At 40.3% G+C, this 144,179-nt stretch overlaps 1 protein-coding gene across 21 annotated transcripts; it reads left to right on the top strand.

Annotated features, from left to right (window-relative positions):
* The first annotated feature begins 31,474 nt into the window (after positions 1–31,474).
* On the top strand, positions 31,475–140,883 carry TRIM2 (tripartite motif containing 2). Of its 21 annotated transcripts, none has more exons than XM_088056431.1 (14): positions 70,538–70,660; positions 77,325–77,393; positions 78,655–78,808; positions 102,545–102,723; positions 104,868–105,105; positions 111,292–111,443; positions 112,104–112,284; positions 115,308–116,031; positions 122,722–122,825; positions 124,019–124,186; positions 130,848–131,028; positions 132,675–132,745; positions 135,322–135,462; positions 136,443–140,883. In XM_088056431.1, exons 4-14 carry the CDS (start codon positions 102,590–102,592, stop codon positions 136,593–136,595), a joined length of 2,247 nt encoding a protein of 748 aa, XP_087912557.1. In that variant the 5' UTR covers positions 70,538–70,660; positions 77,325–77,393; positions 78,655–78,808; positions 102,545–102,589; the 3' UTR covers positions 136,596–140,883. The 21 variants fall into 21 exon arrangements, with proteins under 21 accessions (XP_087912563.1, XP_087912566.1, XP_087912564.1 ...); XM_088056428.1 differs by having other exon boundaries at positions 102,542–102,723; XM_088056430.1 differs by lacking the exon at positions 77,325–77,393 and having other exon boundaries at positions 70,548–70,660; positions 102,542–102,723.
* The last annotated feature ends 3,296 nt before the right edge of the window (positions 140,884–144,179 follow it).

Here is a 144,179-nt window from a genome sequence, read left to right as displayed (position 1 = left end):
GTAGTTCCTACCCCTGCCTTCCAGCCTCCCCACAAAGGAGCACGTGGGTGAGCATGGTGGGGGCCTTGGGCCTCCAGGAAACTTATTCCCAGTGCCCCCAAATCAGTGCTCATGCTCAGCTCTGCAAGTTGGATGCAGGCACCTTGTTTTCACAGGTGAGAAAACTCGGTGTGCCTCAATATTTTTTTTTCTCCCCTGTCTTTTATCAGTTTATTTGTCATAATAGGATTATGTTTGTGTTCCTTTTGACCCAGTCCCAGAGGTGCCTTGTATCCACTAGGAATAGTCAACAGCCGCAGCCAAGATGTCTTGTTTCAGAATGGTCATCTGGGGCCGTGTGACTGGCACACCCTAAAGTTAACTGTGTGACTGCAGGACTCCTCACTGCTGGATGATGCAGCATAGCCCAGTGTGTGAACTGAGGGCTTCCTTTTGGGATGCGCCTGGGTCTAACTGGTCAAATGTGCCATGAGGCATCAAAATACGAGGCAGAGGTCTACACAAATTACTTTATCTAAAAGCACTTTGGATGAAGGAAATGTGTGTGGATATGGTATGTAATAGAAAATACACTCAAGACTTCCTCCTTTCTTCAAACTGTTTTACATCACAGACCTGTGCTGCTTTTCTGTCAGTTTTTGATATTCTGAGCTTTTGAGAAGTAGAATCCTGATGCTTCCTAGTGAAGAATCTGGCCCTGCTGTTGCATGTTGGAAACAAAACTTTGCTATTTAATTTTTTTTTAAGAGAGAAAGAAGGAGGAACATGGTGGGAAGAGCATGAGATGAGTGAGACAAGTGGAGCCAAAGGTATCAGCAGGTAGTGACCAAGAGGTACGAAATGTCAGCAGGTAGGAGCAGGTGCCCAGTGTGATTCCTTGAAGAAGAAGCTTCTTTGGGAGCAGTCGGGTTGAGGCATGCACCATGTAAGTAGTGAGTTGTTCATCATTACTCAGGGGAGCAAGACAAATGAGAAATCAATTGAACATCAAACCATTGTTTCTGATTGCCTATGTTGAAAATAAATGATTCATTGAATGCTTTAATTGATTCATATACGTGGCTAGGAGCTCCAGTCTTGATTTACAGATCTCTTCACCAGTCAGGCTGGAAAGTCTTGCTCCCACTCACTTTATTTGTGCAATAAACATCCTTTTCTCTTGACCAACCCACTTACAAACTTTTTTCACTCTCTGATTGTTTACTTTGCCTTTAAGAGACTGGTGATTCCTCTCACTTATATGGTGCTTTTAAATTCTTTTTATAATTAGCAGAGGAGCCTGGAAGGGATGGGGCAGCCTGTGCGTAAAGCACTGGGCTCAGTGCCCAGCAGGGCAAGCAGATGACCCCATCCTCAGAGAGCAGCAGTCTACAGTGTACCATGGATTTATAGTGTCCACTGCCAAATAAGTGGGAGAGAGAACATTTGGTAACTTAAAAGCCTTTTGTAACTCCTTGTGAGATATACTGTGGAGTACTTTGTGTCTGATAATCTGGATCCCCTCTGTAGATAGCAGCAGCTGCTCGCAGGGGCTGAGGAGGCTGTGCCTTATCCCTGCTGCTGTCTCTGTTATCCATATGCCTGAGGAGGAAGTGTTGCTGCCTCTGCTTTGCCACAGTAGTTCCATAAGTCGTCGAAACAGAAGGGAAACAAGGGGATGTATCCTGTAGGTGAGGGAAGGGTATCCAGCTTGTGGAACTGGTGGGTGGTACCACAGTGTCAGGACAGCTGCAAGGACAGGGAGGTCCCATCCAGCTGATTCAGGAGAGCAGGTCTTTAGCAGTCCTGACTGAAGGGAGCACCAGTGGAAAAAGGAGGGGAAACGAAATTTGACAGTTATCTCAGAGTTTATCGGGCAGCTACGGCAGAGGCAGCCTCTCAGTAGCTCTGTGTGCCCCCAGCCATGCAAAGGCAAATACCCTGCCTGCCCCTTCACCACCCCAGCCTTGTTGTGGCTAGATCCTATGGGTTGCATGGCTCTGTCTACATCTCTGTACACCTTGAGATCAGGTTGTGAGGAAGCAGAGTTTTCTGGGAAGAGCCTTCTCCAGCCAAAAATACCATAATGCCACCAAGCTCCTAGACTCATGCCAAGCACAACTGAGATGACGACCAATAAAGTGGGAAAGAGAAAACAAACAGCAGGAGAAAAAAAAACCCAAATAGTGGCAATTACTTGTAAGTAGGAGACCTAACTCAATTGCCCAGGGGCTGATTAAGAATGGAACCTGACAAGTCGCTTACAGGAGCTGTTATGGGACAAACTGGATTTATCTGTCTGAGAAATAATGCTTTACACCAGGTCATTTTTCAGTTGGTTAACACTTTTTAAAAACACTTTTATTTTTAACACTTATTTATTTTTAACACTTCTGAAAAAAAAAAAGTTAACACTTTTTTATCACTCAGCTCTTTGCATAGGTGTTGGGGCTGGTGGGGAGAGGGAGGCAGCACAGGAATTGGGAGCTGCTGGGTAGGCAGGAGCTGTTTTTTTTTTTGTTCCTGCACTCCACACCATGGCTATGGGGCTTTGGCTGGCAGACCTGCATCAGCATGGTAAAAAGGGTCTCCAGCTCTGGACCCACAGGTTTCCTCTCTGATTTGATCAAATGTCTTGGCTGGATCTATTTGGCAGTGGAACAGCTACAGTGCTGCTACATATGTTTTTAGGTTTCTGGGTGGTACATTTTTGCATCAAAATGGAAGGAGCTCATGTCCTGTGTCTGCTCGAGGGAGCCCATAGGAATGAGAATAAATCTAGAAACACCTCCTGGTCTGTGCCCGAGCTGTCTCTGGTGCTTGGAGGCCCAAGTCTCCCACTGCCTGACAGTGTAGTATGGGTAGGTTCTCTGCTTTTGTGTTCCAGCCAGGAAAACCTGGTTTCTGCAATATTTTGGAATTTTTATAGCCTGTAAGGGAAAGGTCTGAGTCCTTTGCCCTGTCCAAAGAAGATGTGCAGGCAGGCACTGGTGGGATGCCCCCTGTGTTGACTGTCGAGCTGCAGGAGCTGAGGTGAAAGCGAGCTCTGTTGAAGGTGGGTCTAGCTGTTCCAGTCTTTGATGTGTAACTTCCTACTTTCAGCAATGATTCAGTGAAGACAGCATGGGTTGGGTATGGTGAGGGAGGGCAGGATTAAAGAGTGGGAACTTTGGCTTCAAGATAGGGTGTTTTGGGGAGGTAGGTAGCTTGGAAGTTCAGAAAATGCAGTTTGTGGTGAAAAGAAAGGAAAAAAGAAAGCTATTGCTGGGCTAATAAACAACATGATCAGATAGCCACAGACAGGGACCAACACCTGGAAGGACGCTGGTGTGCTTTTGCTGCCTGTTCTTTTCTTGTTACTGGTTAAAAACAGCAATGTAAAATAAATCTGGGGAGGATTCAGTGTTCCCCTTCCAAAGGCCATACATTTGCAGGGAAGTGTCTCTGTGAGCCTTGCTTCAGTCCTGGTTCTGCAAAGATGTTGCAGGAACTAATTATTCATGATTTTATCTTGCTACCTGAAATACATAAATAGCCTAAAGGTTCCTCTGATGGACTTCTTCCAGCTCTTTGATGTGCCAAAGATAATTTCTGTACATACTCCCTCAACCTGTCCCCACTCCCTACCTAAAGTTTAATGTTTCTACTTGTTGTGTCTACCTGTCTGTACTAGACTGTAAGGTCTCCGAGGCAGGGACCTTACTGTCTTTCATGTTGAAGTACCTTGAAGGAGTTGCAACTTAACAGCTATAAAATGGGATATAAATTATTAAAGCATTGTCAACTAACAGAATTCTTTGGCCTTTTCTGCACTAGGCAAGTTTTCCACAGGGCTGCCAGCTGTTCCTGACAGTGGCTTGGCATGATCTGTGCCGGCAGCCCATCCCCAAGAGGCAGCCACCGTCATGAGAACACACAGTGCCCTGCAAGACAATCCTGTGTCTGTTACAACAAGTGGGCTGATGTAGCTTGTGCCCACTTGCAGTCAAGCTCCTCATGAGGTGTCAGCAGTGGCAACACTTTTTGGAAAGCCTCTGCCTGAGAGAAATCATCCTGCCAGCAGCAGGACCCCATGCCCCCATGGGTTTCAAAATTATCTCTGGGAACTTCTGAGAACTCGAGTCTCACAGTGCTCTGGATTTAAGTTCCCTTGTGTGAGAGTATACCAATGAAAGCAAAGAGATCCATGCCTGCCTACAGCAGTTAAGGCAAGAAATAGGCAGAACCCAGCAACATGCGCTGCCCTGCCCCAGCTCCCATGAGGCTCTGGTGCATCCCTGGGGCTGGAACCCCCACCTCACAGAGTTTCTGGGAGCCTGCCCCTGCACCCGAAGTCCACAGTGCACTTGCTCTCTCACCTTCCTCTCTTTGGAGCCGGTTTCTTTGAGCAGTCTGGGATGTGTCAGGGAGAGACCTTGTTTTTATAACCTCATGTTATGGCTGGAGGTGATGCCTCTGTGGTGACAGCTGGAGAGCAGGCTTTGATCTGGTGCATCAATGCCTCCTCTGGGAATTCAAGCCTCTGAGTCTTATTTGCCCTGGGCAATCACTAGGAGGATTTCCCCTAAATAAAGAGCCATCAAACCTTATCAGCTGTCTTGCCCTGCCTGTGTCACCACTCTTTGAAGACAGCATCTGCCACAGAGAGGTCAGCCAGAGCATTTTCTGGGTAAAAGTCTGGTGTGCACACCAAAGCAGTGCAAAACTGGAGGGACGTGTCCTGGCATTAGTTCAGCCCCATGGCATCCCAGCAGTTCACAGTCCAGCAGCCATTGGACCAAGAGCCCAAATCCCTATTAACTCCCTGCCAACTACATGGTCTCCCTTTAGTTTGCAGTAGGTGTGGGGCAGGGTGCCATTAGCAGGGTCTCACCAGCATCAGGTGCATCCCAGTCACCTAGGAAAAGACTGTGCAGGCCCTGCTGAGCTCTGGCAAGGGGGCTAGTTGGGCTGAGGCTGCTGGCAAGCAGGTGTCCAGTCCTACAAGGGGTCCCTGGCACCCACTGATACCAGCCTGAGGCTGGGCTGTCCTGCTGCAGTGATGGAGAAAAAGCAGGGCTTGCTTTTGGGTTTTGCAGCCCTCATCACTGCAGCATCCTAGAAATGAGCACGGGCTGGTGGAGCAACCCAGTCAGGATTAGGGATGGGAAACTGGGATATCCAAGTTCTGCTTCTGGATTTACTACATGTCCTTACTTTGCCTAACTGTAAAAATGCTGATAATGCTTTCATGTTTTTCATGCCAGTTTGGCTTCTGAATGATTGACCATGACATTTGGAGGTAAACTGCAGGGCTAAATTGCTGTTGCACATACAGGTTGTTTTTCTTCTTTAGAGAAGCTTATTTCCAAAGACAAGGGAGTGGTGATGTTAAAGGCCCTGTAAACTGGTTCACATGGGGAGCTGCAGACCCTACACCCAGCCCGACTGCCTGGCTCGGAGCTGGCTGCACACAAGACCTCAGACGTGCCTGTAGTTTTGGTTACTTCTTTCACATATCTGTTCCTGCAGACTGCTCAAAGCTCTTCCATATTTCTTTCAATCAGAGCTATTCTTTCACTGACCCAAGCCTGCTATTCACTGATGAATTGAGTGCTGTTCATTGCAGCTTGAAATACTATTTTGCTACTCTTAATGCTTCCTATTCATTTGCTGTGGTGATTGGATTCATAACAGCAGAGATGCAGCTTTCATTGATACTTGATGCAGCAGCAATACCCTTAGCAAAGGCTTTTTTGTACATAGGCTCCAAACCTTTCAACCACACTATCACAGAAAGCCATAATGTCCCTTTCTTGCAATGCCCCAAGCCACCTGCAGCCCCTGAAAGAGGACATTGTTTCCCCAACTAACTAAACAACATGGGCAGTGTCTGTGGTGGTTGCAAGGGAGGGGTCTGGGCAATCTCTTTTTGCCCTGCCCCAATCCTTCATCCTCCACATCCCCCTATCCTGCTTGAGGCTGAATTTCAGCCCCACTGCTGTTTAACACTAAATGGAAGAATGTTTGCAGGGTGGGTTACTTTAGCTGCTAAATGAGCCTCCTGATATTATGCTCGCAGGTGGGGCTGGCTTTCCTGGGGTGGCGATCCTGCTAGGAGGGATTCCTGGGTGCAGGGGCTTTACATGATCAGACAGAGTTTTTTTCTTGCCTCAAAGTGACCACTGGAGAAGTGGGGGTGTTCTTCTTTTTCCTTTTTTTTTTTTATTATTCTCCAAAAAAGCACTCGTGTGGGGAGAAGATGCTGCACTACCTTTTGCTCAGATAAAAGGAGTCTGACAGCTTAGTATTGTTCAGAGACAGGAAAATTACTTTGTCTAGTGAATATTCTAAAGAGATGAAGTAACAGGGAGCAATCAAAATTCCCTGTTTAAAAGTAGAGCTGTCTCACTCCTGCTAAGCCAACAATTTAATTGTTTCACTCATCTTTTGCAGAATAGCTTTAGAGAAGGAATGGTGGAAATGTCTGTGAATGCTTTTTGATAAAGAAAAGGAAGATTCAGACTGCAATCCATGCTGGCAACCGGAGGAAAAAAATCTCTGCCTCAACAGATAAGTGGTGGTTTGTTATGGGCATATCCTTGCCTGTTTCACTGAGTGGAAAAAGGAGTTGTCACCTGTACCTCAGTGCTGTCAAGCGCCACCCAGCAGCAACACGGTTGCCATTTGGCAGGGTGTGATACCTGCCCTTGCTTGTTTTGGATAAACAGAGTTATGTTTTGAAGGGAATAGCAACACTGTTTAAGGAAAACAGAGTACTTAAAAAAAATTGGATTGTACACTGAGCTAGTAAAATGCCAAGAGACGGCAAAGATGATCTCTGAGCTGGCCCGCTGCAGCCCCCTGGGAGTTGTAGTGCCTGCACAAGTGGTTGGTAGGTTGTTTCCCCAAGGCATGCAGAGAAGTGTGCATACTGCTTTGAATCGTAGCTTTTTCTCTGCTCCACATTGTCTTTCTCCCCTGTGGTTGTCTTGAAGGGGATGGAACACTAGAATCACCTCTGCATTTCAGGAGCAAGAGGAAGTCATCTCAAGTGACATTGTAAACATTCCCCTTCTCCTTTCAAAACCTGTGCCTATATTTGTGTCCTGTCCAGCTTCCAAAGAACTGCTGACACAAGGTAGGCACAAGCCTGCTCCGCCTGTGTTGTGCAGGGCTTGGGGTGAAGGGCTCTGGGGAAGTGGGGCTCCAGCAGCATTGTCCTCAGGCAGGGCTCCTGCAGGCAGGCAGGGGTGAGGCCATCCTGGGACTCCCAGACACAGTTCCTACTAAAACTCTGCAAAAAAATACCTGGCACAAGAATAGCATGCCGGGATTCCCCTTCCTGCTATCTGCCTCGAGGCCTTAGCCACTTGTTTATCTTGTGGGAGAAGTCCACAACTACAGTTAGCTTTGCATATTTGATCCTGTCTGAGGTAATTTCTTCATCCTATCTGCAATATTTCTATTGCAAGCACCTATAAATGTTTCATTGAGGTAATACAATTGCTCAATGAACATATTACCTCCATTGTCCCTGTGATCTCAAATACAAATGTTGTGGCAGTCACCTCCTGTTTGTGGGCTTAGTGACAGAGGCACCAAGAAGCAAATGACAGAGCTGGCCTGGCTGGCACTTTGGAGCTGATCTCTGCAGAAGCCCAGGGAGCCAGGCATGGTGCTACCACCCCTCTACAGAACACAGGGTTAGTGCTGAATGCCTCCAGGACATCTGCTGAGAGGGCTTCAGTCAGTTTTGGAGCACAACTCACACAGCAGCAAATAGGATTTTTTAAAGGATGCAGGGCACAATGCCTTCAGCTCCTACTGAGCAGCCTTGAGATTGTGGGTGTGTGGCAGTCTTGAAAATCAGGCTGTACTTGAATGGGAAAAGGCAGAGAGACGTATGACAGGAATGATCAGAGATGTACAATGCTATCTGTATGAAAATAGACCAAATCAGTCAGATTTAGCCTAAAAAAATGAGGACTCAGGGCTGCAACAGGTCTGCAACGTGACAAACAGCAGGAGGAATGGCTGGAGTTGCTTGTAAGGCAAGAGCCAAAGGATGTTAAATGAAATCATCAGGCAGATATTTTTTTAAGGCATAGAGAAGGAAGCCTTTTTTTCACCCAACCATAATTAATTGGTGGAACTCATTGCCATAGGATTCTTCAGGTGCTGAAACTATACATTGGTTCAAAAAGCAATTAGGCAAATTAATGGGAAAGCAGGCTATGGAGGCCTGTTAGAGCTGCTGCTGCAGATGCTGCCTGTGGCCTTGGAAGTCCCTGGACTGCCTAGTGCTGGGATTTGCAAGGTTGCGTCAGGCTCACTGCACTCTTCCCTGATAACCCTTATGGGCCAGAGCTGCAGAACAGCTCTAGTGTGTCTTCTTTTCCCAGGGCACACCACACCAGACTGGAAATACTCCCTCTGTAAGGATTTTTCTCAAATGTAAAAATCAAAGGACTTCTGAATATCACAATGAGGTACTGGGAGGAAGGGGGGGGAACTTGGCAGCTTTCACTTGTCTGAAGTGCATTACTGTGGGAGCTGTGTCTTTGCCTTTGTCCTCCTCCCTGACTTTCATGCTGGCAGCAGCGTTTCTTGACCGAGGACGAGCCAGCAGTGTGGGTACCGACACAGAAGATGCTGTGAGGGTAGCAGGTCACAGAGAGGAAACAGGGTCAATTTAGCTACTGTAGCTCCACGTTTAGCTTCGCTTCCATACACCTGGACACCTTGTCCTTCACTCCAGCACACTCTTGTTAATTGTGGCATGTGAGATGCTGCTAGATGCAGGTGTAACATCAAGAAATTGCAAGGAAACAACTCCAACATATATACAGACAGAGAGAGAGGAGTAGTCTGCAGACTGCGAAAGCTTAGTGCATTTACATTTTAAATGCTTCAGTACCCAGTCACTTTAGATAGCCTAACCTCTGAGAATTAGATGGCTTAATCAGACAGAAATAGAAGCTTCACAAAGAGAGCTCTATAAAACCTCAGGGCTCTGGGTACAGGAGCCCCAACCTTGACTTAATTTTTGTTTAATGCAGCAGTTTGCTAGGCACTTTTCAGACAAACATAAGAAGAATTGGAAGGAGATTTAATGTGCGAAGATATGTAAAACAAGACTTGTGATTTGTTTATTACATGAAAGAACACAGAGCTCAGGATAAAAGGGTATAAAATAAATGCCATGGGAACCCAAACAGCTGCACTTTTTTTTGGCATTGAGAGAGGTAAAATACAGATTGTGTCAGGTTGCCTCATCTGATCCTGCCTGCTTAGGTTAAGTGATGCTAACACTGGCCCTAGGTCTTCCCTAACGAAAGGTCTCTGCTGCTTTGTAAGGAGGCATAGTTTTGGGCTGGGCTCTTGTATGCAGCCATCCAGACCTTCTGTGCTGCATACAGGACATAGGAAGCCTTATGGGGTGTTTGCTGTAGTTGCAGGAGGGCTCCCTCAGGGGCTACAGGCTTGGGGTGAATAAGGACACCAACCACCCCAACAAGGGGTCAGTCAGTGGATGTGATCTACAGAGAATAAATCTGGAGTGACTCCAAAGCTGTTTATCACCAAAAATTACCTTTGGAAACTGGTCTTGAAAAACAACAGAGATGACAGCAGTACTTACCTGTGGCACAGCATTCCTGGCCTTCCATGGAAATTTGGGAGCTCTTACTCCTGGTTATCCTATCTTAATCACTTGGAAAAACTGTATTCACCCAGGAAAAATGTACTCGCCCCAAGGCGTGCGCGCGTGGGATTATTTACCTGCGCTCCGGAAGGGCAGAGCTGCTTGGCACAGGGATGGGCAGTGTGCCCTGCAGGGAAACCCTGCACAGGCTATGAGGAGCTGTGTTCAGCCTTTCCCCCACTGGACAGCAGGCACTTCTTTCACAGAACTGGGAGAAGCTGTTGCAAGGAAGGACCTGCAAGGTGCAGGGGCATCTTCTATGCCCTCCAGGCATCCTTTGGATGTTTTTTTTCTTTTTGGTTTAAACTCTCCATCCAGTTAACATCATACTTCTTCTTTCATTGTTTCTTTCCTTTGTTTATTCTCTTTTCTCTCACTTTCCTTTACTGATGCCTGAGAAACACCAGAGAAAAGTTAAATTTATACACTACTGCCCCTTTTTCTTGCTTGCCCACCCCAAGTGCATTCAGCTAGCCTCTCTCTCTCCTTTCACTTTGCCTGTTTCCTACTTTGAGACTGGCCCCACGGTTTCTCTACAAACAAGCCACACCCATCAGGGTGGTGGGAGCTCCTTGGGATGCAGCAAGACACCATTGCCCTCTGCCCTCTCCCCAAGGCTGAAGCTCTGCTTTAAGGCCTGAAGTAAATGTGAAAATCTCTGCAGTGTCAATCCTCAGCCAGATAGCACAAGGCAGTGGGGAGGGAGAGGCTGATCTATGCAGGTCATTAAGATGTGGGCAGAACTCAGTCTGTCCTAATGATCTCCTTTGAAATCCTATATGTATATAATTCATCTTGTGCTCCAGTGGATCCTGCTTGAAACTGGTATTGCAATTCTGTTTCTATGCATCTGCTTTTGTATTCAGTACTTTGAGGTAGTTTACATAAATGGGTGGCTTTAATTTGCATTCCCATTGTAACTGCCTTGCAGCTGTGTGGGGTTAGGCTCCCTCCACCCGATTTTTGGCAGGGTTAGAGTTACTGAAGGTGAAAGGAGCCCTCTGTGAGGTACCAGCAGGCATGTGCTCTGTGGCAGAGGATGGGGCAGCTCTGCAGTGTCACCTGCCCTGTTCTCACAGCCATCCTGGCTGCTCGGAGCAGTCTGTGCCACCCTGACCACACAGAATGGGGCTAATCTGTCACAAAGGCTGTGACAGTCTGTGTCAGCCCATGAGAGATGTCAAAAGCTGGCTGGGATAGCTTTAAAGCTAACTGGCTTTATTTGTACAAGCGTTTGTTTGGTTTCCTTTATGAGTGATTTTGAAGGATCAAATTGTTCCTAAAACATGCTTTCTGGGCTGATTGAGTTGCCATTAGCCATGATCATACCTGCAGACAGTTGTTGGTATCCCTGTCTTGTTCCACACCAGCATGGAAACTATGGCAGGCTGTGGGACTTCCTGCACCAGTGTTTCACTTTACAGCATCTACCACAGCCCCACTCCAATCTTGATTTGGGGTCTTTGGATGTGACCACAACAGATAACTTGTGACAGGCCAGGCAAGCCATTTGTAGGCATGAGTATTTCTGCTGTTGAGAGGCACCAGCTTTATTTTGGCAAAGCAAATAAGGCTTACATGTAAAGGCAGGGCAGCAAGAAGCCTCCTGACAGTTGTCCTTTCATTGTTACCCAGAAAAAGGGTCCTAGGAAAAAGATACCATCCTGCTACCTAATCCTGCTCTAATAGCTTTCATTTTAGCAGCTTGGCATAACTGGGTGTGCGTGTGTCTTTCATGTCTCCCTTTGCCGTCCGTCTCTGAAGGCTTCACTGGAGCTTGTGGCCTGCAGCCTGCATATAGAGCACATGAACATGAGGAAATGACAGAGAGATTGATGTTAATTCAACATCCTCCAACACTCAGAGACATTGCATTGGTCTCAGGTCAAAGCTTTCACTGTAAACAATAACTAACAGATGCTGTACTTAAAACCAATCTCTTGTCTGTCCTAGGAGGATGTGCAACTCCTTGGTAAGTGCAGGAATTGGTTGTGGGGATTATAAAGCAGAGTAGAAGAGGCAGGGAGGAAAAAACAACACCATGTTTAGTGCTAAACTGTGGTAAACAGTGTCAATGGTAATATACAGGCAGAGGAAAAGAAACCTCACCTCACATCTTTACCGGCTGGATGTTTCCTGGCTGAAGAATTGATTTTGGAGTTTGGCAGACAAAAAGAAAACCTGAGACAAAACCTGTCATTTCTGACAGACCTAATAAGTAATTCTGTCTCAGATTGTTCAACTCTCCTCTGTGTCACCTGTAAGCTCAGTAGCAGAGTCAAAGCAAAGCTTTGCCATTTAATCCTGGTGAATCTTCTCATATGCCAGCAGTTTTTATCCAAATTTTCCTGTCTCCCAGCCAGGAAGCAGTGCTTTTCCCAGCTGAACTCTGGTATCCAAGAGGACTGGCATGGCAGCAGTCTGGCACTGGCAGCAGAGCTACCCCTGTACCTGGCTGGGTTCACAGTTTTGGCCAGTGACTACCATGGGGCAGAGGCTGCTTTTACATCTCCCTGTCCCAGCTGCCTGTGTATAGGCAGTAGTTACAGGGTCACTGTGCCCTGGTTATCCCTATTAGTGGCTGTACTCAAGAGATGCTACCTGAGCCCAGGCGTCAGTTTGGACCAGTGCAAACCTGTCAGAGGACAACGGATTTATTAGGTGTTTTTCTCCTTATATCACCTAGTGGGCAAGTTCAGCCTGCTCATTAGCAAGGAAAACCCATTTGCCCAATTCTGTAACTAACTGGAAGCTGCTGTGAACTATGGCAATATGACAGGGATTTGGTGGTGTTAACAGTCTTCCCCCAGCTGAAAGAAGCCCTCTCTATTCTGCTCCCAGCACAAACCACTGCCTTTCAGAGAAAAAAGTACTTTCCATTCAGTTTACTCTATTAATAAGCCCTGTAAGCAGCTGTGCTGTGCTGTGAGGGGCTCTGGGTGGAAACAGAGGTACGAAGTTCCCTTGCAACTGTCCTCCCTGCATGCTGTGACTCACCAGCTCTCCTCTTTTATTTTCTATCAGGGATGCAAGATCCCTGAAAAGCAAGACTTAATTCATTATTTTTTGTTGTAGTGTCTCAGGGTAAGACACTGAAGGTCATAGACAGGATTGCCTTTGAAATGAAAGTTGATCTGAAATTTGCTGTCAGAAACCCTCCAACTGGTCTCTGCCACATCCCTAGCACAGGTGCCAATGCCCCCTGCTCCCTTTTTATTTCTCTCTCTCCCTTCTTCCATTTCTTGCATGGGCTCCTTGGCTGCACCACACTGTATGATCTTGTAGGATTAATGTGACTTGAAGCCTGAGGCTATATTCAGCTTGGATTTATGTCAGTAGGCACAGGGTCCATGGTACTGGAAAGCAAGCAGGCTGGCAGTGGCTGAAAGTGCTCGTTGTCACCTCTGCAGCCTGAATGTGCAGAAGAAAACATCAGGTTTGAGGGGCCGGGAGCTGGGGATCCTCTGACAGGTCACTCACATGACTCTGCCTCTGCCATGCTGCCACCATCCCCTTGTGCCTGTGAGGATGGAGGAGGATCTTCTCCATATGAACCCATAAGCCACGGTTGAACAGGGCTTTGGGCAGTGAGGTTCCATGCACTGGCTGCTCCAAGGCCCCATAAAACTGGGGAGTGCAGGAGCCAGAGAGGACCCCTAAAAGTGCAAGGTGACCGTGTATTTCTTACAGGGCAGAGACAAATCTTGCAAACCCTCTCAGGCCATGTCTGTGCTTGGGGCAGGTTTGGGCATGCTTAGCCCTGCGACCTGCCTGCTCTTGCAGAGTCACCAGGGCTGTCCAGCCAGGGTGCATGAGACTCAGGGCCATCTGTGTCCAGCTCCCCTAGCACCACAGGTGTGATGGGCTAGGCTTCCACAAAGGTACCTGAGTTTTCCCTCTCCAAAAGCTGCCACAGCAGAACTGGAAGTCCTGACCTGAGGCTGGTGTGTGAGCGTGTTGGGTGGCTGATGAGCCTTGGCAGGTCTGGAGGCAAGCCTCCTCGGTAGCACAAGGAATGGTGCAATGTGGGACCTGCGAAACGGAGCACCTCTGTACAGCCAAGGAGGCTTCAATGTGACAGTGACACACCACAGCTCCCATTTCCCTGTCAGGTAGCACAGCTGAAGTCAAAAGGATAAATTACCCCTGGCTGAGGATGCCATCTAAGTTTGCCTAAACCCCAAATTATTTTACAGCTTCCCAACATCAAATATCAACTACAGCAGATACTGATTTGCTTTCTGAAATTAAATATCAAATTAGCTTAGAAATTATTAAAAAGCTATTTCTGTTCATTACAGTGGGGTAATATATGGCTAGACTCTTCAAATTTATTGATCTCCTCACAGCTGCTCACCAGGCACAGAGGGCCCATTTTTTCTATCTATGAAAAAAAGCTATGATGCCAGAGCTTTAGTCCTGTGTCCTCTTTGAGGCTTTCTGTAAAGCATTGGGCAGTCACATCACACTTCAGTGCCTGCATGTAGCAAGGCTCACTCATACTCCTGTTTAGTAATAATGCAGCTACCAAATGTCACCTGTCACAGGCAACCAAGCAATGTGACATTGGTGACTCACCCCACGTTCCTCAGAACACCTTGGCCACCGACACACTTTTGTACCACACCCTTTCCTGCAGGCTTTAACACACCTTGACTGCAAAGCACCTTAGTATTGTTGGCTTGAAAAAAGTGGTCTTCCGATTGCTTAGCCGCTTGGCTACCATTAGAGAAACCTACTGCTGTACAACCTGATCTACATAATATATGGTTAAAACATCTCAGTGGTGTCTGCCTGCAGACATTTGCCACTTAAAGAGCTGGGATGCAGAAAGCATTCATTTTAGAGTAACCTTAAACTGAAGTTATCACAATGTGGCACACGTGGAATAATGAAAATAAGGGACTATGTATTCTATCTTGGCAGAGAGATGCACTTGATTAGGTAAATACAAAAATAGGCTTATTTTGGATAATACAGTTAGACTTGGACAGAAACACTATATTTGCAGATTCATCCCATGGTTTACTAATAATTTTTTTTCGCATATGACCTTGTAATTTGTATAAGTGCATTGCAAAGTTCTAAGATGTGTTTCTGTTTTCACATTGGTTTCTCTGGTTTATATTGGGCCCGCTGTAATGCCAATTTAGGTTATCCCTATTTCCATTTTAACACATAACCTAAATAATGTTTAATGTTACAAGCTGTGGTTGTGTTTGAATTCCGCTCCTAGCTCACTACAGTCCATTATATTTGTTAACAGAAAAAAGGAAAATTTAGCCTGGCAATCTGCATCCTAAATTTATTTTAGATGTTGCAATTACCTGATTTGCCAATATATTTATTTATTTATTTATTTATTTATTTATTTATTTATTTTTAACCTTTCCCTCCTTTTGTTTCCATATTCATTTATCTCCTCTGTTTATAACATCTTTTAAAAATTACAAAGCAGATTTCCCACCACCACACTTGTTTAGTTTTGGTAGTGTTTATAAGTAAAGTACTTTACAAAATAGACGGGATGGTTTTAACATCTTTACAGTGGGATAACCCTTCCACTGTAGAGAGCAGGGCAGACTTAAGCCTGCTTGCCTCCAAAGAGATGGAGACAGAGCACAGCCAATCCCCTGTGTAAACAAGACCTGGCAGTGTCACTTCTTTTAAGTGGGCTGTCCCAGGGCGGTGTGTTTCCACTGAGCCAGTTCTCAGCCTCTCAGCACCACTCCCCATGCAGGATGGGCGTGACAGGTGCTTTGCTACCTGGTGTGCCTGCATTTTGATTGTTCCCTGATTTTTTTGCTCCGTCCAGACCTTGAGGATAGGGTTTTATTTTACAATTGCTTTTCCTGCAGAATCCCTCCCCAAGGACGACAGGCAGTTTTGTGTCCCGTTTCCTGCCACTGAATCATCTGAAAGGCTGGAAAGGGAACCACAGGGAAAGCAGAGATGCTTTCCTGCAGTCTTCCAGGCTCTTGGGAGGCTGTTGATGAGCAGAAGGGTTTTCACTAAGCTGGCAGAGACTGCCAAACTCCTTGTTTCCTACTTAACCAAAATAAGCTATGACAGAGATGGCTTTTCCACCCCGTAAACTGTGGACCGTGCAGAAGCCCCTCCTTTCATTTCCCAAACTCATTTTTGGCTGCCAAATCTACCCAGACTGACATCATCCTCCACTAAGGGTGAATCAGCTTGGTTGGGGAATATGGTTTTGCAATCTCTTAATGACAATTCGCCACAGCTTGTCCCTGTATCAACTGTCCAGGGAAACAACATTAGTGCCCAGTAAGCAAGAAACAAGTTGCAACTTGCGATTTAGGCAATGCAGCTGCTGCTGCAGCCGTGCAACATGGCCTGGGAGGAATTTTGTTACTCAGCTCCATCTAGTGGCACCGGCTTCGGGAGGACGGCGGGGGCCCGTGGGGACGGTGAGTGTCCATCAGGTGTGTTTAATTACAGCTCTTCTCCCTTCGGGTAGATGCATGCATAAGCGTGAATATCACTGTGAATCTCTGTCGTAATACATACACAATAGGGGCAGAAGAGTTGAAATTATGTAGAACCACCAAAATTAGGCTGAAAGCTGCTCTGTGTAGTCCCTTGTTTTCCTATCACTCTTCTGCTTTCTTTAGGGGATGTTTTGCTCAGTTACTGCACCCTGACTCAGTCAGAAGATGAGCTCTGGGACCACCACTGGATGTGCTTGTGTGTCACTTTATGAGACAGGTCCTCAATCCTGAGCAAAACTGCTCCCTGAAATGTAGTATATAATATTCTAAAGGAGTGGTGAGGTATGACAGCAACTACAGCAAGCATGATCCAAAGTAGCAGTGTGGGTCTTGTATCTGTTGAGGAATGTTTGGGCTGGGTCTCAGTTTCAGCCCCAGAAAGAGCTTGGCCAAGCAAGCCTGGATGGAGTAATAAAATGCCATTTATTCCTGGCCAGCGATCAGCTCGGCTTCAGAGAACCTTGGAAAGTCAATTCAGCTTCAGGAGCCAGAATGAATAAGACTCATGTCAATCAGTTGGCAGGTTGTAACTCTTTTTCTTTTTGTATTTCCCATGGCAACTTAATGTAGGAGAACCAGAAAGTGAGAGTGACTCAAAGCAATGGAGAGGGGGTAATGCCAAAATCAGCAGGATTATGAAAAGCCTATTTGCATTTTTCCCCAGGGATGCTTGTTTTTAATATAGAGAGGTGTGAAAACTAAAGATATTTGCTTATAATGACATGGGTTTTCTTAATGACATCCTCAAATAGGAATTTCTTGCACATACTACTCCATTTGGAGATCAGAGTGAATAGCTGGGATTCACACTCTGCTGAGTAGAGGCACGTTTGGAGCGGCTTCCTGAATCCTCGAGATCAACAAATCCATATGAAAGCAATGCTCAGCTTTTTACACGCTGCAGAACCTTTCAACTTCAAAGTGCTTTGCACACATTAACTCATCTGAGATGCGTTCCGTCATGAAACTGTTATGCCTTTGTTTTTTGTACCATGCTATTATTATATATATTAACCTGGTGCCTAGAGGCCCAATTGAGCTCAGGGCTCTGTCGTTCGTAGATGGAATAAGAAAACAGCTTCTCTGTGTATGAGCTCAGGATCTAAAAGAGTAGCAATGGATGGGAAAGGAGAGAGAAGTACTGGGAAGTGAAGTATGCCTCATGTCGCTCAGGCAGCAGCTTGCAGGCCACAGGCTTTACGAGTTCGAGGCCAGCATGCAATCGGTTGGCTTCTGTGCTTCCTGTTAATGTCAAGGTTGGCAAGAAGGTCTGACAGCCTCTTTACCTCCAGATCTGAACAGGCTAATACAGTTAAAATTGTACGCAACGCCCTCTCAACTAGTCTTTTGCTTGGTCCTTTCCTTCTTGTCCCTTAAACCAAACCAAATATTATTCTTATTGAAATCACTCTTTATATACCATATATAACTGCCCCCCCACCCCAGTTATGGTGTCCACTGTTTGTGACCTCAGCTGGATAACTCACACATCTAACTTACAGGGTTGTGTATGCATACACATGTGCTGAACTGGAGACAATGTCAAGTCTGACATTTGTCAGCTACTGGTTACTGCTGTACTGCACTGCAGTGTCTTGACAGTTTGGCCACAGAACAAATGTATAGGCTTGTGAAATCTGAAATGGTGGTAGAAGAGCTTTTGTAGCAGCTCGGGTAGTTAATTTGTTCAATGCTTTGAAATTGTGAATGAACAGAATAATAGCAAATATTATTGCTCACAGTACTTCAGATAAAGAATTTGCCCACACCAGTGAGGAGCAGTCCCACAAATCCAAAGTAAATTCAGAAATGTGCATGTGAAGTGCTGGAAGTCTGTGCAACCTGTGGCATCTCTGGGGGGCAAGAAAAAAGAAATAAAACAAAAAAAAGAAACAAAAAAAGAAAAGAAAGTCCAAGGAAGCTGCAAATACAAATAAATTGGTTGGAAACCATATGTTGCAAATAATTCCTCAGGAGTCAATAGGTACAAGAGTGTATGTCCAGATGTCGAGTATTTAACTGCATATAGGTGTGGAGACTTGAAACACAGGGACCATTAGCTTCACAAGAATAATTCTGTGGGAAATCAGCCCTGAGGATCAGGTGGGTCCTAAGAATTTATTATGGACTCAAGACCTTCCTGTGGGATTTGACAGTGGCTACAAGCTCTATAGCAGATCTCTGGAGGATGGCTTTAGGACAGCATGGAAAGGCTGGCCTTTCAAACTACCTAGGTAGACACTGTCTTCCTAGAATAATTTTCAGTGTGCTTTTGAGTATTATCTTAACATCCCTTTGACAGCTATTTAATTCAGCTTATATTTCATCCTCCTCTCTCCTGCCTTGTACAAGGAGATATACTTGTATAAGTCTTTCTGGGGCAGAGGCTTGTTCTGCTTTTATGTGCCTGACATAATAAGGCCCCACCTTGAGGGGCCCTAGGCACTGTCCTAATAAATAAGCTGAATTAATTGCACGTTTGTCTCCTTTAACCATGTGGGAGGAATAATGCTAGTGGACCTTTATCTTCTGTTGTCAGTTTTCCAAAGTTTGCTTTGTATGTTCATGACAATTCAGGCATGTGCCACAGAACTTGCCCATGCAATCTATCTTGGTGAAGAGCTTCATTCCTGCGGCTTTTCTGGGACTTGACACCAATTTTTAAAGTTATCTTCCATTCTGGTAACTCAAGTTCTTGTGACAGCTCTCTGGCCCTCTGACCAATTTCATACTGGCTTGATAATGGCAGTCAGGAACAGACAAACAGCAGATATACAAATGACCTAAATTGTGGAGAAGCGAATAAATAAATACTTATAAAGATTTTGTTTCATCTTCACTTTGCCTTCATGTAATTTATCACCTTTCAACGTGTTGCCTGCACTTTTTAATTACTGCAACCCTTCCATCATTTTTGTAATTTAAAAAAGCCAATTATATGACAGTCTTGATTGACTAATAGTTGTAGTAAAATGTACACATGTGTAAGTAAGGATGATTGTTCTTTCTTGTTTTTGTACTATTCACCTTTCAGATATCTAGGTTATACAATTGTTCCCTTTGGCTTGAGATCAAGTTTTCAGATTAACGATGGCTCTGCTGTAGTGCACTGGGGAGTTGACATACGGCTAATCCAGCTGACAGGCTCTGGCTCCTCATTCCTTAAAAGCATGCAGATGGAGGATTTTGACGTTAGAATGGCACTGTCAATCATTTATCAAGTGTAATCAAGGTTCCAATCTCCATCTCTAAACCAGCACTAGGAATAACAACTTCAGTGCTGGAATGTAGTGCTGCTACTCTTGCACATGGGCTTGCAAGTATGTAGGAATCTCAGCTTCCTCTGCATGGTGGGGGTATTATTACACGCTTAGCAATTCTGAGAGTCAGACATGTATGAAACCCAAACCCATCTTTGTTTTCCCTAAAGTAATCATAATTAAAAAACTACTATTTGAGCCCTTCTCTTATGGATGTAGGACACATGATATTTTGTCCTACCTCCAGAGACATCCTACCAATAAGGCTTCCATGACTCAGTTTATGACTTGCTCTTGCCTAATGTGTATTGAGAGAGCATCCAGCAGATCTTTTATCAGTCTGTAACACTGAAGTGGCAATCGAATAAACAAGAGATGACAAGATGGGCAATACTTTTAAAGTATTTTTTGTAAAATGTGCTAAGTATTTTGTAAATACTCAGTAAAACTGAGACAAAAAATTAGCTGAAATGTACACTTTTCTTAAATGTGTCTTAATACACATTTAACTGTAAGGATGCGACTAAGCTGTGCCCTCAAGTATTTGCAGGAATGCAGGCTCAGGTCCACCCACACAGCCCACCAAGCAAGGTTTCATGTGGGTACAAGGTATGTGTGCCCATTAACAGCAATTTGCAAGGGAGAGACCTGATAAACAGCTCCTTTGCCAGTTGTTGTTGGGTCATTGACACCATAAGCCAATAGAAAAATAGCTTTTCAAAAAATGCTCCTTAGATACTACAGCAGGTGTTGTCCCATCACATGGATGAGCCCAGGCTGCTCTGGAGCATATGAGTGCATTTCCCTCTCCAGAGGGAAGATGCTTGTAGAGTGCAAAAGGCAGGTATTAAACAGAAATGCTAAGAAAAATGCTATTTTCAGGATTTATAAAGTATTCTAAAAAGCCAAAGGCTTTGCAAAGGCCTGAGGAAAATGATGCAATTAGATCATCAGATCACTTTACAAGTAACCAAAAAACCCCTGTAATAAAAATTACAGGATGTACAAGACAAAGTAACTGTGAAACACTGAGATGGTGTCTTCCCTGAGAAAAATGATTGGTTCATTGATATAAAAACAAGACATAAACAAATTTATGCCAAGGTGGTATTATACCATGAGATGATGTAAGTATATAGAAGTAGGGAGAGAGGAGGAAGGCAGGGTTTGGCTTGCTGGTGCTGCAGGTGAGGAAGCAGCACAGGGACTTAGGATACTCCAGGAAGAGACTGAGCAAGGGGTGTGGTTTTTGGGTGGAAAAGACAAAAATAGGAGCCAATTCAGATCAAGTCTGAAGTCTGCAGGTTAGTCATTATTAGAATTTATATCTTAGTTCTTTCAGATGTTGGGAGTCAAGAGGTTGACACATTACATTAAATACTGAGTTCACTTACTGTAAGCAGCAGCTCTGTAATACAAAAAAACCCACGCATGCTTTCATTTAACTCATTATATCACTTAAGTAGTTGAAAGAGGCAATGCATCCAAGGACATCTGAAGACATTACTGCATCTTTTTGTTGCGCTCACTTCAGTGTGGTCCTACCACTAAGCTTTGGCAGCAATTCTTAGAAAAATATTGCATTTTTAAAAGTTATATATCAAATTTGCAGGCCTAGCTCTCACAGCTGGGGGCAGAGGAGGGGCTGCCTTAGACTTTTTTATCAAAGTTGGGTTGAGTGCTAGAACTAAAAGGAAAACATTTCCCCCCCACGAATTTTTGCTCAGAATGAGCACATGAAATTTCCCCAAATAAATTTCTGACAGAAGGGAAAGCTGAGAAAGCTCGTTTTGGCTGCTTTATGTTTAGCAACATGTAAACTCCGCAGCTTGTGCCTCCACGGCTGCCCTGGCCAGCCCTGACGGGCGGCTGCAGCCTCGGCGTAGAGAAAGGCCACAAAAAGCCAGCAGAGGCGGCCATGGCTTCCTGCTAGCAGATGGTATTGGCGGAGCTCTTCAGAGAACATTCGGGAGTTGTTTTTTTCCTCCTGCTGGTTAAGGGGAGAGGAGTGCCTGGCTAAGGGTTAATTACCCAAGGGGGTGCGGCAGCGTGCTGCAGCCGAACTCCATTCCAGCTGGCCCCGGGCGGCTCTGGGGCTTTGCTCCTGGGGTATTAACGCCCCCAAACGGGATGTCGCCTCTCTTTGGGGAGATGCTACATAGAAAATGTTGTTTTATGAGGGCACCGGGCTGGCGGCCCGGAGCTCGCCCCTCACGGCCCGGCTGGCCCAGGCCGCCGCTGGGTGGCGCCAGAGGCTTCGCGGCAGGCGCGCGGCCGGGGCCCGTTCCCAGCCGGCCGGCGGCCGTGCCGTGTGAATTCCTGTAAATTCCCGGGTTTCACGTGAGGAAGAGAGCCCGAGGCACACGCAGGGCATGGCACAGGCAGTGTAGCAGAGGGAAATGAGGCTGGGGTTGAGAGGCGTTTAAAGTCTGTGTTACAGCTATTCATCGCGTGGACGATGTGCGTTTCCCTAGGGGTTTAGGTATCTGCTTGGAAACGAAACTTTGTCTTTCATTGTCTTCATGCGTTAAAAAATGGTCATGCCTGCTCACCAACCTGCTTAAAAGTACGTGGAGTAAAGGAAAGCAAAGAAACTTGAGACTTGCTGGTGGGAGAGGATGAATCTTAGCGGCCTCTTGGTGATACAAGACTTGGATCCCAGCACTGTGACCATGCAACTTCTGAAGTAAACTATATGTGAGCAGCAAAGGCTGAGAACTGGTGCTTTTGGCAGAATTTCAATTTATTTTTTTCCCCTTAGTCTGAAGAGTCAGACTAAAGCTTCTGTTCTCCATGAAGAGATCCAGTCTTGATTTGGAAACACCAAGCAAAGATGAAAAATCTTTCCCTGGTTGCCTTGCTTCTTTGGTTAATCACCTTGTAGATTACACCTTTGTCTGATTTCACAAATTAGTTTTCTTGGCTTGAACTACAGAGTTTTTCTGGTGTGTGCGTGTGTCTTTCTTTACTGCGTTAAAGATCTCTCTAATCTAATTTTCTCCTTTTGAAGGATTTATATACTGTAACTGATTCATCTCTTTAGTCTTCCTTTTGATGGCCCAAACAGCTGGAGCTCAACAGGCCTCTCTTACAAAGTATTTTCTTGGGCTCTCACCTTTTCTTTGTGGTGCTTTATACCTCCTCCCAAGTTCTTAATCAAAGATCTGAAAAACAAGCTCTTCTTCCACTGCTGCCTTCCCCTGCAGCACAGTGCAAAAACAGGGACTATGCTGCACACTCATTTTTCTTCTTCAGATGTGTCTGTAGCGTCTTAATCTTGTCTTAATTCTTTTCAAGTTCTTTGCTTTCCAGAATATGCTGTTGTCCTGCAAGCCTTGTGCTTGCTATTCTAACATTTATTGTATTGCGTGTGCTTGAGTGCTGTGTATTACTGAACTGAATTTACTTATTATCAAGTTATTTTACTCTTTGTCAGTCTCAGGATGTTAAACATACATGTATTTGCATCAAATGTACAAACATGAGTGCTAGGTATGGTTTTATTTCATAGAAGAAGGAGGAAAAATATTTTTTTATGGGCTGTGTACCCAGAATGAAATCCTGCAGAACCCCACTAGAAATTTGCTCAGCTGATAATGTTTCCTCGGTATCTTTGTGAGTTTGCCAAGTCAGCTATTTTTGAGTGCATGTTTTCTGCTTTCATTGTTGCAGGGTAAGAGCTACCTTTTAAAGTGCAGTACCCTGCAGCTCTATGTCAAGCGCTCTACGGAAGTTGTTGCACTTCCATGATAATGACTGGTAATCAATCCCACAGTCTCAGAGCATGCAATCAGGTTTGTGAGCCGGTGTCTATTTTCTGTATAATCGGACAAGCCAGCCCTACTTATGTTCTCATCCTTTCATTCTTTATTGATTGCATTGCATGGGTTTTGCTATTATCTTGCCATGCACTGAGGGTTATAATTACTGATGTCAACCCAATCTCCTCTAAAGTGAGTATCAGTACAATGCTTCAGTCTCCTGGCATATTCCCAGTTGTTTGAAGGGGAATCTCTTCTCGGGGTAATCAGAAGAGGTATGAAATTAGATACTGCTGCAGCCCCTAAGTCTCATGAGCAGCTTGATGCCAAAGGCCTGGATAAATGAAAAGTAATCATGACACTGATACTGTTCTGATTTGTTAATCCACAAGCACATCTTGTGTCTTTAAACCTCTATTTGACCTTCATGTTCCTGTAAATTTTATACTCTTTAAAACTGTAGTCTGGAAGGGTAAATACTGTACTCTTTCTATGGCAATGCGTCTTGCATAATCCCTAGCAGGTACTGAAATTCCATTTTCTTTCTTACTGGTGTATTTTATTTTCTTCATATGGACAGTGAAGAGTAACTGACGGACTGTCTGTATCATTTCACCAGACTCTAATCTTTAACTGGGTTGTAACCAATTAATCTGACTAGGAACAGACACAGTTATCAGAGCAAACAGCCATCTGTTCATATCCTCCCTTTTAGCCACTGCACAAAGTAGTACATGTAGGGCAGGAAAGAGAATGGGCAGATAAATTCATCTCCGGAATGATCCTACAAAGAATCTTATCTTTTTTTCCAGTAGAAAGGGATATGAATTGAATCCTCAAGTCGCATTTGTAAACGAGTTTCATAATTAATTTTGTTCTGCTTTGCCTGATTCTCTGCAATTGGAGCTGTACCTTTTGCTAACTGGGAAACTTCTGTTGCAGTGGTGAGCACAGTTTGCCATTACCAAACCCTACAGATAGGTGCAGGCAGCCATCTTAGATTTCACAGTATGGCTTAGCCCTATCCATTAATATCTATAAAAATAATTTGAGAGTTTTGGAAGATCAAAGACTCACACATGCAAAATAGAGAGTTAATTAGAGAGGGTCTTTTGGGGGGTGGTTTGTAGGGGTGACTGTACTTGTGGGTATACCTAGAAGTTTGGAACAGGACCCAAAATCTTACTGACTACGGACATCAGTTTCATTATTGATTGAAATGGAAGGTCACTTAGCCATTGGTCTTCATCATGTGGTTGTTGAACAAGAGGAAGGGGGTCTGATTTTATTCATATTGGTAATTTTTGGCTTTTTCATGTAATTCTGTGATACAATGTGTGACTTGTGCTCATCACCTGTATGACAGGTGCTTAGTGAACTTTAAAGAATAAGCTTGTTCCACATCCTCCCCTGATTTTCCTGTTATTCCAGTCCTAGCTTTAAGTCCTTCCCTGAAGCACAGACTCAGCAGCATGTTGGATGTGGTGATGTCAGTCAATTGTATATACGTCAGAGCTCTGAAATGCAATATGAGATATTAAGTGAAGTTCCTGGCTAAATTTGTAGCTGCTCCCGATCTGTAGAACTGCAGCTGTTTACTCTGGTGGTGATGTCCCTTTGGTCTTGCACCCATACCCCATGCCTGCCGCTTCATTGCCTATGCGCAATGAAGGGTTATTAGGCAACTTTGAAATGTTGCCACAAGGAACGTTCCATTATGACATGGAAAAAAAGTCATTCCTGTGGGGGTGGCAGAGCACTGGAAACAGAGCAAGAGATGTGATCAATCCACATTGAACCTCAAGTGGACAAGGCCCAGGATCTCTAAATCTACCACTTACCCCTGTGTGAAAAATGTTTTGACTAGGTGACCTCCACATATTATTTTCAGCCAAAATTTTATTTTTTTGGATGATTCTTCTGCAGTCATTAGTACCCGTTCCTAATACCAGAGTTCATTCTGGCTGTCTGGATGATAGAAGTCATGTTTTCACCACAAGATGATTAAGAAGTGTCTTCTTATGTTTCTCTCTGAAAATTACCCTTATTTTGAGCCTTCTTATCTTGGTGGCTACACCTGGGAAGTCACTCAGATTCCCAGTAGCTGCATTCTTGTCTACTTTCCCAAGTGTGGGTTAAAGCCTTAGGCTGGAATACAAACTCTAGAGCATAAGGAATTAACAATGGTCATTAAAAGAGGTGATTTTGAGCTAACGGGTGTGTTCTTAATTAATGTGAATCTCCCATTTACTTCAAATTACAGTAGTTAAGATCCAAACAGTAAATACTTCTTTAAGGTACTGAAGCAATAGCTGCATTTCTGGCTTCCTTGCTGGGAGTTAGTGGCTTAGGTAATTGGGTTCATTGCTATTTGGAGCATAATCAGCAAGCATTCATTCTCCATACACCCAGCATATAAAATTTGCAAGAGCTGCATACCGTGCGTGCTCAATCAGTGTAAATCATTTAGCAGCCCGCATAATGGATGTCTGGCTTTTGGACTAAAAAATCCTCTTGGTAATACAGACAAATGAGTCATGAACAAGTCTTCCAGTTATATATAAAATTATTATATCCACAAGAGACTCTGAAAGCTGAAGAGATTTTAGCTTTCCAGACAGCAAAGGGGAAGATGAAATGCTGTTACAGTATTTTCATTTATTCTGAGTACTTTTATTCAGTACCAAGATGGCATTTTGTTCATTTAGCAATTATTACTGACATAGCCCAGCTCTAATCTCTTGAGGGACTGGAGAATATTCTTCTGTTGAGTGAGGGTTCAAGGTAGTGATGAACAGATGTAAGCAGATAAGTCTTGAAAGTAAGTTTGCAGCAGAGTTTAATAGCTGCAGACTCTTCCCTGCCTGAATCGGAAGCTGGTGAATCTCCTCTGTGCTTGAGTGTGCACAGTGTGCAGTTGCTGTGGCAGTCAGAGCCTCACTAATAATTCAGCAGAGATTTCCTGAGATTAAGCTATCAGAGTATGGCCCTCATTTAGGCCACTGACATCAGAGCAGGAGTGTGTTGGCTGAGTATCAGCAGCTGCAAGGGAGGCAGATGATGAGATTCCTCCTTGCCAGTGGATGTCATATCCCTGAACCTTTTCACTCTGTATCTCTGCCAGTCAGCAAATGCTATGAACAGTGAAGCATAGATTTGAGCTCACTTTCTGTCCTTCCATGAATAGCTTCTATATAATAGGAGAGGAAACATTGCCTTCTTTCATTGTATACCCTTCGTCTTGCTTTCAAAGTCACAACAGTAAGGAATCAGCAGGCAAATCAAATATCTTACAACTTCTTATTTGAAATGAGACCTTGTTTAGCCCCTCTTCAGACAAAATCTCCCCTCACTATAAATTATTTTTCCTGAATTTTGTCTTGACTCTCAAAAAATTTTCTTCTCTTGACATTTTCCCATTCTCTCCCATGCTTGTTTGTGCACCCATATCACAGATGAAATAGGCACATCTTTGTAAGTGTGACCTTTAGCTGGTTTGTTGCAGAGAAAAAATGCCATGGGTCAAACTCACTGATTCTTAGGGCTTGCCTGGGTTGCCTCATTAAGCAGGATTTGCCACTCTAAGTCCTAAAGAAAAAGGGGTTAATTTTTGTACAACATTTCAGTTGCAGGTATGAGGTGGTTGTTTTTCCACTTGGTTGATTGGTTAAGGGGTTGTTTGTTTGTTTGTTTTGTTTTGTTTTGGGGACTTTAAAGCAAAAAGCACTGATTAGGGGTTTTGAGTTATCCTTGAAGAGCCTGGGAAACTATCAGTTACATTAAAATAGGAGAAGGGGGAAGAGGCTGTCTTAGGTTTTAAAATGTATGTACTGATACTCTGCAATTGTTTCCAGTCCAGAGTCTCCAAGTGCTCCATAATGATAGAGAGCTAGCACTACCTGATTGTCCTGGGGTGACATCAGGAAAGGAATCCTGCTCCCACAGAAAAATGCAGTTATGGAAATCTGTCTTTTTAATGCTGCTACAAAAGGATAAAGCACTTTGCAACAGTCTGGTCTCCCCAGACTCGCAGTTCTAGCTCCAAGTAAGATAAGGGATTACAATTGCTCATAGATGTAAAAAGAGGAGGAGGAATAAGAGAACATGGATTAGAGATCAAAGCTGTAACATTTTGTGAATGGTAATGTGAGAATATCCTCTGGGTCATGGACCTTTTCAGTTTGATTTGTCTTTGCTTCCTGACTAGCAGATAGGGTTCTCTGTGCATAATTCTGCTTCTCTCTTCTTCCTCCACCTCTTTTCTTATGCCTAGAAACCCCTGATGCAAGTCGGAGTGATGTGAGCTAGCTGCTTACCTGCTGTACAGAATCAGGATAAAAAGGGCCCTTCCTGAGAGGGTGATGAGTGATTTGTGCGAATCTCACTAAACCCAGCCTCCAATTCAGTTGTTCTTCAGTGCTGAAGGAATTAATTTCTCATTTACATGGACAGTCTTGAGGTGACAATCAGACTCAAAGCTACCCTTTGGAAAAAAAATAAGGTTTGTCCCTAGAACATGATGTATACACAGCTGCTTCAAAAAGGCATCCTTGGATGGCTGGTTGTGGAATCAGTTCATACTGAGGTGTCATCAGTACCTCTGCTCTGTCTTGCATTGTGCTGCAGCTTCAAAGCACGGAGCAAAAACAAATGTTAAAGACTTCAGGGAGCTAGTGAAATTCAGCAAAGTGCATTAGAAATGGAGGAAGAAAAGTCTCTGGTAAAGCAATTAATTAGATTAACATTTAGCCATGTTTCTTTCATTCTTTTTCTAGATGAGGAACAAAGAGATGACAGACTTTTATTCCAGAAAAAGTCACTCTCCAGTGAGAGAAACAAGGTCTTCCCAAACTTTGCTGGTGACAGAAGGCAAGGAAGGGTAATTGATGAACTGTAGTGCAGATGTTTACAGAGCTGTTAAGATTTATGTGTGAAGACTGTTCAACCCTGAAGATGCAGTGTTTTCTGTAAGGAAGAAACTGACAGGTCCATGAGAGACAACCTTTTCAATTTCTCTTCCTGTCAGTGTAATCCTTCATGAACTGCATATTACCCACCTGCAGTTCTTGGGTGGTACAGTACTCAGTGCAAAGGACTAGACTATTTTTTCCTATGTGAATTTTTTTTTTTTTTTTTTTTTAGAAATATCATGTCCAAGTCTATGACAAGATTGATATAGATAGATAAAGTCACCATGTACATGACATACCACATACATGTATAACAGTCCTGGAACAGAACATTTAAATATTTTGATGTTAAGATTTTACAGTGTTTATGTTGGTTAATTTAATGTTTTATGTCTATGTGTTTAAGATCGGTGGCACTGCCAGGGACTCTGGCACTGACCTAGAAGAATAGTCAGCATGAAATGTCAAACATCAGGCACTAGAGCTAAGGGATATTTATTATTTTTCTCCTCTGAAGGCATTAAAGACCTTGAAGGAACAATTTGTGTGGAGACTTCAAGTAAAAGGTAATACAATAAAGGGCTATTTTACTTTCTATAAGCATGGGGGAAAATAGGGAAGAAGACTGTAGTATTTTTAGGGTATTGGAGGGAGACACAGTTGATACAGGCTCAGTGTTTTAAATTAGTCTGGTGCTGAATACATGTACCAGCTAAGTAAGGAAAAAGATATTATCTGTACTGGAGAAGAAAAGTAAGCAAGTCTTTATTTAAAATTTAATCAAATTTAGACTTCAGTCAATTTCTACAAAGTAGTTGCATACCTACTAAATCACTTTAATTCCTGACAAATAATGTTGTACAAGAGAAAATATAGTGGGATTGTAATTGGGTTTGGGGGTAATATACTTTGTGGGAAACCAGATTATTCGGATAATTTTTCAACTTGACTTAACCTGTTACCCTGTGAGGTTCCTATCATTAGACTGTGACAGGCTGAACTGCTTCACTGACTTGAAATCTTTGTTCCACCTGAAATGTGCCCTGCTCTTGTACCTCCCTTGCTAGGATATTCTATGGCTATTTATTTGCAGTCCTTTCCTTTCCTTAGACAAAATCAGGCTTGTGAAGTGGAGGGAAAACTTCATGATGTTATGTTGTTATCCCAGTTTTTAATGACACGTGGCCATCTTGAGACAATTTTGTATTTCTACACTGCTTTTTAAGGTCACTACTTAACAAAGGTAAGAAAACACATGAATTGTGTAGATGTTCTGACACCCAGATCAGCTTTCAGGATTCATAAATTATCAGAGGACGGGTCCAAATCTGTCTGAAAAATCATTGAGATTAATTGTGAAGATGAAGTGCAATATGATATTACACAGTACAAGCCAAAGCAAGGAGAGGTGCAGAGTTAGCAGGACTCTTACATCAGCAGTGAAACTGCCTACAGCGCAAGCCAGAGCAATTGCTGAGAAAGCACCAGTATGCAAATATTTTTCTTCTTGCACACAGTTTGCAGCTTCATACTCAAGTCTTCCCTAGGACATTAATTTAAAAGAAAAAGTGTGACCTAGTTTTGGGGGGATCTTAATCTTTAGCTTTTTTAGATTGCTTGCAGGCAATGCTTCTGTTCAGATTTTGTATAATGTCTCACTGGCTGCATATCTTGTGCAGCTGATGGCCTGAGGTCAACTACTCTATCTACTCTATCTACTTTCAAGCCAACTTTGTTCACATTATCCAGGAAATGGACTACTGAATGGAGGGGGTTTGCTCTGTGAAGAGCAGTGGGCTGTATTTGGGTGTTAATAACATGTTCTATTAAATTTGAAGGGGAGAGTTGAAGAGTTAAACGTGTTAGAAGGCTCAGCAATGTTTTTTAGCTGCTGCAGAATTCATACAGGCAAAGACCTCTAGCTGTATGGATCTGGGTAAGGGCCTAGAGGAATTTTGGGTTTTCTTATAGGCTGTGTTCTACCCTTCACTCTTTCTTAATCTCTTATTTATTTTGTTTATTGACAGTTAACAAGTCTCACTTATTTTGTAATACTGAAGGCAGATGGTTTGAGCCAAGACCTGCATATTGACATATTGTTTTATGAGGTATCTGTTACATAAAGTAATTAATAATTAAACTGACAATTCAAATAGAGAAGTTCTCCTGGCATGAAGACATAATTTTATTTCAGAAGCACTGCTCCCTTAAAGTCATAACAGGGAATAATGTGAATTTAACTTAAAAGGCTCAGTGCTATTTGTGGTAAAGGATCTGGGTACATGACAGTTGAACATTGCACACCTGGCCCTTCAGGGTGAAAATTTCTGCTCTAATGCTTGTACTTGGGCTACTGTACAAATCAGCAAGTCTTCTCTCTGCATGTATCATTGCTACATGCAAATAGGTGCCTATAGGATGGGAGTTTACAGAATGCTGTGAATGAATGATTTTTGTCTGAGCTGCTAATGCAGCTCTTTCAGTGGGGGGACTGGAAGGATTGTAAGCTTTTTGAAACAAATGTTTTCTTGTGGAATAGACTCCAGTGTTCTCCAAGGCCCCATAGTCCTGTTGAAGAGTAACCTACAATGTGTAACCTGCAACATGCAGCTTGGCTGCTTTTGTGGCAATGTCACACATGGAGTTAGGATTTGGTGGTGGAGGGGAAGAAGTAGGGGAAACAGTAATGGCTAACTCTGTACATGTGACCTACTTTAGTTACTGATGATGTGGTTAACAAAAGAAAAAAAATGCATGAAAAAATATTTTTTCTCTTTGTCTATCAATGTATATAACACAATAGACATATTTCTGCATGATTTTAAAAAGTTCTCTGCAGCACTCTCTCCTCTGTGAGCATATAGGATTATGCATTAAGATGAAATTAATCCCTTATTTTGAAATACACAGGCTTAGCATTTGCCACAGCTTTGCTCTGAGAAAGGGATTCAGACGCTGTGGTCTCCACCAAAGAATGACAGATTGTTGGCAGAATCATTTTCATTTGTTTCTGCAAGTGAAGCAGTTAATAAATCAATCATGCATTATTACTGGATTAGCAATCACACTCCCAAATGCTTCTAGCTGTTCTCACTCTTTCTCCTGAAGATTACCTTTAAATCCTATCAAGGGACAAGATTCCTTTTGCCTTGCCTGGCATTAGCACCCTAGTGACCTACAGCCAAAGTCAATAGTCACTAAACTAGCTCTCTGTCATGGTGGAAGAACAGAGAGCCTTAACCAGATCCACTGTTTCTTAAGAATGTAGTTTCTCCTGTCAGTGCCTCCACTTTCTATTTTTTCCACCTCAGCCAGTCTGAACAGAAGGAAGTTTGCCACAATGAATCACTCAAGAGTCTGTTGTGGGGTCACACAGAATGGGAGAGTTGTGCAAGGCTGAAGACTGCAGAGGAGCTGGAACAAAGAAAATGAGGGCAAGGTAGGTACTTAAACTCTTTCCTTCTGGTTAATTAAGCTTATTTACCTCTTGTCTGCAGCTGAGTGTGGTCTCTAAACCTGCCTGTTCCTCTTGGTCTGAAAGCAGAGAAACAGCACTGGAGACAGATCATAAATTGATGAGAGAATTCATGGTCTGTGACCTCTCCTTGTCTGCAGTTTCACAGGAGAGTTAAAATTGCATGTTGGACATATAAAATAGTACAGCACTTTTTTTGTTTGTTTTGAAATGCTCACCAATGAAATGGCTTAACTCAGCAGTGACTCCTTATTTTGCCTCATAAGCTATTTTGTGTTTATTTTCATGGCATTTGTTTCATTATCACTGGGATTCATTTACAAAAGCACTGGAGTATTTTATATGCAAAAAAAAAAAAATTAAAAAGTAAGATTACACTTGTTACCATGTGCTTCATTTTTAAGGAACAGTTATTTTTGAAATGTTTGGGTTTGAAACCTGAAATATATAGATAATAAAATATTTTAACTAGTAATGAATATTCTTACAGTTTCATTATGTTTTACTGCATGGAGGATTCATGTTAATATATCTGTAAAATATTTTTCTTATAGCCTTGTACATTTTTTTTGCTAACCTGTTACTAGACATGAAGGATGGTCTGGAGATTTAAAATCTTCTTAGTATACAGACAAAGATAACTGAAGGATATGAAGGATATGAACTGAAGGGCGTAAGCAGCACTTAAACTCTACCTTGAACCCAATGATGCATGATTGTGCAAGTAACTTCTTCAAGTTGCCTCCCAGTAAATACGCAGCCACAGTATGTTTGCAGCACTGTACTTTCTGATATGATCAGCATAGTTATATTCTGGGTTATATTCTGAACGGTTAGATAAAGGAATGGGATAGCATTCAGATCAGGGCTCACTGTGTCTGATTCTTAAGGTGTTAGACTGTTTCATTCAGAACTGTTGTTTCCTCGATTCACCAAAAATTTTAGTTTATAGTGTTTCTTTTCTAGAAACTGCAAAAAGAAACGGTGGACAAGGAAGTATGGGTGGGGGTTAATGTGAGAAAGCAAGGACCAATGCAACTGGACAAGAAAGCAGTTGAATGTTTTAGCATTAAATCAAAAAGTAAGAGGACGCTTTTCCAGTCAGCTCAACTAATTTTTTCTATGCATAGGGAGAGCAATAATGTGAAAAGCAAAATCTGGGAGGCACCTAGACTGAAAGCAAACTTTAATTCATACCAAGAACTTCCTTAAATGATGACTTAAATGGGCCAGCTTGCTATCATTTAGTTCTCCACCCTCACCTAATACTTAGCCTTCTGTGGACGGTCTCAGCTCAGAAGACCACATTGAAAATTCAGGTTATGGGCTCATCATTATGCATGGAATATTTTGCTGGTCTTCAAACCACCTCTTCCCTCTCTGCTTTTCAAACAGTGTTTTCCTGGCTGCTAAAAGCTCTGCTTCATGATGTGTTCACTGACAGACTTGCTGCCTGTCCATGATTATTGGAGTTCCAGCCCAGCAGACCATGTATGTGGCTCCCACTGTTGTCATGCCAAGCACAAAACATGATGCAGGAGCCAGAGGGCTCACGTGGCGTTTCTCAAATGCTGGGTTGCTTTCTTGCAGACTCGGAACACTTACTCATTTACTATATGAAGTCTTATTTGGTCTCTTTAGGTTTCAGCATCTCCTCAAATGAGGTAATGAAATTTTGTTTGCTGTGTAAAAAATGTGGAGGAAATGCAGCACAAGTACAAATACAGCTATACAGCAGCTGCTTGTGAAATGATGTGACTGTTTTAGATGAAATATGATTAAGAAAATAGAGAGTTCTTAAAATAATTTCCAGTCCTTTAAAGCTATGAAACCCTATAGTGTTCAGGGCCTTTTGGTAGCATACCACTACCTTACACTTTTCTTTTTAAAAAGAAAGAAATTAGATGTGCTGTGTAAATATTTGCATCTGAACTTAATATAGTATGCAAACCTAATGTGATGTAAGGGAAGCTCATTCACAGAATAGTAGACTCTAAGGTCTGTAGCCACCAGGAAAATTTAAATTCAGTTCCTGCTTTTTTTTTTGGTTTTTTTTTGTCACCTTGGGTAAGGTGCTTTGTCAATACGGTCTCTCAGGACCTAGGCTACCTCTTTACAGAGGAGGCACTGTAATGATGAGTACATGAGGAACAGTCAACTGCCTCAGTGCTGCTCTGATGGGAACCATGCGAGTACCTACAGTAGTCACCTGCTCTCCCTGCAGCAGCTCCTACCTTGAGGAAGGTGGCTTCATATTTGGATAGATGATGAGTAATATTTCAGCATTGTGGGTTGCTTCCCAGGCTTGTGTTCAGTGAGCAACAGGAAATCATGTGTCCACAAAGAGACAAATTTGAAGTGCTGAGCCATATTTTCAAGCTGGAGAAAGATGCAGTGCTTCCATCTTGTGGTGTGTACTCCATTATTTTTCTTCCTTGTCAGTACAGCCTCAGGACACTGGAATCATGAGCCACGACTAGGTTTTAGAGGTGCTGTTGTAATACAAACAGTACTGCTACCACTAAGCAGCTTGCTTTTTAATAGCGGTCTTTGCAGCAAAACCCCAAACCCAAGTTAATTACAGGAGGCCAGGGAATGTGGAATTATTTCAATTAGACCAGGACAGCAGTCCTCTGTCCAGAAAAACAGCTTTAAGCACAGCTCTGCTGGAACAAGTTCAGTCCAGCTCATTAAGATCAAGTGTTAAGACTGCAGGTAGATACTAAAGTGTCTTTTAAAAGCTGCCTCTTCTACTGGTTGCTGTTGTCTGATGTGTTGCTATGTCTTTGCTTGATAGCATCTCTTTTTCCTTTCCTGCCCAGCAAAGCTGAGACCAGTAGCTCTCACCTAATGGTGACTCTGCCCTCTGCACCTGTCCTGTTCTGGGAAGTCAGTTTGTAAACATTCTTTCATGCTCTTGAGATAATTTTCCATCTAATGTGTGCTTTTGTGCTGGTTTGATTGGATAAACATAGGTAGAGGCAAGCGTATGTATGCCTGTCATTAGGGTTAGTAGTTCAAATTTACTTATGGTGCTTTCTAATTGTTGAAATTTTGTGGGACAAATGGATATCTTGTGTTCTATGAATATTTAAGCAAGCTTTATCTGAAGATGATGATTTTGCAGTTTTTCTCCTTATGAATACCGACATCTCGATTTTGTTTTGCCAAGTGAGTCCCATTGGATTTTACACCTGCTGCTCCTTCACCTGTTTAAAAATGAGTCTGGATATGACTGCTGTCATACTGCCATAGCCAATGACTCCTCACAGGACTGAGGTTAGGCTTTTGAAACAAATGAGATTTGTAATCTCTCAAGTTATGTCAATCAGAATGGAAAATTTTTACTGCAGTTGTTCTAAAGATCAGTACAGGGTTAACATTGATGAAATGTTGTAATCCCTGATTTCTTAAGCCTTCTAATAGCAGGTTGTATCCACAGTGGCATCTTCTTGGTCTCAAACAGCTGTGAGACAGCAATTCTTAGCTTTGATTTGGGTTACAATTACCCCACGTCCTGAATGGATGCTAACTTTGAAGAAATTAGTACTTCCCAGCTGTCCACAGTCTGTGGACACAAGAAATAATTTATCAGTTTGACCGTATTAGGAACAGAGGAAGGTGATATAAGGCTGAGGAGGAAAAAGACTGAAAGAAAAAAAGAGATGGAACAAGTTGACAACTGCATGGAGACGAAAAGTAAGCAATATGGGTGTATTCTTTATGAAATGGGATAGGTGGGATTAAAGAAACACTGGGAAAGTTATAATATGCTTATATCTAGTAAATATGAGCACAGAAGTGAGAGGGCTTGGGAGGAAAAAGCAAGACAAAAAGAGGATATATAATGAAAAAGGTCTTGCTGAGCTGACAAAATAATGTCCCTGGAGGAGAAGAATGCAAAACTATAAAGAATTGGGTATTTTGACTAGCTTGAGGCAAAGCACAAGTTCTGGAAACAAGGGAAATGAAATTCCTTGGAAGAAGAAAAAAGTAGATTTTCAAATAGAATAGAACTGACATAGATTTAGAGTTAATTTCAAGTGTTATTCTATTGAAAGTTGGTCGATCGGATATTATACTAAAATACTTCTGTTTTATTTTCCTGGGAAGCAAAATCACTGAGAAGTTTGCTGTCATTTTAAAAATGATTTTTCTGCAAAGGTCTCATGTTTTCATTACCTCTACTGGATGGTATGGTGAATGATCCAGAGAGCCTGACACCCAAGGATTTGTATTTTCCTCGATATGGGTATGCCTGCAACATCAGACGACTTGAGGCAGGCTGAATGTAGGTATTGTTGTACGGTGGTTGAAGCAGCACAAGACTGTTCTGCATGTGCCTGAGTAATGTTAGAGCTGAAACCTCTACTGTTGTTATTGCTCTTCTTTCAGTTGTGCATCATGGCAGTCAGGTGCATGACTGTAGACCAAATGTGTCAGGACTGGACCTCATAGATGTGAAAACAATGTCAGCACTTACAGAAATGTGTTAATTAATAATGAAGAATATTTAATGTTCTACGTACTGGCTTCTGCTTTTCCACCTGCTGATGCAGCTTTGTCCTGGTTACTGCTAGGAAACTACATGCCAGAATCAAACAAGCCATTTTAGCAGGGCTGGCTACTGAGGGAAACCTGAGCTCCTGAAAGCCTTCATTCACTTTAAATGGAACTCGTAATCTGGGCCATCTAATTTTTGTTGGCAGGAACAAGGTTACAGTTAGATGATAATCTTATTCTCCAGTGCAGTGAAGGCCATAAAAAGAAAGGTTTTGGAAATAGCTTCCTAGTTCTAGCTGAAGAATGACATTTCTTTAGAGGAGGAGTTGCTTTTTCAGCTAAGTTTTTGTTAAGACCAAAAGATTTATTTTCAGGTACCTCAAATGTCTTAGCATAAATGCTAATGAAAACATCTTTTCAGAACAAGACTTGGAATATAACAATATTGTTTTAAGTAAAAAGGGTAAAACTCCAGTTTATTCCTTCATGAATATGTTAAGTGGTGTTCTAAATTTTTAAAGTAACCTTCTTAGCGTATCTTATCCTAATGCAAGAAAATAAATCCTGTCAATTCAAGCTGGTACTGACCCCCACTTCATTACAACCTCCTTCCAGGCAGTCAGGTAGTGAGCAGTCAGATCATCCTTGAGCCTCCTTTTCCCCAGAATAAACAACCCCAGCTCTCTCAGCCACTCTTAATAGGACTTATTCCCTAAACCCTTCCCCAGCTCCATTGCCCTTCTCTGGACATGAAAAGTAAGATGTTTCTTGTTTGCTCTATTCCCGACAATGCAACTGCTGGCAAATTAAAGGCCAAGTAGAGTATTGGAAAAAGACACTTTCAGGAAGAAGGTGTAAGATGAAGTGTCCAATAGAGCATGCTGGAGCTCTCCAGACGTGTGAAATCATAGGGCTGAGATAATGTGTAAAAAATTACACAGACCCTCTATAGTGGGATGGTTCTCTGCCTAATTATGAACAACTTTATCCATAGGCACTCATAATCATCAATTTGAGTACTGAAACCCCAGTGCCAAAATTCATTACCAAATTGAACTTTCTATGATTTTTGTAATTCACTCAGGTTTTTTATAGAGATTGTGGAGGTGACATATTAATAGGATATAACAAATACACAGATATTGGAAGCTATGGTGCTTTTACCATACTGGGTGTTCAGCCCTGTGTAAGCATGGAACAAAAATCTGCATATCCCAGACAAGGCTGTTCTGTTTCTTCTTTGAATGTTTCATTGCTTGGCTAAGTTAATTGTTCACAAGCACAGTATGATTTTCTGTAGCTGCTTCCTTTTGAGCTGAGGGAAAACACTTGAAAAAGGATAAAAAGAGTAGTTTGCTGCAGATCAGTTGAAGTAAATCCCATTTTAATTGGAAAATGTGGAGCCATTTATTCTTATTTAGTCATGTTGCCTGCCAAATATGTGCCTTCTATCTCCAGCCACTTCAGCACAAGTCTAATGTTCTTTGTGTATGTGTTTAGAAATTAAAAGTTTGTGTTTATTTTTTGTACTGCAGAGTTACTGAACTGCTTTTGCTTAGATTTGATGCTTATCTTTTTAAAGACTAGCTGGAAATTACCAGCTTGAAATGCGAGTTTCAAAGCTTCTCACAACTGATACTGTAGAATTATCAGGAGATAAGGAGAGATGAAAGGACCTTTCAGTAGAATGTTTATTCATTTTGCTTCTTACCTTTGACTACTTACCTACAAGGAGGACTCTTTCCATACGGACACTATGCTAGCATTTTGGACTGTTGTCCTTGGATAGTATTCTGTCAGTAGTTTCCAGTGACTTACTTGTCTTATTTTTACTGGAAACTACCTTATCTTCACTTGTACTGGTATGGCTGACTTCAAACCTTCTGTGAAACATTCAATTTAAAAATGAAATAAAATATGTTCACATTTCACTAGGACCAACCCTTTTTGCAGACATGTTTTGGAGTGCAGTCCCATGAGTTGCTGTATTGTGCAGGGCATAAGCCTCTGCCATGGGGCTGTGTATGTGAGAAGCAGAACTAGGAACCTGTGCCAGCAGATATTCTGTCAAAGGAACAATGAAAAGGAACAACAGCCTAAAAATACAGATTCTTTTTAGAATTAAAAGGATAGTATTCTTGCCATTTCTGCAGAGTCCACTGGGTGTTTTCTCCTATTACAATGAAGGAGATAGTCCCCTTTTTTAGGTAATTCCAAGTTCCAGTTTTACTAGAAGTGTGCTCTATATGCCCTGCATGTCATGAAAGAGTTGAACAGGCTGCACCTAAATTTGGAAGAGGATGCATAAATAGATGGTGTTTGTTCTTTTAGCATCTGATTCAAAGACTTTTTAAATGCAGTAGAAGGTCATGACTGACTTCAGTGAACACTAAGCCAGTAACTCCTGCTCAATGATACAGTCACTGCAAGACTGTAATCAACTGGATAGAGGCGCTTTTGCAAAGAATAACAATCATCATATGGCTCAGCCTGATTTCTTATCCCAGGTCCCTCATCAGCATGACTTCTTTCATCTTTTTGCCTAGCTTTGTAATAGCCTGAAGCATCATAAAATCCCTCAACCCTATGCCCTTTGTTGCATATAAGTGTATTCTTTGACAGACTGCCTGGAATAGACATACTTCAGCTAGCATTGAAGTCCATATAAATAGGAATGTTTTGAGGTTCTTTTGTTGCTGCTGTTTTTGTTTTGTGTAGGAGGATGGTATGTTTTGTTGATTCAAGATGTTTCGGGAATTTTAGAGACTTTTTAGTGGTGCATTTGCTGCTTGAAAGCAGCTGGATTATTTTCTCTCTAAACTTGCCAAATGGAATTTATTCCACAAACCCTTTGGCATTTTCCAGAATATGCTGCCAACCTTGGCTTTTTAAAATAACTGTAGCTTTCTTTTCTTATGCTGTCTGTCATCTTGTTTTCCAGGTATTTTTGGTATAGAATAGAAGCTTGAAAACATATACATAAGGTGGGCACATTTCAAAAAGAAGTCTGAGTTTTTAAAGAAAAATGGGACAAGAGACAAAGGCATATCAGAACACAGACCTGCTGGGTATTTAGGATCAAATGTAGATCATCTGTTTCATGCTGTGGCATGTAGAGAAATCTTAGAATTCACCTGTAGCCAGTAATTGAGCATGTAAAAAATGTTTCTGTGAAAATGAAAAATAATGAAATATTGCTGTCCATGCAGCGAACACTGTTATTTTGTGGATCAATTTTCTATGTAAATTGTTTTTATTTTGCTTGTACTGGTCTTTTCAACAGGGGTCTAATGCAGAGTTCCTAGAGAAATAGGAAGGAATCCTCATTTTGAGCACTTTTGAATGCCACCACAAATATTTCTGCTGAGTACTGTAAAGTCCAAAATTGTTAGAAAATATCTCTCTAATCAAACATGATATGGAGTATACAGCTGCAGCTCATGAACCCTACAACACATAACCTTACACAACTTTGTTTTCCCATTTGTATGGATGCTTGTACTGTATTGAAAAATCTTAGGAAAGAACAGTGATGATAAGCAAGCTAATAATGCCCTTAAAGAGGTGATGCATGGGAAATTGTTGCCTGCTTTGCAGTCTTGTCATACATTGAAGTTAGGATTGATAACTACTCTTTCAGAGGGAGAAGTATCTCTTGTCATTGCTCAGCAAAGAACAGGAACATTCAGTCTCTGGGGATGTGCCAGACATTTCTGATGCAGTTTAGAAATATGCATGTACACATCAGGTTCTTGCTCAGTGCTGCCTGGCCCAGATGGACTCATTTGTCATGATCACTGACGAGGTTGATTCATGGTCCTGGCTTTCTCCCTACAGGTCTCTTGCATGCTGGGACATCATCTCCAGCCAGTGCTAATCAGAGGGGATGACATTTTCTCCACACTAACATGGGATTGCTGGCTTCCCAATAGGCAGAACAGCTTAGAAAAAGGAAGTCTTCCTAACTTTTTCTTGACTCTGTATGATTAATAGTGGTGGAGACTGGGCACCTTGAAAATGGTTCCAATACCCATGTCTTAATGATAATCAGACACCCATCAGAGCAGGACGTTGCATTTATTGCCAGTTAACCTAAATCCCTCTTAAGATAAATCAAAGGATAATATATTTACATAAGCCAAACATAGACAGCAAGGTTAGTAGGTGTATAAGTAAGCCAAAATAAATAAAAGCAAATCTTGATATCCACCTTTACTAAAGCTCATCTTCAGCTAGTATGCAGTCAGAATTCTTTGGTGCTTTATGGCTGGGATCTAGTTCTTGGACAAAGCCCACTTCTTTGGATTTAAATGTCACTGAAAAAAACCCTAAATTTATGGGTTACATACATGTGGTAAGTGGCCAAACTTTTCTTGGAATTCTGTTCAGATTCAAGCATTCTGCCTCTTTTCCTTAATGTTTTCCTGTAATTCATCACTTTCTTGAGGGTCAGTTTAAATATTCTCATACAGGACATGTAACATTTCATCTTACTGTAGAAATGCTGATGTATTTCAGATGTTAGCTAGATAGTATTCTCCTTTCCAGATGAATACAGGCTGGTTCCTTCACTGGACTGTAAATGAATCATTATCCCATTGTGAGATAAGCATTCTATCATCTGACTGATGATGCACAAACCTCAGTATGTAGCTCTTCACAAAGCCATATGCTTATACCAACAGTACTACCAGGTACAGGCATGTAAGAGAGATCAAAAGTTAGGTACATTTCCAATTCTTGAGGCTCATCATGTCAATAACCAGCACCTTTGGTGTGACAGTCTATTTGAGATCAAGGGTTCCCAGGCCTCAAGAGACCCAGTGACAAGTTATTTTCTGAACCAGCAGATGGAAAGGATTTACTATAGTGATCAACTTTTTAGACTCTGTGTACAACTAAAGAGACATTGTTACTAGTTACAGAAAAACTATTTTTCATGCTCTATTTATAAATACCCAAGATAAAAGTAGATTCTACATAATTTAAGGGAGTCATGGGGAAGGGAAGGAGTGCTTTTATTGCTGCTGAGGAGTAGAAAATATACAAGGTGGTTTAGGATAAAAGGTGATTTTGTTGAATTATTTATCAGTGATGCATTCCCTCCAGCCAGCAGGAATAAACACTAAGTCTGTGCCCTGGTTTTCCAGTGTGAGGGAGAAACATAGGTACTCTAGTACTATGGTATATGATCTGTTACAGAGGCTCTAGATCAAAGATTAGAATGAAATGTCACTGTGAAGACTCCTCACCACAATTTTTTAAAGCTCAGTAATGTTTCAAAGACTTCTTTTTGTCCTCACATGTATTAGTACCTCTACTCTGTTCTTTATTACCCTATGTAATTCCAGCTACTCACAAAGGATTGAATATTAGTGGAATTATGCTAGTGAGAGAAGAAAATGAAAAACATGTATCTTGACTTTTTAGCCTATGTACATGTATGTACTGCTCTCCAATTTATTTGTTTATGTTTTACATAGATAAATTGATTGAGAGTTGCTTATAAACTGTGTACAGAATGGCATAATTGATAAGGGAAAAAAAAAATCTCACCAAAAACTTGGATTTTACCCATTAATGTTTATTGTGACCTTTTTGTTTGCAAGGGGAAAACCCTACTTTTTTACTTTCTCCTTTGCTCTTCTTCAGACCATAGCCCCTTTTCTTAAATATTATGTGTGAAAGTCCAACTCCACGGAGACCTTTAGCAAATATCCCATTGACCTCACTGAAACCAAGATTTTCCCTGAATTTATAAAATGGTTAAGCACTTCTAAACCACACATGCCGTAATGCACACCCAAAATGCCAGTGGTTTCTTTTCAGGGACTGGCAAAAATGCTGTTGTTAGATCACAGGGTATTAAACCAGTGTTTCTGTTGTCAAATATCCAGCAGAACCATTGTTGCTATGCAGAGGAATGTTATTAAACACTCCACTCCCCAAACTGTTCTTGATGTCAAAAGGAGAGTGTACCTTTTAACATGTTGCTTTGGATTTTAAATATGTTTGCTTCTTTGCTTATTTGCAGTGCTTTGGAATTTACCTTCTATAAATACATGTACATTTTATAAATACATGAAATGCATCTGCCCAGAAAGTCAGTATTTTCTTTTAACTTTGTTTAAAAATATGCCAGTTTTGTGTATGATAGGATAACCACCCTCTGAAGATTTTTTATGAGTATCTCCAAAGTGTTTCTGTTTTGTTTAAGAAGAACTTTTTCTAGGCATAGAAATGTAAGAATCCTTAGTTCTAAGACTTTCAAAAAGAATAGTTAACTGATTCTGTATGAAACCTCCCTAGGAACTGTAATAATTTTGTATAGGTAACCGTACATTTCCATAAGTGCTACTGTCTGTCAATTCTGAATTGATGTAGATATAAACTGCTCAATGATAATCAAAGAGTCTGTATTTAATACCAACCTCATTCTATACTGATCTGCCAAGAACTGAGCACCATTGTAGTCACAGGCTGGAAGTGCCAAAGGAAACATGGAGCTGTCATAATGGGGCTGCTTCCAAGCAGTTTGCTAGGATGTGTGAAATAGGCATAGATGCACCAGAGCTGACACATTTAAGACTGTTTAAGTGTTTTTTCTTGGGTAGACAAGGATTGGCCCAAATTATGGGCCTTCTTAAGAATACGTTCAAACCAGATTGCTTTTTGTAAAGCACTTTTCTCACACACTACACTGTTCATCTTGTGTCCACATTTAAAGGGATCTGTATGTTTCATTCACTGAATTAAAGATTACTTCCTGCAGGGTCTTAATACAGAAGGGAGGCTTCCTAAAGGTGTAGTTCTCCTTACAGTCAAAAGATGGTAGTACAATTTCTATTCCAAGTGGCTCAGCAGTGCAGAGTAATAGCTATGCATCCATTGTTTGCACTTCAGGAAGGGATAGGGCAAGAAAAGAAAGGTGGGACTCTGTAGATGAGGTCCCAGCAGCCGGTTGTTTGTCAGGCACTGGTTGTGACCATGACCTTCTCTGATGGTCAGTAATCCTGAATGTGGCCAAGATGGCCAGGTTTAATTTACTCTAGCACAGCCATCGAGCCACCCGTGCAAGAATGGACATCTGTACTGAAGAGATTATTGAAAGGTTTAGGTGGTTAAGAGCAGGAAATGAAAGTGTCCTCATCATCTCTGATGTTTTCATAAGGTCTCTAAAAGCAACAACTTATGTAATTAAAGTAGCGAGTTTAATTAGACCTAACTATTGATTAGTTGAATGTTAATCTCAAAGAATTTTATACTGAGGTGCAGATAGTTCATAGCAAGAAAATGGTGCTTCTGTGGAAAATTGGTACTAGGGTTTCCTTCATTTAAAAAGGAGAGAAGTTGCCACTAACTACTTAAAGCAGAGATTTAAGACAGGCTGTTCTCTGACAAATGTGTGCTCTTCCAAGCACATTTTATTTTCTAGGAATACAAAGCAAATAAGATGCTTATGCTGAATAAAATAAACTTTTTTCTTTTTTTTTTTCACAAATCAGCAATGGGATTTCAATCTCATTTTGTCTATAATAAATCCTGTTAGAGCAGTCATTTTCTTGGGCATACTGCTGATTGTGGCAGAATCTGGGAAAACAATTTTACACAAAGGATACATGATCTTCAGCAAAGTAGAATCAGTAATGATCTAATATTGCACACAGATATTTAGATGCATATGGTGCTACATCTGAGCTGAGGAAGCAGAAACATGTCTGCACACACGTCCAAAGATTGTAATGGAAAATTTATATCCTTGAGTAGTAGGGTGAGTATTTCCATATATACTGAAATGCTACTGTGAATCTGCTTACAAGTAAGACTAATAATTTGAGACAAGTCCTCAAATATAAATACAAGCGCTCTGCTTTTAGGTGTGTACTATCTGTTTCAGGAAATCCAGTTCTGCCAGTGCCTGTAAAAATTGTGCTTGGTCTTAAAAGGTTTAGCTCATGCACCAGTATTAGGCACTGGATGGGGTCAGTGAAGAGCCTCCAGGCTCAACATAGAAGTCGCCAAAAGAAAACAGTGAGTACTGGAGTTTGTCAAATTTTCTTGCTTTCAGGAACCAAGGTACCATTGAAAGCCACACATCATCACATTTTTCTGCCGAGGGCTCTCTTATGGATGTCATCCACTGCAGCAGGACTGTATTTGGAGAAGGCAAAACAAGTAGTGGTATTTTTCAGTACTCTGGCTTCAGATTGAAAGATACAATGAGAGCTATTGCAAAAAAAACTTGCAGATCAAGGCAGAATCCTGTCTCTGGAGTGGATATGAGAGCATTATGCTGCAAAATAAAGGGTTTGTTTTCTGTTCCCTGAGTTCAAGCTCAGCCTGGGAACAGTAAGAAGTTTGTGACTTCTAAGAGTTGAAATTTTAGTTTCAGGCACTGGGGTTATTTGAGATGTGTCTAAATAATTGTCTTAAGTCTCTGTACTATCTCTAGAAAATTACTGTAGAAGCAGACTGATATTTTTGGTTCCTTCCCACCAAGCTAGAGCCCATTCACCTCTAGAAATCAAGGAACTCTGTGCATGGAGAATGACTTCTGTGAAACCTGGAAGAGACAAAAGAGACAAAAAGATACTGCTAGCATCCATCCTTGCAACTCTTTCCTCCCTCTTGCAAAGATATTTGTCTTAATTTACAGTGGTTTCTGAAACATTCTAGTTATCTCTAGGAATTTATTTTTTTAGGCATGGCATAGTCTGTGGTTCTTAAATTATAAGTAATCCACTGAAATAGCTGATTTGGACTGGACTGCTGGAAAAGATTGCTGATGAGTGTTTTGAATGAGTGCTTTTATCATTTCCATTACCCTTGGAACCCCTACATGTCCAGAAAGTTGCTCAATTAATTCTAAATTGGAGGTAAAGGCATAAAAAAGTCTAACTAGCTGAATTCATCAGTCACATTGGAAAATAATTGTCTTGATAGATAGTTTTGGTTTGTGTGTTTTGTTTCCTTGTATTTAACAATTATAAAGACATTCCAAGTAAGCAGTACTGTAGGAAGCTCCCTCTGGATGCCCCTGGAGTCTGGAGACATCCATTTCAGTTTAGAACTTCTAGGGCACAAATGGTGTCAAAGCAAGTGACAACAGTCTCCATGCAGAGTTGATGAAGCAGGAGACCTAAAGGTAATTATTTATTGCTCTTTTTTGGGCTCTCTGGTATGAAAGGGATAAGTGGAGAAGTTGTGAATGCTGGTTATGGTGATGGTGTCGAAGTACTAAAATGCAGGGAGAATGGGCACAGTGGACAAGGCAAGGACCAAATTGTGCCACCAGCTGTTCATTTGTTTTCCAAACAAACTAAGTTTGGCTTCCCTTTTACAGGTCCACCTTCCCCTGTGTATAGCAGCACCTCAGTTTCACCTGCTGTCTCTTACTATATCCTGCAGTAACTGTAAGCAAACCAAACAATTTTTTTTAATAATAAAAGGCAGGATAGACCACTTCAAACAGGACACTGTATGTACTGTGTTCAAGAGGATTTTGCTAGATCTAATGACATTAAAACTTGTCCAGATGTGGTTGAAATCACTAATGGTTGTTAAAGGCAGAACCTGCAGCACTAAGAAACAGGCTCTTCCATGTGACTTAAATCCATGAGACAGCTAAGAAGCTATGCTATGCCTCTCGGCTGTGGTGTTCTCTGGCCGTGAGACACATTCAGCGCCACTTTTTCTCTCTTCCAAAATTATTTCAGTAGATGCAATCCCAATCTTAGCAGAGAAACATGGAAATTCATGTAATTTTCTGCCTGAATTAGAAAACCTTTGTTCTGTGGGAGCTTGCAGAATTGTTTCGACTTTTTGATTACAATGCTAGTGATTATGTATCTGAATTTCCTGCCTTTCTGGATAAAGTAGTGAGGCACAGATGAGGTCATTACCTTTCTTTTCAATGCGTCGATGTTGTGAAGTGCCTCAGGGATGCAAAGAGTTAGTTTCAGATAAGCATTGTTAAAGGAGAGGCATGGCTGTAGGCCATGTGTGTGAATTTTGACCCCCTGTGTTGGGGGATGGGCAGTGTGAGCCCTGGATGAAGTTACTCCACCCCAAACCCCTTGTGAAGGGCAGCCCAGGGGTTCTGATTGGGTTTGAGTCCCTGGGGGTTTCTCCCTTGGTGTGTTTCTAGTGGTCCCTGACCCTGAACTCCACCCTCAAAGGTGGAGACCCTCAAGAGTTCTGTCTCTCAAAAACCCCTGCTCAGCATCTGTTCAGGGCTCTCTGTTCTGGATCTGAGTTTGTTCCCATGCTGAATAAATGGTTTCATGAATGGAAGCCCGTCTTGTTGGTGTTCCATGCTGGTCCCCAGAACCCTGCAGCTTCTCTGGACATGATCCTGAGGTTGTAAACCACAACTGAGGTTGTGGTTGTCGAGGCCAACAGAGTTTCAGTAAGGCAAACTGCTGGGTCTGCACTTCGGTCACAGCAACCTGAGGCAGTGCTACAGATTATGGGCAGAGTGGCTGGAAAGCTGCCTGATGGTGAATGACCTGGAGATGCTGGTCCACCGTCAGATGTGTTCCCAGATGGCTAAGAAGTTCAGTGACATCCTGTATCAGCAATGATGTGGCCAGCAGAACCAGGGCAGTCCTTCTGTACTCGGCACTGGTGAGGCCTCACCTCAAATCCTATGTTGAGTTTTGGCCCCTCACTACAGGAAGGACATTGAGGCACTGGAGCATGTCTAGAGAAGGGAAATGAGGTTGATGAAAGGTCTGGAGCACAAGTCCTGTGAGGGGGAGCTGGGGATATTTAGCCTGGAGACAATGAGACTTAGGGGGGAATCTTATCACTCTCTTCAACTGCCTGAAAGGAGACTGTAGCGAGGTCGGGGCTGGTCTCTTCTCTCAGGCAACCCACGACAGGAAAAGAGGAAACAGCCTCAAGATTTGCCATGAGAGGTTTGGTTGGGTATTAGAAAAAAATTCGTCACTGAACGTGTTGAGGAATTGGAACAGGCTCCCCAGGGAAGTGGTGGAGTCACTATCTCTAGAAATATTCAAGAAACAGGTAGACTTAGTGCTGTGGTTTAGCAGTCATGGTGGTACATGGTCAAAGGTTGGACTTCAGATGTTGGAGACCTTTTCCAGACTTTATGATTCTGTGATTTCTGTACTGATAGAACTCTTCAATTTCAGATGCTCAGTGACAAATTTGACTCTTATGGAGTATCCTTATCTTCATGTAACTTTTCAGGTAGGACCAATTTATTTGGTCTGGTGATATAAAAGAAAATCTGAAGGTGTTTGGAATATTACGGATGGAAAAGGGAAATGCAGTCATGCAATCTTGTCATTAGAAACTTCCAAACCCACCATCCTGGTAGAGCAAGAAAAGTCATCAGGTTACTAGAAGATAGTAGAACTAGGAGGTGACCATTTTAGATTCAAGACAGCCTTGCCTTAAGCACAGACAACTCAGAGACTTCTTGATATTCTGATATAATAATGTTTGATCCAGTAAATGAGGGACCATTCTCAAATATTTCTTGAAAAAAAAGAAATCTTAAATTATGAGAGCTATGGACATTGCATAGGAAAAAAAGGCAAGGTATCCTGACTGGGACAGACTGTTAAATTCCCGTGTTGGCCTTTCGTAGGTCTGTTGATTCTTTTTCTACATTGCTCAGACATCTTTGCAATAGACAGGCTTTTATATAGCTAGTCACAAGGTTTATTTGAGGTGAAGCACCTTATTCAGAGATGGTGCTTTGTATCTTACACTGTTGTAACATGTAATTTCACAGAGTAGTCTGTGTTCCACTCTCCAGGCAGTTGAACATCATCTCTGCTTCTCACCCTAGGGAGTGACTAGTTCATTGGCCATGTCATGCAATCATATCACAAAAACCTTGGGGACTGTCAATGTTTAATCTGCCCTTAATGAAGCCTGCCAGATCAGCTTACACTATTTGTCACTGTTTTCTGGCCTGGCTGCCAGAGCCTTGGCAATGATTTCTGCTTCTAAAACAAGGAAAGAAATAGGCAGGCTTGCAGTTGTAAGCGTTAACTAAAATTGAAATCCATGAGAAACCCAGGCAGAAATCCACCTTTGATCTGTTTCCTGTGTGTTGTAGATGAAATCAGTTTAGTTTTAATCCCCATAATGACTATTCCTTGGCTGAACTCAGGCAAGATCTGTGCAGGGACTGAGGCCAGATGTAGGGCCTGCCTGCTCTCTGGGGTAGACTAGAGTTCAGGAACCCTCAATCTGGAAAAGTAAAAATGGAGTGCAGGCTTGTGCACAGCACAAAAGCTTGTTAGTGGCCATGCACAGAGCCAGATTGTGTGTTTGTGTGCTGAACTCCCTGGCATTTCTGTTTTATGAGTCAGTATGCAGATCCCTGCCAGCTCAGGTGGCCCAGCACCCACATTTGTAGACATGGCCTTAAATACCTAATGGCCACCTTAACTACTTCAGGCAGGAATGTCAGCCTTCAAAGCCTGCCACGTAACCCAGGTGTCTGGAGATGCTAAGCAGCAGCAAGGGCTGAGCAGCTGGGCATCTCCCTGATACTTAGGCACAGAAGACACAAGTGCCTGTCCTCTCTAAAGCAGTTAGTCTGGCAGAGCTCAGAAAGCACCTGTTGAACCCCAGCAAAACAGCTCCTGCCATCGGGGGCACAGAAACCTGATTCTACGCCTAATGAGCAGCCAATTACTGAGGCAGAGATTGGACTTTCAAGGTTAGTGCCTTAAACAACAGCCTGACTAGAGGCTACGCAGTGGTCTTTGTTGCCTCCTGCATTCCCTTTGCTATTTGCTAATAGCAAGAGAGCAGCTTCCGGAGGATTGCAAAATTACAATAATCTAAAAAGATACAATTAAATAAGGGAATGTTGGTTAAGCTTTTATCTGTCTGCTAGGAGATTTGAGCCCAAATCTATCATCTCTTGAGTACTGTAATTGGCTCTCATTTATTTCCCAGTCAGCTTTTTTAAGAAAGGGAACTTAAGAGAATGAGTATGTATGAATCCCAGTTGGAGATGGGCATTTTCCTGCAGTCCAGATGAGGATACCAAGTTCATGGAGAGAATTTAAGATCTTACCATTCACAGTAGCTAAGTTAGACAGCTCTGTGCTAATGTGCTGGCTTTGTGGGTGTCATTCCTGTGGATTGCTTAAGCACAGAAATCTTGGCAGGAGGATCTGCAGACTGCAAGGCACCTTGTGGTTAGGAGCTGACACCCCTGCCTGTGCCTCTTTGTGAATCTGTCTCTTCCTTTATTTACTGCTAAGATTTATTTTTGTCATCCAAGGCATGTCAATTCAAATAGATGGGAAGTTGGACTTTTTCACTATAATAGGACCATGAGAGAAGAGAGGTGGCAGTATCAAAAGCAATGCAAATCTGACGAGCAGTCAGTGCCCTAGAAATATAAGGAACCTGTCTGTGTAAAAGCCTGGCATGGAATTAACTGAGGTAGCATGACAACAAGAGATTTCCTTTGGAATAAGTGATGTAATATTGTACAAATAGTTTCTATTGACACTTCTATCTCTGACCAAAGTCGTATGTAACATTGTGTTGTTAAGATGTAATATATTTTTTCATTGACCTGATGTAATGGCGTGGGAAAAGACATGGAAAACATAATAAATACTAATGGAATGGGTGAAAGACATTTTAAATAACCTTTGAAAGTCTTCCTTTCTCAGCTGTATGGTGGAGTGTAGGGTTGCTATCATGTTCCATGAGGTGTGCCAAACAATGTGCAGATCATAACAGCTCAATAATATTTTATTTTCTGAATCTATTCACTGAGAGGCCATTTCTGCAGAACTTGGGATGTCAGGAGAAGTTTGGACTCCTAGAGTGAGCTAACTCCCTGCTGGAAGGAAAGTAACTGCAAGTTCACAGGTTACAGCTGCATCTTTGTGCGCCTGAGTCCTGCTATGAATGCAGATCTTTCTTTTGTTAGTCTAACTGCCTTCTCAGCAGTATTTCCGCCAGGTCCCTTACAGCATAATCAGAGTTTGAGGTAAGAAGTGTAAGTTCTGTACATTAACTTACTCAAAGCACACTGGCACTAGTGAAATAGCCACTTTTAAGCTGTGTGCCCAAATATCCTGACCTTTGCCTGAGGAAGCCACAAGTGTCCACGAGTTGGATGCACACAGACTATCTACATGGGTAAAGGAGAGGGATCCAAGTTCATGCTGCTTCCACACTGAGCTGGCTGGATGTTACTTAGCTCAGTCCAGAAGTCATGTAACCATGTTGGCTTTTGCTGTGCTTTGCTTTTCTGTTTTGGGAGACTGGGCACAGCTATGAGAAGCAGTTGAGCCTTCTTGTTCTATGTCAGATGTTTCTGCTTTTTAAAAAATAAGCTATTAGGTTCGTTGCTTTACCTTGTTGTAATATTCACTTCTCAATTTGTCCTTGTTACTGTCTTTGTGCAATGTACTCTTTGAAGTTCAAGGTTTTACATAGCAAAATGTCAGAACTACATAACTTTAAGTGACAGCTTAGCTCTTTCTAATCTGCTTAAGGAATCTTTTCATTTTATTGCTTTTCTTTTTTAATATATTGACTTTCCTAGGGCCACTAAATTGATGTTCCACTAGACATTGTCTAATTATTCTTTTGTATATAAGATTAATTCAGAAATGGACGTAGACATTTTGTTGAAAATATTTTTATTTTTTTTTTTAAATTTTAAAAAAGAGAAGATTGATTATGATGTTTTGTGGTTGTATGTCCTGTAGATAGAACATGAGAGCCCTGGGGTTTAAAAGTCAAGTGCCAAAGGGGCCTGACTCCTCTGTAATGTTCATCTAGGAATGTGATACTTGATAAGTCATACAATTTTCAGTCATGTAAGTTTTAGACTGTATCCTGATGATGCTGAACTTCCTCAAACCCAATTGAAGTTAGCACCATGCTTCAAATCTCCTTAATTTTTCTGTGTAAAAGAGAATGCTTAATGCTTTCAAATCTTCATACAACCCTTGAGTTTCACAGACACAAAGGTGTGTTTGTGTGCACTGCCTCTGATAAAATACTGCTCTGTGTGATTGTCAGAGTAAATCTCCTTTATAGGTCAGTTTGGGTATTCAATGCAATTTATGGAGAAGTGTTCTTCTTTAATTTAAAAATCTAGGGACTTCTGCCCATTGCAGTGAAATCTCTTTGAGGGATTTAATATTAGAATATGTCCAAATCCTTGTGGCACCAGCAAGTTTTTTGTGAAACCCTGGTCTTGAACACCTGTTCAGAGAACCCACATCCCAAACAACACTTCACCTTCAGGCACCATGCATCTCTTTTTGTAAAAGTATGTCCACCACACAAGAAAAATAGATAAATGCTGTGGGCTTTGAAGCAATGCTTCATGCCTGCTTTGTCCCACCTGAAGAACCCCCTTTGCACTGCAGAATGTAGGAGGACCTTGCTTAAGTTTTGGGGAAATGTTCTGTAGACCAGGTTCTCTCTCTTGTTCATCTTCTGAATAGGAGGAGAGAAGAAAAGTCAGTCTTCCATGGTTATATTAATGTAATTCATGCTAATAAGAGTTGCTAAGTTGACCGGTCAGGAGAGATATCAATCCACTGAGTCACAATACAAATATCTCAGATGTAGGATTTTAGCTAAGTTTCCTCAACATTATTGTTCAAACTGGAATCATCAATTTTGTGTTGAGTTAAACAGGTAGCTTTGCCTTCTTAATCATTTGACTTTTGATTTGTATAACCAGGATAAGGGTTATCTGCAAGGGTGGCTGCAGACTGGGGAGAGATGAGAGACATCTGCCTACCTGTTTCACCGGGGTCACAAAACATCTGTGATGTCTCTGCTACTTCATGTCATGCCCAACCAGGCAGGTCTTCAGCTGCTGACTAAGAGGGCTCACCCTGCCCAGCCCCGTTGCTGGGGCCCTAACATCCCCCTGTCCCTGATGCCATCTGACAGACCTGCCCTGCCCTCCCCACCAGGGCTGCATGTCTCTGAGCTGAAAGTCATATAAACAGCAGTGTGCCTTCTCTATTTCTGCTCTACTGCACGCTGTGCCTCACTGACTCACACAGCTCCTTTCAGGCACTTCCTCAAGTTTTGACGTAGCTTGATTTCACAGTGTAAGGTGACTTTGAAGCTGATATTTCAGTTTTGAATGGGGTAGATGTAAGCAGTATTTGGGCTTACATCATTAAATAAGGTCCTGGTTGCTGGAAGAATAAACATACAGAGAAAATTTCGACTCTGCAAGATGCAATATTGATTGCTGCAGTGAGCTATGATGTCAAGTATATACTTCCCTTCCTCCTTGCTTCCCACAAGTGCTAAATAATAGACCTTGTTTACTGGCATTTACAAATTATTTTGTCTTTGTGACTGATGCAATGACATGCCCCCTATACTCTAATTTGTAACATCATTTGGATTTTTTTTACCTTACATTTCTAATGCAATTTTTAAATAACTGTATTTCCTGCCCCCCAGACAAATCAGCTCTAATTTTATAATGAGAATTTCAGGGTTAGATTATTTTTAAAAAGAATCTAGGCCATATACATTATGTAAGGTTACCATAGTAACAGTTTCTCCAAGGGGAAAACTGACTGTCCGTAGTTTCCACAGAAACCACTCCCTGCTGAGAAGGTGCCTCCAAGGGAAGTGAAAGGAATATAAATGAGTGAGAGAAAAAGACGCGCACAGATGTCATATGACCTCTGCGGCATCCCTGCACTGTTGCAGATTCAACCGAGCGTTTCTGGGTTTGTTTTTAGTTTGTTGTTTTTGACTGCATGAGTGGCACCTTCTCTTGTCATGTAAAGTCTGGGCACCCTTCCCTCGCGTGGAACTGGTTTTTCAGCTGGAGGTACGGCGATGCTCCACCTTGGCAGTGAACTGACCACAGCAGATACTAAAGTCCAGTGCTCTAGGAACCACTGTGCGTGGGAGAATTTAAATGGTAAAAGAGAATTTCCCCTCTTTTTTAATAACTTTTTTTTTTTTGCCTGAAAGAAGTCAGCAAAGACAAACAGGTATGGAAATACTTCCTTCCAGAGAGAAACAGGACAGAAGGGAAGCTCAACTAATTTGTCAGTTAATGGTTTTGTTCTTTTGGGGTACAAACATACACTGCTAGGAAAAATGTATTTTGAAAGGAAAAAAAACCACCTCAAGTCCTAGGATTTGTTAACTGAGCGGGAGAAAAAAAGGCGCAATGTCTTTAATGTACGTTAATATCACTGAAACAAGTATGGATTAACATTTCTGAAATCCTTTTTAACTTACTTTTTCATGAACAGAGTTGATTTGTTTCATTTATTATTTTTTTTTCAAGGGCAACAAAACTGTGACATTCATTCAAGGCTTACTGCAGCCATAACTACAGATTAACGTGCTGGCTACTTCATCCTGTCATCTCTCTGCTGCTTTCTGGGGAAAGCAGGCTGACATGGTTATTAAATCTGGCAGCTGTGTTGTATGCACATGGGAAGCAAGTAGAGCACAGCATATAGAAAATGAGTAGCTTTCAGATAGCAGCCTTCATTTCACTGCTGCAAGACTTGAAAGGCAGCCTAAAAAGCTCTTTCTCTTCTTTGTAATCACCAGTCTCTGGATCAGTGCGCAAATATCACAAATACAGTTGCAAATGTAAGTATTCCTTGCCTGTGTGGTGCTTTCAGATTGCTAATTAAGGTTTCTACCTTAGTCTTCTGCTTGAAAAAGCAGAGATGAAAGCTGAAAACATCCTGACAGGGAAAGCTTCTCTGCAGTATTGTTCTAGCTTTCAGTGAAAGAGCTGCTGAGGGAATGGGATGTATGAAAGCTTTCCAGAACAAATAGTTTGCAGTTGTATTTGTTGATTCTGGAGATGTCTGCTTGCCATTTTGCCTGTGAGGGGAAAAAATCCAGCAAATGCGGGACGGACTGACAGAGAGATGTTTTTCTGCTTAGATTAGATAATATTAGATATACAGCAAGAAGGATACTTCAGCAGTAAAAGATGGTTTGAGAGCACATAGAAGAAAAATTTTCCATGGTATTTTTCACCTGGAGTCTTTTTTTTAAAAATCCATAAATGCAGACCCGGACTTCTCATTAAGAAACTCGACAGTACCTTATTATCAGAAGTGCAAACAAATAGTCATCATAAGGGGCACCAGTAAGTCTGCATCTGACCTGATAAGAACAATGAACATAGCACGGTGAGCAATGCATGTTTTTCACCCATCTCTGTCTGTACATGAAATGATCTGTATCTACTACAGTGGCATCAAGACAGGATAGTAAGGTGGTTGGGAAGTAATGCAGCTGAAGGTTTCTCAGTGTTGTGGTGATACTGTAAGGAAGAAAATTGATACTTGTCAGTATATCTTTGGTCTCATAGCACTGAAGAAGCAATACATTGGTTTTTATTCTACTTTCTAATTCAAAGCTTCTGTATTGCCATTTTCCTTTTGAGTTTATAGCTAATGAATTCTTACTGTGCTGTGAATGAAATGTGCTTCTTGAAAACAGCCTGTGATCAGTACCAACTATAAAGGTCAGATAACTGCACAAGAAATGCAGGCTGTAGCCACTTTGTTTCTGTTGCTATGTCACATTTCTTGCTTTATTTGTAGGTTTTGTTATTTCTTGGGGACTGTTGGTACTGTCAGCTTTTCATGAGCCATGTGAAAATGTAATTTTCACAGTTAACAGGTGACTGCCATTAAGTGAAGAGGGAGAGCATGTGTGTTGTTTGCTGCAGTAGAGGACTAATCGTATTCATGGTATAACCCCCTTGATAATGCGCTGTAACACAGGTATTTGATGATTCTGTTGTGTTTATAAGCTGCTTTTGAAATACTTCAGCCTCATCTTACAGATGTATATGTATAAATGCCTGTCTTCACTGTAGCAAGTAAAAGCTGATTTTGAAGCTTCCCTTTCCTTCCTCCTTTCTCATTTTTCCCCTTTATAGACATAAATTCATACCTCCCCTGAAACTTAGCTGTGAAAATGGTCATTTTTGATGACAGCTGTGGAGCTAAGCTTCCCAAGCCTGAATGGCAGCTAGCTGGCTGCTGAGACGAATGGTGACCTTTCAGGACAATGTCACTCACAAAAATGTCAAAATATTAAAATGGCAGACATTAAATGCCATGTGCATGGGCAAGGGTAGTCATCTGGCAGGCTTTCAGCTGACGATAGTTAATCCACTGCTTGTTTGGATTATACATTGAAAGCCCCTGCCTAAATCTCTGAAAGATAGACAAATTATTCCTATGTGTCCTGAATAATTTCAGAAGTTCTTCTGGGAAGATTTGGGACATGGATGGAAAATTTCAGGGGCATCTTATTTAAAATCCGCTCAGGCATCTTCCTGACAGATATCCCAAAAAGAAGATTTTGGCCTTTAATTTTGCTCTTTACGTCATATATCAGTTTTCCTCCCAGATCTCTTATCCAGGATGTAAATGGATCCTGATGAAGCTTAAGCAAAGTTCATGGATGTGCACAGGATGTTAAAATTCTGACAGCATGTGCACTGACTTTTTAGGCATATGCTCACTGAGAACTAAAAATCCCCTGCAATTCTGGGTGCTGCAGCTCTGAGCTGAAATCTCATTAGCTATTACATGCATCAATGCATTGTAACTTTCTCTGAAAGCACTGAGGTGTAAGCATTCCCGTGCTCGCTGGTGTGTCAGATTCTCAGATACCTTTACCCCGGTAACAGATCAGTGACACTGATAGGCTGCCTCCTTGGTTTCAGCCCTGCTGCATAAATATTTCTGGGAGGTGTGAAACTGCCTGATGCTTTCTTTACTTTGGCCTGTAGGAAAGCCAGGCAGCGTGCATGGCTGATCAGGGAGGAAACCTGTTCACCTTGTGGTTGACCTCTCTTGGAGAGTAGGAAGGGGTACACCAGTAATGGCACCTGACCAGTCTTGTCCAGCCGGTTTGCTGGCCACAGTTCAAGAGAATTTTCAATATTCTCCTTGCAAAGCACAGGGTGAGCTGCCAACATCGATAAACCCTGCAAAGCATTAAATATTTGGAGTTAATAGTGCCAAATCCATTGTTACTTACCAAGATGCTGAAAAGGAAAATAGTTTTTTTTCCAGTATTTCTTTCCTTTTTTCCTCCCCTTTCAAGGTAGGAGTTCTGTGTCACTCCAAGTTTTTTCTCTTACTACAAGCAAGCAGCTTTTTCCTTTTTTTCAAGTGTTCTTCCCTTCTGCTTGTAGAGGAAGTGTTTCCTGTCTGCTCTGCTCTTTAAAACGGGGAACACTGCATTCCATGATCACCTTCTCTATACTGTAGTTATAGGAAAGGTTACATATCCATGTTGGCCTTTTCTTTCCATTTAGTATTCTGTGATCACTCCTCTTTTCTCCTAACTCCCTACAAGAAGAATTCTGAGGCAAATGAACTAGGTAAGGACAAATTCCCATAAACATATTTTAGTAATTAATCCCTCATCCTTACCTTTATTTCTCCTTTCCCTTGTCTTCAAATTTTTATCTGCTTTCACACAAACATTTCTGTTATTTAAGAATTACTAAGATGTAAAAAACTGTTTGGAAGAACAACATTATGCTCATCCAGTTGAGGAATAGAAAGGTAACTAAGGCATCAATTAATGTAATTTAGCATAGCTCAAATACCTAAGGCTGAGTTTTGGATTTTGATTTTCAAATGACAAACCACATGTAGGCCAAATCTTTTTAATCATCTGATAATGTTAAAGAAAAAAAATAAATAGGGATGCTGCTGTTTTCTGTGAGCTTTGCTTGAAGAAAAAAATCTGAGAAAAATAACTGCAGCAGCGGTAATTTCTTTTAAATCAAATTATACAGGACTTGGTTGTTTCCTAAGAACTGTGCAGTGTCAGATTGATTCAGTGCAGTTCATTAAACATCCATCAGTATACCTCATATGAAATTCTGACTTGCACCGGTGGCATTATTATTTTATTCTGCACTTATATTATTACTCTCTGCTATTTCTGTAGCATCTAGGAATATCTTTTTTTGTTACTGAGCTAGGTATTGTACAGAAACAGAAGGTAATCCTTGTCCCCAGTCTGCTTACCAGCTCTATTACAAGTAAATCAAACCTTTTTTGCACTCATTACCTTTATTGTTTGGCTCTTTATCTGAATTCAGAACACTGATGTCAGTACTGTGTTATATGAATTGGTCTTAAGGACATCAGACTTTGCTTAGACATGGGCTTGAAACTGCATATAAATAAAATTAGGGAATGACATACACTTACTGTGTCCTTATTTTAAGGCTTACTGGTTCACTTCAAGCATCTCCCTTAGGCTGTTAGTGTTTAGGTACTAAGTTAATGAAGTATATTAATTGAAATTAACTCAACTGACCAAAGCTTGACTATAATAACAAAATATTTCTGGACCACCAACAAAGATTTCCCTTAAAATCGTTAAGACACTATTGCCAATTACTAAGTTAATAGGATTAATGATAAACTTAATTACTAAGGTAATAATATTAATTATTAAGTTTAATGAAGTATGTTTACTTTTGATTACTTACAGAATCTAAATTTCAATGTTGATTATTGACATGAAATAGCAGCAGCATGACACATGACCATCACACACTAATTGACTCATGGATGATGTACTGTGATTTGGAGTGTATGGTGTGGATCACCATATGGGTGAGATGAGAGTCTCACAGATGAAAACCTTCATCTCATTTTCTATAAGACCAATTTTTCCCATCATTCTGCTGCTTACCTGTCTTACAAGTAGATTTCAGGAGGAGTCGCACATCTGTTAACATCACCTTTTCTGCTACCTTTTGTTTGAATGATGTGGTGTAAGGTGCACAGTAGTTTTTATACTCATAAACTAGGACTAAACTGCCATCTGAAATCAGGACAACTCTCTAGTTCACAAAGCCACATTATAACACACTATTCCATGCTTAAGGCATTTCATGTGTTCAGTTCGTGCACTCTTCAGATCATCTTTCACAAAGCAAGGCTGCAGCATGTGAATACAAGCTATAATTTAACTAAGCAATGTAATCAACATATCTGAACCAACAGACATATTTATTCTTTCTGGAAATGTATATCACACGAACTACTATGATTTCTAAGAGCCGTTTTTATTTTGAGGTGATAAACCTAGTTGTATATGCAGGAATAAAAAAACTGAAGGATCCCAGAGAGCCAAATCACAGTTGAAAAGATATCATACCTTGAATTTCCTAGGATTTTTTCATTTCACTTTAAAACTATAATTTATGATATTGCTTTCTGCATTGACACTTCAACTTGTATCACTTTAGTGACATATTAAAAATGAAATTTAAATTTATTCTGACAGTGTCACTGTTGTCCCTTCCATAAAGTAGTTGAAAGGGCCTACACAAATGCGAGCTAACAAACATGAAGGGCTGTTGTACTCCTCAACTGACATGGTTTCTTTTCATACAGGGAATGATGAATAAAAGTATGAAAGATTATTTGCAAGCATGCAATTAATCATAAATCCAGCTTGATCTGGATGGATAAAACAGTAGTATACCAATCTGGTTAGCTAGTACTTTGAAAGGATTTTGCAGAACTCATTAGGTCAGGAATATTAAGATGGGTGCCTCTTTTATTATGAGACAATAATGTAATTCCCAAAGGGATAAGCTAGAAGGTCAAAGACAAAACAGTTTATCCCCAGGAATGGTATGGATTACTGTTAAGAACACTCTGAAATCCTGTCCCATCACTATTTCAAAGCATTCCTAAATGTAATGACCTAATTTTAAAGACAGTAAATCAGAAATAACCGAATCACTAAAGCTTGTTTGTCTTTTAGAAACATGGTTTGTCTTAATTTAAAGGCTTCAGTACTTTTGAGTCTTCTTTACCAATCTAGAGGAGCAGTCAAAAAAAAGTTAATACCTTTTCTATTCTCTTTCCCCCCCACTCTTCAATTTAGTGGGAATTATCTCACACAAGGGCCCTTTTTAAGAAATCAGAGTTTGCAGACTGATATTGAGCCACCTCTGTTGAATACCTAGTAATGAACCAGCTTTTGTTCCTATTTGGAAATAGGTTGACTGAAACAAAGTGATTTCAGCAGAATGCAGAGCAGATCCTTCTGGATGTCATGGCTAGGTTTTTGAAAGAGACATTCTGAGTGTTGTCCTACAGATATACCTGAAATCCACAGGCGGCCATAACTTTTTTACAGTATGTGTGGCCCGCAGATTTTAAATTAGTTAGTAATAATTGCTCTGTAAAAGTCAGGGTAATTATTATGTAAAAGTAAAGCAATGAGCCTGAAAATTGATTCAGGAATTAGATAACTAATACCCAAAATACTTTAATACGTTCGGAGTTCCCAGGACAATATACTTACTAACCTTGGGCCAAGACAGCCATCCTAAAAGTGAATGCAACTCATATTGCATATTCCCATGGCAAAATTTTACCACAAATGGGCTTCCAACTATCAATGTCACTACTAGGTGGAATGGCCAAAGTACTCTTTTTCTCTATAAAATTATTAATGTATGCTTTAAAATGAGAAATGGAGAATATGTTCAGCTTTTCTTTTGTTTTTAAGAACACGTTGACAGTTAACATAGTGACAATTGCAACACATGCCATTGTATAATGCTTATAATGAATAACATGCTATGGCATCAGAGGCCTTCTAGGAATCAATAATTATTGACGAGAAAATAAGTCATTATTTTCACTGTAATTATCAGGAGACGTGATTATTTGCTTTGGTTCTGACCTTGATTGTTCATGCACTGAAGTAATAATTGCAGTTAATTCCCTCTTTTCCATAAATGTTCATAGCTTGTTCAGCATCAGAGAGTAGTATAGGTAGGGGGGGGACCACCATGTAAAACACTTCTGTTTCTTGGGAAGTATGAGTTTGTCCTTTTGGGGCAACAAAAGACCTTACCATTGGCTTATGGTAATGCTTTTTAAAAATGGTTCTGTCCTTAAAATGTTTTCTGAAAAGTTTTTCTTTGCTTTATTATTGAAGATGTGAAGGCAGATAGACACATCTGAGTGCAACTGCTATGGAGAACAGAAAGAGTTTTTTTCTTTTTGATGTTCCTTGATCATCAGCCAGCTAACCCTAGGAGAAACCAGAGCTGATGTTATGATTTATGGAGCTGGGAAAAAATAGCTTAGATCCTTGAGCATCAGAGACTCCACACTACTCTGACCCTATCATCTGGAAAGCATTTTCCTGTAAATATTCTTTCCCTCTGTTTATCACTGAGGAGAGTTTGAGCATTGTCAGAGTGACAAGTGGTACAACATCACTGTGTCTGTCATCTGTGCTTCTGGTGAACCATCTAAGTAAAGGCCTTAATAGAATGCCTATATAAAGAGATCCCTTCAGCTGATCACTTTTATCAGGTATGAGAATTTAAAGTAGGTATAGGGCTGCCTATCACACTGGCAGTGCAATTCTCTAGGTCAGTGGGTTGCTGTCTCTTCACAGGACTATGTGTCAGTGGATATGTGTACATTCTGTAGTCCACAGCACTTTGTTTATCTACTGATTCAGAACAGATGCTCAAATCGCACAACTTCCGTGAAGGACGAATTGACAAAGAGTGCAGCTGGGGTGAGGATGGTACAAGAAACTCCATCCATCATTCTCCAAAAGGCACAATGAATGGCTAAATTGTTGCTGCTAACAATTGCTGGCCATTTTATTTGCTATAGCCAAAATATGATCCCACTAAGAGCCAGCTTGGAGGAATACAGTGACAGGGCAATCTCTTTGTTCTGTTCACTTGACATCATCCACTGAATAGATTCCACTGGCTTTATCTGGACCAAGACCTTCCAATATTGCTCACCTGCAAAGCATGCTCCTTGACCACAGTGAGGTCTTGAGCTGGCTAACATAGTTTTAATTAGGAAGGATCAGAGAGGAAATAGTACAGCATGTAATAAAACCAGGAGTATTTCATACCGGGGAGTTTTTGTAAAACAGTATGTCTTCAGAGAGAGCTGCCCATGGGAATACTTATCCTCGTACCAGAGTTTCCTTCAGTGCCTTGTGAATTTAATCTATCATCTTTCATTGAATGGATGGATGGATTTCATCTTGGATTGGATAGGATGTGTGTGGTTTAATATCTTCCTCTGTTGCAAGGTTTGTATTTAAGGGATGCTACACAAACACTAGGAAAGGACAAAAACCAGGCTGCCTGCATCACAAAAAAAAAATCATCTCCCAAGTGAGTATATATTGGGTCACAGTGAGGTTAATGTACATATTCATGTGATGTTAAAAAAGTCATTGTCTGGATGAAAACCTCTCCCTATTGTTTAGTATCCAGGCTCCTACTGAAAAGCTGAGGATTTTCGTAGCTCTCAAATAAGGACACCTGAATTTTTGTTATGCAAAGCAATCTGATTTTTCATAATCTTCTTCTCAGAAATAACTCAATTATTTTGGCTGAGTTGTTTTTTTTTTTTTTAATGAGGCAAACATCTAGCATGAAAAATTTCATGCTAACCAGCAAAGGCTGTCAATCTCTTAACAGCTGAAATAGGGTCACTTAATGGAGAAATATAAAATTACCATGCTCATAGATTATAGTATTAAAATGCACAATTGACAACAAAATTCTGCTTTGGGCAAACATCATGGCATTCAGTACCTCTGTGGAGCAGGGAGGTTCCTAAGTATAGCTGTAACAAGATTTCTTAGAAAAACACCCCTAATGGTAATTTATTCTGTTGAGGTTGGTATTAAATATCTCTGTGGGTTCTTCCCCTTCTAAAAAGTGACATTGGAACTTGCTGTAGAGTCTGAAATTACTGTGGATGAGAAAGGAAGTGAACAGAAAAAGACTGGACCTTTTTCAGTTTCATTTTTTGAAATGCTACTGAGAAAGTTTAACTTCTTCCCTCATTCACAAGTTAAACAGATTTTTGACTCTGTAGAATATTTACTTTCAGAACACATGTGACCTGTTATTCTGTATTGTAAACCCCACTGCTCTTGAATCCTCTGGAATATCAAGGGGTTTGCATTTGTTTGGTTTTAGGTATCATATCTATGGAGGCCAGTGGGATGAATTGAAGAAAAGCTTCCTTTCTGGCTGGCTTGTAGTTTTTGCTGTCTTACACCTGACCTTAAAATGACCAAGAAATACAGCTTTAAAATAACTGCATGAGTCTGAGCAATTGCTGAATTTTAGCAATTACATTGCAATAATCATTGCCTCCTTCTGTGAGGTCTCTCTCAGCTTGAGCTTGAGTCAGAAAGGAACCAAGAGCAAACAACAATCCTTTCAATGCAAGAAGCCTCTTTAAAATGTGCCACATTGCTGATCTTGACAAGCACGCAAAAAAGCACAAGTGAATGCACACCAAGTTTCAAGGAGTGCTGTTCATCCAGACCCTGGGTACTACACAGTATTACCTCACACAAATTTTATTCCTTGCATGCAAAATAGAATCACAATGTGTGAGCTATAATTTAATCCATGTTGTAGCCTGGATCAGCACAAAGGCCCTGGAAGAGCACTGTGTTGCAGTTGGGCAGCTCTGCCTGTTTTAACAGAATCAGGGGATCCTTGCTTAAGGAATGAGGCAGAGTATAGCAATAAGAAGAATGAGTTCTGGAAGAAGAGGTGCTATTTTTCATAAAAAGCTCTGTTAAATACGAAAAAACCCTCCAGACTCATATGGAACTGATTCCATATTACTATAAAAATACCATAGTGATGCTGGATGCAGGTTATAGAGATTATAATTTTCTTTCATGCTACATATCTTCAGGAAACCCTTACTAATTTGTGTAGCATTGGCATTGCTTTTGCATATATAGTTTTATTTATTTGCTTGAGCTACAATATACAATATCTCCAAGCTTCTTTGCTGGCTAAATAATATTTCGAAAGACTTTAAGTTTCTTCTCCCCAGTTAACATTTGCAAGAAACGTATCTAGAATTTTTTGTTCTCAATTAAAAAAAAATCTATTTTGGTTGATTTTATGCTCACATTGAATATATAATTAGATTATATGTCCTTTATACTTTCATACTAATTACAAGTATGTTCTTGTATAGATTTCTCCCTGTAATTTATAATTTGCTATATAAACATACAATCTCATATAAATACTTTCTTATGGAGAATTTGTTTTTAATATGTGTAGAACTCATAAGAAAGTATGTATTTCTGAAGAGTTTTAGCATCCCATTGATTCTATTTCTTTTCAAATTAGTGAGCAGATATTGACCAAAACTTTCAGTATGTATTAGTTTTGTAGGTTTGCTTGAATTTTGTAGACCATACAGAAATTATGTGGTAGGTCCTGTCACTCTGAAGCGAGCCATTTGTCTATGGATTTCTTTGTTGTTGTTTCTGCCTTTAATTAGAACCTTTGTATGCTCAGTCTGCTGATGTTGTCTGTTTTCCATTCTTACCCAGGTTCTTATATGTGTGATTGACTGAAGAGTTATCCTAGGATTATTTTGACTCCCAGTTCTGTTTCTTTAGGCTGCTGTAAAATGGCATGGCATAATTAATCCAGACATAGATGTGGTTTGGTTCTGATTACATGACAGGTTTAGCCTTTTTGCTACTTGGATCAAGAGGACTTTTATATTTTGAGTTGTCCTGCATGGCTGAGGTTTGTAATATCTTTAATGTTACAGTCTTCTTTTCCTCTCCTGCTGCTCAGAATATCTTTATATATTTATACATACCATATAGCAGAGCTTTGCTTGACAGCTAACATGTCCCTGTTTTTTGGGGGGGATAGGTAGTCACAAGGAACTTGACTTGAGAGCACCCGGAATTCATTCAAATTCTTCTTACTAACCTGTTATATGAGTATACCAAAAATTTGGACTGTTGTGTTTGCATGCAGGCTTATGCAGGACACACCACCATCTCTTTTGATTTCTTTGTCCAAATGAATGATTCTGACCTTTGTTGTGCCTCAGCAGTTTCAAGCAGTTTAATTATTTAGGTGTTTCCGCATGCTTGGTAACTGGCACACTTTGTCTAGACTTGCTGGGTAGAAAGGGGATGTAGAAGTAAGTTGGGTATAGCATTTTTTTGGTATCCCACTCACTCCTATTCAGCAAGAAGGCATAAAATGCATCAATAGTGTTATTCAAGGAGAGGTAAACTCCTGATCCACACTGAGAGAAGGGAGGGACAAGTCACATCTGCACCATTGGGCACAGACCACTCTGGCCATTATTCAGGGGTGTGTATGTATGAAGGGAGTTAATTCCTTTTAGTTCCTGGATAAATCCATGGCTGACCTCATTGATGTGACAGTGAAATCAGCAGGAGTTCTCATATGCTTGACAGAAAGGCATGCATTAAAGTGCTTTCTTTGAACCAAGGTCACTGCATCGCTAATCTGAGCATTTTTCCTGTGATGGGCAAATCCCTCTTGGTCTCTGAGCGTCCTTTGCTCTAGTTGATGCAGGAATTTGGATGTGTGCCAAGGAAACAAGTGGAATATTTACTGTTGAGTTCATGATGAATAGGGTTTCTTATGGGAGCAGGAACCACAGCTATCTTGAAGGCAGTCTTCTAATTAATGCTGTCTGATTGTTGTATAACAGCAATGTCTGCACAAAAGAGTTCTTTTGGATATTTCCCTTGAGTTGTTCTCAGTGAGCAAGAACACAGTCCACAGAAAAGTGAGAGAAACTGGAGAGGCGATATCTTTTTCCTTGTGACAAAGCACATATTGCAAAGGCCATACCTAATAAGGAATTTCTCAGTTCCAAAGATACCACTGGAAATGTTTACATTATTATATAGGAAAGCATTCCTTGGAGACAAGTAATGTAATTTGAAATTAGGATGGTTGTGTGTGCTGCTGGGTCTGTGGCTCTTTTTTGGCTCTCTTTGTCAGCATACCTGACACTCTAAATGTAGGTCTGCTCCAAAGCCAAAGCATTTGTCCTTCTGAAACAATTTTTTGGACTCTAAGCCTAATATAGATAAGTGTTTCAGTACTATTTGTAAAATCCTTCTAGAAGTGCATGAATCTACCCACAACAACAGTGGAATTTAAATGTTGTGTCTAGATTAACTCAAAGAATTGAACTGAGAAATGCCTGTAGTGTAGTATAGCAAGGCTTAAGGAAATTTATAGCGAGCCTGGATATGGAAGCCAGTTAGGACAGCATGGTGCCCAAGACAGGCTAATTTGCTTTTCTTCTTGATTGAGTTTTCTCTTGCTTTAACAGCACATAGATTAGACAGATATTTCAGGGGTAGCTTTGACACTTCTTACTACCTTGCTGTCATAGTTTCATCTAGAAAAACCTTAAGGCTTAAAAACTCTGACTACCAAATTCCAGATGAGAAGAGAACTGAGACTATTGGTCTGCAAATAAGGTAGAACACAACTGAATGGGGAATGAAGGGCATGTGAAAAGAGTAGTTTGTACTTGAAAGGCCTCCTATGAACTCTGTGGCAATTGTGGACTGTGAAACATCTCTCACCAGGAAATGGGACACAAAGAACCTAGGGAGATAACTTGCTTAGACTGACTTTAAACTTGTAGGTTTACTGTGCTCTACAGTGCCAAAGTTAATCTTTACCCACAGTGCATATGTTTTTGGAGGTGCATCTCCTTTTATTAGTGTATCTATGTTGTGTTTGGAATGAGTGACCTTTTGGGAGGTAGGAAATTAAAAAAAACCACATCTTGCCAAAGTAGTTATCCTATTTATTTGCTTTCAAAGGATACACTTCTTAAAGTCAATAGTGAAAATAAAAAGTTTGTATGTCTGAAATGTCTTCAGTGAGAGCTTCAAAGAACTGTGAATGTATCCACACAGAACTTCTGTGAAATAGGTAAGACATATTACCACTTTACAAAGGGATATAAAAAATGAAATCACTAGTGCAGATCTAAGTAGAACACCAGTGATCGTCATGACAGCTGTTGATGTACATCAGCTGTAAAACCCTTGTTTCTTTCCACACAGCTCCTAATGCCATAATTGTATTTTTAGTTACAGTTACAATTTGATAACACTCTGCTGCTTTTCCACTCCTGTGAAGCAGAGAAGCAGGTCTCTTGGTTCAGTGTGGTGTTATTTACACTATTAAGTTGCGGTGGGTATCTGTTTGATCTGATCCTTGGTGTAGCATTACTGATGAGTTTGAAGGAACTCTTCTGTCTTGAAGACAGGCAGATTCTGGATGGAAAGCTGGCACAGTAGGAAGAGATTCCAGCAGTCATTCAGCAGCACAGGAAGAAGTAGTTGTAAGCCTGACCTTTTTGTGTAGGGAGCCATGAAAAAGGTGCTGACAGCTGTTGTTTCACTTAAGCCATTTGGAGCATAGGGACAGGTCCTATAGTCTGTGTGGCCTCCAGGGGTTAGACACCTCCCCAGAGTCTCTCCTGGCATTTGCTACACCTCAGCAGGCATCACCAAAGGGTTAAATAGTTCCACAGTGTGTCGCTTGCTCTCTAATTAGGAAGTGGTCCAAGAGCTCAAAGTTCAAAATGCACATGGTCTGAGCTGGGACTAAGCCCAAGTTCCCACTGACTGCAGTTTCATATGTTAAGGGTGGTGCATCTGCACATGATCTCTCCCCCTTCCCATTTCTGCCATTTGTTTTCCTTTTTAACAGGAAAATTAGATATTTCAGCTACACAGTTTCACTTTTGTCACTGTCTGAAATCTTCCATTGATTGAGCTTGTGTGTTTTCTGGGAATAACTTGTAACCCCCTTTATAACTGAAAGCAGGCCAGTAAAACATGACAAAAATCTCACTCCGCTCCATTCTGCAGCATCTGTGGCTTGTACCAGAGAACCAGGGCGGTCTCCTCCCAGCAGGAATGTAGATACAAACTGGTCAGCCTGAGCCTCAGGGAACCTGAGGTCCCTTGTTGGCCCCAAAGGGAGATACAAAGAACAGGCAAAATAGCATCCAGCTGAGCTTGTTTTGAGAAGAAAGGGCAGAGTGAGGGTGGGCTGAAGCCACAAAATGGTAAAAAAATACAGTTTTGGAAAGCAAATAATAAATAGTAGAAGCCAGATGCATGGATGGTAATATGAAAGGGACAGAGTCAAAATGTCACCCATGGAGACTGCAGCTGAGGGAGTGGGAAAAGTTCTGCTGAATCATATTACAGAATCATAGAATATGCTGAGCTGGAAGGGTCTCATCAGCTTATGGAATCTTGTATTTAAGAATGGTGTGGGTTTGGGGATCATGGTTTTAAGTTTCACCCCATAATAGATGGTAGCTTCTTGGGGGATGACAGCCATATTTTGCACATGAAAAAACAAGGTGGTGGTTCTGGTCTCCACCTTTTTCCCTCTCTATCTTCAGCCACATGTGTTTACTGTTTCCCTCCACTAGTGCTTCGGGTGCTTAACATGGCAGGGATATTGTGTCAGATCGTTAACCTGTCTGAAAGACATATCCAGCAAGACAAATTTGGTCTGTGAGCCTTCACACTGTTCCTGCAACACCTGTGAAAGAGCAGTAGGCCTGTGCAGCTGGGAATGGTGGTAAAGAGAGGGATGACAACCTTTTTGATAAAAGTAAATTATTAGATTAGCTTGGCCATCACACTTAGCTGGTGCCTGGGTTGGTATTGTTGGCAGTGCTGGTAACAATTTTCCTGCGACGTATAAGGCTTAAGGACAAAGAGGCAGCTTCATCCTTGGCATAATGCTATGATTGAAGTCACAGGAGTTGTACCCAGGGTGACTTTGTCTAAAGTGCGCCTTTTCAACAAAGTCTACTAAATCAGCTCATTCTTGCTGTCTCTTTTGTTTCTTTATTTGTGGCTACACTGAATTAGCATCTTAAATAAATTTCCATGGGAATCAGAGACGCAATAGCTAGCTTGCTTTCTCTTGTGCATCTACAAACAGTCTTTTCATAGCAATCTTTTCACAATCTCATGTACAGTGTTTAGGCACTTGATCCATATCCATCAAGGGCTTTTCATGCCTATCCTGTTCCATAAAAAAATCTAACAGTGTAAGGTGCATAGCATGCAATATATAGTTGATGGCAGAAGATTTGTAGCACATATATTTTATATACATTGATGAAGCATCTCTTTTTCTGTTGTGACTTTTCGCCTATTCACTGTTTTTCCTACTCTCACTCTGATACAGTATTTCTATATTTTGTGGCATGTAGCTTAAAAAAGAAAGAAAAGTAGGTAATTTGATTTGATGAAGCAGGGCATTCTCTGCATAGAATACAAGGTAAGAAAAGAGAGCTTTGTAAGGAAGAGAGAAAGCTGAAAGCCAGGCCTTGTGATGAAGAGAGCTGTGGGAGTGAATCAGTAAGAAAGGAGAAACTCTGAAAAGGCCTCGAAGCTCAGGATATGGAAGCATGGCTTTCATGGAGGTGCATGCAATGTGGCTGTGGTATGCAACAAAAGATTACCTCCTGAATTTTTTGTAGAAAACAATGCAGGTGCATTGGAAATATGCAATATATGGAAATATATATGGAAATAAGGTCCAGGCTCAGTAATCAAAATAATTAAAGTAATCATATACTGTGATCACACAGTGGACCTTGGCAGAGATTTACATGTTAAAAATACTAGAAGAGAGCTCTGCTAAAATAATGGTTTTGGTGTGAGTAGCACAGACTGAGTAAGAAATCTGGGCAAAAGTAAAGGCAGTGTATGTTATGTACCTGGGTGTCAGCTGATGGAGCTGTGCAATTGCATCAGAATCTGAGATGTCATTGAAGAACGTGCCTAGTACGTCTCACTGTGAAGAAAAACTTGCAAACGTGAACCGAGCACATTGCGGTGCAGCACTTTGTGCCAGAACTCTCGTGCAGCCTGTCAGCACAAGCCGGAGAGCTGCCACACGCCCGCCCGTCTGAACGAGGTGCGAACTCCAGCATCTGCTTCTGCAGTGAGTTCAGCTCCTTTATCAGAGCAGAGGGGAAACGACTTGTGCCAAGACTACGGGGAATGTAATGTGATTGGATTGCTTTAATTTGACCCCAGAAAACGATCTTAAAATTAGGAGCTGTCAGGGCATTTAATACAATATGCCTAAAACACAGGGTGAAATATAGGACTGGAGAAAAGCAGAAAGCTGAAAAACACAAATGGATGCTTGTAAATCACTGACATGAAATGGTACAGGAGCCCGCACAAGCAAATAGTAAAAGCTGGGTAGAATATAACAAGAAGTAGGGTGCCTTTGGGAGTGCAAGAGAGGGAGGAGTAGATGCTGAGAGAATTAATCAAAAAGGTCAGAGAAAAAACAGTGAAATCCAGAAAGATGGCATGGTTTTTAAGGAGGAATTTAGTTATTTCCAAAGCAAAAAAGAGCTCAAAGAGCCTGAGGCTTGAAGCACAAAGCATGATATTTATGCAGGGAGTTATTATAAAACACTTGATGAGACAGATTTTGGTGGCAGACAGGCCTCACAGCCAAACTGGAGGCATAAGAAAGTAGGACAGAGCTGGGATGAAATGGGATCAGCAGCTGTAAGCAGAGTATTCAATTAACTAGGAACAATTCAATTCAAACAACAAAGGAGAGAGGAACTTGGGCAGACAGGTGGGAACATAGATGACTGAGGCAAGATCAGAAGGAGCTTATATTTCAGGGAGTATTCACTCCATGCAATAACTCTTTTGTCTCTGTGTTAAGATCAGTAAACTGACAGAGACGCATTTGCTTCTGTGCTGCATTACCTTTCCTTGAATGGTGGGGGGACAGACAAGGAGAGCACAGCGTGGTGCTGAAGAGAAGGGAGACTTGAACACCTCCACGTTTGACAGCAATAACTTGCTATATCCAACTTGGTTGTCTCACAGAACCTTACTCTAAGGTGCCTCTGTTGCGACTCTGCTCCTTCCAGGAGATCGGGACCCAAAGAGCAAGCAGTTTAAGATGAAGGCAAAGAGAAGCAATCATAGGAGGATCAATAAAGGTTGAGGGGTCAGGTCAAGAAGGTCAGGGTAAGACATTTGTGACAGAGAAGTGAGAAATGCCACTGTCAGCAAATAAAGCAGATAAAGCATGTTAGGAAGGATGAGAATAAGAAAAAGGATGAAGAGAATTAAAATTAAGAGACTTGGCAAGTGAAATTTCTATACAGTCAATATGAACTAAACTTAATTTAGAGGTCTTTTGTTTGCTTGTATGATCGACTGACCTAAAAGAAACAGTGCATTAGAGATGCCTGCAGGCTCCCCATAAGTGTTTGTGTGAATACACAGCAAATACGTGCTTTTCCTGAAATGATCTATAGATTTTTGTTTTTCCTTCCACCTTAATGCCTAGTAGTAAACCGTCAAGCCTGAGCCCTTCCCAATCAGTCCCTCTTGTTCCCTGCCTAAGAATGAAACACAATATCTTGAACACCCAGAATGCGAAGAAGGAGCTAATCATTGGCTCGCATTGTGGCTGGCAGGGCAGGCCCGCCTCTTTGGCTTGTGCTGACAAGCTGTTTATGTTTGTGCACGGCCACCCTTTAACTCAGCCGCCCGATGGCCGAAATGGGACCAACTGGCTGAATGCTGCAGGGAGCTAAATCTTCTCATCAGAGGCACGGGGAATTTTAGCCTCTCATTCTCCCGCCTGGACTCTATGGAACACTAGTAAGTAGCCTTCTGTCTTCTTGTGGCTTTTCTCCTCAGACTGAGAGCATGTTTTAGCAAGGCAGGTAGGTGCTGTCATTCACAGAAACAGTATTAAAGCATTTTCCTCTGTCTGAAGTAAAAAGAGCAGCTACTTTGTATGCCGTGCCATGACTGCAAGGACCACACGATTTCAATGTCAAATGAGACCTTCCTGGAAAGCAAAGGGAAGAAGTTAATAAGGACACAATCCATTTAAACTTACTCAGTTGGGGTTTATATATATACATATATATATACACATACATACACTTCATTTAATCTGCATCTAGTCTTTTTTTTTAGATGCATTTACAGTATTTGATTATCCAGTCTCATTTTAAACAGCAGCAATTTTTGCAAGGTCATGAGTAGCATGGTTTGGAAAAGTGTGAAATGGCTGGAAATGAGATAGTATAAAATGAATGCTTCCCAAAATGCTGGTAGGTGCTGTAATGTTTGAAGATATATACCTAGCAGTAGAAAGTCGTGGTCAGAGATTTCAGTCCTCTTTGTTGACTGGGAATTGTTATTAGGAACTATTAACAGCTCCACAGAGCAAAAGACTGTAGAGATGGCATGAGCATGACTTCTTGTATCTTTAGTATGCCCTTTCTAATTTTCAGAATTTGAAAACAAATATTACCTGTTTGGATAGTATTATTCAACTTACACCGGCACTGCATATACTGATGGACTTTTTTGACTTTCTCTTTTACCATTTGCACCGGCAAAGAAAGTCCTAATGTCACTGTCAGAGCTGGCCACCATGCAGAATCTCAGAACTAGTCTGCTGCTCAAGTTTGGGCAGGTCTGGGTGTAGATTTCATGTGGTAACTGAGGCTCAGGCTGTGAGTCCAAGATACCTGAGGGGGCGAAAGGTGGCTGTCACTGTAAATAAGCGTGTTCATTATTCCTCTATTTAAAATCACAGGAAAGTAAGTTGCAATCAGATCTTCATTAGCCTTGACTCATGCCAAAAAAAAATTAAAAGCAAATCCAAAGCAAGGTCTGATGCCATGTTCCTTTCAGCTTGTTTTGCTTGCTCCCTGTGGATGTACGCAATAGGGGAATACTCTGGGGGTTGTGCCTTTGTCTCTGCTGTGCTGCTTGTGTTTAAGGGCTGTGCATGGCTTCCACAGACAGCCCTTGTTGCAGCCTGTCAACTTTTGGCTCAACAATCCTACTTACCTAAGGGATCTTGACTGCATCATTCAGTGAGTTGTGGATTGTAGAGGGCCAGTCAACCAATATTATATTTAGAAAGCAGTGGCTAACAGACAGCTGGACAGAAACTTTCTAATAACACCAATCAAATTACAGGCAGCTGTTGTACTTAGTACATTTTAAGTAGGTCTTGATGCTGATGGTTGTTCAGCTCTGAGTCTGAGCTTTCTCTACAGCAGTGCAGTGCATGTGTGGTAGTGTATGAATTAAAGCTAATTACTGCAATAAGCTGCTTCTGTGCCAGGCTGTGAATACAAGCCAGAGTGTTTCAGTCAGTTACACTAAACAGCAGATAGATACTAAGCCTTGATTAGTAAAGATGTTTTTTGTCTATGAAATAAGAAAGCAGGATCTCAGTACTTAAATGAAAGCCGTGAGATACACCACACACCTAGGAATTGTTGCTGTGCCCTCACAGTACATAGTTAGGAGTAATCAATATGCTCAACACATTGTCTGTCTCTTGACTAAAGAAAAAGATCCCTTGCACATCACGAGCTCAGCACAACATGGCTGGCTCTGAAGGGACAGACTGTGCCTGTTTGATTTGCATCAGGGTAAACAGGCAGAAAATAAAAATTGATTTTTTTTTTTTCCCTCCCAGAGAGATAATTTTGAAGATGTATTTACAGGGCTTGCTAAAACAAGGCGCTGAATCAACATCCTTCATAAAAGAAGTGTTCTGAACTGAATAAGCTATAATTGCACTTTTTGATTCTGAGCTGGTAGGCAGTTTGTGAAAACAAAGTTATTTACTAATACTCATTAACAAAGCTTTCAGATGGCCTGGGAAGCAGAGAAGCGTATCATGCTCAATCTGCAAAAGAAGGAGATAAAATCTGCAAGGAAGCTGGAAATAGAACTGCTTACTGTGGTTAATTTTCTTCCTCTAGTTCTGTAGGTCCATTTGCCAGCACTTTCCTGTGGCTGAGTATTTAGTCTGCAGGCACACTTGTAATATAGCTATTGTTCAGTTGTTCAGAACTTAATAAAAGTTATTATTTGGGGTTGATGGAAACCCTGACCTTTTACCAATATTTCCTAAATATACTCATGGTTACCAGATTATTAGATCCACTATATTTCCTTTACATTTTCTTTGGGAATGTCAGACCAGCTCCCAAAATGCATCAATATCTTGGGAAGGAACAGCTCTGTAGATAACTAAGAATTTTGAGTTATTGGAGCTCTAATTAATGACACTGGGCATTTGAATTTTTAGTGAAAGAAAAAGGCTTTAAGGGTACTTCATGCTTTGTTGTTAGCAGCTGCTCTGCTGATATGTCTTACATGCTTTACACACATCAATTAAGGTTCTGATAAAGGAGAGCCTGTGAGTGAAATACTGCATGTCTCCCTCCCATCAGCTGTTTGAGTCTGACCAGGAAACTGAACTGTCAGGTAACAGCAAAAAGTCTGAGGGTCTAAAAGATGCAATGTCAGGTTTGGATAGATTTCCTTGTAAAATCACTCACTGTCAGAAGTCAGGTCTCCAGAGGGATAAAGGCTGAGATTTGCCTCCTCAGCCTCCTTGAGTAAGTTGTCCTCTCTCTTAAATGTGAACCCTCTGATTGATATCCTCAGTTTTCACCCGTGCCTATGAAAGGTTTTTAAATCTTTCACTGTGGGGTTTTTGTTTGTTTGTTTGTTTTTTCCTTCCCAGATCCCTTTTCCTAGGTATTAGATGTTAGGTAAGGGTGTTGTTGCCACTAAAGTGGAACGTACTGTTTGGTTCTAAAAAATGAAAAATGATAAGCATGCAGCCTTTTCTATTAAAAAAGCAGCAGAGCTGTATTATCCAGATCTCACTTGTACATTAAGAGCAGAAGGTCTTCCTCTAATGTGTGCGTTTTATTTTGATGGTGTTACCTGGAGAAGTAAAGAAAAGGAAAGAATCTTAGGAAAGAAAAGGATTGCTAGGCAGGTTATAAGTGCAAAATTCACCCCTGGAGAATATAGGAAGTCTCTCAACCAGGTATTTGCCACAGGTCTTGTTCTGTGGGGTGGTCTGCCTGAAATAAAATGGAAAACTTGGGTCAAGACAGAGAAAAAAGGGATTACTTCCTACCTTCCTTGCCCGTGACAGAGAGTGACTGGCAGAGGCTAAGTTGTCTTCAGGTCTATGCTGCTTTCAAATCATCAGTATCTACCAGTTTCCACTGGTTCCTTTGACTCGTCTCCCTCCTGTCTGACATATCTGCCCTCTGTGCTAGCCAGCAACGCCGAAAGAAACAATCTTCAGTGGCATCCCAGCCCTTGCACTGGCTATGCACTGCTCTCATGCTGGGAAGATGTCTCCTTGGACTCCATTGGCAAGCCCTAAACTTCCTTCTTACTGGAATTAGTGGCTTACAGAACAGGCTCTCTGCAGTGCTGTTTTGCTTTAATAGTGTGTAAAAGGCACAGTTGTGCAAACTGCCTTCTCTTAGAGTACAGACGGGACTGGTATATTAATTGTAGCCTCCAGATGGCTTATTGCTCTCTCTAGCTCATCTCTGGCTCAGAAAGCAAATTGTATTCCCGCATGTGCTCAAGTAGGCAAGAAATATTATAGATGCCATGGTTTCTTCATCCATGAAGATGCTTTTAAATATTTCCGTTTCCTTCTTTTTGCCTGTGTAGTTGCCCAAAGGTTTAAGAAATCAGAAATTTTAGCTTGTAGCATAAAATGTCCCTAATTAAGAGGGTAGCTTGCTGTGTTCTTCTTTGCTGCTGTCTAAAAAAATTATCACGGCTGTCATCAGCCTTTTCCTCTTATCACTGCTCGTTCACAGCGTGTGAAACTGAGAAGCATTGTATCCGTTAACATTCAAGGAGTGTGTTGCAGTTTCTATCACAAAATGAAATCATACTGTGGTTTGTTTTCTTCTTGGCATCTTTATTCTAATGCAGCATCTTCAGTTGACACTGTACCTAATGCTCTCTAATGTAATCACCTAATGTACTGTCAAAAGTTAATATTTCTTCTACTAATATCCTGTCATGCAATTCTGCAGGTCTTACACTGGCAAAACTGTTGCTGAAGGCAATAAAGAGGCTGGTTACTTAAGGACTGAAATGGGACTGTGAGAATTATTATCTTTTCCCATATGTGTGGTTTAATTTCTGCTTCTGACTGGGATGTTTAATTTTAGCATGATGCCTTTGGCCTTCTTTTCAATTAGTTTTCGAATGTGTAAGAGCAAGTTGATAAGTATTTGATGAGGTTAATATCAACTCCAGCATTGCAGTGTCTGAACTTTCAGCACTTTTCAGACATTGCTTTCATGAGACCATTGGTCTAAAGAAATGTGTCCTTTTCTCTGTATGAAATGTCTCCCTGTAATTTTCTCCTGATACCCACTCTTCTCTATCACTTTGCAATCTATACTCATATACACTTTGGGATCCAGAGCTACATCAAAACATTTCCTTGGATCATACTGTCTACAGAAAATGTTACACTGTCACATTCCAATAAACATGGGAAAATGTGAGCCAGGGCTAATGTGGCTCTGGCTGCAAAAGAGGGGATGCAAGATTGGGAAGAGATGTTCATGAGGATGGAGCAGGGACAGCATCTTTTATACCCATGCAGGTATGCAGGTAAGGATAGTTTCAGTAGAGAAACCCTTCTTCCCTACTTGCCTGAAAGTTCTGCTCAGCTTCAAGCCTGTCAGCCTTTGATTCTGGCTTGTAGTGTCTTCTGGCCTCATCCTTAGTCCAAGTGTCCAGCTCAAGCTTATGTAGGGAGGGCATGTAGCTTTTCCCTGCCGTCCATGCCCCTTGCCTCACTCACAAAGTTCACAGCCTCTTCATATTTCTGCCACAACTCTTCTCCTATCCTAGAGGCACCTTTTTTCCCTGGCCTCCCATGTCCCATCCTCCTGAACCTCTGTGTTCTGTGCCACTTAAGATGTTTGTTCTCCCTGCCTCTCAGTCCTTAAGAGCTTTCCCAGAGCTCTTGCTTCCTTGCTGTATTCTCTTCTTATTCTGTCTTCCTCACTGCAGCCCAGTGTTTGCAGTCTGAGAGACAGGGGGCTCTTTGTTCTCCCCTGGAGTCTCAAGTTCTTCAGTGCAAAGGTCTCAACATACTTTCTTTCTCCTCTTTATTGCACTTGGTGGCAGGAAAGTAGGACAGGTCCAGGGTAAACCAGGCACGTACTAGTTTTTTGTGTGCTGTAAAGGGGGATAACTCCAGGCAAGGTCAGAAAAAAGACAAAGCCAAGAAATATATAAGCATGGTATTTTTATTTTTTCTTAGAAAATGTAGCCCTTTCTATTTTTCTTGGCAAACAAAGTGTCCAGTGTTCAACAAATATCTTGTGAACCAACCTCAGGCCCAGAGCTGCTTTTGAACTGTTTGCTGTGATTCTTCATGTGCTCATTTCTTTGTGTTACCAGTCACATGGTAACATTTCTGATTCTTGGATGAATGATGTTTTCAAACAAAAAGAGGGATTTGGACACATTACTTTTGGTTCAGAACTTTTCATGAATGCAGACATATGAAAATGTCTTACATCAGTGTTTCCTGGATACTTGCTTTTGAAAGGAAGCGTACATGAACGGAAGTTTGTGAAAAACAGTAATACTGAGAGAGTACAATTTTACAGGAGCCAGGGCTGTTGGTTAATTTCTCAGAGTAGCAAACTATGATTCAGAGCAGTGCAGAGCAGAAGCGTGAGCCTGGCACAGGCTGAATGTATGCCTATATTTAAGGGACGTAGTTGCCACAAAAGTATGACCGAAGACCTTGAAGTAGTATTACTTCAGGAGAAGTGTGGGGCTTACCTGCTGTTACACAGTGTATTTCTATAAGAAGCTTGAGCATTTGGTGGCAGTTGTCTTTCTTCCCCTGCTCCAGTCCATAATGTCTGCAGCACTCAGTGGACACCTGTGAGCTAATTCACCTCTCTCAGGTAGCATAAAATAGATGCATTTTTTTTCACAGGGCAGTTTTCTGTCAGGCAATGAACTCCATCTGTTTACTGGGAGTCAAACAAGTTCCAGAGTGTCAGATAAGAAGTGTGAGGGTGCACTCAGAGGGGAACGGGCCTTTGGAAACAGTCTAATGTTTGTATTTTGAAATTATGTTCTTCTAATATTTGACCTTCCCTGATGAAAACCGCTGGGGCATGTGCATTGCATAGTGTTTGCTGACTTGTTACTTAAAGAATATGAAGTATCCAGCCATTAACTCCCGTTCTGCAGACATGCGGGTAGGAAAAAGGAATCATCATTTCATCTCACTTAGAAGGGAGAAGGCTGTGTAAGTCTCCATCACCAATGTGCTCAGAATGAGCTCATGTGCCCCAGGCAAGCTCAGATCCCTGCAGTCACAGATGTAAGTCAGACCTGATGGGAAAAGTGGTTTTGTTATGTTTATTCTCTTTTTCTATTTTTTTTCTTTATTCTATTTTTTTTTCCCTGGGGACAGCCAGGAGCGACCGCATGCAGCAGTGAAAAGAGAAGCAGCTGTGGGGCTTTCTCCAATGATGACATCAAGGTTGTAATGCATCGTGGTTTTGTCTGAGCTGCATTTTTTCTTTCTGTGGAAGAGAAGTGATACATTATAAAGCAAAATACATACATCATGAAAAAACAACCAAAAGCACTGAAACAGCCCCATGCTCATCTAAGAGTTAGAGCAGGCAGCAAAGGATTATCACATGATATCTCTTTAGAAGATCAGCTAACAATTATGTGCCTTTCTGGAGGGGGACAGACTTTTGCTGAACTCAGGTCACTGGGCACCAAACTGAAGTGCTATGATAAAATATGTGAGGCCAGACCTACTGATTGCATGTTTAGCATTTGAACCCAGACCCAAGGCAGCTGTTCCATATGCTGGCTTTAAAATGCTGGTGATAAAATGATTCATAATGTCACAGCTAATTTGTCTTTTAAAAATGAGTTATTGTCATTGCCAAAATCTACATTATTTTATTTCATTAAGTGAACTGAAGCTTCACCTTGAACTCCTCCAGGGGTAGTTTTGTCTCAGTTTATCAGACCTGTGGTTTTTCAGTCAGTACAAAGCCTGCCAGCTTGTTTGCATCAGAAGACTCATCTAAAACTTGAGTTCTAGATGGCAGACTAGAAAACTGCATAAATATATTTAAGGTCCTACACCAAGTGGTCTAGTGTTAAAACCAAAGGTGAATGTATACCTGTGGTGAGATCCAGGCCTGTCAATCTACCGTCCTGAGCTTCTATTGTTTAGGTAATTTCATAGTTTCAAATTAAATGGCAGGTGAATCCTCCACCAAACCTTTCACTGGGCACTCTCTCAGTATTTAAGCTGCAAAAAAAAATGGTTGAAAACCAGATCGCTTTCAACTATACCTTTGCAGTGCAGTGCTCCCAACACAACCACACTAGACTAGATGGGAGCAGAGTTCAGACATCTCTAGAGATACATATTCTGCCACCTCCTGTGCATCACAACCTGTCCATCACTGACTGAGGAGGGACACTTTTCCCTTGCTTTAAGGAACATACAGTGGCATTTGAAAAAACCTTTCAAGCATCTACATATAAAGATATATAATCAGCATAATCAGTATCTAAGCTGCATTCTACTCTACTCTTGTCCTACTAATAGTGCTAACATAGTTGATCTTGGTGAAAAATTTATATGAAAAATAATAGGGTAGTTATGTAGCTGGCATTTGAAAATATCCTAAATGGAAGCAACGATTTTTCTGAGAAGAAAAATTGCTCCTAGAAAGTTGTTTTTTTTCTATCTGATCTGTTCTTTGTTGCAGTCTTTCCTATATGAAGCTTTCTGGAGTAAATTTTCTCACCATCAAAGTGAAGAATATCTTCCATCTCCATTTCTCAAGAAAGCCAAGATCCCTGTGCTCAGTAGGAATATGGTGCTTGACTGCCCCAAAATTCACAGAAACGGAGTGTCAGAATGTGAGTATCAAATGATGCCTTAGATCCAGGCATCCGTGAGGGGACACACAGCTGGCCTGCCTGGAGACAGGAGCTATGTATGGACAGTAGGATACTGGTATCTCATAGGGATGAGAAAAAAGAGGAAATGAAAAATACGAAAACAAAAAGAGGTAAAGTTAGTGAGTAAGAATGATCCCCAGAGCCTGGAAAATGAAAAGTTATTTAAAGTTGATCTACTTTTTTTGAATCTTGAATTTTCTTGAGGTTTTCTTGAGGAACTGGTATTTGTGAAAGGTACCTTTGATGTAAAAGGACTGGTTTTTTTGAGAGAACAGATGCATTGAAGACCACCTGAGACATCAGTGTGAATTAATGCATTTGCTCCTTTGGGGGAAAACACAGTCAGCAAAAGCATCACAAACTGAAAGTGGCTATTTCCACTTACTCTTCTCTTTATTACTGTGTCTCACTAAGAAAATCATTCTTATTCCAAAGATAACACTCATTCAGCTTGTCCTTGTACCATGGGGAGAGACCTGCATGCCCAGCAAATTACACACAAGGACTACTCTGCTGTGGCCCATGAGATAATTTCTGTTCCCAAACTGTAAGACTGCTCTACAAGGATCAGATTCTTTGGTATCATGGAAAATAATTCATTAGAACATGAGGTAGTCAGTTCACCTCACTTGTTTACTAAGTGGGAGAATTAGTCAACTGTTACCAAACCCTGATTATTGCTGTTTCAAAAAGTACTATTTTTTGCTTCAGCTGACATCTGTGTATTTTGCGTGTTTTGCTGCCTACTACCTTAACAGAAGAGAGGAAAAATACTAAAACGTAGGCAAAGTTGTCCAACTTCGGCAGCAGCTGAGCTGTAGGGCACATGGAATCTGTTCTCATAGACTTCTTGTTTGTGTGGGGTGCTGTGGTGTGTAATAATACAGCTGAGTTAATGTGTAGCCTTTTACATTGGATCACTGGGTTGTATTTCATTCACCTGGACAGCTGCCTTTTTTTCACAAAAGCTGAAGGAATAAAATACCTTTGGGATCTCTACCTGGTGTGACTGAAATTATTCAATGGGTTATACAACTGCTGGAAGGAATTGTGACAGCACAGGCAAAAATAAACACTAAAAATTAATTCATAATTTCCTTCTTTGCTTCTACTGCTATTCAGTAGAGCACTGTTTTTTGGGTTTGGTGTTGTTTTTTTGTTGCTGTCGTTTGCTTGTTTGTTTGTTGGGATTTTTTTAATCATTCATCTGGTTTTGGCTTTAACAGTCCTGTTGTTTCAGCCCTGGATCCAGGTACAGATGAGTAGACAATCAGCACAATCCTGATTGTGCCAAGATGAAAAACTGAGCAAGTTACAAGGCTCAGGACTTTTAGGCAGAGCGTTTACAATGGTGTTTTTATTTTGTTAATGACTCACTGTACTGATTCACCGATGCTTTAGTGAAAGCTGCCTTGTTCAGAGAGTCCCATTCAAGCAGAGTAAGATTATTCCCAGTAGAAAAGCTTGAAAAAGTCCTCTGCTAAAACTAACAACTAAATAAAACTTGTTTTGTTATTTTAAAGAACATACAGATAACAACAACAACTTTAATTTTAAGCAATGGGGAAACATTTTTTATCCACCATAATTTTTTTTTCTTGATTTTATTGTGGGAGAATCTTCTTCAGTCCTGACACAAAAGCCATGAAGTATCCAAAAATATAGGTGACTCTTTAAGCCTTTGTTACTTGAAAATAATCAGGGCACTAGACCTTTAAGTAGATGAAAACAGGGGCTGAAGGAGACTTGGGGGCTTTGAGTCATGGACTTTCATGGGGTGCATATCAAAACTTTGCTTCTGCTACTTTTGGTAAAATGTTCATTCTGGTAATGAATGGCTTGAGCCATCCTAGAAGTTCCCTATTCAGCAACAGTCCACTGGCTCTGAGTTTCCTTAGTAGAAAAAAAAAACCAAAAAAAACCCAACAAAACAAAACTTACTAACACATTAGATTTGCTTCCCACCTGGAAGCATTTAGAGGATGTAAGGGGATCAGCATTCACTTCCTTGTTTATAAAAACCAGGTTATTCTGAATGACTTGCTAAACTGTTGAACGATTTGATGTAATGCACTGGATTTTCCTGTCCCTTTCCAGCGAGGCTGTTTGTGCTGGGAGCGAGGGAGGGCTGCAAGGTCGGTTTGCTCCACAGCGGGGAGTGTGGGGACCCGGCTGCGGCTTTCCTGAGCGGTGGGTGGTGCTCTGGGCTGCTGGACGCTGCCTGGGGGAGCAGTCAGGCATCTGCAGCCGGCAGACCATCCCGGCAATGGGGCCAGCTGTTTATTTTCAAAGCCTTTGTACCTCAGGTTACTTGTAAGGCTGATGCTTGGGGAGCTCTTCTAAAACTGGACGGTGTACGTTCCCTGGTTTGCCTGTAATTTGCAGTTTATGAAAACCAGATGGATGACCGAGTGCTTTGCAAGTTAGGGTAGGAATGGGATCTTCTGACATTAGAGCAGCTTTTACAGAAAACATCGAGTTAAGAAGATTCAGGCTCAAGCTAGATTGCTTCTTCCCTCCCCCCCACTTTTGTCTATTTTTACTGCATCATTGGTATGTGTCCAAGCAAAGTCGGCCATATCATTCGGAAATACAAGGGGATAAACTTTTGACTGTCGGATCTCTTCAGGCTGAGAGACTCCAGAGTAAGTGGACTGGGAGAGAGAATTAAAAGGAGGGATTTCTTTAGGTGAACTTTTTTGGTTGTCTGCCGACAGCAGTGTAAAATAACGAAGAGACTGCAGCAGACCTTTCCCACTGTCTTTCTAAATAATGTAAGTTACCCTTTCGCACTCATCTCTAAATGTTTGTGTGCTTTTTCTGCTTTCGAGTATTTTGTGAGAGCAGTGGTTTTACAGCCAGCGAGCTTTTGCCAGGAGCTCTGCTGTGTGAATGAGTAAATTGCTTTGTCGTTCTTTTTCTTTTTAAAGTCAGGGTGGTAGCGGGGAAGCCGAGCAGTTTGACACCGCCTTTCTTTGACAGTCGTGTTAGCTCGGCTTTAGATGGCTGTCGAAACCTTTAAACCTTTTCAGTGTTTGTGCAGAAATTTGTTTGTAGCTGGCAAAAGACAATAGCAAATGTTTTGATTGAACTGTGCATGTCAGGCTTGCCGTAAGAGCAGGCGTTTCAAAGGGGACTGTGTGATGCTATGTAAAGAAGACAGGATGTGACAAGGGAAAACAAATGTTTCCTGCTCTTTAATATTTAAAGGAAATAATTGAAACAGAACCAAGGAGTTTGCCTAGGAAAGAAATAGTGATGTTTATTCAAAGCAAAATAATGACTCTGTAAATCTGAGAGGACAATACCATGGTCTAATTAGGAAAGAGAGTTTACATTTTACAGTGGTTCATTTTTTGAAGCTGAAAGTTGGCATTAAAGTTACCATAAAGTTGTGCTTTTGTGAAGTGTAACTTGAGTGTAACCTTCATAGCTCTCCATAGTTTATTGAGGTAGGTTGATTACTCTCCTTCTAGTTAATTTTGCCATTTTCAAAATGCAGTCTAGGCAGACTGTCAGGCAGATTGATAGGTTTAGGTAAAAACAAAGGGTATAATTATAAATAATATACCAGGAAATATACTAAGAATAAAACAAGGAATAGACCAAGAAAATCAACTTGAACTCAAACATTCCTCAGGCCAAAGCAGTGACATAGATGTTCGTTTACAGGGGGACAAATGAGAAAATTGTTGTGAAAGTACAGTGGCTAAATAAATATTTCTTAGATAAGGATGTGGCTTAAGAAATGTTGCTTTCTGTTCTAGCCTTGGATTTTTTGTTTTTGTGGGCAAGGGATTAATTATCTAGATAATAGTGTGTGGCCAACTATTATCTAATAATCAGTAGTTTTTTTCCTCAAAATTCCACATTGCTGCTTGTGTGAAAACAAATTACATTGACTAACAATACTAATGAGAGCTTCTAGACAATGTGAATATTTTTAATAAACTTGGGAATATAAACTGTAGGGCTTGAAAAGCATATTAAAAGGTTTGTTTTGTTCAAATCTGTATAAACTTGTTTATTTTCAAGTTAGTCCCATAATTTTCTGGATGATATCTAAAGCATGGAGTGGTTATAGAGAGAAAGTACCAGAAAGCTCCTGTACCTAGTCTTACTAGGATACTGTACTATCCTAGGGACTGCATCAACCTGCTCACAAACAAAGGCAGCAGAAAGAGGAGGTTGTTCCCTGTTTCCAGAGAGTTTGGGGGAGGAATCAATCTGTTAGCTGCTGACAAAATGAAATAGGGCTTCTGTGCTTTGGCCCTCATCCAGAACTGCTTACGATAAAACTGAAGGTTTCCTCAAACTTCTCAGTGAAGCATTTGACAAACTGAACTGAGTGGTGAAGACACTCCCATGTCTGATCTGGACCTGCAATGCCCACAATTTGGTTATAAAGAACAAGTTTGCATTTTCTTCATGAAGGGTTCATTTCAGTTCTTGAGATTCATCCTTTTCATGAGAAATGGCTTTGATAGGCCCTGAATAATTACATCTTTCTTCAGGGAGAAGGCTAAACAGAACTTTAGTTCAAGGAGCATCTCTAATACATGTTGCTTGAGGGCCAGAAGGAAACATTAACTGGATTTTATGACAAAACCAATTCTAGATTTGATTATAGGGTTTCTGGGAAGAAGGAATGATTAAAATCATGGAAACAATTATTTTAGTCAACTGGAAAAGATCTTTTGATTTATTTATGTAAATTGTAAAGGAAGAGAGTAAATGTATCCTTCTAGACACAGAATAAAAATTAGAAGTACATATCCATTTAAGACTTTGGGGGAGTAGTGGGGGAATGTATGTCTTAAAAGTTCATCTTTTTCACAGCATTGATTTTTGATGAAGTCTTGCGTTTGAGGCTAGATTTGAGACAAGCAGTGTCCATGGTCTGAATTCTGCTATGTCCAGCAGCATGCACAACGTTTGGAACGTTAGACCCTACCTGGACAAAGATGATAATTCTGCTGGGGGATTTCCCTAGCCCATGATACTATTCTTTCTCTGGTAATCCTGGTTTTAGCTTGAAGTTCAGGTTGTTTACTGGAAAATCCCAGATAATTGGTGCTTGAAGCTATCATGAAAGCAATTCTGGGCCTGTCTTTGCCTGATAATGGAATTTCATTAATTCATAACAAAACTAGAATTTGGACAGCTTATGTAAACACAAAATGTTCCTGATTCCTTTGAGGAAAACTGAGGAATTAAATTAACTGAAAAGGTACTGGGTGTTCTAATCCAGAGAACAAAGTGCTGTACATTACTATACTGAAGCTGAAATTTAGTCATCTGCATAAAGTATTAAACATACACAGTTTTGCAGAAACATGTAATACTGTGTCTAGACACATGAACTATTTTTATAAAAACAAAGGCACAATGCATAGTAGGTTATGATAAATCCTTGAGCCACATGTAAAAGCGTTAGATTTGATCTGCTGGCAAGCATCTTGTCTCATCAGAATTAAATGTGTCTGAGGATACAAGTGTAGCCAGTTTGAACAATTTTTTTATACACAGCAGCAAGCATATATTACTGCAAATAATAAGTTCAGTTTATAAAGAATGTTCCTTAATACAATGACATTGTATAAGGGAATAACACTTTAGATTTAATTAGCTGTTTTACGGACAATGCAGTATTCTGTATTATAAAATGCCACTAATTCCAAAGCCCTGAAAATTTTCTTGTGGAATTCTGCCCATCCATATTTTGCAGGGTAACATAAATGAACTTGCCTTTTTCAGTTATTGAAGAAATTTGGTGACTGGCAGATTGCAATCTACAGTTGCAAATGCTACACTTGGCTGACACCTTCAACCAAAATTATAATTATCAATAATTACGTGCTATTGCCAGAGATGGCAGGTTGTGGTTGTGTTTTCTGTAATGTTTCCTGGTGAAAAACAAAGGTGGGGAGAGCTAACCATGTGAAATGCATGGCATGAGCTGTTAAAAAAAAAACTAGACTGAAAAGAAAAATCAATATTTGTTGAAAGAAATCAATATTGGAAATGAAATAATGACTATTTAGATGTTTTTAAAATACTAAACAGAAAAGAACAGGGCTTAGCAGTCACATAAATTGACTTCACCTCTTTATACCTCCATTTTTGATAAGTTACTTTTCAAGACATGCTCCTTCTGTTAGAATTGGACTTGCTCTTCTATTTGTAATGTGACATGAATGGATTGCAGGCAGTCCCTTGCTGTGCTGTAAGATTTGTATTAACATACCTGTAAAGGAAAGAGCTGCTTGGTTGCAAACACTTAACAAGTGAAATTTGGAAGTATTCCTGTTTTGTGCACAAGATCTCTTTTTCTTCCTTTTTGTTTTTGATCAACTGAAATAAACATTGCCTTCCACTGAACAAAACTCAGGCTGACCTTTGGAGAAATGAAAATGGCATTTCATGTCTAACTTTCTGAATGGTTTTATTTCTATAAAGACCATGTTTTATTTCTGTGGTTTAAATAGATAAATTGTATAAATTGTGACATTAAAGGCATTTGCCTTTGTTTTCTACCACAGACTGTCTAAACATTTTCTGTCCACAATCTGTAGACATATTGCATGTCACTCCTTCTAATAATTGGTGTGGCTGGTTATATTTGGATTGGGCATTACTTATTTTGAAAGGTGAATTTAGCTGGAAGTCAGTAATTTAGATTGATCAGAAATAACAGTTTATAACTGGAATATCATACAGTGAAACAAATGACAACATGTCACTAATGTTCTGTGTGGGGACAGCCAAGGATCTAGTTCATTGAGAAGTCTGTTGGCAACCAAGCAGCCTTCCTACTTGCTAGCTGGACTTTAGGGCAAAAACTCAGAGGCAAATCCCATTCAAAAGGAAGAACTGAAATTTGAAATGCAAATGAAATAGAGTTCTTGTGGAGCTGACCAGGTAGATGTTGGCTGGCCCTATCCATCTGGCCACTGTCTAGTTGCACTAGGGTTAAAAGAGGCACAGCTAAATTAAGAAGAGGCTAATCATAGACACATGAAAAATGTTAGCAGCATGTATTCTGGCCCTTCTTACATTACATATTGACCCTGCTAACACAAGCATCAAAAGAAACTCATGCTGAGATGGCCGTAATGGTTTATTGTTAAATACTAAATCTAGGTGGTAGGAACTTAAGAATATGCCCTGCCACTAGGAGGAGAGGAATTACTAAAAAATATACTGTAATCACGTATATACTTAATGTTCCCCTGGAACAATTCCAAACAACTCTGCATTTTGTGGTCTGTATTTTTGCTCATGTGTAAAAGTATTCTTCATTCTGTCTCACTTTAAAACCATCTGAATATTATCAGTTTTGGATGAATTGTAGGAGTGGTTAATTAGGTAGATGGTGATCTTCAGTCCTTATGCCAAGGTGGATGCTCTTTGTGAAAGAGACAAGGATTGAAGTAGATGCAATTACTTTTGATCAGATTTTAAATGCTTGAGATGAATGTTCAGCAATTTGCTTGCTCCTAATCCAGTATGGATTTATTTGTCTTAGTGTTATTAGTCTGCCTAAACATGTGTATGATCAGTTTATTTATGGGTGACTTTCTGTTCTTTTGTCATGGAAAGCTATTTGTTTTGTGCTGCCATGAGCTTCTGTTCTTGATTTCTTTTCTTGTCGTCCTGGAAACAAAGAGTGACAGAGAGAATCAGTTTTTTGGGTTTTGTTTTTTTTAAAATGGGTTTTGAATGCTAGTTTTGAGGATACTCCTTCAGCGAACGTGCACTTTGGAAATTTGTCATGCCTGGACTGATGGCTTAAAAAAATTTTAGTCCATGGGAGTATCTATACTGCCTCCTTCTACATCAAAATTCATCAGATCCTGGTTATTTGTGAGCTTGAAGGTGTGTAATATCTACCAGTGTGCTTTGTGAAGTGCTCAGGAGTTGATTTAGCAAGGGAAGAACAGTATCCAAATTATTTTGACCTACATGACTCTGAATAGTACGAAAACATCAGTGTAAAATGCTTCTGCACCTTTAGCAGGACAAAAGCCCTCCGAAGTAATTACAGAATCTTCAGCAAATATGTTTGAAACACTTACAGAAGAAAAACAAATTGCACTCAAAAAGATTTTGCTGAACTTTGAAATATTCTTGAAAAGATCCCAACAATTGTGGGTTCTGTGTGCCTCTGAATGTGTTAAGCTCTGTAGTGGTCCTTGGAGAGACAGTATGTGTCCCATATTTAGCCCCAACCATATTTGGCCCATGATCTGTACTATTAGAGAACTTGTATATTCTGTGAGAAATGGGACTTCCAAAAGCACAGGTGTCAGCAGTTTCCATGATGTCTTCAGGGCCCCCTGGTTCTTCTGAGAACAGCTGTAAGTTTCAAATACTGTAAATCCCTCTACTTAAAAATTCCTCAGGAACTAAAATGATCCCCAGGAATGAAAGTGCAGGACTGAGGAACAAGCCATTTACAGCATACATAAACTCCTGAAGAGGAAAAGCTGCCACGTTTCTCCACATTCACACAGTTTTTTTATATGGTTTTGCTTTTTCTGTTCTTTTTTCAGTGAGGAAACAGAATTCATGAAATTCCCTTCTACAACTTTCTCTCCCCTAATCCCTCTATTGGTGGAAGTGTTAATGTAAAGTTAATGTAAACCTTCAGGGATTAACTCCTCCCACAAGATAAACTTCTGCAGGTGATGGGTTTTTTTTTTGTTTGGTTGGGTTTTTTTTTGGTTTTTTTTTAAATCTTGAAAGCAGATTTAATTTGATATCTAGAATTCAAATAATTGCACTGGGCTGAAGTTAGGAAACCTAGGGCCAAAATGTCAGGTAGAGACACAGATAATTTCATACTGTCTGAGTTTTTTTTTTTTGTCCTGAGTGTTACTCTGACACAATACTACGATATGGGTTAATATGTGGTCTTTCCAAAGTGCTTTTAAGTTTTACTGGATGCTCTTCAAAGAACTGGTTCTTCTCTTATTACTTAATTCTTAGTCTGCTCTGATTAGTTCTGGGAGCGACTGGATTTCATGCACCTCAGCTCAGAAAACAAAAGAAAGATAAAATTAAGTATTGAACCATGAAGATTTCATTCTATTTATCAAATAAGCAGTGATAACTTCTTGTCTTGCATCTAAAACAGCTGGAAATAAATTTTGATTGTAAAATGCAAACATGTTCTGAGATACTTAGTTCCTAACTAAAGACAAATAATTTTTCATCTATTTACAAAAATAATCCTTTACTTAAAATCTCTCAGTGGAGATAAGTGCAACCCTTTATTACACAGAAAAAGAAGACATTAAGTATTGGAGGATTGTTCTATAAGAATTGCACAGGTTCTGTGGAGGCAGAGAATCCCCTCATCCTTTAGCTCCCTCATTCTAATTAGATTTTCTATTCCATCGTATAAAACTTATTAAAAAAAGAGACTAGATTAGATCATGCAAAAATGTTTGTGTGTATTAAGGTGGATTTGGAAAAAAAAAAAAGAGTAGTTCCATTTCCTCTATTGGCACATTTTAAAATTTTTGTTTGTCTTATTAGAAGCTGACATATTACACAGTCTTGAATACAATTAATTGTAAAAGCAGGAAGATTTCTTCCCATATGTAACTTTTGGGATGGGTTTTTATCTATGTTCCTGAATGGTGGCCTTTATCCTCTGAACAACCATCATTGTTTCACCTCTGGGATGTGCACCTGCAGAAGGCTTGCTCTGAAGACGTGTGCCATCTGAAGGGACCTCTGATGATGAAGGTGGGCAACTTTTAAATGAGAAGAACCAGGACAGTGATCAAGGCATAATTTCCCCAAGGTCTATGACATTGCTTAATACATTAATAATACAGAGTACCTATGCAGAGAAACCAGGAAAAGGAAATATCACTGAAAGTCTCTTTTTTTTTTTCTTTTTTTTTTATCCCTTAAGGATGAAGTGAATTTGAAATGGTAAGAGGAAAGAGGAAAAGAAGTGCTAGGTTATTACTGTATTCACGATAAAAGGGTTGTCTGCTCGGTGTGATGATTGGTCATTCCTCATCATTGGGAGTCTTGTTTGTATGACTTGAAATGGGTGTACCTGCTAAAGGTACTCTGTGACCCTGAGTGGTGTTCCTCATGCAACAGTGGAGTAATAAGGCAGATGTCTGAGGGATTCATTTCACCTGACATCCCTAAGTGGCCTAGCTTTGCAAAGTGGTAAAAGCAGCGCTGGAGAGCCATTCATGGCCATTAACTATGCCAAAAGGGAGTGGCTCCTGTGAAGTCTGCTCTGAGTAATTTGAAGGTTTGTCTGGGTCAAATCAAAAGCAAATCTAGCCTAGCCTTATAATTTGGATGGTTGCTGACAGTAGAAGCCAGCAGAAGAGCACAAGAATGGATCAGAGATATCATGGTACTCTTCAGAATGATCTTCTATATCCAATAGGTATCTTCTATATCCAATTTGTGCTTCCAGTTCTGCTCCTGATAGTGGTGGTGTCGTTAATCAATTTATTCACCCTGAATTTGTCCCACTCTCCTGAAATGTCTGTAAAATATTAGCAACTGTAGCATCCTGGACAATGAGTTTCACAGCTCACAGGGTGAAGAATTATCCAGCACATTACTGGTATCCACAAAGAGGCTTCTCCTCTGTGGCCAGTAAAAAGGAATAGTAAAAAGCAATAGACAGAAATAGTGATGAAACAATACATTGTGAGTAAAATGTAACTCAAGAGGACAGCAGACTCTGCCTGCCAAAAACCTAATGACTACCGTTTCATCAACCTTCTAAAATAATATAAGTTATTTGAATTGCATCTTAAGAGCCACTCACTGTGGAATCTGAGTTAGAGAAGTTCAGTACCTGAGGTAGGGGTGTCTCCATACCCTGTTTGTAACTTGTTTTTCACTAGGATTTCTCAATTACTTGTAACATCAGTGCTTACATCTGGTTACTTTGCATACACCTCTCATGGGTTTTATCTCTTATAATGTATAATCTGTTTCAGTAACAAAATGGTGCATTTTGTCACAGTCATCACAAAGATAATTTCTTAAATCTCAGGCAGTTCTTATATCCACTCATAGAGTTTGCAAAGGAAGGAGGATGCTAAGAGCTGCTGTTATTCCTGACTGCAAGAGTTTCATGCTATATAAGCCACTGTCTTGCACCTCTTTCTTTACAAAGAAAATATTAATTGATTTTCTTATCTAAATTGATGGCTGGGTATGAAAACTTACTTTGTAGTGTAGGAAGTACTTAGTGTCACAGATACAGTTAAATAGCAACAGTAACTGTGTTTGCCTTAAGATATGGGCTACCCATGTTTGCACAGGAACTTGCGTGCTGTAGCAGGTGCCTATCAGAGTAGGATTCTGGTACTTGAAAGAGATCTCCAGGTGCTATCACTTCCAAATGATAATGTGGTTAATATAAGACAATGTTGTGTTATTTGTCCTGATACCAGGTTGGTTTTTTTTTTTCCAAGCGCTTTTTTTTTTTGTTTAAACAGACAGATGCATTCACATAGTTATTACAGTTCCCTATACTGTCCTGTAATTTGCTTTTCATGTACACCAAAATATACTGCTTTTCCTGTAAAGTAAAATGGATGTGTTTTCATGTAGAAATGAATCAGTTCAGCTTGGGAGAGTCTTAAAATTGTTCAGATGAGTGGTTCTGCTTTACTCCTCTTTCATTAGCTGTTGCATCCTAAGTTGTGATGCCAGTTGAAAAGACTGATATTCATGCAGGAGTGTATATACAAGGTCTCCTGAGAATTTAATTTTTGCAGAATTCTAACCTACATCAGAGCTGAGCATTTGCTTATAAGCAGCCTGGCAATGCCCCATAAGAACCTTTGGGCATCTGGCCTGAACCTGCAAGAGATGCCTAAGAGGAATCTTAGAAGATTTGTTTTTGGAGAGGAAGAGTAAAGGTACACAAAACCTTGTACCTCAGGGGGGAGGCTTGAGTAAAAGCTGGGCTGAGCAGAACTTCGTAGGACTATCTGGAGATCTGCCCATGCAGGGATTTGATGGGGTTTGCAAGCAGGTAAAGCATGTTACTGTGACTGTGGTAAAACTCTGCTGGAACCACATGCTGGGAATTGGTGCATTTCTGCAGGCAGGGTACAAGGTGCAGGGAGCACTTAATCCCTGCTGTAGAAAGGTTTCAGATACTTCCAATAACAACAGTTCTTTAAATAGGAGTGCTGGCATGCAATCAGCAAATGAGTGTCCTTGCTGAGGACTGGAAGGACATGTTTACTGGGTGAAGTTCAGCCACTGTGTGTAGTTCCAAGTTCTGAACTGCTGGAGCTGACTGCTGGGAAGTCAAATAGAGTGTCCCTGTGAGTGTGGAGGTGGAGGACACAGTGTCACAGCTGGCATGCTTGAGCTCTGAGCACTTTAAGCTCCCACCAAGAGCTGTAGAGGGCTTTTTGCTATGGTTGTTTGGTCTGTTCAGCTCCTGTGCCCACAACCATTGTTAAACCCACAGAGCTCCTTTTGCCAAGGTTGTCCTGACATTGTTTCTCACCACTGCTGGTGCTGCCAGACGACCTGCTGCACACAGCTATGTGTTTACCTACTTGCTGTGAAAGTTCAGCATTGCACTTGTGCCAACATAAAGAGCCTGCCTGGGTAAACTTCTGCCTGCCACTTAACGCTTGAGCAAGGTTTTCTCTGAACCCAAGGACAATATACATGTTAAGACATATTGCTGTGTTTTTGAAAGATATTTTGGTTCAGAGGAAGCCTTGGCAGATACAAAAGTTAACATCACTGCTGGGCTGTGGACAAGAAAATGAGGTGGGTACTGTTCAACAGCTAAGGTAAATACGGAGCTGCAGCAACCAATATTTTGTATTTTAAACAATCTAAGTGTTACAGATGATGTGAACCTGATTTCAGGCTACTCACATGCTGGAGAGGGGCTCTGCTCTCTCCCTCCTTCTTAGTCCTTTAACCAATATGTGTTTTTGTGATAAGAAGATGGTAATTCCTTTCCTTTCTACCTCCATTTTTGCTTTTTTTAATACTCTTTTAACTCCTGTTTCTTGCTGTGAACCTAAGGTGGTTTGGGTTTCTTTACCTCATAATTTGTGTTTCATATGCTATATTTGATGGGAAGTGGAAGTTTTGAAGGCTGCAAGAAAAACATTCTAAAGGGTTGGCACTCTCTTAAGTTAATTTTGTGAAGAAGTTATGTGGCGTTTAGTGATTGCTGAATGCTGCCTTCTCCCTTGCTGATTTGAACTTCATGCTAGTTCACCAAAATCCTACTGTATTAAATGGAAACAATAGAGGAACTTTTTGGTGGTCATCAGAGAATGTGACTAAACTCCAGCACATGATGTCTGTTACCTCTCCTAAAGGAAGAGCCTCAGTGGACATGCAGTGGGGCAAATCCAGTCTCAGGAGTGAGTGGAGGGTATGGTCTCTACAGTTTTCATCACATAGTTCAGTACCAAAAGCATTGAGCATTTTCTGCTTGCATTTTTTTTTTCTCTGTTGCTCAGCAACTCTGAAGAAAATGCCTTGAGCGTTTTTCAGCATATCTTATATCTAACAGTACATAGGAAAGACAAGGGACCTTTTTCCAAATGGATTCCTGATCAGCCTCCTTCTTTTTGCTCTATTGCCCATTTTCCTGCTCCTGGGAGTGTTAACGGTAATTAGTATGGAATCTTCATGGAGTACTTTTATTTCAAGTAGCATTTCACAGCAGATGTTTATGGAAGCAGCAGTGTTTTGATATGCAGTTTTAATTATTTGTCACTTCAGCTTGGTTTTATATGAGCCTGTGTACCTATGAAGGCTGAACAGAGATCTGTCAGTGTTCACAAAATAGGTAGACCTGGAGAGTCAAAAATGTGCAACTGTAAGGGTGATAAGTCAGCAGGGTAGGGTTTTTTCAGTGGAGATGTCTGACTCATTGCTTTGCATGGCAAATATACAATTTAAAATTATTTCACTTATGGCTGAATAACATCTAGTTCCTGAAATAATTACTTTGATATACCTCACTGCAGATTTTTTTAGGAGCTCACCTGAGAATATGACATTTTATTAAATATGGAAAGGGCCCTAAATTACAGTTCTGATGCTGTAATTTAACCTGATACTTTTATTGTTATTTCCCTTGGTGTTACTTCCCTGTTATTTCCCTTGGTGTGTCCTTTTCATTCATTTCCTACCCCTTCTCTTTGAAATCTCATTTTTGAGAATTTGGCGTATTTGGTTGAGGATTCATGGATGCCCATTCATGCATTGTCCTTGCACATGCAGTAAATTTAGTGTGTTCCAGCTGTTTTGGAATTTCTTGTGCAAGGCCCTGACTCAAAATGAGGTCCTGAAAACCTGAGACGGACAAATAGCCTCTCAGTTGGTGATGACTGTGTGATCATTCAAGCTCTAACCTGCCAGACTTGCCCCTTGGTGTGTGCAGTGAAGCCACCAGCAGGTCGCTTCTCCATCCAAGCACAGGACATCTGGGAGATGGGGTCTCTGCGGATAGAAGCAGGACTATTCACCTCCAGAGGGGAATGGAGAAGGGGTACTGCAGAGGCACAAGTCCTGGGGATGAAGAGAGAGAAAAAATGTGGGTGTTAGATGCCAGTCATAACCTTCCCTGTACAAACTGGAGTATAAAGCATTAGTATGTTGATGTCTTAAGAGGTCCACCCATTTTTCAGGGGCTCACCCTTTTGTAAGCTCTGATTACATGCTGGAGAAAGGAGGAAGAAAAAAGAATGAATTATTAAACATGTAACACTATTAAGCAAGGCTTTAATTTGTAGCAGTGCCTTCTATTCCTGTTATTCCTGTGCCTTCAGCATCTGAAACCTTTTCTAAAAAAATCTAGTTAATGATATCTGCATCTGACACACATCTGATACTGAAGGTGAGCCCATTGCTGTGCAGAAAGAATGCCGTAATACTGAGCTTGTTTCTGTTGACTGCAGTGCCACCTCAATGCCAGATACCCAATAGCGGGGAGAGAAGGAATAACAGGGAGGAGAGAAAAGCAGTTTGTGTCTGGTGCTGCCTGACTTGCAACTTCAGTGGTGGAGAGAGGCAGGAAGTGCAGTCCTGCCAGCAAGGCTCAGGCTGGCTGAGCAGGGAGGCCAGGCTGTCCCAGCCATGCTGCAGTTGTGCTGCAAAAGCCGCAACCTTGGCAAGCTAAACCAGGCATAGGCAGAAGGAAATAGAAGATGGTGGCAAAGTCATAGGAGGATGGGTGCTGGGCTGCTGGGAAAGTTTCCAGCAACCCAGCATTACATCCTAGGCAAACCTTTCAAGGTGTTTGCCTCCCAGGCCTTGTATTGGGTCACAAGCTTTGGGAAAAAGCATTTGCTCTGCTGGATCATAAGGGATAAGGGAGGGAGTGACCATGGCTCACGGCTGTGGCTGGTGGGAAGGAACCAGAACCTAGCAGAGCTCCTTTTGGGGTAGACATGCCCTCTGGCTACAAACCCAAATGGGAGGAAGCTGTTGCTCTTCTCAGATGATGTGAGCTACAGCCTGGACTATTGGAGGAGTGAGGGCTGGAAATTGCACTTACTCTCTGGAAGCTGCTGGGTCTGCATGGGCCCACAGCCAAAGTGGGGAAAGGTAAAGGCCACCAGCTCATGAGGACTCATAAGGACCTTGATTCCTGGTGTGGGCATGGCTCCACAATGACAAAGCTTGGTTGTTTCACTTCACCTGCTCTCCTGTCACCAGGTTCAAATTAGGGATGTGTGGAGCTGGGTGATGGCTGTAACAGCCCATCCTATTCTATATTTGTGTTCCTAAACTAATCCTTATTTCCAGCATGTTGGCTTTGGGTAATTGATTTCTGGTCTCTCACATCTCTTACTTTTGTGTCAGCCTTAATTGCCAGGACTGTATTAGCTGGTCATTTAGTTTGAACTAACCCAATATTTTTTTTTTTCTGCTGACCTTAAAATTGCTTTTGTACAGAAGGGTGGGCTAGGTTACTCTCCATTCAGTCAGTTTACAGTATAGGCTTTAGTGCAGACCATTAATCTTAACTTGGAGTGTTTGGATGACTTATTTAATATTAGGGAAGATATCAATATCTACCTATGACCTCTAAGCTAACTGTGAGGTTTTTTTGGTAGCGAACTATTTATGGCCTCCCTAAGAACATGAATTCAGGTTGTGTTTGGAACGGGGAGAAGAATAAGTTATTCAAATCCCAGGACATTTACAGGGGATGACATCAGAATCTTAGATCACTCTTCCATGGCACTATGAAGATGGCATGTACTATGTATTTTCTTCTCTGGAGCTTTCTTCAGTAGTCAGCAGTGACACAGATAAGTCAACAGCAACAATGAAATGCAGCAATTTTCTGAGGAAAAGAGCCTATTCTTTTTAAAATAAAAACAGAAAAACAACAAACAAAACAAAGCATATAATGACCACCCCCACCCCCATCTCCCAGCACAAAAGACATACACATTCAATAAACCTATTTGAAAGAGTCTGGTTGTAACTGCTGTGGGGGTAAAGTGCAAGATTCAATCCTCTTCCTCTTCGCTAAGGAGAACAAACCCACATATCAACATGTAACAAGAAAAATCTCAGGGAAATGCTGTGCCTTTTGTCTCATTTTTCTTGCCACAGTAGCAAGTTTTTGTTTTGTTGAAGAAGCAGGATAATTTGTGGAGTATCAGCTCATTGTTAGCAGGCAACTTCTCAGAGTTAATTGTAAGATAACAGCATTTTGAAGGAATCTTTGGAGGTGTATTTCTCAGCCCTATGAGAGTAGCTGCAGCTGTGACTCCAGCAGTCTCCTTTGGCCATGAGGTATGTTATGGGATCAGTTCTGAAGGGTTTGTAGTCCTTACTACTGACCGTACATGGAAATCGTAATTTGAGTGATACCAGTCATTCTGTTTTACTGTATGTAAATACAGTGTTTGAAATGAGCAAGGGAAAGCAAGCAACTAACTGATGTCTGCATGCTTCTGTCCGACAGTCTTCCACTTCATTCTGGGGGTGCCACTTGTGAATTTTCCCACTTGATTTTTGTTTTAAGTGTCCCTGTTCCACTGGCAGAAACAAAAGGCCTTGGATCTTCTTCTTGTGGGAGTGAAATCTGTTACTTGTTCTTTGAATAGGGATTCCCCAGACAGTTTAAATAGAAAACCAAAAAATTCCCTGAACCAAAGATAAAAAACTCACCTCTCCAAAAACATGCCTGAAATCTCTGGCCTTTTAAACTGTGAATCCTGCTGTACAGATGCCTGCTGCTCCTGAACGTTGGGGCTAAAATGAAACATACCTTGTGCTCTCTCTTTGTGTTCAGCACACGTTAAGGGAGTTAGAGGGGCAGTATTTTGGCACAGGCACTCCAAACTCTAATACATGCACACACGCTGCCTGATGTTTCATTTCAGGTTATAAACTGGATTACAACATGCCTTCACCCTGTGGGCATTGTCCAGGGAAACCAGGCTAGATCTGCCTGATGCATAAAATGATGTGGCTAAATGATCACCAAGTGGAAAGTAAAGGATGTGTGCAGAGTTTGTATTTTTAACAGGAATTTAGATTGCATTTCTACAGTAACACTAAATTATTAATGATACCATTTAACCAATCAGTTCAATAATGAAATGAATATTATATTCTGGAAACCATGCTTAAAGAGCCTGGGACAGCATTTTGCACTTCTAAAATAGGTATATCTGTCCTAATTAAGTCAGGGTAGTAAAGAGAGTATTTAAGCTCCACACGTTTTCTTCTTTATGCAAATGGAGCTTTACGTCCTTTTATTTGTGGGAAGCTTTGTTAGCCTCAACTGAAATACTTGCATACGATTTGTTTCTTTCAAAAGAAAAGATACACTGTATTTAGAGATGCAAATACTAGCTTGTCTGCAAAACCCACCAGCTGTTATACTGGAAGACAAAGCTAATTCTATGTTGCTTTACTTCAGTGGTGTCTGTGTATTCACAAACATCTTTTTAAAAATCTTCTTTGCATAGCTGAAAAATAGCAGGTACCAATTTTTTCTTTTTTAATTTCTTTGGTAACAGCCTAGTAAAATCAGAGTTGATTTGTGAATTTAAAAAAAAAAATTAGATTAACTATGATAATTCACCTTTGCGTTAATGTTTATGGAAAAGTTGAACAGTCTGCTAGCCTTGATTCTCAAATTCCTTTAATATGAGTTTGCTGATTGCTGCCTTGAATATTTGACTTGAGATTGAGTCAGGTCAGATATATGGCTCTGTAGTAGAAGAAGCTGCTGCTGGTTTGTGTGTCAGTAGCACAGTTTTCCGGAGAGGCTCTTTGCTTCTGCTTTAAACATCTGGAGAGAGAACAAAGAGTGTTTGTGGGGTCTTTTGTTGCTTCTGAAAGTTGGAGCAGGGAAGAATTACGTTCCAAGAAATACCCAGAATCCCAGAAAAATCCGAGTGGAATCATTAAGTGTTAAACTTTATAAACGAAAGTGCTTTCGTTTTATCTCTGGCAGCTGTCCTGGTAATGGATGTTACGTAATATTTACTCTCTCCTTGGGAGTTAAATCCTTTTTCCGATTTGTGAGTAATATTTGCATATGTATTTCTTAGCTGCATTGACATGCCAGATGCACAGTGGTAGCTGTCTCCGCCTGCTAATCCTGTAATAACATTCTGGTGACCAAATTCAATGGCCCTGCGCGGAGCCTCGGAACAGCTGATTGCTGAGTAGGGAGGAAAAAAAAATAACCCAGCGAATCTGGTTGCAGCTCTCTGCTGCATCCCCATCCCACAATCCCTTGCACCATTTGCTGCAGTCTTTCTACACAGGCTGAGTGAGAAAAGGATGTGCTAAATAAAGATTGATTGGTTTGAATCCTGAGGGGGTCTCCCACTTGTAAATGACCCAGGGAGAAAAAAAAAAATTCATGACGACTTCACTGGGCCTCCTCTTATTCTTCCATTTTTCTTTCCACCTGTCCTCTTCATGGAATGGAGTGTCATTCCTTAGAGCACAAAATCTCTTGTGCCTCTAATAATGATTGTGCTGTGATAGGGTTTCCTTAACAGTTTCATGAGTGAGGCTTGAAATATTAACAGATGATGGTTTGTTCGTTTGGATTACTGCGGAACTGCAGCTCCGTCCCTGCAAGGATTTTATCCTCAGCACTGCACTGATTAAGCTATTTTTCTACAAAGATGGGTAGGTCTGAAATGCTCAAGTTTGCTCAGTGTTATTCCTGGTGACTGCTGCTGGTTGCTCCTGTTTTGGCCCCTGATCGTTCATTACATTTCTGCATGCTGTAAGAATGAAGAGGGTTGCTGTGTTTTAAACAAGGCAGTAAGCTGATTGCAAGAGTGGGAGAGAAAGGAATGCAAATTTAGCTTATCAAGCCTTTTACACAAGTGGACTGTGTGGCGGTTCTGATTTGCTCAGTGTGTTCTGTGTTGGCTAATCTGGGGGCTGCTGCTGGAAATGGCTTGAATTTGTTCTTTATTCCTACAGACTGTGGACAGGTGATGTATCTGTTTACGGACTTTTAAGCCTCAACTCTCCCAGTCCTTGAAGCAACATTATTGAGGTTCCCCACCCTTTCTTATGGCTCTGGAGGCCTAACTGTTCCTTTGGAAAGGTTGCCATTGGAAACCTATTCATTCATAGTACATGAATAGACCCTCTAGGTTGTGAATACCATTGATAAGAGGAGGATGAATAAGCTGCAAGCAATTTGTTCTCCTCAGGCTGTACTTTCAGGCTAGTTGCAGCTCTGGCTGGGTGGATTTCAGAGACAGCAGTATATCAGTAACACGGAATTCTGCTCTTTTAGGAATAAAATCCTATGAAGTGAACAGTTACTTGATTCCCCAATGTCTTTTCTCGGCTGGAAAACTAATAGAGAATTTTCAGGAGTTCCAGAGCTCGTTTGAGGATACCTGTAGAAAGGGTGCATTTTTCTATTACATGTCTCTGTCTACCTGAAACAACTCTTCTGGAACTGTTATTTGCTATACCTAATGTGTTTTTTTTTCTTTCCCCCCTTTTCCAGTGCTATAGGAAGTTCCTTTCATATGGGTGGGGCCGCACCCTGGCTTTCCTGAAGGCATGCATGCATAGCGGGGCAAAGCTTTCCACTAGCTTAGAGAGCCATTGTTTTCTCCTCTCTGCTGTCTAGTATATTTTAAATGAAAATCGTATCTGCAAGCAGGAGGAAAAAGACTACTGCTGTTTCTGGGGTGGCTGCGAAAATAGAGATTCTTGAGCCTCAAAAGGGCGACAAAGGGAGTACATTTCAGAACCCTTTACTGCACTTGGTTTAGCGAACCTGAATTTGGTTTTGAGTGTGTGTGTTATAGATAAATGGTTTCCTAGTCCTTTAGCTTTGCATGTCTAAATTACCAAGTGTAACTACATGGAGAAGTGATAGCCCTGTTTTCAAAGCTCATGCTTCAGATGCTCTATTTTGATTGTGAGACAAAATGAACCTTTGAAAAGCGCTCTGGCAGGTTTTGGGATCAGAAGAGGCTACTAAAAAAAAAACCAAAACATTTTTCTTGCAAAAGTTGCGTTACTTTGAAAATTCTCCCACTGCTAATACATTAAAAACTTACGTTGCTGCAATCATTCCAGTAAATCAGAAAAAATACAGTGTGGTGAAATTAAAAAACATTGTCTAAAATCTCCAGATTTTCTTCAAGTAGTCATTGATTGTACAGTTTCTTTCATTGAGTAAATGGGAAAAATCATCCTTCTCATAGTTTCATCACATTAATCAAGATTACATCAAAGGTGGAGTTGCCTTAGAGAGTCTGCATAATCCTGCAAATCCCATACTTAAAAGGTTTTTTTAAAGGGACCTTTTGTGTAAGAAGTTGTTGTACCAGGTAGTGACCAAAACTTGAAATGTACAGATCAAATTCTATTTCCAGTGCATTAAATCTGATTTATGTGAGCACAGGGGATAAATGACAGTCATGGCCTGCTGCATTTCAGACAAAACACAGAATATTAAAAGCACTTATTTCTGAATCATTAATGGTTTCTTTCATTGACAAAACTTAAAGCGTGAGCATTTGAAAAATAAAGTGGCTGGCATGAGATTTGTGTATGAAATGCTAGGAATTACTTGATTTTGCAATGACATCGGGGGAATGTGAAAAACTAAGATGAGAAAGAGGTTAAATCAATATTTATTTTTTTCAGCCAGCAGCAGATTTTCTTTTCTAAGCACTATTTGCTGCCGTAGCTTTATTTGATAAGGGAAAGATGAAATACAGAAAATACCTGGTTGCTAGAGAACTTTCTTCTGTTAAATGACAGGCAGCATTCACTGGAGACCTGTTCTTTCATATCTTAAGTACAGCTTTTTCCAGTATAACAAAAAAAGTAACAGTTTATAACAAAAAAATTACACATGTTTGTGTGTCCAATTTGGAAACCATGCTTTTGATAAGAAATCTTCCTGCTTCTGATTATCTTCCCTGATCTGTTTGGGTCCCTGCCCCTAAAATTTGTGGAGGGAGAGTGGGAGGCAAACACAGCTGTGCAAGTGGTGAAATGAATTTTCCTTTTGAAACATGTCGCTGATGTTGTGCATGTTATGCTGCCAAGTGTATGAGTATGTTAATGGGTATTTGATTGTCTTTCTATTCCGTTTTGTAAAAGCCAGATATTTTGGTTCCATTTCTTGTAAAGCCACCTTTAACTCAGGCTTTTTAAAAGTAACATGGTTTGCTAATTGATCTCCTAAGGTTTAATCTGGGTGATTTATGGCATTTAAATAGGAAAAAATAATTTGAGTTGATGTAATACTCACATTTTATCTTACTGTGGGGAAAGAAATTTTTTTAAGAATCTTTAAAAGTATTAAAAAGACATGCAAATATCATCAATCCTGAAATCATGCATTTTTGGGTCATGAACAAACATGATATTTTATGAGTATTAGAGCACTTTTTATCATTGCAGTTTCCCCTTCCTTAGGACAAAAGGAAACAAAAGGGTCTGCCATAAGCGTTTTTCATCTAATTAAATGTCAGTTACTGCTGTTGGGTATTTGAACTGTGAATAACTTTATGCTGCTCTGTTTGCTAACACAGAGGCGATGCCCCAGGAACCTGTTATCAGGGAAACCAGCACAGCTGACTTACGGTCCATAATCACTGTCATTACCCTAGAAACAGCCCCTTGCTCAGTGTAGTAAGTAAAACATACCGGTATGGCTAAGTGCACAGCTCAGGGAGAGCAGCATGGGTTCAACTCTGACAGACTAGTGTGCCATTCATTGAAGCACAGGAAGAAGACCTAATGTAAGACTGACAATAAAATGCTACACAGGTTACGCAAATAATTATGGAATTGAGTGACCTTTAAGCATGATCAGCAGAGGGCTTGTTGTTTCTGTCTTGGAGAGCCTGTACTGCCCTCAAGCTAGATCTCAAATTGTCTGAAATGGGTGACTAAAAAGGGGTAGAAATTGTTTAGGAAGAAGTTAGACCCCTCAGGAGTGTACCTGCAGAGAAGAAGCCCAGCTGGGCTGGCAGCTCGTGGTTCTGCTGTGGGTGTGGGAGGTCTGGCAGAGCTCAGTGCTGCGACAGTCGCGCCTGCGCCTCCTGGCACTTCAGCCTGCTAGAAATGCTGATGGAGAGGCGTTCCTGCTGGGCCACCCTGCCAGGGACTCTGCTTGCCAGGTTTTCCTAAATTATTTTAGCAGGCAGTTTACTTCTTTCTGTGGTTGCTTCCTTCCTTTTCCTTCTGTCTTCTCTTTTCACATTTTATTCTGTTGGCTATAATCTGTATCTCCAGCTGAAAAGAACCTACGTTTTTCTCTCCTGTGCCTTGTTCCAGGACAGGAGGCGTTCCAAGCCTGCTGCCATCTCTTTAACCTGCGATTTTAATTCTAACAGTTAGTAGACTTTTTTCTTAGCCTTTTATTTCATGCTTTATATGCCAGATTGTGAAGAATCCTCAATCCTAGAAACACGATTCTTACTACTAGTTCTGCCTAGAATGACATTTTAATTGCAGTTACTATTTGGATGCGCTTCATGTATCCTTCACCCTACCGTTGCTGGTTCTCAGTGGCTATCAGTTGTCTCTTATTTGCTTTGTTTTTTTTTTATCATGAGGATTTTCATTTTGCCTACCTCATCCCTATTAGTGATGCAGAATTTAAGCATTCCCTTCCCAGGGGCTGGCTGGTTCTGGAGCTTCCTTCTTGGGGGCTTCCTGGAGTCAAAATGTACCCTATTTTTGGCAATACTGGCACTAGAACGGGGAAAAAAATTGTTATATGAACCATTTTCAAACTCTGTCTGTGATGCAGCCATTTGACTGGCTGGTGCAGTTCCAGTTTGAGCATTTTGCCAGCGGTACTGTAGATGTAAGAAATCCGATGTTTGTTAGCACTGGCTGAACCTATTGGCGTGAGAATGTTTTTATCATGGGTTTTCTTTAAAACCAGACAGCCCCGTAACTCTTTCAGTCCAGAGGCAGCATGCCTTTCCAGAATGCTCAGACAGAAATGTTGTAGATGTTGCTGACTGTTTCCCTGGCTCTCATCAGTGATAAACCATTTTAGAAGTTTAATTCTTTCTTGTTTTGGTTTTATATGGAAATATGAATTCCTGCATAAGGATAAAACATGAGTGGATTAGTCAATGATTTTGTTATTTCATGGAGTTTATAAGCCATTTTTCTTCTTTTCTTCTTTTCCCCACCCCACTCCAGCAGCGTGCAGGGTAGAAGGGAACAGGACCCATATGTCAGTGGTCTAGGATGGCCAGTGAAGGCTCCAACATCCCAAGTCCTGTGGTCCGTCAGATTGACAAGCAGTTTCTGATTTGCAGCATATGCCTGGACCGTTACAAGAACCCCAAAGTGCTTCCCTGCCTGCACACTTTCTGTGAGAGGTAAGTCCTTTCCTCATGCTGCTAACTCAGCATTTGTGTCGTGCTGCAAGCACAGGACAAGGCATCCTTTAGTGGACAGGGACTTTTCCCTTTACTTGTATATGTTATGTTAAGGCATGATAAAGTCTGGCAGGGCTGGAGGGGCAGGGATGTAGAAAAACACATTTGTAGCAGGCAGGAAGGAAGAGACAGCAATGGCATATTTGGAATATATTCCCTTTATGCAAGAGTAAACAAAAAAGTAAATGCAATTAAACTAATGAATACGGTTACTACAGTGTGAAAGGTGATGATAGCCAGAATTTGGACCTCAAATTAATTGTCTCAAATTTATTTTGATTATTATATAATTAGAAACAATGAAAAAATTCTTAGTTGATTTACTAAACCAGTAAGTAATTATCCCATCCTTTAATGTTAAAGGGTTAGACATGATATATACATTATTAATAGCCTGAGATTAAATGTCTTTGTTATTCTGCATTTTGGTTGACTGAAGTGGGAAAACTCTGCAAAGAGATGTGATAAACCAGCAACCTGCCTTTTACTGTATTCGGCTGAATGAACTGAATATGCATAATGATACCTTAATGTTGCATTATCTATCAAATTGTGGAGAAAATACAGCACCTGCAGAAAAGTGAGCTGAAGAATTGGTGGTTAGAGATTAATCTGATGATGGGATGCAACTCTGGATTGTATATTGAATGGCAGGAGAATTTTTATAAATGGTATGTGGTATGAACACTTATTTAATTTAGGAGATTTCCACGTCTTAGCAAGAATTGTGGTGTGAATCTCTAACTTTGCACAGGGTGAAAGATAAACTATGGATTTCTGCCTGTGTCAGATGAACTGGTCTTTTGTGAGAGAATAGGAAATCCCAGCATTGAAAAAGGCAGCACTGAAACTCTTACTGGAGTCAGTGAGACGAGATTTTCACCATCGTGTGTTAAGTTTCCTGACTTCTGCTCATGTGTAACACCTAAGGTTACCCTGTAATCCTCTTCGGCTGATCTGGTTATGGAGAGAGGCTGGAAGAACTCTTCCAGTGTAGTGCTGATGTGCAAAGCCTAAGCTCCCCTCTCACGGAGCCATTACTGAGGGGTCAGGAAGAGGGCTGCCAGGGGCAGATCAAGAGTGGTGCAACCAAAACCCTTGGAAAAGGATAAGAGCTGTGGAGTTGTGTGAGGTCACACTTTCTCAGCTGGCATCCCATGAGGAATTTGGTGTAGCACTGCTCCCCTTAAGAACTGCATTCTGCAAAGCTTCTACTGCTTACAGGACTGTACTGAATATGGTATATTGCATGCAACTGTACGTTGCATGCCCAGCCAGGTGTTAACTTCAATTTCAGGGCCAAAAGTGGAATTAAGTCTCACCTAGGCCAGCCTGCTGCATATTGTGTGTATTGTTGATTGCTGAACTTTTGTGTCAGATTTATTCTCTGTGAAATTAATTTTTTTGTATAAACCCCAACACTGCCCCCTCCCCCTCAATCAAACGCAAACAAAATTTTCCTCCAAAACTCCACTTAACATAAATGTGATAACCTAGCAGGTAGTTCCCTGTGTTGTAAAGAAAGCTCTGTTGACTTTAGCTATCTGCCAAATAACTTTCCAAATTGAAATAAATGAAAAAGTTTCCTTTGGTTTTATTGGGACCACGTTTTACCTCTGAAACACTAAACCCACAAACACAAGTTATTAAAGGAGATTCTGTTGGAAAGATAAGGGTCAAGCACTGGTTAGTCAGTTAAAGGCACAGGCTCAAATGCTTGATGCAACTTCATGTCAGTCAGACTTTATCTGATAGTTTAAAATTTTTACTGTCCTGTGAGCGGGATGCAGTAGGGGTCTGAAAGCATGATCAACAGCATGAATATCGCAAAAAAAAAGGCATATAACTCTTTTAATGAAGTCTGCTTATTGAACCTTTTTTTTCATGTGGCAGAGTAATAAAAAGGTTTAAGAGAAAAAAATATTACCATAACGACTTTAGCTCAGAAGCCTGTTTGATGTACTTTTCCTTTTATAAGTAGGGGTAGCTCTATTTCAAATTAGCTCTTTAACTGATGAATGGGGTTTTTTCCTTCTTTGATGATGCTTTTCCTTTCTTTCTCCTTCCACCTTCCTTCCACATAGGTGTTTACAGAATTACATTCCAGCCCATAGCTTAACCCTTTCTTGCCCTGTGTGCCGCCAGACCTCCATTCTGCCAGAGAAGGGGGTTTCTGCACTCCAGAACAACTTCTTCATTACCAACCTGATGGATGTCCTGCAGCGAACACCGGACAACAGCATTGAGGAGTCCTCCATCTTGGAGACTGTCACTGCTGTTGCTGCAGGCAAACCGCTCTCCTGCCCCAATCATGATGGAAATGTAAGTGAGACGGCCTCCCGTGCTATGTACAGGTATTGATATGTGCTGACTTGTCTGGGTTTCATGGATGACTTTTCCTAAAGAGAAAGCAGGGCAAGTGGAATCTCTCTATTTCTTTGATTTTATAATACATCAGCAAAAGACAAGTGATTCTTCAAATTAACTCAAATGCTCTTAGTGGAGTAGTGAAGTAGTCAGGATATTATTTTATCTTACCAGTCATTTGGGATGATGCTGTCTTTTGGCACATTTGGTCAGAGTTATTGTCTTGCAAGTACTGAACCTTGTGCCTTTACTTATTTGGGTTGGGTTTCCTTAGCCCTTGTGCTTGTAGCATCAACTGTTGCTGTGGGGTACCCGTGTGTTTGTCAGGCAATATGTGACAAGGACCTTATGAGTTTAAATGACCTGGTACTACGCTGGGGCAGTACCAAAAGATATGTGAACATATTAAAGCACAGCCAAATAAAAGTGAGTCTTAGCTTAGGATGCTTTGGATCATTATAGGCTAGAAACAGAGAGCTGCTGTTTATCTGCAGTGTTTTGTAGATCTCTCATATCAGTTTTTGAAGGTTGCTTTGTTTTTCCCTCCACCTACTCTTTTTACCTAGCATGTCCCCACACACATCCTCAAATAATATCAGTATATTTATTGGCAAGTACCCCCAACTGTTAATATTGTTGTTAATGAGCTAACATTCACAGATTACTGCGAGAACAGCTCTAACTCTGCTTACTTCACAATTTTCAGTGTTAACCTGTGCAACATACCGATAGGCATATGAGCTCCTGACTTGTAGCTAAGCTATTGCAAACATGTAAATAGAGACCACAAAACTCAGCAATGCTGTGTTGTAAACTGAATGTTGTGTTTCTGTGCAAGCCAAGAAACATATATCAGTAGTTTCAGACAACTTTCTGGGGACTCGGTGTTATTTGATACTTAGTGCAGGTACTTTGGTTATATGGGAGTAATTCACCTGATAGGTAGTGATTACTGTAATAGAGGAAAAGCTCAGTTCCTTCTATGTTGGAGGTAGGTGGACTTGTAGAACTGATGTTGCACACTGATTAATGAATAACTGGTGTAACTTTTTTTAATGTGTACTATACCTCTGTGTGTGTAGTGGTTACTGATTAATGCATTCCTATTTTTTGTTTGCATTTTATTTGCTGTCTTTAAAATGAATCATAGTTCTTTTCTGACAGCCATTCTGATAGGAGCTATTTGATTGTGAAATGCAGAAAAATGTCAAAATTAAGGTATTATTTATTTTGTATTTTAAATTATCAGCTGATTATTCTTTGGGTATGTTTAAAAAAGCCTGGCTTGTCTACAATCAAGAATATGCCACCTTATACCTCTCTGAGAACTCCTTTATAGGGAAAGGTGCATTTGTAAATCCTCTAAACTTACTTGGATTGCCTTGAAACATAGCATGCCATTTAGGATTCTGAGTGGTGTGTAATGGGAACATCCTCTCGCTTCAGTAAATATCTGGGAGGGTTGGGGATAGCCTGAGGATGACTCCAATTTAAAGCTTTGTGAAGCTAAGAAATGAAAAGCTAAGTGCACACATTAGTCCTTGAGATGGGAGGAACTGAGGTAAGACTTGTGGAGAACTGCTTGAGGCTGCACAGGTGGGTCAAGGACAAGGTGCTGGGCACCTTAGGCCTCACTGAGGAAATGGGATTATGCTGGCTTCACAGGTTCAGGACACAAGAGCACTGTGTGGCAAGTAAGTTAGATACTAGAAAATAGCTAAAAAATCTTCATCCAGAATATCTTCCCTGGAATGTGTTTACCAAGGAAGTGGTCACAGCACCAAACCTGCCAGAGTTCAAGAAGCATTTGCACAATGTTTTTAGGCACATGGTGTGAATCACGGGGTGGTCCTTGGCAGGGCCAGGAGTTGGACTTTGATGATCCTTGTAGGTCCCTTCCAGCTCAGGGTATTCTATGATTCTAAGTGCCTGGCTGCTAGTAACTTTACTGAGGTCTTCAAGAAGTGAAAAAGGATTGAGCTGGCAGCTGGAGGAGAATGTCAGAACCAGCAATCATTCTGCATTAAATCCATTAATTAATTTTTACATACTGCTTGGGGCAGGGTCAGACCCATTGTATTTTTACTATTTGCATCAAATATATTTCTTTCAAATATTATCAGTTTTTCTTCATATTAGCTTGGAAATAAGTTTCTGTTTAAACAGGTTTTTTCAATCATTTCAGCCATCCTGGACTTAAAGCTCTCTGATTAAAATGAGGTAGAAACTTGCATGAGATAGAAAGATGCAGAGATACTTTCTCATTTGCTTGTTTGTCTGCTTGTAACATAGCCTTCCTCAGGCCGTGTAGATTAGATACTTTCACTTCCCAGCTGGTCCCCTATTCCCATCACGCATGTTTTTCATGTGTGTATGTTTACTTTATTCCTTCTATGCACATCCTCCCAATCCTCTGCTGTGGCATCTTTGTTGTATGTGTTCTTATGAAGAATGAAACTTAGCCTGTAGTATTTTAATACAAAAGATGGTTACCTGTGCCTGAACTATAAAAAAGTGAGAACAAGTGTATGTTCTTGTTAAATCAGGGTAATAGGGCACATATGGAACTTTTGTTATCTCCCACCTATACATTAAAATAAGATTGGCTTTATTCTCAGCTATGAAACATCTGTAGCTCTTGTGTATAAAAGCATTCTGGATTGGAAGCATTCATCCACAATCATATAGGGGCAGGTACAGAAGCCAGGGCAGGGAAGGCTATTTCTAATTGCTAAATTCTAACTCCACTGTATCTAATGAGTGGTGTAGCCTCTGAAATGTCTATACTTGGGTTTTGTTTGAATTTGAACTGAAAACCAGTTCAGAGTGGAGGTTCCATGTTTTTACAATGTAGAAGGTGGTGCAATGTATTTTCTGCCTCTAGAGTGTAATAACAGAAGATACACAGTATTAAATTAAACACTTTTAGCAAGAGAGAATGCCTTATCTCTGACTAGCTTTTTCTCAAAAGATCATAGCATAGCTTGGCAACTTGACAGGCATAAGATCTTGCTTACAAAAACACTTCCTGAACTTGTGGAGACATTGCTTACTGCCTGTATGCTTCTCTTAGAAAAATAAAAATTCACTTATCCTTGATATTCTGTTGAAATTACTTCATATCTTACCTTTTAAACCCTTGGTTTTTTTCCTCACCTCTGTATTTCCCACCATGTGACTTACTCCTGTATCCCATTAAAGTGTAATCTGTGGGTAAGGCAAAAGTTGTGACTAGGGAGGGAGAAAAACCCACATGCTAAATTTTATCAGGTATCTCAGAGGTGCCCTCAGGTAATTCAAACTTACATTCTTCTGAAAGCCAAAGCATACAAAACTAAGGTGCACACTAGCCCTGGGACAGAGGAATTAAGCATTTGTGTGATATGAGGAAGGTGGGTGGCAAAGAGATGACTCATTCTTTTTCTGTTCTTTCAATTCAAACAAATAGAAAGTAGAGGATTTGCAATGTGATTTTTGATTATTCAAATGTGATTTTAGGGAAGAGGAGCTTGTCATCGGTGAGAGCTTTTTCCTCAAGACCTGAACTTTGAAGGGCTGGAATGCATGTGTCTTGGCTTTGTGAAATCTAATTCAGAAGTACTTGCATCCTTGATTATGCAATATTAAAAGTTTCTGTAAATTCAGTGGAATTGTAGCGGTGAAGATGCGCATGGGTTTCTAGTTACATCATTGTGGTGAAATACGCTGGTCTGATTTAAGATGGGAATTAGTGGATGGGATTTCAGAACCAGTGGATATTAATTCACATTTCATTACATCTGATGGGAATTTGTCATTGTATTTGGTGGAAATACAGCTGAAGCCAGTGCTGGATGCTACAGTATTTCCTGCCCAAAAGCTCTCTTGAATTTGGAAAGGAGAGGAAAATGTCATTTTCTGAGATGTTTTGTAAGGCAAACCTGTCATAATGAAAAATTTTCTGGGAGTGTCACAAATGTGATGCCCATGTTGAGCATGGAGGAGAGAGATAAAAAACCAGTAACACTTGTCTGTCTGTAGTTAGAAATAAGTCTTGCCTGATTAAGAGATGCTAAAAAAAATAAATCTTAGGGAATCAGCCTATATAGACAGTTGAAGCCTGAATTGTATTATTAGGTTTTCCTTCTCCTCCTTCTATGCACAATACAAAAATCATAGTGGGAAATGAAAGCTGCTTCTCTCAAAACATTTTGAATTTCAGGCAAAGACAACTATTTCTATATAGACATACACATTAGATCTTTGTGATCTGTTTACTATTATCATTTGAGCTTCTGTGTTTCCCTGATGCTTGAATAAACAAGAAAAAAGTTGTTTAGGCTGAACAACCTTTATGCCAATCAGATGCTTCCTTTCTTATATATGTGGCTGCAAATATAATGATGTTTATTATGGGGTGGTCAGTAGAAAACATAAATACTAAATTACTCTAATCACTGTATCTAAAGATGAAAATACTGAATAAATAAAGAGCTTGTTGAAATATCTTGAACCTAAGCATTAAATTATTAAGAGGCAGAAAGATGAATTTTGGACATTCATGCAAAAGAAACTTTTTTTTTTTTGGCCATATAAGATTTCAGAGTTTCCTAATAAAATATTCTTTCTTTTGGCTGCTTCTGATTGCAAACTTTTGAAGCTTTGAAAAGAACTTAAATACTAAACTCTGTTTAACTGATTTCCTCTATGCACTGCAAGAATGCATCACATCACAGTGCCTACCAAAGTAACTATCAGGCCTTGGAGGATCTACTACAATGAGACTGCTAAATTCACAGTGACTGGAGTAGTGCTCATGAAGGTTGACTTATTTAGAAGGTCTACATTTTTTTCCCCCTGCTGCTGATCTATTTGATGTTATACAGGCTATTTGGATCAACTTTTAAATTTTCTCAGCTTACATGAGTGGATGACAAATTACTAAACCCTTGCTGCATGTGAATTCTCTATCTTGTGAACTGAGATAAGAGGCAAGAATGGGAATAAGATGGAAAGGAGCTTATCAGAGAAAAATCCTATTAATGCTAACAGCCACGTGCAAATCATGGTTCTTGCTTCCCCCTCCCTAATTCTCAAAATGCCTTGGAGCAGACAGCTATTTTGCATGGTGCTGTTCCAAATCCCTCTGCTCACCTGAAAACAACTGGTTCTACACAACCACCTCATCAGCCAGCAACTCCAGCACAACCATCTTTGTTGATGCAAGATGTCTGAGTGCCAGAAGCATCAGCTGAATTATTCAAGATTCTGATGCTATGCTCTGAATGCAAAAGAGCTGCCAGTGTCTTGCTTTGAAGCATTTACTACGAACTTCCTTATATCCTTTTTAATAAGCCTAAAATGCTTTGTGCCCAAGGACTTCCTAGCTGTAAAAGAAAGTCTCATGCCAAATTTACATATATGTGCATTATTTTGACTAACATATGATTTTGGGCACAGCACTTCTCTGTTTCTTTCTCTTCATGAATATATTCAGAATTTGAGGTATCTATTACATGTAAAGATCTATTTTTATCTCTAAAGAGCATCTTGTTGGGTACTTAACAGGTTGAAACAATCTCCTCTTTCAAGTGTAGATCAGCACTCCTATTACAGTCTCAGATATGAGGTTTTAATGGTTTTAAGGGATTAGTAATGGGATATGGAGATTTACCCCTGCAGCTTGTTGGTTCATTTAGTTCATTTTTTCTAGCAAATAAACTTGCTGTTTGATGATTTCCATTGAGTTTGTGTTTCAAGAGTGGTCCTGTTATGAAAAACAGGCTAAGTTTACACGTTCTTTAGCAGACCCTATGGGAAGGCTTAGGATCAAGTTAGTGAGGGTAGTTGAATGCCTGGTTTTTTGAGTTGTTTCAAGAAGTACATAAGATAGACACCAAAACTTACTATTACACAGTATGAAGATGATGTTAGGACCAGCAGTGAAGTCCAGCATTGTCCACAGGCTGCTGTTCTGACACTTTGATAGAATAAAATACGTAAGAATAACAACCATCTTTTAAGCAGTAAATTATTGGTGCATAAGAAAACAGAAGCTTTGTCTCAGAGCTTGGCTAATAAACGAGTTCAAGACTCAGTAAGATGTGCTTTGAGTTATGTTACTGCTGCCACGTTTGAGTGTGGAGTTGTGCACTTTTCCAGGTGATGGAGTTTTATTGCCAGTCCTGTGAGACAGCCATGTGCCGGGAGTGCACAGAGGGAGAACACGCAGAGCATCCCACGGTACCGCTCAAGGATGTGGTGGAGCAACACAAGGCTTCCCTCCAAGTCCAATTGGATGCTGTCAACAAAAGGTATGGAGACTCCACTGACTATTTTCCATTTTCAGTTTTATCACTGGCTTCCTGTGCTGACTGGGGTAGATGTTTTAATGTGCTGCTGCCATGGGTATTTTCCTAGGAAATGGGGATAGTGAGGCTAGCATAAGAACAAGAAATCCATTGAGTGGGATGTACTGAGGGGTTAGCAAAAAGAGCAAAATATTCCTATGTGTCTTTCACAAAACAGAGGCCATTAGAAATGAGAGTGTCGTCCAAAGAAGGGGTATAAAATGCTAAGGAGGAAACTACTGTTCAATCATGAATTTAATGATAGCTAAATAAATAATGCTGGGTGTTAAGTGGCAAAATGGCTTAAAAAAAGAGAAAAAGTGGGATAAATCTAGGTATATCTTCTTAAGTAGATATACAGCATAAAGGACAGAGGATCCAAGGCCTCATTGTTGGTAATGCCTAAAGTCTAATGGATTTGCACAGGGGAGGACTGTGGCTTAGCCTTATTTTATCAGACCAGACCCACTGGGTGGTTATAAAAAGAATGAACTTACTTCTGGGAAATGATCAAATTTAAAGACAGCCTGCTGATGAGAGGGTTTAATCAAAAGATACCAGGGCAAGGGCCAATGTTTAATGACTTTTGAAACAGCAATCTTTGTAATTTATTTCCTCCCTCAGGCTTCCAGAGATTGACTCAGCACTTCATTTTATATCTGAAATCATACACCAGTTAACCAACCAAAAGGCTAGCATCGTAGATGACATTCATTCCACTTTTGATGAACTCCAGAAGACTTTAAATGTGCGAAAGAGCGTGCTGCTCATGGAACTGGAAGTGAATTATGGCCTTAAACACAAAGTAAGATGCATGTTTTGTTTCAATGAAAAGCTGTTTATTTAATCAGCCAGTTTTTACAAACTATGCGGGACGCCAGTTTGACAAGTTGTATCTGAGATCCAGAGAACTTTGTTTTCCTGAAATAATTTGCTGCATAGCCTCTCTTGTGGATGCCCAGCCTTATAAGATGAGCATGAAGATACGGGCCAAACAATTTATCCTGAAGAACTAAGGCTGTCTGTTTTGCTTCAAAGCACTGTTTTGCTTTCCAGTGCTTGGTGACATATTTCATGTTAGATGTCACCTGTTAGAACACAAAAGGATTAGAGGGACATCTCGCTTTCTTAGGGGAGTGAGGAGAGTAACAGACTGCAGAGCTGTATTCACTCTTTTACTTCCTATCTGGATGATTGATTCTGCAGGTTTTCCCCCTGTACTGTAGACCAAGCTTCAGAGGAAGAAAACAGAAACCTGTGCATTTACAAAGAAAATCCTGTAGCCTGGTGGGTAGAGATTTTGCTGAGGATTATTAGGTCTGAATCAGGAAAATGAAAGAATTTAGTCCTTATTTTTCTGGGCATCATTTCTCTGCTTTATAAAGAAAGATTTCTCCCTGAAAGTTGCCTTTAAAAGAAAATAGCATCAATAACTGGAGTTTCAAGAGTGCCATTACTGAGCAGTTTGAGCATCTCCAGATGTCTGAAGTGGAGAAATGCTGCATTCTTGAATGGCTTGAAAACATCATTAGAAAGGTGCTGAACTGCTGAGCCTGTGGAAATGGAGGAATTCTAACATATGCACAAGATACATGCTTTCAGGAACACAGGGAGCCCAAAACCATGGGGGCACAGAATTTAGTCATCTCCAGAGCTAAGCAGCAGCTTACAGAAATTTGAGCTTCAATAATGTGGACTTAGATCCCAGGTTCATCTAAATGTATTCACGATGTCACAATATATTCAAGATGTCACACTTACTTCCATATTGAGCAAATATATTTTGTATGTGTACAAAGTCCACAAATACTGAAGTCTACAAAGTGTACAAAATAGAATATGATTTTAAATTATCTTATTGTTGTTTAAAGAGATTTAAAATAATTTAATAACTGTGAGCATTAGAGAATCAAATTTTTATGAAGTTGTACGTAAGCAGTAACAGAGGCATCTACACTGTTTGTATAAAAAAACCCCAACTAAAATTAGATTTTACTTTTGAATGTCTGGTAGTCCTGCAAAATACAGTCATTCTGATCATATGCTTTTAAAAAATGAAAAAATTAAAGGGCTTCACTTTACTAAGAAAAATTGGCAGTTCAGTTTGTTGTCTGAACTGAAAGAGTGTAAGATGTAAAATACTCTATATGCATTTTAAATATTATTTATGTTAGGATTTAATATTTTCAATTTTTGTAATGAAAGAAAACTGTCTTAAGAAAGTATTGATTTTAAAACACAGCTGTAAATTGCCTTTCTTTTAGTTAGTGGCCTGTTATCTGAAGCATATGGAGTTTTATCATCCTGGGACCTTATTGGCTATGCTCTCTCTTTAACTACTTATGTCTTTGAATAAAGACCAGACAGATTACAAATGCCTTATATTGCATGTTGAGAAGTTTCTGTGTCCCTAGAAAAGTAGATGACTTGAAATTTCTGTTTAGTTTTGAAATTTGTTCATTCTGTTTTAATTGCAGAAGATTTTGTGTTGTTATCACTTTCCCGTATCAGTAATGCATGAGCTTGGATTTTCTTCAGTGGATGAAAAGCTTAAAGCTTTGGAAAATTCAGAAAAAAATACCTTTACATTACATAGCAAGGGAAGAGTATTTCATAGCAACAAATACATCCAGGCTCTAAATTTACTTTACATCAATTGAAACGTTTCAAAAATGCTTACTTTACAGTGATGGTCAACAAAATAACTTCTCTTATCCACAGTCATGTCTGTGCTCTAGCTCTTCTATATAGGAAAAACATAGCAAGTGTGTGTCTGGTACCTTTGTTTGGGGATTTTATCAGTGGAGATTGTGGGGAGAAGCTGCAATGTTTTCATGAATATCATAAATGTCTCTGCTAGGTTGTTATAATTCAGGAAGCCTCTTTCCAATTCATTGCAAAATTGGTTTTAAGAAAACCCACAAACTTAGCCCTGTTCCCAGCCCACACCTAGAAATTTTGAGGTCAATACTGTTTTAAGAATTTTAGACTGAGGGTCAGAACTGACCCTATAATAGAAGCTCTTTCATAGTCTTAAATATGGAGTGGCTACTTTCTGCTCACCAAAATTTCTGGCTACTCAATCCAACTCTTTCCACTATCCACAATCCATTCTGTATATTTTGCTTTCCTATCTGCTGAAACTGGGGCATCAATTTACCTTCTGCTAGGGAGATTTTTACTTTCTTCATTTACTTCATTCAAGAATCTCACTTTTCCTCAGGATGCATGTGCATTCAGATCTTGAGGTCTTCTTGTCCATCTCCATAGAGGAGTAACCCACAGATTCTCTTGGCTCTGAAGAAGCAGTAGCAAGAAGTTTATTATAGCTTCTCTTATTAATGGATCTCATGACTCCAAAATATCTCTGTATCTGTGAACACAACTCAGTTCCAGGAACTGTCTCACTAACTGTGACTGCTGAGAGTTAGATGGGGCAGGGTTCAAACTTTTACTTTTGTTGCTGAGTTTTTGCTCAAAAAAAAAACCCCAAAACCAAACAACAACAACAAAACCCCAAAACAAAACAAAAAAACCCAAAACAAAACACCCAAAACCAAACAAGTCAAGACAGGTGTGGCAATAGTTCAATCTAGTTTGACAGTGGGTCTGTAAAGTCTTGAATCCCCAAATCAGGGTAATTTTTTGTGTTGCAGCATTGTATTCCAAATACAGGTTGGCAGTGTGCTCCTTATAAAATGAAGGTTTAAATTAAACTCAAAGATAAGATATTATAAATGTGTTTCCTAGAAGGACCTTTAGATGCCACATTTTCCTGGGATAGGTCTTGTAACATGATGCTAATCTGGTGTTTGGTAATGCACACAGGTCCTCCAGGCACAGCTGGATACCTTATTAGAAGGACAGGAAAGCATTAAAAGCTGCAGCAACTTTACAGCCCAAGCCCTCAACCATGGCACTGAAACTGAAGTGCTGCTGGTGAAGAAGCAGATGAGTGACAAGCTGAACGAACTGGCCGAGCGGGACTTCCCGCTGCAGCCCCGTGAAAACGATCAGTTGGACTTTATAGTGGAGACAGAAGGCCTGAAGAAGTCCATTCACAACCTGGGGACTATTTTAACCACCAACGCTGTTGCCTCTGAAACAGTTGCCACCGGTGAGGGACTGAGGCAGACAGTGATCGGACAGCCCATGTCTGTTACTATCACGACCAAGGACAAAGATGGGGAGCTCTGTAAATCTGGGAATGCTTACCTCACTGCTGAACTGAGCACACCTGATGGCAGTGTAGCGGATGGAGAAATACTTGACAACAAAAACGGCACTTACGAATTTTTGTATACTGTTCAGAAAGAAGGGGACTTCACTTTGTCACTGAGACTTTACGATCAACATATCAAGGGCAGCCCGTTCAAACTTAAAGTGGTCAGGTCAGCAGATGTGTCTCCTACCACTGAAGGGGTTAAGAGACGTGTTAAATCTCCAGGCAGTGGTCATGTGAAGCAGAAAGCTGTAAAAAGACCTGCGAGCATGTACAGCACTGGCAAAAGAAAAGAGAATCCCATTGAAGATGATTTGATCTTCAGAATAGGTAGGTGACCTGGCTGCCTGTTGACATAATTAAAAATAGTTCAGGGAAACTGAATGAAAAAGTTTAGTTATTGTAAAGCTAAAGCTGTAAATCAAACAACCTGATAATACCATTAGGCCTCTTGACTTCTGTTTATGTGTACATTTTGGAAATACACACTTTAAAAACTGTTTACAGCAAATATTTAATTGGGACTTCAGTTGAGAAATGGATATATTTGACCTGTGATTTTTAAAAAAAATTTAATATTCATATTACAAAGATTTTGGTATGACTTAAAGTAATTGCAGCTTGAAATTTCTGCTTCTGTATCCCTTACATCTAGTGAATAGTTTCTGGCTTGACTACCAAACAGTTGTATAGTTTGGCTTTTGTTTGTAGTGGTGTTGTTTTTTAGATTTTTTTTTTTTTTTTTAAACTACTCTCTACAACACACAATAAACTTTAGAAGTCTTAAATGTTTTCCCAGCAGTGCAGAGCCTTTTAGTTCTGTTGTAATGCAACCATCTTTATTTTTAAAAGGTGGTGATGCAACCATCTTTACTCTGCTGTGATGCGACTATGCTTTGAGTTCTATCTTCTCCCCTTCTTCACCACTCAAAACAGGAAGATGTATTTCATTAGAACAGGAGGTATGCATGTCTCAGAGCTTTTGCTCCATTAAATCTCTTGGAGTGTCCACATTTGGGATATATGGATCACTGTTTTATAGAGCTGAGAGTCATATTCTGTGTTCAGTTTTTAGCCACTCATTTCACAGAATGACCCTGTATGGTAGAGATGTTCCTGTGGGCTTATGTGTGCATTTTCTGAAAGGTCACAGCTGTAATGCTCTAGGATTTTACACTTTTCCAAAATATGCAAAATTATTGAGACAGGTAAAACTTCTGACATTTTCACAAGGATTGCCTTCATGGAGTTCATTTACTTCCAGTTTCAGCTCACTTTAAAAAGTTAAGGTTTGGTTCATTTGTTGATGAGGTAATGAAAAGCTTATCACTGTTCCCCAACACAATTGTGTATCTCTGTTTTGAACCCATTGTTGAATTCCTCCAATGGCCCTGGCCAAATCTGGATCTGTATTTTAAACTGAGCAAGATAAATCTTCTATTTGGCCTGCCAGAAGCTCGTACAGCTGTGCTGGAGAATCACACTGTAATACTCCTCTATGGAGTGTGCTATTGTATATATGCTGATGTATGGGCTTTTATGCACAAGTAAATTGATCAGCTGCTAGCAGGGGATTGTTTTCCTGCTAGTATTAACAAGAGAGAGCATTAATACAACATTAGTGCATTTTGTTCATGGGGATGTGTGCATTGTGTCTTCTGCCAATTCTGTGTTTTTTGTGGCTTTTAAAATGGCATGTGGTTCTCTTCAGACATTAGAAGGTCAAATTATTGACTACGCTTTCATACATTTGTGTAATTAATTTTTAGAGCAGAGTGTTTTCAGCACCCTCTTTTTCTCTCTCAATAATTTATATCCTCAGTTTATTTTTATTTTTTTTGTACAGGTGTAATCTCTACATGTGTGTCCATGCAGATCTGTGTAGCATGTCCTTAGTCTACATAAATGCCAACAAGAATGTTCTTATGATTTCTAGAAAATAATTGCTGTCCAAAGGTTTTGCTACCTCTACAACTGGTAGGAAGCACTAAAGTGAGAGGAAAGTCTTTCTTTCATTACCCTGCTTTTGTGCCTTACATCCATGCTGAGCAGAGGTGAGGGGTGTTCACAGTGTCAGCCACTTCCACCTTCCCTGGTAAATCTCTTCCATGCCCTTCAAAGAAGGGTTAAAAGATGTGGCTGTCATCAGCTGCTCTGTCCAGGACCCCATCTTGTGATCCAGCTCTGCCATGCTGCGCTGTGTGCATTGGTATTTTTTCCCTTCTGGCACTTTTCGTGGCTGGGTTCTTTGACACCATTTAGCAGTAGTGGTGCTATTTCCCACTTTAACTGATTTTTTTCTCTTCATTTATTTATATTTGGAATTGGCATCAGATACAGCCAGATGGAGAGTTTGCCCTCTGCTAGAAAGTTCAATTTTCCTTTTCCTCAGACTGTTTAGTTGTCTGTTCAGTCATGGAACTGAGCATCTAAGTTTAGCCGGTACATTAAAGTGTAAAAAAAAATTGCCTTTAACAAAACTTCTGTCAGCCTTCTTACTAAGTGTGAATGTCATCTTCTGCTCTGTTATCATTGCTGAAAGCAAATAGGAGCCTTTCTGTGAATTTACTCTGCATAAAAACTCACAAACAAGGACTGTGCAATGATAGCTTTAGTGCAGCTTAAAAAGCAGGCTTAGAGGGAGCAAAGGGATTCTTGATCAGGTGTTTCACAGAATCACAAAAGAAATAAGGTTGGAAGGGACCACACTGTGTCATCTGATCCAGCCTCCCTACTGTAGAAATAGGAATGCCTAGCAATGGGAAAATAGAATTTTCTTTTCCAGTTTATTAGCTCAAATCCTTCTGATGCTTACTGTGAACTCTATGGGGTTGTGATGGTCAGTGTGACATTTTGCCAGGCCTACATTGCATTGCAGTCATACCTGTATTGGACAGGGAGGGAAGAACTCTTGATATCACATTGCTGGCAAAGTCCCCAGCATAGTTCTGATGTGCTGACGACAGAGACCTGACCTGGATTTGACTCTTGTTATTTGAAGTTTGGCTGCTGTGGCAGTAAAGAACTTCTGATTTACACTTACCCCTAGGTGTGTGCATACCTGTCTGTGGTGACGGGGGCACTGCTGCACGAGCAGGGCTTGGAGGTTGTCTTGGCCAAGCTTTTTTAGGGGCAGATACTGTGTAAAGCAAATTAACACAAATCAGTCCATTTTCACTACCAACAGCGTGTGGGCATATCTGCCACAGTTCCTACTGAATTATTCATTCCTCTTTAAAGGTTACAGTGTGCCTTCAACCAACAGACTGACTGATTTTAGGACTTAAGGTTATGTGGGAGCTTGGATTAGAAAGACTGTAAGCACATAGGGTTAACAATTCAGTGCAGTGTTACTACAGAGACTTTTGTGTTTCAGCTGCATCTATTATAAGAGGGGGCATCACAGCCTCGTAATGTGCAAGATTTGACTAAATATCCTTTGGCACTCTGAGGAAAAAACAAAAGGACGATGGGAAACAAGAAAACTCCTTGGTGCCTGTCTATGCAATATGTATGTAGACCTTTCCATGCTGTTTAGTTTTACCCTTTTTTTTTTTTTTCTGTACCACAAAGGAAAGAGTCCAAGAAGAATTATTTGAAGTGCTGTAGGAAAAGGAAAGGAAATGGCACCTACACAACAGGCTATGGCCACTCAAAACCTCTTAAGTCTTCCCAATAATCTGTAATATTTCTGCAGTTTGATTTTTGTCTCTCTGAATCTATTCCCTTCCTGCTGGAGGCACTGACATGTTTTTATTTTGTGTTTTAGGGAGCTAGGGAATCTAGGTTAGCAAGCAGGGGGTTATTAGTCATATTGGTAAAACTTGGAAAGCAAAAACACTCCTTCTCTTACTACGAGCATCAAAAATATATGTTATACAAATTTGTTCAGATTCCCAGGACTTAAAGAACATATTCTTATTACAGTTACATGATGTTATTTTTAACATCTCTTGTCATTGTTAATGGGCTTTTAGATTGTTTTTTGCTTCTTTTTGGTGAGACTCAGTATTACATCTATTGCTCAAGAGCAAAAGATTGAAATTATGAAGCATTTTATGTGTGCTAGAATCATCTTGAGCAGAAAATGCACACTTTGTGTGTTGAAAGCTAAATTAATTGGTTTGTGCAGGCTATGCTCAGTAATACCAGAAGGGATTAGATAGGGCTAAAACAATTCTGATCATTATCTGCATACAAAAATTGTATAAAAAGATATATTCCACAGGCCATAGATCTGCTTTTCAATAACTCTGTTCAGTCTTCTTCTGAAATCTTTCCTGTTTTCTCCCAATTCCCAGAAGCTTGCAGTAAAACATCTCTGTCTTTTCCTCCTTTGTGCCCTGCAGTAGCTCAGAAGAGCAGGGAGATACAGCAGGGCAATGATGGGCACAAAAGATGCAGGCTTTCATCTCTTACCCAGGCTGCTTGGGAAACAGTGGAATGAGGCTCCTACTGGTCCCAGCCTTGTGCAATTGAAATATTGGTACCTCCCTAGGCTAAGGAGAGATGGGTGACTGCCCATGACTGAGAGAAGACAAAAGATGAAATGCCTTGATTCAGAGGGGTAGTATCTTGCAATAAAATTTTGCTGAAGACTCTCTCTTAAGCAGGTATGTTCATAAGGAAGAAATTTCTACTTACAGAGGGGAGCTATCATCCTTTGGTATTGCAGAGTCAGTAGCAAAAGCCTGCTTTTCCAGAGGCTGACATGCTTTCCTACAGGCTTTCCTCTCATCATCTGAAGTGCCTGCGCTTGGCTTCAGATCTTCACTGGTGTAGTGAATTATTCAAAATGGAAAGTTCAAAGTTATCAGATTTCCTCTTGAACGTACATTAGGAAGTAAGCTATCTCCTGCAGAGGAATTTCTGCCATTGCAGAGGGGGCTGTATAAGGGCCTGTATGCAAATTGGGAGTTAGGTGATAGGTTTAATAGCTGCAAAGTGCTAGATACAAGGGCATTGCATGGAGCTGAATTTCATCTACACACTGTGCTAATAAATTGCTATTTCTTAAACTTACTGTGAAGCATGACTGTGACATTCCTGGGTAATCTCTTCAGTTTTTCTTTGATGTATATTTACAAGGTTTCACTGATGAACACTCTGAGGAACTTTATATAGGTCTCTCTTATCTTTAGAAACAAAATTCCTTGACTTTCAAGAACATTTTTCTAAAGCTAAAGAGCATACATTCCATAAAGTTCGTGCTAGTTAGTTCCAGATGCTCTAGCTTATGCCTCCTCTTTTCTAACAAATGTTTTCCCTTTACTCTCAGTATTAAAAGGAATGTTTCTCTCTTTTCATCCATTCTCTTTGGCTAAGAAGCAAAAAGGAAACTTATCATTAGCATATGGTGGAAAAAAATTGCTGCATGCATCCCTCAGGCACTGCTTATTAAAAGAATAAACAGAAATGGCTCAAGTATGGGTAATGTAATTGGTATGTAACTCACTATTCCCTGAATATGTACTTTTCCCTTGCAGTACAAAAACTGAAAAGCATTTGCCTTGTTTAGAGGATGAAGCAGACGGAGTTGAAGAAAATAAGTCTTGAAACAAAGGGACATTCTTGCAGCACTGAGTGCAGAGAAATTAAATGTTACTTGTTAGCCAGTGACAGGAAATATGCACCCCACAGCCATCACCACAGAAGAAAGAAGGTTTATTACGAGCATGCACATCCCTCATGAAAGCTAAATACAAATTAGAGCTGATATATATGTCTTATATTAGGCATCACAGTCAGATTAGTTTTAATCACTGAGCTCCAGGATATTTTGGACTGACTAAAATGAAATACAAGTTTTTCAGTTAAAACCATAAATTGGAACCAATTAATGCCAGATACACAGCCAGTGAATGCTTGTAAAAATATTTCACCAGGAAAAACAGTGCTGCATCCATGTCTTGGAAAGAGCAGCTTATAGAATTGCTGGTTGTTTGGTGGGCTTTTTTTTATTTCAGAATTCCTTCCTTTATTATGAATAACCTTGGAGTCCAAGATCATAACTGGAGTAATTTCTGTAGACCCCTGGGCCTCCTTTATAAATAAATCAGGAATTTGGATCCTGTTTCTGTGTTCCAGGTGTAATTTGGACCAGCCACTTTGGGGCTGATCTTTGAAAGACAGTTTGTTCTGTGACACAGAATGGAATGTTTCAGAACAAACATCTAAGTAATAAACATCCTAAACTTAATGAACTTCCGTGAAAAATGGACATTTTACAACTCCTTATCACCTTAAGACACTGAGTAAAATAAGAGTTACAGTTCTGTGTAACTCACAAGTGCCTTTATCCTGGATTAAAATGAGACGCGTGTGTGTGGACACTGCTTCAATACAACAGTCCAAGGTCTCTCCAGAAGCATTCAGGTGTTCGTCTTCATTGGCCCACAAGTCCCATTTGTTCAAAGCTAGTTCTTCATCTGAATTTCCCTCCTAAGGGAGTTTTTGAAGCCTGTGACTGCAAACTATATAAGAAGGAAAAGGAAACTTCCCCTGTCTTGAAATGGCCCCATCCAAAGTGATATGTTTTATCCCAGCTTTGTGATTTCACTGAGGAGACTTAGCTAAAACCACGTCATCTGTCCAAGTTCTTATCTTAGCCTCTCTCTGTATGTTCCCATGTACTGTCCCATTAATTGCCCTTTCAGTAGAATAAAAATCTGCAGTTTAAAAAAGTCCATTGCTTATGTAAAAAGCTTTTACTACTTCCCTCATGCAAGAGGCAGTTTGTGAACACTGACTTAGGAAGGCCAAAGAGGCAATTAACATTGATGGGGGCTTGGGTGACACACATGCTAAAGAGTGAGAACAGTCCCCTAAACAATTCCTTCTTGTCAGTAGAATTGTGTATCTGTTACTGAGAGGGTTCTTTGAAGTTGTAGCAGTGAGAAGAACTCTTCAAAATAGAAATCCTTTGATCAGAAATGTAATAATTGCGTGTGTTGGCATTTGGGTCCTAACTGATTAGTCTTGTCTAACCTGATTTCTTATGTGCTTTGTGTTCAATTTTAGGCACCAAAGGAAGAAACAAAGGGGAATTTACAAATCTTCAAGGTGTAGCTGCATCTACAAATGGAAAAATATTAATAGCAGACAGTAACAACCAGTGTGTGCAGGTATGAGAGTATGCCATTTCCAGTGTTTTTCTCCTTGCCCACACCTCTGTCTTTTTTGTCATCTCAGAAAGACACATTTTGTACAATTCAGGCAGACATAGAATATACAAGGGAAGCTCAAGTTATGATCCATTAACTTTCCATCTTCTTGACCTGCAACTATCTTTTTTTCAGATCTATACTGTATCTAGTATATAATCAGAATTTACTTCCATTCTTTCTGATGTTTGGCAATGGATGAAAAAATAAGTTGTGCAACAATCTGGAAAAATGCCTTTTTGTAAATATAATTTTAAATGGTAAATTTTATCACTCTCATGTTTAATGTAAATGTAGAGCAAGGTGCCACAAATATAATTTTTCAGGAAGTACAAATAGAAAAATAAGCATATAGATGTCATTTTCAAGTGGCCTTTACTCTATTTAACTGGCTTCTCTTTCTGATATTATAATCAAATCTTTTCTGTGGTAGCACCCTGACACCCATAATTTCTTGGCTTCTGTAACCTGTGTGAAAATCAAGCTGCATTTTTTCTTTTGCTTTCCATGTATCCTTTTTACCATTAACAATTTTTCATCACTCTCCAGGCTGCCCATGTGGTAGCAATGAAGACGGCAGCAGCGTGTGGCTTGTTTTTGTATTTTTTTCTTGAGAACCAGCAAGCCGCATGCCATGAGAACTCATTTCCAGGCCTTTTCAAAAGAGAAAGAGTCAAATATTCATCAGCACCCTCATGCTTCGTAATTTGCAGCCTCTTCAGAGGAGCTTCAGTGTCTAGTTACCTGGCTTGAGGACACAATCAGTGGACATATTCCTATATTTTCTACAGACTTAGTGTTTGACTGTGGCTGAGTCAGTGCCTCAGTTTCCTCATTTCTAGTAAGGGAACAATACCATTCCCTCCCCGCTGAGAGAGATTTAGTGAAGCTAATTCATTAATGTTTGTGAAGTACTTTAAGATCACTTAAGAAACAACACAATAAGAATTTTATGGGGTTTTTTTAATTGGGGTCTTCTTAAATTAGATATATCACTTTCAAATATGGACTGCGTAAAAGTGGTTCACATTCCCAGCTCTCTTCCTGACTATAGTGCTCATTAGTTCATTAGTGTCTTGCTAAAATCTATGCTCCAAGAAATAGGTGATGGTCATATGTGGACATAATTTTAAAATTCCTGTTTTCTATTACAGATATTTTCCAATGACGGTCAGTTCAAAAGCCGTTTTGGCATACGAGGAAGGTCTCCTGGCCAGCTGCAGCGGCCAACAGGAGTGGCTGTGCATCCCAGTGGTGACATCATTATTGCAGACTATGATAACAAATGGGTTAGCATATTCTCATCAGATGGAAAATTTAAGGTATGACTTACCATATGAACTCTCCTGAGGTTTCTCTGTCTTACAAAGGAATGCAAATTGACATTGTTTTTCAAGAAACTACATAGTTTGGCTGTAGCTTAGTCTAAATTCCACTGTTGTGACGTGGAAACCCCTGACCCAGCCACATGGTATAATTAATAGGAGGAGATCCCAGCAGTAATGCTAATGTTACACCAAGCAGAGACAACATGTTCCGTACTGGGTGCTTAAATGCCTTTCTGTAACTTATAGTGAGGATAGCAAGTGCCAGCAAGGCTAGCTGGACTAGCTCAACAACCTTCACATCATTATTACTCTGATTGTACTGAAGGGTGTGTGCAGATATATGTATGCACACAGAAAAACACAAAATCTTACAAGGAGTACATGAAGCTCTTCAGTGACGTATAGAGGAGAAGAAGAATGATGATGATGACTTCCCCTTTTAGTTCATACTTCTCAGCAAATAAATTGTATAATTTATGTATGATCCTGTTAGTAATAAAGCAATGAAAGGTAAACCAGGGTGTTGTTTCAGTGCTACAGCATAGACAGGAGTGTTCTAGGTGGTGTGTTGTGCTCTTAAAAAATTGAAAGACAGTAATGATATTGTAGGTTTCAGAAATCAGAAATTCTAAGGAAAGCATGCCTCATATTTTCATAACAACTCTGATCCCTTTAATGGGAGTAAAATAAGACAGCAGCTACTACACTACATTGATGATTTCCAACCTGCAGTATTTATTTTGCTTGGGTTCAGGTGAAGTTCCAGGGAGAATTAAAGGTTTCCTCCATTTGGTGCTGTTCTCTGAATGCATGATGCCAAGTCTGGTGATGCACACTAGAGAGAGCCACCTCTGGCAGAGATTAGCAGTACTCACCGGTCACTGGGATAATGGACATGCAGGGAAATTTCTACCATAGTTACTTAATTCTGGAGTGCTGCATTGCACAGATATGGCCTGTTTGGCTATAATTTTCTGTCAGCCTAATGAACAAAAAGCTCAGGTTCTGAGCTGCTTGTATGTGCAGCAAGAAATGGCCTTCCTCTGAATAGTCTTTGCAAAGTGACAGATGCAAATAAGCAGTTGTGCTTGCGTAGTCCTCGGTGACCTCCATCTGAGAAACAGGTGTGTATGCTTTTAAAAGTATCCAGATCAGGTATAGACTTCAAGCTAAAATAAAGCAATAGTAAAATGTAATGCAAGTCTTAAAAAAATACAAATTATTTGCATTTGCAGAGAGAATGTGATTTTATTTGTCAAGTAATTTTGAAAGCATACAGCTACACAGGAAAACCTTAGTTTTGGCTGAAGTCCTTAAATGAAATGAAAACACCAAAACAAACCCAAAGAAATATGTAATTTTGTTAAGAATCCAAATATTCTGAGTATCCTAAGTGTATTTTAAATAATTATTAACATCTTCAATGTGAACTGGCTTGATCTGGACACAGAGCATGGAGGGCTTGTTTTCCTGCCTTCTTAAGATATGCTATAAATCCAGCATTTTGGATGGTGTGAGCTCTGGAGGAAAAAGCTCTGGAGAAGCCAGGACCTTATGTGCTACCAGCAGGGAGACAGATACTGGAAATAATTAATTATTAATGTAGTTCCTCTGATGTGAAGCCTAGATTTGTTTTCAGTCAATGTTTTTGTTGGATTGCAAAAAAATGCAAAGGGGATGGAGGCAGTGTTTGTGTGGTTAATACAAATTAATGCATTAGACTTCATAGTTCTTGTAACTAGACTGATGAAATGGGAGATGAAACATCAATGGTATAAGATATTATTTTTAGATTGAATGCAATAAGCCATATTTATGAGAGGAAAAATAAATGTTTGTAGAAGTATTTTTTTTATCCAGAGGGTAAGCATAAGCATATAAGTGCAGGGTAGAGGGCAGGTAGCAGAGCATCTGCATAGGGAGAGCAGGAGTGAGGCAGTGGGGAACACTGGGATGGAGACATGGATGGGCACTGGGACACACTGAGGAGCTGTCATGGGAGTAGGGGGTCCTGTATTGGCACAGCACTGGTTCAGGGGATCCTGTACTGCACAGGGTAGCTGGAGAGCTGTGCTGGAGAGGAAGGATGCAGGTGGGATGAGCACAGGGCCTGGGGGAACTGGGGAGGGGATACACACAGTGTTGAGAGGTCATGTCCACCAAGGGTGAGGCTGTGATATGGGGGACAGTCAATGCATGATGGTGTGGGACCAGGAGTTGGACTTGATAATCCTTGTGGGTCCCTTCCAGCTCAGGATGTTATTCTATGATGGGGTTAAATAAAATATATTGGAAGCACAGAACATAGGTAACAGATCTAGCCGATGGGAATCTGGGCAAAGCCTTGTAATTTCTTGCGTGTTGGCAGTGGTAATTCTTACAGGGGCCTTGTCAGATTAAATTGGGCAGCATTTCCTAAAATAACAGAGAGAGAGAAAGGGATAATGGCATTTGCCTTCAAAGGACTGTGCCTGCAAGTCATTGTGTAAGACCGCTGATGCAGGTGGCCTGCTAGTTGTTAACTCAGCAATATCAGGGGGCTGTTTTGAGGTTAAGCTAACTATTTTTGATGCTGTCCCCCTCCTTCTGTATTTACTTACACTCTCGCTTAGTGGAATTTTAATAATCATGTGAGCCATAAGGCAGATTTCCCTGGAGCGAGGCCCAGGCATCTCCCTGATTACATCACTGGACTGACTCCCCTTGGCAACCTCCACTGCCAGGCAGAAAAGTGTCACCTTCATCAGTTCTGGCAGCAACAAAGAAAGAGCTCTGTTTTCTCAAGGCTGTAGAACTTACATAAATGCGGAGGCGGACAAACTCTAATCTAAGGTTGCACCAAAACACGAGCTTCTTCACATGAAAGGCTGTATTATCCTGGAAATGGTAAAGACTCAGATTGGGTCTTAGGATCTGAGGCTTCTGTTCCTGACTATGCCACTGTGTGACTAGTGATCTTCCATTTCACTTCCAAGTGCTTTATTTTCTTCATCTGTAAAAGGCAGATAACAGTGCTGACTTCCTCTGTCAAGTGCTCTGAAATTGCTAAGAAAACAGTTGCAGCAGATACAACATTAGGCTTAGGAAAGAGGGCAGGGTGAAGCAGCTGTACCAGCTCCTCACCACTGTGGTGTTCAAACCTAGTGAAAGAACTGGACAACAGAGCCAAGAAAATTATTCCTGTTCCTCCAAGAAGAGAATTGCTTTCTTTCTAGTCTTGAAGAGCTGTATATAAGATGACAAGCTTGTTATCAACAAAACAGGGCTCTGCAAGGCAAGATCAAGTTTAGATAAATGGGAAAAGATTAAAGGAAACATTTTATATGTCAGACTTCTTCCTTGTCTCACTAGGAGAATTAAGGAAAGAGCTGTCTGAAGCTGGTTGTATGTTCTGACGAGAATAGGTAGTGTGGTTAAATGGTCACAGTTGAATTTTAACAGTCACATGAGTGATAAATCCACTTATTGAGTGATATTGCAATCTGTGACAAAGCTGTATCTCCTTATTAGAGAAGTTCTCAAACAGGAAAAAATGGCTTGTTGAAAGTTTGTAACTAATCCCTGATAATCTTGAGCCTTTCGGACAGCAACAAGATTGGTAAAGTTTAACTTAGCCCTAACACTTGTACAGTGGAAAAGTCTTCATAAATTTTTATGTAGGCTAGCTCTTTTTTTTTTCTTAAACTTTTAGGAATATCCCACAGTAGAATATTTTCCAACCTGGTAGGGTGACTTTATAAACACGTTTGAAAACCAGTCTAAATTCCTAAGAGCCTATAAAATAAGGGACATAATGTCCCTGACTGAATTCAATTAAACACATTATTTGTATTAAGGGTTCACATGTTTCATTATACTGTATTCATTTCTAATGGAAAAAAAGGCCTGAAAATACTTCCATTCATACACTTAACAGGAGTGACTGGGTTTCATAATGTTCTGTTCTAAATAATCAAACCTATAATTCTAAGCAACTTTCTGAAATAAAAATATACAAAGAATATGTTCGGCCAGATCCAGTAATGTGTCATCAGCATATTTTGATCTTAACTGGGAACAGATTTTTTGCAAAAGCATTGCAAAAACTCTAGCTGGGCATACTTTATTGCTGCTTGCAAATTATATTTTAAACCTGGTCCAAGAATAGTTATTTTTATTACCCTTCTCAGCACTGAGTGCCCATTAATGTAGTATGTGATTTATTTGTTATATTTTTCCATATGTGTTTATATGGGCAGGAAGACACTGTACTCATGAGTCTGAGTCATTTTCCATAGGAATCCTGGAAAGATGGTAAAGAGGTGGTGCAGTTCTCAGGCAGACAACCACGTGGACATGCCAAAGGAGAGGGGAATATGATTTAGTCACCCCAAAGGAAATACATCTACAGATTTGCATTTGATTTATGGTTTTGCTGCTTTGTTGTTATGCAAACTGAATACATTTCGTAGGTCTGCTGATTTCTTTCCCCTGGTGAACATAAAATAATTTTTAATAGTTTTTTTCCTGGGGATATTTTAGCGTGATTCAGTTAGGTAGATTTTGCCTAAATATTTTGCAATTTATAACAGTTTATGTACATGAACATAAAAGTGACACAAGATCATTGCATGTTGGCTAAGCATAGTCTTGAAGCCTCAAGATTTACTCCTTGGAATTTTCTTTACTGGAGACTGAAAAAAGTTGTGTAGTGGCTTAGTAGCAGCCATCCTCAGTGAACCCAGGTGGCTTTATTTTAGGATCATTCCTATTTTTTACCTGCCTAGGAGAATGTACTATGAAATCGGATCATGGGACTTACTAAGGGTAGGAGAACTACTTCTGTTTGCTTTGAAAACATCAAGGACATGAGAAAAATGAGTTGGGCGATCGGTTTTCTTAATGCCTTGTAATCTGTCTCACTGCTACTCACCAGTTGCAGGAGGGAGGGGAGAGGTGCAGAGAAGTCAGGAGTGGATGTGGCAGTTGGTAACATGGTTTAATGGTAAACACGACAGTGTTAGGCTAATGCTTGGACTCAGTCCTAGAGGTCTTTTTCAGCCAAAAGGATTCTATGATTCTCAGTGTTGCTTGCTCTAGGGGGTGATCTGTCTCACTCTTCAAAGGCAGTGAGGTGAAAGATAGCCTTGTTTCATAAATAAGATTAATATCTTAGTGTACATATTGTATATATATTCATATATATATTATTCATATATATTGTATATATATTCATTTGAACTCCAATGCAAACAGAAAAGTGTGTTCTTCACCAAGATATGAACCTCAGTTTGTAGGATGTGTCTCTCACAAATTACTACAGGATCTGAAAGTTCTGCAATCCATAATTTCAACACAGCCTCTTTGGTGGATTATCTGTCCAGCACAGACTTTTGAAACCAGCCTGAATAAGTGTTTTCAAATCTGTCCATCAATTTTTTAAAAATGGCTAAAAGCAGGATGCAAGTTGCTCCATTCCACTGTAAACAATTGAGTATTTACAACCTATTTTAACTGGAAAGTCAAAACTCAACTGATTTTATATAGATTAAAACAGTTTCTAGAATCTCAGTCTAAAAAAGAGCTGAATGGTGGAAAATGTGCAATAGATTGTGAGGTGATCCTAGAGTCTTCCTGGGTCTATGCCCAGGTAACTCATGGATTCTTTGAAGGCTTGGTCTCAATTTCTGCTTGCTCTGTTGCTTAGATCCTCCTTTTAGAACCCCTTCTTTTTAAACCTACTAAAGCATACTTCTGACATTTTTTGATTTGACAACTATCTAGCCTTTCCAAATAATTTACTGCTGTGAGATCCATCTTCTCTCCACGGAACATTTTTCCGGTGAATACCGTATACCATTCCCCTCCTGTTGCTGATTATGCCGGCAGATGGTTTTGGTAGTCACAAGGCCTATTTAAAATGATGGAAATAATTTTATTTACCTAAGACAGGAACAAGCTTTGATTTGTTTAGTGTTTCAAAGATTGCTTCATTTGCTGTTTGGCAACATGATCCTCTCCCCTTTGCAGTTTTCAGTTGACACTTCATGTGTCTAAGCAGCAAGTGAAGCAATCTCGTGTGGAATCTGTTAGTCTGAGTTTCAGCTCTGCTCAAATTCATTCTGAGGGCACTCAAGAAGGTGCTAATGTCTTACTAACCCAGGAAAGGTAACAAAAGACATCACAGCCTACATCCCACCCAGCCCTGATGCTCCAAGAATTCTGCCTTCTTCGATACAGGTGGTGATAAAGATGTCTCCTGTCCATCAAGGTGGTTGTTGGACTCAGGAGCAGCATGCAATAGGAGACAGAAGTCCTTTCTGCTTGTCTCCCTGTCCTGCTGGTACCCTATTGTTGGATACACAGACATTTCTGACAGGTTTATCAAGTCTTACAAATCTGATGACTGTATTTCTTCTGAGCTGTATATTTGGACTCAGTTGCTGAGGTGGCAGTTTTTCAGTCTAGAAAAAACATACAGAAAGTAGACTTTATTTTCAGCTGAAGAAAAAATTATGAAGTACATGGTAAGAGCTGATTAAAAACTATCACTTCCAACTTCTGATGAAAAAAATGCCTCTCCATTCTACTTTATGCCCGTAATACAATCTTTGAACTGTACTAACTAATTTCTATCATGCCAACGTATTTTTCTGTTTTGTGTTTTCCCTTTTAGGCCAAAATTGGGTCTGGAAAGCTCATGGGCCCTAAAGGTGTTTCGGTGGATCGTAATGGACACATCATTGTAGTGGACAATAAAGCATGCTGTGTCTTCATCTTCCAGCCAAATGGGAAAATAGTCACCAGGTTCGGAAGCCGAGGAAATGGTGACAAGCAGTTTGCAGGTACACTTGATGGTAATATGTAAATCCCCTCTTCTTGCCTCTTCTGCTCACATTTGCATGATGTTTGAGCATGTTGCAGATGCTGTATCCTACTCCTTTATCCTTCCGGGGGAGAGGTTCTGCTAGACATACAGCTCCTATTTGCTTGATTGGTCGGGCAGACTGCAACATCTGTTCTGCAAATGTAACTGTAACCAGATTGTTTCATCCACCTCCCCATGCCTGGAAGCATTTCAGATCAGTGACCCAAGAAAGAATGATCTTAACAGGCGTTTTGTAAGTGCTTTGTAATTGCCACACTAAGCTGCACACCACAATCAACTCTGCTGCTGTGCTTTGTGTTTCCACTCATCAGATACACAAAACCCACTGCCCTAAGTGGTATCTCTTAGAAAATGAGTGTAATGGGGTAGCATTAAGATTGAGATCAGGAAGGCAGGGTTATGGAACAGCCAGTGTAAGTTTGGGGAAATTGCCATTTATACTCAACTGACTGCTTGCACATGCCGTCTTTCAAGCAGAGCGTGCAGTTAAGTTTAAAAAACAGAACAGCTGCTCTAATATATTTTAAATGAATAGCTGTTCTTTCAAAATTTGAAACTAAGATGCCAAATTAGGTATGCAGGTCATTTTGCAGGTGTTCGGCCATTTTCAGTATGTAGTTTCAATGGTGTGATGCTTTGACTGGTTCACAGTGAAAGAGAGGAATAGCATCAATGTGTTTCTATCCTGAGATCTCTTGCAATGTCTTATGGCATAATATATATAATTTATGAGAGCTTGGGCTCTAACACAGCTAAATTTTCTGGGTATCTCAACTTCTTTTCATTTGAAAATTTGCAAAAACATCTCCTGAAAATAAGTAGGCAAATACTTCCTAACAGCATTTGAGAAATATATCACCTCTCTTGCTGATAGGCTACAGAAAACAGGTAAATTGTCAATACTTGAATGTTTTCATTTTAAAATTATCCACTTTTTTATAGTTTACCCTGATATACTGTGAAAACTGAAACTGAGTTCTGTTCTGTTTAATAACTCAAATTATCACCAAGTGTTTTAATTTGGGTACTTGCGTGTTTTCAAGCTAACATTTGTTTTTTACTCAAATTTGCACACGTATTTCAATGCACAATGTAAAGCAAAAAATGCCCTTTCTTCCCTAACAGTGGTCTTCTAAGTAACTTTTGTACTTATCTGAAAACTTGTTAGCTCAAATGCTTGTAAGATGTGAGCACACAGAGCATAAAATATTTCAATTAAGAATTTACAGGGACATTTTTTATAACAATTTTCAGTGTATGCACAACTTTATGCTTAAGCACTACATGTTTTGTCTTGTTAATAAGCCCATAAATCTCTGCATAGTCGTATGTATAAGAGAAGGAGAAATCAACAATGCTTATTGGTAACAATAGCTGACAACTGGTTGAAAAAGAAATTATTTTTGTTTACAAAAAGCATGCTGAGCTTTTTTAAAAAAAATCCATGAAGTAAAATTACTCTTAACTTGAATTGGTATTCCCACTTGGACTACTATTGCTCAGAAGCCAAACATAATATGCTGGCAAGCTAATATTTTTATTTTTTTTTTAATTTAACCATACTTTTTATTTTAATGGTATTACTATTTTTTTCTTCTTTTTTCTGCATTGCAGGTCCTCATTTTGCAGCTGTAAACAGCAACAATGAAATTATCATTACAGATTTTCATAACCATTCTGTCAAGGTACTGTCAATTAATGGCAACTTGGGAAGTTGCCATTTAAATTTTATTATGATACTTTCTTGGGGAAAATAGCATGTTGTTAAAACCAAAGAGATAACACTCCATATGTATGAGTTCTGCTATAAGGACTTTCAGAGAACTTTGCATGCAGTGCATTGCTTAGTGAAGGCATGGTCTATAGTGTCACTATAATGTTCTCTAACTCAATTGCTTAAACATAAGTTGTACCTGAAATAAATAATTTCAACTTTACTTATTTTTAGTAGCCATCTGCCAAACCTGTTATTGACCCTGTGTTCTGTCTTCTTTCAAAACAAAGTTTTAAAAGTCTGGCTCTTGAATTTCCCAGTAAATGCTTTCCACATTCCTAGTTGTAAAATGAAAACAAAGTAAAGATACATTTACATTCCATACCTATAAGCTTTAAGATTACTGGATCCATTTTACAACTTGATTCTCTTAAAACCCATGTAACTATTGGTTTTCATTCAGTGCTTCCTGCACTGGGCAGAACTGGCCGCTAGTCCTTACACCCATGGGAAGTCCTGACTCACACCCTGTTAAAGTCATGGCATGATAGGAAGTTTATTTGTTTGTCCCGATACAAACCAAGGGGACATGCTGAGATGTGTTGGCAAATGTCTGTGAAGGCAATACAGGCCACTTCAGAAATGCCTCACCTGTGTGTGTTTGTTCTCAGGCATTCCCTTTCGTACACTTGCTGAGCCACGTGCTCTTGTTCCCTCCCTCTGCAGGAGGCAGCAGCAGGAGCACAGAGGCAGGATGCTGTTCTACCGGGATCCTCAGGACATATGTGTCAGTCCCACACCCCAACAAAATAAAAACCCTGGCTTTTCATCTAATGCCTATTTTGATTGAACACAAAGATGGACATTCAGTCTAGTTATTCACTGTTTTTGACTGAAAAATTAAGTTTTATATATTCACTTGAAGTAGGAAGTTGCTGCCTGAACATAGACACCTTTGTGTCCTAAGCAGTGCTGAATCACCTAGGTTTGGAATAGCAACCTTGCTTGCCTATCCTTTTGGAATTTGTGAGGAAATAGCAGCTGGTGGCTTGGATTACAGCACAGAAACCAAGACTGCTGCAGGAGCCCTAAAGCAGCAGGAGGCCTATGACTCCATAAAGTACCTCTCCACAAGCAAGGTTTGTCTGGTAACAGGAATGCCTGGAGCAGCTTGACAGCAAGGGGCAAACTGAAATGAAAAAAAAAGCAAGTGAAGAAATGTAAGAAGTGTGGCATCCTGGAGGATTTATAATTACTACATTTCTAATGAGAACAGAGTGTCCCATCTGTCTCTGGTGTGACTCAATGGGATACAAATGTTACTTGTTACAATTTAGTACTAACCGGAAAAGATTCTTACTTCTGTAGTGTTCTCTAAATTGGTACATCTAACTGTTGACACTCTGGAGAGTTTATAATCTGAGAGCAAGCAGAGAGTACATCTTCTTTTAAATAATAAATTAGTTTATAAATAACTAAATAAATTAATTTCACTCTTATGAGTCCCAAAGCTGCTTCCTGCCACCAGTGTCTTGAATTAAACAAGCTCACTCAGCAACATTTTTCTCCCACTGCCACTAACCTTCAAGGATGTTCCTTCCCTCAAGCATCTTTTATGGAAAATCCTGGACAACGTATGCTTCTCTCTCATTTGGTCACTTCAGCACAGGGAGAGAACAATATATCTTTGTCTGTTTTTTTTATTAGTTGGCTTTTTTTAAAAATTATTTTCTTTAATCATCTGAGGCATTAACTTGGTACTTCATTAATTTCCTCGCCCAAATGTTTTTCCTCAGTTCACTGTGGGTGTTTGAGAACACAATAATTTCCTGACATCCTCCACCTTATCAGCACTTCTGTGTGCACTTGGCACTTGTCAGGTCTTTGTATTTTCTTGTGCAAGCCACAGTCAGTCTCTAAGAACACTGTTGGACCTTGTGCTGTAGCTGGGCCTGGGTGCAAGATGGACCAAAATATTTTAGAGGTGGCTGTGGTAAAAAATGACACATTTTGTATCTAATTTGGTCACATTGGTGCATCCAGGTCACTGACAGAATAGTCATTGATCAGCTCCATCTTTCTGCTGTCTAAACCTGTTATCATCACAGAGAATTCAGTTGCTGAACTGTCTACAGAGAGCAGCATGCCATGATTTGCTATGTGTGTTAGATTATGGAAGCAGAGAAGAGAGCATCTGCTCCATTGTGTTTTAGTTCCACAGAAACAAATAACCCAGTGCTGTATCTGCATTCAGCTCTTTTCAGTTCAAGATGCACAAGCTGCAGAAGGGCTCTGGGGTCCTTTGCCTCCATGTCTGAGATGAATCAGATATTAAGTGAGAAGGGAAACACTGTATGGTGTAATGGAGTGAAGGGAAAGATGGGGACCTTTTCTCCCATGGTGTAGGGGTGTGGGTGTGTGTGTCTTGGGGCTGTGTGTTCCTGGGAACTCTTCAATTCCCCCTTTAATTAGCAGGTGAACTGGTAGTACTAGATTACTAATATTTGATACCATGCCATATTTAGGTTGCTGTTTTAACCCATACAGGTATTTAACCAGGAGGGAGAATTCATGCTGAAGTTTGGATCAAATGGAGAAGGAAATGGGCAATTTAATGCACCAACTGGAGTAGCAGTAGATTCTAATGGAAATATTATCGTAGCAGATTGGGGAAACAGTCGAATACAGGTAGAAATTTCTGTATTTCAAAGGTGCTTGCTTAAAAAATCTAATAGGTTGGTAACTCTGGCCTTCAGACTGCCCAAGAAACACCATCACCATTAGAAGTGATATGGCTTCTCACACCATCCCTTATATGCCTCATTGTCAACTTTCAGACCAGGTGGTGTCAGATAGTCAGCTTTACAGAGCTGCTGGCAGCTCTGATGGCCACTGTGACCAAGGATTTTGCTGCCAAGTAGTTCCCCAAAAGTTACTTGATGACTTATGAGACTCATCAGCATTGCTGAGATGATAGTCATTTATAATCACCATAACAGAAGATAAGAGACATAGTGGGAAATATGAAAAAGCAAATGACCTGAGGTGAATGCAGCAGATTTTTATCCTTTTTAAATGTTGAGAAATAATTCTGCTTTAAAGTTATGAGAGTTGCACTCTTTTTAAGTGCTAATCATAAGGTCTTGTTTGCCAAAGAATACCTAATAAATAAGTGTATGTATTATTTCCACTGAATATAAAACTGAGGGAGCTTATGAGTTGTTCTCAGGAAACAACAGGGTAAACAAATTCCTGGTTTTCTCTGTGTGGGAACCTAAGAATCAGGCTAGGCACAACAGTAATATTTGTTAGGAAAACAAGGTGTTGGTTGAGTTCCCAATTAAGTTTGATTTATTGTAGTTGACTATTTTAGAACAAGGAACAGCCAAGATTATTGCTGCTATTATTATTATTATTATTGTTATTATTATTATTATTATTATTATTATTATTATTTCATTGTGTGTTAATTCTTGCCAAAGATCCTGGCAGCTATAATTATTTCTTTTTAATAGGAACATACATTTGTATATATAAACTTGGATATTATGAGATAGCAGATCAGATTTTGCCCTTGTTTATTCTAGTGTATGTCAGCTATTTCAGAAATGAGAAACACTTTCCTTTTTTATTCATAACATTTATTCTGTGCTTTCTCACCCTCAAAGGTTTTTGATGGAAGCGGATCATTTTTATCCTACATTAACACCTCTGCTGACCCACTTTATGGTCCCCAAGGTCTGGCTCTTACTTCAGATGGCCACGTTGTAGTCGCAGACTCTGGAAATCACTGCTTCAAAGTCTACCGATACTTACAGTAGCAATGAGCTCTGGAGCTGGATAATCACCCACCCTTAAGAAGAGACTCGTCCTAGAGATCCAGTGCAGGATATCTCCTACTTTGTGTTCGTTTTTAGTAACAAAGGGGTCTCTCATGGACTTCGTGTGATAATTTCCAAACTTACCTTGTTTACATAGGACTTGCACCTCTTATGTTTCTCACTGAACTTTTTGCTGTAAGTGTTAATAAAAAAACCCTCTGTAACTGAATTCATAAAGACAATGTGAAATTAAACACAAACTGCAACCTATGAAACTGGAATTAATTAATAAGGTAAAAATGAGAAAAGTTTGGGAAAAGTCCCCAAAGCTTTTTGATGACTGCGAAGGATAGCTCCTGCTCAGAGCTTCCAAATTTAAAGAAGTATCATTCTTACACGTTATTTAACCTGGAGGTGATCCTGGGAATCTTCTAGATCTCATTATCATGGTAGGTATTACACTTTTAACATTCTTCAGTCTTACTGTGTATAACAAGTAGGTCCTTTTAGTATAAGGTTAAGTCTCACAAAATCCGTCTAGCTCTAACCGTCAGACCTAACACAGCTCAGTGTTTAGCACTATGAGAATCAATGCAAATTCCCTACTCATGTGGAGTTAATGAAGGATTGTTTTGTGCGGCCGTTTTCCACTCTTCCTTTTGCTCAATGTGCAGGAAGGACTTTGCAGAGACCTGACATTTCTAGAGCACTGGAAAAACTTAATCGTAGCGATACATCAGTGGGAGCGGAATTTCTGTATAACCACAGACCTTTTGACACCAAACTAGTTCATTAGGATCAGGGTTATTACAATGTCAAGTCAATTAACCTCATGTGTGCCACTCTTTCGTACGTGTTCATTGCCATGTTTCCTTACGGCAACTCATTGTATTAACCTATAAAAAAAAATGCAGCTTCACACAGGACAGAAAGCCAGAGAAGTACCCCTGTGGAGGACCTACATTATACAACCAAAGGAACTGTGGTAAACAGAGGTTGTATAGGAAAGCCAAGGGTTACCAAAGCTATTTGTTTTTATGTGAGAAAAAATATGTTACAAATAAAAATGAATTTGAACCAATTCCTGAAGTCCTTCATCAAAGGGAATTTTGTTAGAGGACAAAACAAGGACTGTGAGATTTGTTCCAATTTGTTTGTATGTGTGTATGTATGTATGTATGACTGATTGACATAAAAATAATAAAAAAGTAAATGTGGGTTATTTCAGCAAACTGGAACGTATGTATGATATTTGACAATGGCAGTAGTCCGAAAAATTACCTTTCTTCCTCTGCCAGATCTCTCTACTGTGTTCTTTGTTGAAGTATTAATTTAACTGGAAATACTTACAGGCATGGTTCTGTTTTTAATGTTTGGTTTATTGGGGGTTTTTTAAGTATGAACTTGTCCTTTCTAAAGTAGCATTGGCTTTATTCTTATTTCTATATCCAGTGGTCAAAGGTTGAATTGCTACTGTAGCCTGATATAGATGGAGTGGTGCTCCCTTTTAAGTGTTGTTTGAGGAGCTGTGAGCTTGCTGCCAATGCCTACAATAGCCTGGGAAGTGCTGTCTTTCTTTTCTCATTTTTAGGGCCTTGAAACAAAAGGGCGTTGGGTGAGGAACAAGGGAGTATTTTAAGCATGTTTGCAAAATGGAAAGAAATCTTTGATAAAATTTATTGTTATAAGTATTTGTCTTATTTCTAAAATGTTAAGGTGGTTGTTTCCATGAATTTGAGGAAGACTAATGGTTTTTTTTGTAAAGCTGCATTTGACTTGTAAAAGTGCAGACCCCAAGGTTCTTAAATGAGGGGTTTGTCTGGTTTTTAATTACTGTTTCCTAAAGATATTTCCTCTTCTTTCCTTTATTTTTTGCACATAGAACCAATTTACAATTTCTCGTGCAAATATAAGTTTCCTTATTTCGTTGGAATAAATATTTCGTGCATGAAGCTTAAGGACTGTATAATGAAGCTAAGAAACTGGTGGTAACATTTATGAATATTAAAACTCAAGTTTGTTATTACTAAGAGAACAAACTGCCCTCTGCTTGAACTGAGTTTGTCCTAAAATTCTGAAGATGGTATCTCAGTCATTACAAATAAACTGTCCTATCAAAATTTAACAAAGCTGTAGATCAAATTTCATTCTAAGTGTCCTTATAATATTTTCTGACACTGGAAGACCCTTAAATGGCACATCAGTGAAGAAAAGGCATTTGAACTGTATTTAATAATAAAGAGAAGGGGTTGCACAGATAGAGATAATTTTTTAAAAAAAAATGTGCTGTGGCTATCAGTTAATCATATTTAATTCCTGATATGGATTTTTAGAACACAATTTTACTAAGCTTGCACATTTACCCCTCAGAAAACTTTGCCAAATCCTCTGTTGTCAGGAACTTTGAGAAGCATGAAAATCAGATCCCAACCCATATATCAAAAAAGATACTTAAGACTGTGCTATTTCATGTGTACACTTTCCTTCAGAAGCTTTTCAGCCCTTTGGTCCAGCACTGTTTACCAGGATTTTAGATAATCCTTGTGAACCCAGTGCATCCTGATGAAATAGTGAATTCTGCACATAACCCCCCTCACAACCCAGCTCAAAGCTATTAGGGGCTTTGTGGACTTTTTCTTAAAATTGAGTACTCTTTTGGATTTTCAGACATTATCAGCAGAGCAGCACCTAAAGAATTTCACTTATTTGAAGTTACTTCTGATAGCAAATGCTGTCAACTTCAATTTCAAGTTTAGTGGCATAGGGCATTCCCTTCCAAGGTCTGACCTTATCTGCCTGGCACTGGGAAACTGAGAAACAGAGTGCTTTTACGGTGTGCTTCAGAAGCCAACTTCGCTAAAATGCTTGGCTTATAAACCTTACAAAGAGCAACCAAAGCAGAAATTCTGCATTTAAAAGCTGGCAGACTTTTTTTCTCATCCAATTAAGGGAAGGTCAGAATTGCACTACATGATTTGCTGAGTTGTTAGCATTTATTAAAGGCTTTATAAGCATGCTGCTGCCAGATTTCAGGTATAACCAAATGTCCCCTTGACTTCCCTGGAATGCTAATTGACTAGCAGCACAGCATGAATGGTGAAAGTATGTGCTTCATTTAACTAATCTTCAACTCAAAAGTAATCTCAAAAGGTTATTAGATCTTGTGTCATATGGAGCATTTTAGGACAAACTAGCCAACTGTATTTTCATTTTTTTGTGAATAGGAAAAAAAGATCTGTTCAGATAAATCCAATATAAACAACAGGAGAGTTTTACATAGGCTAAACCAGCAACAATGAATTGAAAAATAAAAGGAAAATGGTTTAGGCAAGCATTTGCCTCATGAAGATGGAGTGTTATTTACTAGTAAATGCTCATCTGTTCTGTAAAAGCTAGAGGGCTTCTAATTTTATGTTAATATTTTTTATAATAAGGATCTAGTGTTGCCATAATGAGAACTATAAGTGCCCAATATGTTGTGTTTGTTATAAAGAAATGACTTTCAGTTGTGGGAGACAGCTTGTTGTGAAATCATGATGTAAAGTCAAACTTTTCTTCAAGAACTGTGAGCAGTGATTATTTGACCTGTTTGTGGAAAGTGTACAAAAGGTATTTGTGCTATGGAGTGAGAAGGTTCCTAACCTTCATTAGGAAGGTGGTTTTATTTCTGACGAATGTACAGCACTTCAGTTGATGTTTGTGAGCAACACAGCCTTAACCCTGTCACTTTTCCTTTGGCTTTATGACATGTTCCTGTGTTGTGTATAGCAGCAGCCCCGATAGAAATCTCTACCAGTTGATATGCTGCAGCTTTCCAGTTCTAGAGTGTTTCCAGTTCTTTTTCTCATGTTTTTTTAGAAGTTTTTGTACATTCCATCTTCGTAAGTCAATACATGTTTTGTGTAAGTGTAAGCCTTGCACTCTCTCAGCACTCATAATGAAATATTATTCTCACTTGTTTTTTTGTTGTCAATGATGATGCTTTTGTTGTTTTGTTTTTTTTTTTAAATCCCTGTGAGGCTAAATACAGATTTTTTCTCCTTAAGGTCAAGGATGAAAGATGCACATCAAAGTGTTTGTGTGTGTGTGTGTGTGCGCGTGTGTGTGTGTGTGTGCGTGCGTGTGTGCGGTAGTTTTAGCTTCCTGTGTGCCATGGTATTCATAATGCTTTAGCTGACAAAAAAAAATTTACTCTGTCTTGAAAATGTAGGAAAACCAGAGTCAAATGTGTACCTTTACCACGCACAAAAATTTCAAATAATAAAAATAAAGCTTGTTTCCTCTGTTATTTTCATGGTTGAGGATTTATTTTTCATATGTCTCATACTCACTGTCCCTAAAAGTAACCCCATAATGCAGGAAGACAGGTAATTTTTTCCAATTTTTTCCCTGACACCACAGGTCACAAGCCAAGGAAACTGTGATATTTTAATGGGTGTTAAACTTTTATGTAGACACAGAGGGAAGAGGGACTTGAGTTGTTCTTGGGAAGAAGGTGCAGAGTTGGAGCTTCCTTGTTCCTCTCCTCCTTCTTCAGTCCAGGAATCAAAATTAAGATTTTCATTGATGGCAGTAAGATTAAGAACTGTAAGCTTTTCTGCTTGTATCACAGAAGTACACAGTACCTTTTAGTTGAGGTGTGCTATAATCTTTCAAGGGTCTGTTGCAGAAAACTAAATTAAATTACTGTGGAGAACAGAGAATTTGCCTTAGGAGATCAGTCTGACTCTTCCTGTACGAACAAATTTCCAGCTTGTATTAACTTCAATTTCACATAGTACCTATGTCTTCTTGGTCACTGGTCAACTCTGCAAATCTGAATCATTTGAGAACTCAGTGTGACTGGGAACTTCCTCACTAAGAAAGACAGACTCTTCAGATGCATCATTTGCCTTGGATGCAGCCTCAGTGGAGGGGACCAGCAGGGTCAGTGAAACCCCCAGTGATGAGTGTTTGCTCAGTGGCAGGACAGTCAGAAATGAGACAGCTGAAATACTGAGCAGGTGTCCTTTTTTTGTGGATCTTTCCCCCCAAACCCTCTAGGGGAATGTGCTTTATTCTATCTTGCAAGTCATAGGGAGTGTCAGAAGCCATGTTTTGAGGCCTCATTTTTCTCCTACAGACCAACTCAGTACAACATAATGGATCAGTTTTGGTTTTCTGTCAATCTACAGATGAATACAAGTTCAGCAAATACCCTCTTGGTGCTGAACATACTTGTCTATCTGCCCTGAAGTTCAGATATTTACAAAAGGCTTTATTTGTCTGCCAGCTAAAAGAACGTCACATCTTGAAGCCGGTCAGTGTTGTTTTGACATTCAGAGTTGCAGAGCACTTGTTCTTTCCTACGGAAAGAAAGATCATGAAGAACAGAAGCAATAGCACAGGATATCCTTGAATCACTTGGCTTAGTAGGTGACACTTGTTACATTCCCAATCTTATTGATAGGCTAGAAATGTTTTCTGTCCCCTGGATTACTAGAGCAGAGGCTCTTCACCACTGAGCAAAATCAGACAGGCCAAACACTAATACTGGGGAACACAGTTGTTTACCAGAAAAAAATCTGCAGTAAATGCTGACTTCCATTTGTGGTACTTATTTAAATACCTAAATGAGGAAGCAGAATCTTTAAGGAGCTCTGTAAATAGGACCAGATAACCCAGTCCCACCAATGAGAAACGATGTCAGGGAGAATAGGGCCAAAGGAGCAGGTACTTTGGGCAGCCACCCAAAGTGGAGAGAGCCAGGCTCTCTCTCTTTAGAGTGGCACCCCTTAACATGCCATTGCATGTTAAAAAATGTTTCCTGGTTCCTTAGGCTGACATTCTCCCTCACATCCAGCTGTGTTGCTCTGCAGTTAACTATCCCCACAGTTTTGCTGACAGTTCATGTGAATGCTCCCTAATTTGGACCAGACTGAACTATCTCAGTGGAGTGGAACACTCAATGTCATTTCTGTGGACAGATGTTTTCCCTAGGCAGGCCCCAGCTGTGCTGGTGGAGGAGATACCCAGCACTTGCTGTTCATTGCTACATGCAGTTGAAGGCTGCTGCCCTCAGATTTGCTCTGAGCTAGGGATATGAATTCCTTGTTCCTTCAGAGAAATGCCTCGTGACCAAAATCCTAGTGTTTAAGGTACTCACCTCAAAGATAACCATAATGCTCACTTTGCTCTCCCTAGAAAAGCTGTGGAAGCAGCTAGCAGCTAACTTTTGGGGGGGAGCCAGCTAGCATTTATCACCAAGGGTTTTTCACTCAAGGGTTAAATGTTTGTAGGGAGAACATCTGCTTACAATCCAAAAGCTCCTTCAAGGATGACATGAGGCAGCAGATGCTGCTGAGACTGGCCTGTATGGGATACTCATGGATCATATTGCTTCCTGATGTGTGGCCACAGCCCATGGCACACTCTTGGATCCCAGAGAAGTTGGTATCACCTCCCATAGGTGAGCATCTCCATGCCCTCCATGCTTAAGCTCTACTGCTGTCAGTCATACAGGTGCTGTGGGAGGCAGCCACAGCACCCAAAGGGCTTGCTCTTACTCTTCTAGAAATAAACTGATCTGCTATTTGAAAGGAATGGGAAGGAAGTATCTTTACAAACAAACTGTGGGTCTGATGGTAATGAGGCCAGATAAGGTGAGGTGAAAGAAGCAGTGGGGGAAACCATAAATTCCATAGGAATTCCACTAATTGACACAGACTGTTAGTAACTCAAGACTCTGCTAAATCTCTAGATTTAGAGAAAAAGAACAGAGACACAAAGAAAAAGAAAAATGGGGGGGGGGTGGTTATACATTAGAAGGGGTCTTAGGTATTAGGCATTTCAGGAAGTCTATACCTTTCAAGTACCTTAGCCAATGGGGAAAGAGAGAGGGAAATGTGGACAGGAAATCAGGATAAAAAGGAGGCTGCATCCCCTAAAAATCTGAGAGAACCCCAGGGGAAATGCACCATGGCCTCTCCCTTTATTTGAATAAAGCTGAAGGACTCCTCTGTCTCCTTTTTGGTCATAAATCTCTGGTGTTTGTGGATTAATTTTCCTGACATATTTGACTTGGACCCTTCCCATCTGAAAAAATAGCTCATGTAATTAAGACTGTGCTATGGCAGATATGTATGAAAGGAACAAAATTAAACTAGGACAATTTTCATTCTCTACTGGCTAAGCTTTCTGCCATTGTCACTTTGTTGTCCTTTCAAAACAGAATTTCTGATTGTAATTCAGTTACAGTCAATTGTAAGAGCAAAATTAAGGAGAGCGTAAATTTCATCTCATCCAAGCATAATTACACTGACAAAGCACTGTATTTTCTCTAACTCAGGAACAGTGGAAAACTATTTTGACCAGTACTTAAAAATCTCAGTCAGACTCCTAGAATAGAAAATGTAACCCAAATTATTAAAAATTAAGAAAATCACAAGAAAATGAGAACAGTATTCTAACAGAAAGACCGTTATGAATCTCCCACTGTATTTCCATCCATTGTCTTGTTTTTAGAATCGTAGCATAAGACTAGCAGTTCTGTGAAATACCATGTTTAGACATTCTGAAGCCCATTAAAAATGCTGGGCTGTTATG

This window comes from Pseudopodoces humilis, chromosome 6 (assembly GCF_049639895.1).
Source record: "Pseudopodoces humilis isolate 2021_Gansu_Grassland_sample_001 chromosome 6, ASM4963989v1, whole genome shotgun sequence".
Lineage (NCBI taxonomy): Eukaryota > Metazoa > Chordata > Aves > Passeriformes > Paridae > Pseudopodoces > Pseudopodoces humilis.
The sequence above is the reverse complement of the archived record's forward strand: the minus strand, read 5'-3'. Positions and strand labels throughout refer to the sequence as shown.

Bases quoted from the DNA above. Each gene is read 5' to 3' on its own strand.
- TRIM2 (XM_088056437.1), top strand. From the start codon at position 102,590: ATGGCCAGTGAAGGCTCCAACATCCCAAGTCCTGTGGTCCGTCAGATT. The intron at 112,285-115,307 runs GTAAGATGCATG...TAATGCACACAG, and splicing joins ATTATGGCCTTAAACACAAA to GTCCTCCAGGCACAGCTGGA. The intron at 135,463-136,442 runs GTAGAAATTTCT...TCACCCTCAAAG, and splicing joins GGGGAAACAGTCGAATACAG to GTTTTTGATGGAAGCGGATC.